We start from the raw sequence: 144,179 nt of genomic DNA, 5'->3' as shown, positions 1-144,179 counted from the left end.
GGCGTGGTGGTATTGCAATGCATGAACAATGAATGACCCGACTACACAACACTATTCCAATTCATTCTTACCCAATCTTCATATATGTTGTATATTTACACCATACATGTGTTCCAAAAATGTTAAGTAAAGACGACGTTACACTCGGCAGGTTCACCAAATAAAGGGTTGTATTTTTATTTAACATTAACCCCCATTAACACCGGCCATAGTCTCTGAACCCCAGAGCCACACCCACAAGCTCTCTTTTTTATGCAACGAGCATAACCAATAACCGCCCGTCCGCGACGAGGTCACCAATCATGAACAGCTCTCACGATCCCCCTTTTTGATTTATTTTAATCAACAACAAATCGTCTAGATAAACCATCAAAGAAAACAACAATGGATATATATCTTGGGGAGCATTTTACCTCATACAGAATTACTGTGAGGCCTGTCTGTCAGTTGTAAACCAACTGAAATGCTTCAGATTTACATCAACACACACCAAGTATAATTGCTTGGCTGGGGATAGGCCATATCCAACGTAGGTATCACTCACCAACGTATGAAACGGTTCGTGTGACGTCGTACGACAGGTTATGCGCAAATTTTCGTGGATAATCCTACGACTCCCACAACATGAGCGATCCAGAGCGCCTGCGCAATCCTCTGCAGTGCAGAACAGCTTCCTCCACTACAGGTAAGGCTACGTGTTGAAATTGCGAATTCAAATAGCTAGTTTGCCATGAAACCAGTCGATTTTGTCAACAACAAAAACGGTGTTTGACAAATTTGACTGATCAACGTTTTGCAGAGTAGCTTGTTATCAACTTCTCTTGTTAAGATTCTCTAAGATTTGATGATTTGTAACATAGCTAGGATAGCTAGGCTAATGATAACGCCTTTGTGTTTTACAGATAACGTTAGCCAGTTTTTCGGTTAGGGTTAGGTCACGTGATCACAGCCTGGCCCACGATTACGTGAGTTACATACGAATTTTAGTGCCTTACTTTCGTACGTTTCACTACGACCAGGGAATGAGAACAGCGCGCAGCACTCACACGCCCCGGGAGTGAGACCGATCAACCTGGGCGAACTGGGAGATTACTCACTGAATACACCCCTCCCCCCAAATATTTTGTGTGAATTAAAGTAAAACCACCAGAATAACCCGTTCTAAGTAAACGACACGGTACTTGAGCGTCATATCGTCGATGACAGTCGATGCTTAGCAGTCAAAATTCTAGCTCTGCCATAGGCGAGGTGTGGTCCACTGTACTGGGCTATGTGTAAACAAGTAATTGTCAACTACCCCCACTTTTTTTTCTTTAATACACTTTTAGGAGGGAAAAAAACCCAAAAAATAAAAACACGTTATTCGCTAAGTTACACTCAGGAAGCACAAAATCATGTCAGTATTTGATATATTTTGTTTTCTCACATTATTTATATGATTTGTTTTCGTGAATTTTGATTTTGTTTGTATTGGAGCTGCACGAGAAGTGGGTGTTCAGTTTGTGTTGCACAGGGGACATATTGTCTTGTGCTCCTCTAACAACCAGGTGTAAGAGATTTTGTACTCCATTTAAAGTCGGGAGTTTTTATTTCAGCGTTCATTTCTTCCAAGATTTTATTTCTTTATACTTAAGTGGACTCATTCCCTTGAGGTTGGTGCAGCCAGCGAGGTATGTTTATTTGTATTTTTGTTCGTCATTGTGCATATTTATATTTATGTTTTACAGCTTGTACTATGTGATGGTAATATGTTGTTGTTCTGTGCATTTTGTGTTTAAAATTTGACGGTGGATTTAAGGAAGAAAAGCGGTGTAGACAAATCCATTTGTGGCAGAGAACTCGTGGTCTGGTCTAATTTCTGGAGGGAGTGACAAGCTGGGTCAGCTTACTCGTCCCCCACCACGCTTTTTGCTTTAGGTTGTCCGTCGTGTCCGATGATGACAGTCCTGCCTCTGTCACTTGTGAGTCTTCTTATGGCTGTAAAGCCCAATCCGCGATCCACAATGTCTGCCACAGACAGAACAGGTGAAATCACTGACTGGGGGTGTAGGTGTGGTACTGGCTTCATGTCTCTTCAGACATCTCCTGGTCCTTCTCGAGGTTTTGCACCCCTTGTTGACAGAGCTGCCGCCAGATGGAGCGTTGGGCGGCAGTGTCTTCCAGCTGGCTCGGGTTCAGGCCGCACTTTTTTATGATGGTCTTCAGCTGGTCTTTGTACCGTTTTTCTGGCCCCTTGCCAAGCGGCGGCCACGATGTAGCTGGCCATACAGCTCTTTACGCGGTAAGCGCTCCTTTGGCATCCTGATGACGTGACCGAGCCATCGAAGTTGGTGCTAGGTGACGGTAGCCTCCGTGCTGATGCAGTTGGTCTTGCGCAGTATTTCAGTATGGGGCACTCGGTCACGCCAGGTTATCCTCAGGATGCATTCTAGGCATCTGATGTGGAAGGCCTCAAGCATCCTGAGGTGGTGGCTGTACAGGGTCCATGCCTCACAGCTGTAAAGGAGAGTCGTGATGACAACTGCCAAGTAGACAGATATTTTGGTGTGGAGGTTGAGGTCTTTGTTTTGAAAGACCCCTCTCCTAAGTCTGCCAAAAGAGGATGGCGCTTGTTTAATCCGGTTTTGTATCTCCCTGTCGATGCTGCAGTCATCAGAGAGGAAGTTGCCCAGGTATTTGAAGGATTCCACTGTTGCAAGTGGTTTGTCGGAGATGGTGAAGGTTGGTGAATGAGATGGAGGAGTAGATGCCCACTGGCATACTACTTCAGTCTTTGCCACATTTATAGAGAGCCCCAGCCTACCATACGCCCTTGCAGCAGCTGCAAGGGTAGCTTGTAGTGCCTCGGATGTGTGGGCCACAACTGCACAGTCATCTGCGTACTGTAACTCGATGATGTGCTCAGATGTCATTTTTGTGACCGCTTGGAGCCTACGGATGTTAAATAGGTTTCCATCTAGTCTGAAGTCCACAGTAACCCCACTGCCCTTCCTGATTTCCTTGTGGAGCAGCAATGTCACACACAGCAGGAATATGTTGAAGAGAACTGGAGCAAGGATGCACCCCTGACGTACCCCGGTACAAACCCCTGAAAGGCTCGGATTCCTGGCCTCCAATGGTCACACGTGCCATCATCCCCACATGAAATCCTTGAAGGATGTTGATAAACTTTCGTGGACAGCCAAACTTCAGGAGGATGTTCCATAGGATGTCCCTGTTGACTGTGTCGAAAGCCTTTGACAGGTCGATGAAGGCTATGAAGAGGTTCTGATGTTGCTCCCTACACTTCTCCTGGAGTTGCCGTGCTGTGAACACCATGTCCACGGTACTCCTATTCGTCCTAGTGCATGCTGCATGCTGCTTCTGCTTGCTACTGTCTGCTCTCAGCTACTGCGGCCGGCTAGCCCTCTTTGCAGTGGTGAAAAGAGGAGCCGAGTGCGTACCCACCACGACACACTTTATGGCCTGCATTGCGCCACGGAGAAACGCCTTAGCTGCTAAGTTAGCTCGGCGGCCGGCGAACGTTAGCTCACAAACTCTTTTCTTTGTCCGAACTTGCATCGCTGGTGAAACGTGAAAACAAAGAGTCTTGCCCCCCTCCAAAAAAACGCCGTTTGTGTCACCGGGTGCGGTGTATTGGATCGAGCACTCGGTGCTCGATTGTGTTGGACTGTCACCACTACTGAGTTCTGTAATACACTGGTCGAGCCTAGTAGTGTGTGATGTCTCCGTCAGTAAAGATCAGACTTGTGCCGCATCCTCGTCTCTGTGTACTTATATATATTAGTGATTAAGTTAGTAACCCACGAATAGTAACACTACAATAGTGTACATAAGAGAAGTCACAACATGGTGTCAGAAGACGGAGTTACGGTATAATTCGAGGGCGGTACTTCAACAAGTTCGCTGGTAGCTGAGGCAGCTAGCTAACAAGTGCTAGCCTGAGCACAAATATGGAACAGTTCAAGCCGCCACCACCGCTGATACTTACCGGGAATGTCGCAGAAAACTGGAGAAGATGGGAACAGCGTTTCTAGCTGTACATGACCGCTTCAGGTGCATTGGATAAGGAAGAGACGGTTAAAATAGCCATTCTGCTTCACACCATCGGCGAGGAGGCGCTAGAAGTGTATAACACACTCACCGTCATCCCAGAAGGAGACGACGAATGGATGGAGGACGTTCTGAAAGCCTTCAAGGACTACTGCAGCCCTCGGAAGAACGTCGTGTTCGAACGCCATCAATTCTGGTCGCACACGATGTCAGCAGGAATATCGGTGGACAGATTCATGACAGAGCTGCGCCAAGAGCAAAGACTGTGAGTTTGGCAGACATGAAGATGACATTATAAGGGATAAATTAGTGTTCAGCATAAATGATGCCCGTTTGAAAGAAAGACTGTTACGTGATAATGAGCTTACTTTGCGCAGGGCCGTAGAGATATGTAGATCAGCCGAGCTCGCTAAGTCACAAATACAAGCGATGCAGACGTCACATGTTGTCCAAGACGCCTCAGTGGAGGCATTGAAGAAAGCAACAGGGCAAACGCGCACGGGCAGCTGGAACAAGAACAAAACGAGCAGCAAGAGGCATGTAGCAACAACTCTCTGCCACAAGTGTGGAAATAAACATGAGCCCCGTCAATGCCCAGTTTATGGTGCAGTGTGCCACAAATGTGGTAAGAACAATCATTTTTCCAAGGTGTGTAAATCAAGCACTGAAAAAAGCGGCAATTACAAGACAAAGACAGTGCATAATCTAGAAAGTGAAATTGATTCCTTATATATAGGTATGATTGGAAAATACAAAAACAAAGCAGCCCACCAAGCTAAAGGCACTGTATGGTGTGAAACAGCCACGGTCAGAGGCGTAGCAATTAACTTCAAGTTGGACACAGGCGCCGATGCAAATGTGCTTCCTATGCGCGTATTCCGGCAGCTACCAGGTCCCGTTCAGTTACGGCCCACAAAGACTGTGCTGATTGCTTTTGGTGGTGCTCGACTACCCTCAGATGGTGTTGCATCTCTAGATTGCCGCACGTCTAAGCATACGGCTATATTGGACTTCCATGTGTCTAGCCGAGCTGGCAAGCCAATCCTGGGTGGAGATGCGTGTGAAGAGCTGCAGCTGGTGAGAAGAGTCGAGGCGCTTGCAGTGGAGTCCCCACAACCAGCAAAACCTCCGGCCACCAAAGAGGAGCAGCTACAGAGGTATGCGGAGGTCTTCACAGGATTAGGCGAATTTCCTGGAGTTCATCACATACACATTGACCCCAGCGTCATGCCTGTGATTCACGCGTGCAGGAACGTACCACTCTCCATCATGGACTCACTAAGAGAGACACTCACAGGCTTGCAGAACAGGAAAGTCATAACTCCTGTCAATGAACCTACAGAATGGGTGAACAGTCTTGTTGCCACAAAGAAAAAAAATGGTGCGCTAAGGGTATGTTTGGATCCTTGCAACCTGAATGAGGCAGTCAAGCGTTAACACTACTCCATTCCTACACCGGAAGACGTGCGCAGCAGGCTAACAGGAAAATCCGTCTTCTCCATCCTAGATGAAAAGGATGGATACTGGCAGATCAAGCTAGATGAGCCATCGTCTAAGCTATGCACCTTCAACACGCCGCGGGGCCGGTTCCGCTTCCTCAGACTCCCATTCGGGATCAAATCGGCCAGCGAAGTGTTTCAACAAAAGAACTGTGAGACCTTCGGCGATATCCCAGGTGTGTACATTATAGCAGATGACATGATCATCGCAGCGTCATCAGAGCGGGAACACGATGAAATCCTGCAGAAAGTAATGGAGAGCCAAGACCGCACATGTGAAATTTAACAGGGACAAGATCCAGTTTAAAGTTGATACTGTAAAGTACATGGGACACGTCATCACGGCAGCAGGACAGAGAGCTGACGACACAAAGATCAAAGCGATTGTCGACATGCCAACCCCGGAAGACAAACAAAGTCTCCAACGTCTGCTGGGAATGACAAAATTCCTAGCGCAATACATACCAAATTATATTGCATTTTAAAATATGAAATGCCCTATGTCAGCGGTCGGGAACCTATGGCTCGCGAGCCATATATGGCTCTTCCGGTGACGGCATATGGCTCCCAGACAATTTTGAGTTGAAAATTATTTTTTTTTCAAAAAAATCAGTTTGGAACTGATTTTAAAATACTTGTGATATTTCTTAATAATACTGTGTCATTTTAAAGTAAACAGAAATTAGTTTTGAAGATAAATTTCACGGGTCACCCGTGGGTCGGGTCGGGAACCAATGGCTCGCGAGCATGTCCGGGTCATTGTAAAGGTGAAGAAATCAATTTTATCAGCTAGCCAACTAGTTTATCCGCTTCAACCCTTGTAACGGAAAAGATGGCGAAAAGAAAAAAAGACGATGATTACCGTGCATTCCAGGCTGCGTGGACAGAGGAATTTGCATTTGTGGAGAGAGCAGGATCTGCGGTATGTCTAATATGCAATGATAAAATTGCATCGATGAAACGGTCAAATATAAAGCGGCACTTCGATACGCACCATGCTTCATTTGCATCGAAATCTCCAGCGGGGGACAGCAGGAAAAGGGCATGCGAGGAGCTACAGCGGAGAGTGCAGACGAGTCAGCAGCAACTACGTGTGTGGACCAAGCAAGGTGACGGGAATTCCGCTAGCTTTGCGGGGGCTTTGGCAATAGTAAGGAATGGAAAGTCATTCACAGATGGCGAGTATGCCAAAACATTCATGCTTGATGTGGCCAATGAACTGTTTGATGACTTCCCAAATAAAGACAAGATAATCAAACGAATAAAAGACATGCCCCTGTCAGCAAGAACTGTGCACGATCGTAGCATCATGATGGCAAATCAAGTCGAGGAAACACAAATTAAGGACATAAACGCCGGGACATACTTTTCTCTCGCGTTAGATGAGTAAACAGACGTTAGCCATCTATCTCAGTGCAGTATCATTGCCAGGTATGCTGCAGGTGACACACTGCGTGAGGAAAGCTTGGCTGTTTTGCCAATGAAAGGGACAACAAGAGGAGATGATTTATTCATGTCTTTCATGGAGTTTGCTAAAGAAAAAAAACTACCGATGGATAAACTTATTTCTGTCTGTACTGATGGTGCACCCTGTATGTTGGGGAAGAACAAAGGATTTGTAGCGCTTCTCCGTGAACATGAAAAGAGAGCCATCCTAAGTTTTCATTGCATCCTGCACCAGGAGGCGCTTTGCGCTCAGACGTGTGGCCAGGAGCTTGGCGAGGTGATGTCTCTGGTCATTCGAGTGGTCAACTTTATTGTTGCCCGAGCTTTAAATGATCGCCAGTTTAAAGCTCTGTTAGAAGAAGTTGGGAATCATTATCCCGGTCTGCTTTTACACAGCAACGTGCGTTGGTTGTCAAGGGGGGAGGTGCTCAGCCGTTTTGCAGCTTGCCTGAGTGAAATCCGGACTTTTCTTGAAATGAAAGGCGTCAAGCATCCTGAGCTAGACAACACTGACTGGCTCCTGCAGTTTCACTATCTCGTGGACATAACTGGCCATCTGAACCAGCTCAATGTGAAAATGCAAGGTATTGGAAATACAATCTCATCCCTTCAACAAGCAGTGTTTGCATTTGAAAGCAAGCTGAAAGTCTTTCTCAGGGACATTGAAACAGGTCGTCTTCTGCACTTTGAAAGACTGCAACAATTTAGAGATGCATGCTTAGCAAGTGACTCCACTCAACATCTGGATCTCCAGCAGCTAGCTGGCTTTACGTTCAATCTCCTGCAGTCATTCAAAGCACGTTTTGGAGAATTTCGTGCGCGCACTGGTCTTTTCAAGTTCATCACTCATCCACATGAGTGTGCAGTGGACAAAATCGACCTGACATGCATCCCCGGGGTCTCTATCGGAGACTTTGAGCTGGAAGTTGCTGACCTGAAGGCATCAGACATGTGGATGAGTAAGTTCAAGTCACTTAATGGAGAGTTGGAAAGTCTTGCGCGACAGCGAGCAGAGCTGGCGAGGGAACACAAGTGGACAGAAATTGAAAATCTTCAACCCGAAGACCAGCTGATTCTTAAAACTTGGAACGAGCTTCCTGTGACATACCACACAATGCAGCGTGTGAGTATTGCCGTATTGACCATGTTTGGCTCTACATATGCATGTGAACAGTCTTTCTCGCATATGAGGAACATTAAGACCAACCTACGCTCACGTTTAACTGATGGAAGCCTCAACGCCTGCATGAAGCTCAACCTCACCACGTATGAACCAGACTACAAGGCCATCAGCAAAACCATGCAGCACCAGAAGTCGCATTAAAAGTAAGACATATTTAATTTATTATACGTTAAAAATACTATATGGCTCTCAATGAAATATATTTAGAAATATTTGGCTTTTATGGCTCTCCCAGTCAAAAAGGTTCCCGACCCCTGCCCTATGTAAATAAAGTTTGCGTGATTGATCGATTGATTGGTTGATTGACATTCGTCACGCAGCTTTGTCCCCACGCACAGTTTTCTATCTAGCCGAGGTGTGCGCAAAATAAATCGGGGAGTACGGAGTCTTATATAAGACCCTTTTACAGTTTGTAAACAGTGACGACGTAGGTGTGGATGCGTGCGCATTTAGGCAACGGAAGTATGGCAGAGTTCGCTAGTTTGTCAAACTGTGCAAGGGGATTAACGACAAAAGATCGTGAAAGTTACCTGAATAAATTAACTTTGGCGAACGGCAACCGACTTCCAGATCCGTGTGGTATTACCGAGTGGGTGGAAGACGTTACGAAGTGGCCTAATATCCAGTGGCCAGATATACGTATATACATGTTTGCATGCAACTCAACTGGACGCTTCAGAACTCTACCGTACCCTCGCTGTGAAGCGTTCGAAGGCTTCACAAAAGAGCTTCCACGCTGCTTCAATGCTGTATTTGGCTTTGCAGAGACGTTTCGTTTGGCTACTAAAGACAAGCTTTTGCTTCCACGTGGACAAGACGCAATGAACCATTCATTTAAGTATATCTGGCCATGGAAGTTGCCGAATTATTTGTTCATTGCCTTGCTGTTTTTTGTGGGGTTCTTTTTTAATAACTGTAACGTTATGTAGCCTATAGGCTACCCTTTTGACCACATTCTTCATGAGTGATTTTATGTTTATGTTTATGTTTAGGCATTTAGCAGACGCCTTTGTCCAAAGCGACATGCAAAAATACAACAATCTAAATTAACATCAAATTTAATCAAATTGTAATCTAAATTATAAGATAAGAAAAAAAGCTCAAAAATCCCAGGGAATAGGAACAGGTGCTAACACTGGTAACCCTCATTGATGTTGCAGGTGTGAAAATCTATTTTTCAACAAACATCACTTATACAAACCAGATCTTTGGTTGGTCCTCTTCATTGCTGTGGCCTGCCATGATCCATCAGCAACAAAACAAACGAAAACCGAACGGAATGATAAGCTACCAACAATACTTATAGATACCAACAATAACAACAAATCTCACCACATATGACCAGGACATTTAACTAGGTAAATATAAGGTGAACAGATGTGTCTTCAATCTCCTATTGAAAGACTCTAAACTATCAAGATGTAATGAGTAATGTTTACCAAAGCGGTGTTTGAGTTATCATGTGTAATAGTGGCACTAAAAGGAGTTCATTTACAAAATATGTAGCCCACTAAGCCTAGTAGCAATACCAAAGGAGTAAGCTACCGAAAAGAAAATGGTTAGGCTACATGATAAAACTCTCTCACTGAATCAATAGCCTGCTTTATCAGTGGAAATCGGAAAGACATTTTCCACTTACCATATTGAGCCATACACTTTGGCTATACCTCCTTCAAAAGGAACGGTTTTTTTCTCTATAAGTGTATCCTTCTTGAATAGTACGTCTGATTATTTGTGGAAATTGTATAAGGAATAAATTATTATGGTGCTAAGGGAAAAAAATCTGGTGTTGAAAATGATTGAAAATGATTTCTCTTTGTCTCAAGAAATGAGTCATGTCTAATTGAGATCTCATGTTTTTAACTCCTTTATTATCACAACATTACGAACTTACATCAGTGTAATTTGTACAAGTCTCTTGAGAGATGTCCTCTTTCGCGTAGCTCCTCCAAGCGAAAAGATAGTCCATCACACACATTTCAAAAGCGCGGTAGTAGAATCAAAAATAGGGATGACGTGTTGTGACGGACCAATCAGAAATAGAGGCGGGCGTGTCTTTTCTGGGTCTTGGCGCGGCCATAGTAAGATTCGTTAATTCGCAGCCGGGGCGCGAACCCGTATATCCTGCACCGCGGGCGACAAGTTTAACCAGTCGATTAAAGGGTCCGACCCGTTAGCCAAGGGCTAACGTGTCTACTTATCCGTGCACGCTACAGTATATTTCCATGTATTTAAAAAAAAAAAGCTCTAGCGTTCTAGAATTCTTGGGTCAAGGCAGCGTCCGCACCGGGCTTATATAAATCGGAACTTTCCTGGCTGATTCATTTTGAAGCGGAACGTTGAAGGTGCAACACCACAGCGGAGTCTCGCAGCATACACGGCACACATACCAAGCGGAAAATGTCCACCTGCGGGCGAGTTACCAATTTATACAGGTACGTAGACGAGCTGCTTCTACTGCTCATTTTCCTCCTGCCCTGTGGCGTTGGTCTTACTGCAAAACGTAATCGCAGATAAACAAATCACTTTGAAATTATGCACGACCTAAAACGTTAAGGCCACCGTGTGTCCTGATCGCTGCACTAGCGCCTCCTGTGGTCGGTCAGGGCGCCCCCCCCCCCAGTATCGGCAGAGAGGGGGTGGAACAGCGACCGGAACGGCCCAAAGAAGAAAAAGATTGGGGTAATTGGCCAGATACAATTGGGGAGAAAAAAGAAGAAAAAAGACAACCAACACCAACCAACCAGTAATAGCGAGCATCATTGTGTTGGGCATCATTGTAGCCCAACACAAAGAAATAAGGATTAAACCGTATTCACTTGGGAATATAAATGGAATATTTTGACAAACTTAATGCAATTAAATGCAGGTATTTTCATTGCTGCTACAATATGGCAGAACTGTACAGGACCACTCCGTTGTCTGCACACTTATCAATAGAGCCCACTGTACTTTATGTAACACATTTATTAATAGCTCCAGGGTGGACGGCCTGAAATCCACTTTATTCATCAAAAAGACACATCATCTACGGCCAATATCCAGCATCACAGTGTAATCCCGCATTACTCTTGTCAAGTCATTCAAACGCTGGACGGTTAGAGCCGTGCCCAGTCATCGCAATTTGCAAAATGGTTCGCACCCCCCCCCCAGCATAAGCCAAAGATCAGCGCGTGTTGCTTGTGACAGTCTGTCATCGTTATCAGAACGTAGAAACTCTGAAATAAGTGTCACTAATTGCTCGGTGTCTCCAGTGCACGAGAGGAGGATGTAGTAAACCCCCCCCCCCAATTTCCAAAAGCAATTTGGCTATTCTGTGTATTACCTCTGTAATGTTTACTACTGCCGGATGAAGGGATACAAATAACTACAATGCAGTTTGTCTCTGATCCACAGGAAGCATCCCTGCCCAATGGGAGCCCACGTTGAGAAGGGACGTGTGCAGGGAAAGTCCTCCAACAGGCTCACCGAGAACCAGGGAATCTCCCTCGACCACCAAACCACTCAACAGCACAGCCAGCTAAGGGAGGGAAACACAACTTACGTGACCTATCACAGGTGGGTGATGTCAACAATGAAATACGAGTCACCCATTACACTGTAAATGATTCATTCCTCATACAGGCTTGCCAGTGTTTCTGAAAATACACAAAATATTACAACTCTACTACTACTTTCGGCTGCTCCCGTTAGGGGTCGCCACGGTTTATTTGAAGGCTTCTCTCCAAATCCACCGTGAAAACTAAGAAAAACATAGCTTTTGTTTAACAAAAACAGCTTAGCTTGGCTTAAAACAAAACAATAGCATGCACAGCATATGTGCCCACTGGGGACCGGGGTTCGCGCCTTGGTCTCGTCAGATCCGACTATGGCCGAACTAATTGGCAGCACTGTCTTCGGTAGGGGGGCGGAGTCGGCTGTGGTTTGTCACATGAATGCGTCTCTGTGTGTGTCGGAAAAAGCAGTGGTTCGGCCTGGATTCGCCTTGTCACGGAAGTGGCGAGGCGTCTCCTTCGAGACTGCCGGCCGGAGAGATGCCGTTAGGGAATGCATGCAGTACGAGGGTGGGTGTTTGAACTAGAATAGGGATCGATTGGCCACCAAATTGGGAGAAAAAGGGAAAAATCAGAAATAAATTATTTTTTTTTTAAAAAGCATGCACAGCATGTGGAATAACATTTTACCAGAGTAAGATACTGATAAACAAAACAAATACGTCATTGGCTGCATGCTACAAAAAGGGAATAGTCTTCATTTCTTCCTTATAACCGTTCACATAAAATTAAATTTTGTTGAGACCAGCATAAACCTATCACCGGTGCATATATGATATCATTGCTTGCTGCTTGCTTGCCGGTATTGCTTAAGAGTCTTCCTCGTGTAAACATACATACATATATACGTATGTGTACATGTATGTAACCTTAAGTTAAGACTTCAAAATAATAGTACTATTACTTGTAATAAATGAAATAATGTATACATAACAAATGCAGCATAAATGAACTCTCAATTATGACATTGGTCTTGGAAAAGGTAGACAAATTATACAAATTATGTAAACAATAATGGCATCAGTTACAAAGGTGGAGGTGGGATTACATCAAAGATCGGCTCTGAGCCTTTCCTGTTTGCAATGATGATGGACAGGTTGACGGACAAGATTAGGCAGGAGTCTCCGTGGACTATAATGTTTGCGGATGACATTGTGATCTGTAGCAAAAGTAGGGTGCAGGTTGAGGAGAGCCTGGAGAGGTGGAGGTATGCACTGGAGAGAAGAGAAATGAAAGTCAGTAGGAGCAAGACGGAATGCCTATGCGTGAATGAGAGGGAGGACATTGGAATGGTGAGGATGCAATGACTAGAGGTGACGAAGGTGAATGAGTTTAAATACTCATGATCAACTGTCCAAAGTAATGAGGAGTGCAGGAGAAAGGTGAAGAAGAGAGTGCAGGCAGGGTGGAGTAGGTCGAGGAAGAGTGTCAGAAGTGATTTGCAACAGAAGGGTACCAGCAAGCGTTAAAGGGAAGGTTTACAAGATGGTTGTGAGACCAGCTATGTTATATGGTTTGGAGACAGTGGCACTGACGAAAATGCATGAGGCGGAGCTGGAGGTGACAGAGTTGAAGATGCTAAGATTTTCATTGGGAGTGGCGAAGAAGGACAGGATTAGGAATGAGTATATTAGAGGGACCGCCCAGGTTGGGCGGTTTGGAGACAAAGCAAGAGACAAACCTGAGATGGCTTGGACATGTGGAGGAGAGATGCTGGGTATATTGGGAGAAGGATGCTGAATATGGAGCTGCTAGGGAAGAGGAAAAGAGGAAGACCAAAGAGGAGGTTTATGGGTGTGGTGAGGGAGGACATGCAGGTGGCTGGTGTGACAGAGGAAGATGCAGAGGACAGGAAGAGATGGAAATGGATGATCTGCTGTGGCGAACCCTAATGGGAGCAGCTGAAAGTAGTAGTAGTAGTAGTAGTAGTAGTAGTAGAAGACCTTCAGCAAAAACGAACACATGATAACAACGCCATTCCAGGATTTTCTTTATTGGCTACCTGAAAAGGATTACTTCTTTATGACCTGCTACAGCACTTAAAATGTTAGAAAAAGAGGCTTCCCAATAAGAGGCTGTTATTCAGATTCGTTTATTTGTTTGTTACAACACTTGCCATTGGTATGAACTGCTTCCTTTCCTGTGACTGCACTCAAAATGAAATTTAAAAAATATATAAAGTTACACTAAAGATAAAATTGTAAGCAATAGATAAATCTGCAAACCAGTTGAAATGTTTTTCCCCCTCACAGATTAAGCAATGTGACACCAAAGGTATCAAAGCAAGCTGTGCCACCAGGAGGTCACATGAAATGCACCAGCACTTCCTGTCAACACCATCCCAATGGAGACAAACACAGTGTAACAAAAAATGACTACCACTGTCCAACAATAAAACCAAGAATGGGATCCAAGTCAGTGTACAAAGGTGAGTATTATTTTACAAATTGTATAATGTGTACATCTTTTGCTAAAAAAAAAAAAACTGTAACTGACATTTAAAACAAAGTGAGACACAGCCATAAAGCTATTTTCTGGAACTGTGCTTGCTTTGGTAGAGGTAATTGATTCTTGGGTGTAAACTTGAGGAGGGGAACCCTTAAGGACTTCTAGGACTTCAGCGTAGGCCCAACACATCAGCATTTTAAATGCTATATTTAAAATATGTTATCTAATGATAATTCTCTCTTCATTCCAATTTTAGCCCTAGTTTCTATCAAGTTTGCTTCAGTAATGAAAGGGTTACTGTCCTGAAACCCTGAAAATCGAGTTATCCAATCAGATTTTGTTATTGCCTTGTGGCAGAGAAAGGGTTAGCTGGCTGGCTCCCTCATTGGTTAGGACTGCTATACTTCGGTATTTATTTAGAAAGTGACAGGTGAATCAGCCAATCATATTTGGCTGTTGCAATGGGTGGGACAAAAAAATATCGCCCTAGGACTTCTAGAAGTCCAGACCTATCCAGACGTGGGCTCACTCATATAAAAGAATGATGTGCAGTTGCTGAGGAGTCATTACTTGTGATTGACCGACTCTTTCACATTGGCGATCCAAATTTATTGGTTCACTTAAACCAATCGAACCGCACATCACGAAGGTTCGTCTGTGTATCAGACGAGTGCAATGAAATTTAGTGTATGTACAGAAAGAAGTAAAAGACGAAGCATGACTATAGGAGGAGAAAAGAGCGACATTGTAGCTAGCTTGTTAGCGTTCCCCTTCTCAACACGTGCTTTCGGGAAAACGCAACAAGTGATTGGAAATGGAAGGCCAACTCCCGCTCTTGTCTTTCCTATGCTTCATCACCTCACCTGTCTGGTGTTGAACATCCCCGTATCCACCTCTTCAGTTAAGCGGTCTTTGGAACCAGTCAGTTAAATAATGATCCAGTCTGTTAAGTATTGAACCGGTCAGTTAAGTAATGAACCAGTTAGTTAATAATTAAACCAGTCAATTAAGTAATGAACTGGTCTGTTAAGTATTGAACAGTCAGTAAAGTAATTAACCAGTCAGTTAAGAATTGAATCAGTCAGTTAAGAAATGAACCAGTCCATTAAGTATTGAACCAGTCAGTAAAGTAATTAACCAGTCAGTTAAGTATTGAACCGATTAATTAATTAATGAACCAGTCAGTTAAGTATCCAACGGATTTGATGTTGATGGAGCTTGAGGCACTGAGTTACTGATGGTGTGTGTGTGTGTGTGTGTGTGTTGTAGGTTTTCCCCTGTGGTGCTGCGATGGGTGCACTTTGTGCGTGTGTATGCGTGTGTGTGTGTGTGTGTGTGTGTGTGTGTGTGTGTGTGTGTGTGTGTGTGTGTGTGTGTTACAGCTGATCACATATTAATACCCCAAAAATATGGCTGATTACAATATCATTGCGCTGTTGAAGGAATTCAAACAAGCAACATTTTATTTTTATAGCACTGTTAAAGACATAGCTACAAAGTGCTTTGCACTCCATACACAAAATACGAATACATACATAAAATAAATTGAATGAATATAAAAACATGGCATTGGGAGTAACAGACCAAGCTAAAATTGAAACAAAACAGAAGTCAGGGGTTGTAATTTATAAAAAGGCTCACCTGAAAAGATGGGTTTTTAGAAGCCACTTAAAACAGTCCAAAGATTCAGCAAATCTAATGGATTGGGGGAGATTATTCCACGGGAAGCCAATGGAGGGATGCAAGAATAGCAGTAATATGGGACCTAAGGCTAGTTCTGGTTAGTAGTCTAGCAGCTGCATTCTGAACGAACTGGAGATGATTTAAAGTAGCTTTGTTAAGGCCACAGTAGAGGGAGTTACAATAATCTAGACGGGGAAAAAATTAAAGTGTCAATTAATTTATTAATTTACACTTCATTAATTAAGGCCCACTGCCAGACCCCACGATTCGCTACTGCAATAATCTAATGTGCTTTTATTTCTTTTGCAGGTGATTTCCCAAAATGGATTGCAGACAAGAGGCAATTATGTAGGCCGCCTGACAAACTGCACTTTAAAGAGGGGGAATTTGCAACGACATCAACCTCTGAGGAGACCTATTGTTACAAAAATCCCGCTCAGAGGCAACTATGTAGGCCACCTGACACATTGGAGCTTAATGATGGAGGATTTACAACATCTACTACCTATAAGGAGAACTACAGCTATAAGAATCCCACTCGGAGGCAATTATGCAGGGTGCCTGACAAATTGGAGCTTAATGAGGGAGCATTTACAACGTCTTCCACCTATAAGGAGAGCTACTGTTGCAAAAATCCTGTTGAAATAAGAAAGAGCTTCAAGCCGGTCCCACAGACACGAAAACAGATTCCTTGTGATAGGACAACTACCTGCAGGTTGCCATATAAGGGTCTAGCAATCCCACCTGCAAATCTGGTCCGGAGAAAAAATCCAGCAGCCTTTGATGCAACCATTGAGACCCAAGACAAATTCAAAATCTGGCCCCTAGGACCAAAATACCGTCACAAGACTAAAGACTACATCCCACCAAAGGACCACATGGAATTCTGCTCTGGGATGCATGCTGACTGTGTGGCACATGATGATTACCAGTGCCCCAAGTTGGACTTGCCACAGATCCTAAAAAGCAAGGAGCCCCTACAGGCGAGATCCACTACAACAGTGGACTACAAGGCTAGGGACACAGTGCGTTTGCCCCCTTTGGCCCAAAAGCAAATGCTTGAGAAACCCAAGTGGACCTTTGAGGAAACAACCACTTTAAGACTGGCATACATGCCCAACATTGCCAGGCAAGTTGTCAACTGCAAACCCATGCACAAGCCTTTGAGCTCTAGGCCTATGCTGGGTTGAGACCTCAGTCTAACATTGCAGCGTCACAGCCAAGGAGGTACCTCAACATCCATCTGAGGAATGCACCAAAAAAAAAAAAGAAGACAACACCACAAGGGCTAAAGAAAAAAGGCTGTCACGCCAGGGCAGAAATGGAGGACCCAAATGCACGACTCAGAGACTGACTGGGCTAGAACAAGTGCCCCTTTCACACTGGCCAAAAAACCCCACTAACATCCGCCTTTCACTCCCGGGTCAAATGACGGCAGTAGTCAAGGGTATTTATTGGCTTCCAGCTCCAATAGGCCCCGAGCCTCAGCTGCCCAAGGTCTCTGAGCGTCAGCTGCCCTACGTCCCCAAGTCTTAGCTGCCCAGCACCCCAAAGCCTCAGCTGCACAGCATCCCAAAATGTTTGTTATTAAAGCTTTTTTTTCTAGCCCAGCCATGCTGTCTGCATTTGTGTCATCTACTGCTCTCATCATAGCACTTAAACTTGGATATTTACTATCTTTTTTTTAAATATTTTTATTGATTTTTGAACGAGTGTTGCATACAAAACATTGTCATATATACAAAACGTCCAATTGAACTGATTTCATACACATCTACACAGAACCTATTATAGTGGGGAATACAAACAGTTGGAAAAAACAGCAACAAGAACAGTAATCAATCCCTATTTGTCCTATACTAGACTTTATCACATTAGTATAGCTGTAAAATGATAACGAGGCAAGAGACGAGCACCGTACGTTTTCAACTCCTTTCTTTTTATCTCACTTCTTCATCACCCTCAGCACCGTACTACACTCAGCAACAATCATTAGGCTACTGCGCCCTCTGGTGGCGTGGTGGTATTGCAATGCATGAACAATGAATGAACCGACTACACAACATATTCCCCCTCTTAAGAAGCTTACCCGTACATGAAAATATTATGTCCCATGTCACAGACATCAGTAGTACAATAACTCAAGTGCTATCAGCATCAACACAACTTCCCACAATAGAAATGTTATAATAACCATCAACCACAATAACATGAACCACAGTTCCACTGTAATATTACTGTAAATAAAATATAGCAGGAAATCTTGAACCTGTAATCCCAAAAATGTTAATCAGTGTAACATAGGCACTTTCAATCACAAGGCACTAAAATTACAGTAACCTGGTATCAATCAAAATCAGTGCAAAACAAACATTTCTTTTTTTTTTCTTAGTCACAGCATTGTTTTTTTTCCACATTTTAGTATCAACAGTATTTTTTTTTTCACATTTTCACATCCACTTATTCTCTCCTCATTTCTAACCGTCCATTGGACTAACTAGTGTTCATAGTCCTTCAGTCAAGCAGGCTCCTTTCTTACTCTCACAGGTCTGTCCATGACCCCAGTGCCAACTGGTTTTTGGGGCGGCTCAGCTTGTCGGGCCGACTCCGGCACTGGAGCAGGGTTGTCAACTGGCTCTGGATCGGATTCCCTGTTTGTTCCGCTCTCAGGGACCAGAGAGAGGTGGGCAGCGTTCCATGTACGCCCATCCTCTAGCACATAAGCACTCGAACCAGCTTTGCGTATCACTCGGGTAGGTCTCTGAAACTTAAGACAGTCCCTTTTTCACATGGAAAGGTTTCCTCACTCTGACTAAGCTTCCCTCTTTGATCTTAGGCACACGTGCTCCCCTTTTCTTGTCAGTGTAGGTTTTTGATGCCTCCTGTTTGGCAGCAACCCGACTGCGTAGTTGTTCCTCCGACAGTGGGTCAGGTTTTCGTGCAGGGCCAATGTTCACTTTGGTGCACATCAGTCGGTTGTACATGAGTTCATACGGTGACACCCCGGTGGTGCCATGTGGGGTAGCACGGTAGGTGGACAAGAAATCCTGTACATATGGCTTCCAAGGCCTTCTCTCCTGCTCGGCAGAGAGTAGTGTTTCTTTGAGAACGCGGTTCCAGCGCTCCACGGCTCCATTCGCTTGTGGATAGTAAAGAGACACTCTACTGTGTTAAATGTCTCTCGCTGCAAGGTAGTCTGCAAACTCGGTAGAGGTGAATTGTGTTCCATTGTCACTCACCAGTTTGATAGGATTTCCAAACCAGGAGAACACAGCAGACAGGAAGGTAGTGATTGCAGCGGTAGTGATAGTTGAAGTGAAAGCGACCTCTGGCCACTTTGTGTAGTAGTCAGTCAGCGTCACAGCAAAGCGACAGTCCCAAGTAGCTGACTCGAACGGTCCCACTATGTCTATCCCCACTTTCTGCCATGGGGCATCCGGGAGTGGGATGAGCTGGAGAGGAGCAGAATGCGTCTTGGCACTTTTATCATTCATCTGGCACGATCCACATGAGCAGATAGTCTCCTGCACACATGTGTCCATACCGGGCCACCAGTATAAGTCCCGTAGCCTCTGTTTGGTGCGGACCACCCCTTGGTGTGTCTCGTGTGCCAAGTCCACCAGCTGCTTCCATAGGGCAACTGGCACAAGTCGTCGGTGAGGCCCCCTGTAAATAATCACATCCTGTATTGACAGTTCATTTCTCGTGGCGAAGTATGGTTTGAGCTCGTCTGGTAGGGACTTAGTTGTCTTAGGCCAGCCCCTGTTTATCTGTGCTCTAAGAGCTGTGAGCTCAGGGCACGCCTCACATGCCTCCGTAAAGCTTTTTACTGAAAGAGCTTTCAGTTCTGTGTCCAACAGAGCAACAAGCTCCGGCTCGGTCACTGGCTCTGTATCCTCATCTGCAGGGAGGGGCAACCGGGAAAAGCAGTCAGCCGCCTGGTTTTGTGAGCCAGGACGGTACTCCACGTCGTATGTAAAGCACAGTAGTCTCGCAGACCAACGCGCAATACGCATCCCTGCGCGGCCCAGGCCTTTTGCTGCAAGTAGTGTGGTCAAAGCCTGGTGGTCCGTGCGTAGTGTAAACCTAGTACCCCATAAGAAGGTCCTCCATTTTTCAGCGGCCCACACGCAGGCCAACGCCTCCTTTTCAACAATGGAGTACTTGCGTTCAGCGGGGTTAAGTGTGCGTGAGGCACATGCAACTGTACGTTCTGTCCCATCCGGGTGTAGTTGTGTCAGTACGGCCCCCAAGCCATAATCGGATGCGTCCGTAGACACGTAGGTGGGGAGGCTGGGGTCGAAGAAGGACAGCGCTGGGCTGTTTACAATACAGTCCTTCACCCCCTCGAAGCTCTCCTGAGCTGCTGAAGTCCACTGAAATGTGTCCTCACGCAGACATGCTCGCATAGGCTCCACGAGCGACGCGTAGTTGTTTACGAACTTCTGGTACCACGCCGTGAGCCCTAGAAATGAGCGAAGGGTTGTAGCATCACTTGGCACTGGAGCCTCTGTAATGGCTCTGACGTGCTCGGTGAGTGGCTGCAGGCCCTGGGCAGAGATCGTGTGCCCAAGGAACCGCAGGCTGGACCGGTTAAACTGGCATTTTTCCTCGTTTAGTTGGAGGCCGGCGCCCCTGATAGCGGCGAGCACCATACACTATGACATCGTCCAAGTAGTACTGGACCCCCTTGAGGCCTTTAAGTACGAGCGACATCATCTTGGAGAACGCACTTGGGGCGGAGCACGGCCCGTATGGGACCCGTTTGAACCTGAAAAGTCCGTCATGCGTTATGAATGCGGTTAAGTCCCGGCTTTCTGGCGCTAAAAGGACTTGATGATATGCGTTTGCGAGATCTATGGAAGAATATACAGTAGCACCGCTCATCTCGGAGAACAAGTCATCCATGTGTGGAAATGGGCAACTGTCCATCACTATAGCCTTGTTAGGCTCACATAAGTCCACGCACAGTCTCACCGCACCGTTCTTCCGTCGCGTGACCACGATGGGTGAAACCCATGGGGATGCATCAATCCTCTCTATCACGTCCACTTCTAACAGTCTCTCAAGTTCTGTGGAGACAGCTTGTCTCACGGAGAGGGGAAGTCTCCTCAGCTTCTGTTGGACGGGCTGTACTGCTTCATTGCCCTCCTTCACTTTAACACAGTGGACAAAACCCTTGGCTAAGCCCAGTTTCACTGGTCCAGTTTTAACCTCTGTCACTGGAGCCGCAGTTGAGAGCACAGTATTATTTACTATAGAAAGTCTCAGTGCCCTGAATAAGTCCATCCCCAAGACAGCGGCACCTGTCTTTTTCACAATGTATAGTGTAGCCGGAACTGTAGTATCTTCGTGCTGCACTGTATCTGATAGACAGCCTATTACTGGGATGTCTGACTTTGTATATGACACTAACTTAATCTCTGGTTCTGTCAGGGGCACATCGCTGAAATGCTCTCTGTAGACGGGTTCAGGAATGATGGACACAGCGGCGCCCGTATCCACCACGAGCTCCACTGGGCAAGAAGTTGACTTGGCATTAATAGTCACTTCACATGATATTTTCTGAGCTGGTTGGGTTGCATTAATTCCCAGCACTTGCACAACAACTTCACCTACTTTTTTGGTAGACTTTTCACCTGACCTTTCAGGAGATTCACAAACTTTGGCAAAATGACCTACTTTATTGCATTTCCGACAAGTCATTTTCAGGGCAGGGCAGTCTGGAGCATTTGCAAGATGAGTAGACGACCCACACCTAAAACAGCATCTGTCCTGTCTTGGAGTGGCGTTTGCAGGCTCTGCAGAGCGGTTGTATTTCCCTTTATTTTTGAATGGACGTTTAGGCTTCGCCGTTACAGCTTGCACGGGAACCTGGGACTCTTGAGCCTAGCGTGCGCGCATACCCGATGGCAGCTTCCGCCTGGCTTGCAATCTGGAGTGTTTTTTCAAGTGTCAAATTTGCATCTGCTTGTCCTAGCAGTCTCTCGCGTATCTTTGCACAATGGATATGCTCGATGATCTGGTCACGTATCATTTCGTCTCTATTGTTGTCAAACCCACATGTTGTGGCAAGCTCGCGCAGCGCAGCAACGTACTCTGTAATGGACTCCTGCGGTCTCTGTATTCTCTGTCTGAACTTATGACGTTCCACCACAACATTTATGGCTGGGTTGAAGTGTGCACGCAGTGCCATCATTGCTTCTTTGTAAGTCCTACCTGCATTTGCAAGTGTATAAAACACACGCTGGCCCTCTGTACCCAGACAATGTAAAAGAAGTGCACGTAACCTCGTGTCTGGCCAGTCATCACCATCCGCATCAATGGCTAGCAGATAGTTCTCGAACATCCTAGCCCACATGTCGAACGGAATTGTAGGTTGTCCGGCACACGGCAGAAATAAAGCAGGTAAGGGCACAGCTGCAGTCGCCATTTCTCGTCGCCAATTTGTCCTATACTAGACTTTATCACATTAGTATAGCTGTAAAATAATAACGAGGCAAGAGACGAGCACCGTACGTTTTCAACTCCTTTCTTTTTATCTCACTTCTTCATCACCCTCAGCACCGTACTACACTCAGCAACAATCATTAGGCTACTGCGCCCTCTGGTGGCGTGGTGGTATTGCAATGCATGAACAATGAATGACCCGACTACACAACACTATTCCAATTCATTCTTACCCAATCTTCATATATGTTGTATATTTACACCATACATGTGTTCCAAAAATGTTAAGTAAAGACGACGTTACACTCGGCAGGTTCACCAAATAAAGGGTTGTATTTTTATTTAACATTAACCCCCATTAACACCGGCCATAGTCTCTGAACCCCAGAGCCACACCCACAAGCTCTCTTTTTTATGCAACGAGCATAACCAATAACCGCCCGTCCGCGACGAGGTCACCAATCATGAACAGCTCTCACGATCCCCCTTTTTGATTTATTTTAATCAACAACAAATCGTCTAGATAAACCATCAAAGAAAACAACAATGGATATATATCTTGGGGAGCATTTTACCTCATACAGAATTACTGTGAGGCCTGTCTGTCAGTTGTAAACCAACTGAAATGCTTCAGATTTACATCAACACACACCAAGTATAATTGCTTGGCTGGGGATAGGCCATATCCAACGTAGGTATCACTCACCAACGTATGAAACGGTTCGTGTGACATCGTACGACAGGTTATGCGCAAATTTTCGTGGATAATCCTACGACTCCCACAACATGAGCGATCCAGAGCGCCTGCGCAATCCTCTGCAGTGCAGAACAGCTTCCTCCACTATAGGTAAGGCTACGTGTTGAAATGGCGAATTCAAACAGCTAGTTTGCCATGAAACCAGTCGATTTTGTCAACAACAAAAACGGTGTTTGACAAATTTGACTGATCAACGTTTTGCAGAGTAGCTTGTTATCAACTTCTCTTGTTAAGATTCTCTAAAATTTGATGATTTGTAACATAGCTAGGATAGCTAGGCTAATGATAACGCCTTTGTGTTTTACAGATAACGTTAGCCAGTTTTTCGGTTAGGGTTAGGTCACGTGATCACAGCCTGGCCCACGATTACGTGAGTTACATACGAATTTTAGTGCCTTACTTTCGTACGTTTCACTACGACCAGGGAATGAGAACAGCGCGCAGCACTCACACGCCCCGGGAGTGAGACAGATCAACCTGGGCGAATTGGGAGATTACTCACTGAATACACCCCTCCCCCCAAATATTTTGTGTGAATTAAAGTAAAACCACCAGAATAACCCGTTCTAAGTAAACGACACGGTACTTGAGCGTCATATCGTCGATGACAGTCACTGCTTAGCAGTCAAAATTCTAGCTCTGCCATAGGCGAGGTGTGGTCCGCTGTACTGGGCTATGTGTAAACAAGTAATTGTCAACTACCCCCCACTTTTTTTTAATACACTTTTAGGAGAAAAAAAAAACCCAAAAAATAAAAACACGTAATTCGCTAAGTTACACTCAGGAAGCACAAAATCATGTCAGTATTTGATATATTTTGTTTTCTCACATTATTTATATGATTTGTTTTCGTGAATTTTGATTTTGTTTGTATTGGAGCTGCACGAGAACTGGGTGTTCAGTTTGTGTTGCACAGGGGACATATTGTCTTGTCGCACGTGATGTTTTCCATGCGTCACAGTGCTCCTCTAACAACCAGGTGTAAGAGATTTTGTACTCCATTTAAAGTCGGGAGTTTTTATTTCAGCGTTCATTTCTTCCAAGATTTTATTTCTTTATACTTAAGTGGACTCATTCCCTTGAGGTTGGTGCAGCCAGCGAGGTATGTTTATTTGTATTTTTGTTCGTCATTGTGCATATTTATATTTATGTTTTACAGCTTGTACTATGTGATAGTAATATGTTGTTGTTCTGTGCATTTTGTGTTTAAAATTTGACGGTGGACTTAAGGAAGAAAAGCGGTGTAGACAAATCCATTTGTGGCAAAGAACTCGTGGTCTGGTCTAATTTCTGGAGGGAGTGACAAGCTGGGTCAGCTTACTCGTCCCCCACCACGCTTTTTGCTTTAGGTTGTCCGTCGTGTCCGATGATGACAGTCCTGCCTCTGTCACTTGTGAGTCTTCTTATGGCTGTAAAGCCCAATCCGCAATCCACAATGTCTGCCACAGACAGAACAGGTGAAATCACTGACTGGGGGTGTAGGTGTGGTACTGGCTTCATTTCTCTTCAGACATCTCCTGGTCCTTCTCGAGGTTTTGCACCCCTTGTTGACAGAGCTGCCGCCAGATGGAGCGTTGGGCGGCAGTGTCTTCCAGCTGGCTCGGGTTCAGGCCGCACTTTTTTATGATGGTCTTCAGCTGGTCTTTGTACCGTTTTTCTGGCCCCCTGCCAAGCGGCGGCCATGATGTAGCTGGCCATACAGCACTTTACGCGGTAAGCGCTCCTTTGGCATCCTGATGACGTGACCGAGCCATCGAAGTTGGTGCTGGGTGACGGTAGCCTCCATGCTGATGCAGTTGGTCTTGCGGAGTATCTCAGTATGGGGCACTCGGTCACGCCAGGTTATCCTCAGGATGCATTCTAGGCATCTGATGTGGAAGGCCTCAAGCATCCTGAGGTGGTGGCTGTACAGGGTCCATGCCTCACAACTGTAGAGGAGAGTCGTGATGACAACTGCCAAGTAAACAGATATTTTGGTGTGGAGGTTGAGGTCTTTGTTTTGAAAGACCCTTCTCCTAAGTCTGCCAAAAGAGGATGACGCTTGTTTAATCCGGTTTTGTATCTCCCTGTCGATGCTGCAGTCGTCAGAGAGGAAGTTGCCCAGGTATTTGAAGGATTCCACTGTTGCAAGTGGTTTGTCGGAGATGGCTAACCTCAGGGTTCTTTTGTGTGATCATTCAAGTGTTTATTAAGAAAAAAAAGAAGGTGAAACAAAGAGTACAAGGTGTGTTTAACCTGAAATGTTGCAAGATTGCTGAATGTTCAAAATGTTTACATGCTAACCACCAGAATGTGAAAAGGAAATGGTTTATGTTGTTTAATGAGAGTGATCTGTCATTTAAAAAAAAACATGCTGTATTAATCATTGAAGTATGCAAGTAGAAAAGACTTGTTCAGTGTTAATGCCATATTGTTAATGGTTCGGTAAAGGGTCTACTGTTGAAGCAACTGATGAGTAGGCCACATCTCAGTTGGAAAAGAGGGATGTGGTGTATTGGATCGAGCACTCGGTGCTCGATTGTGTTGGACTGTCACCACTACTGAGTTCTGTAATACACTGGTCGAGCCTAGTAGTGTGTGATGTCTCCGTCAGTAAAGATCAGACTTGTGCCGCATCCTCGTCTCTGTGTACTTACATATATTAGTGATTAAGTTAGTAACCCACGAATAGTAACACTACAATAGTGTACATAAGAGAAGTCACAACACCGGGGCTGTTCCTTCAATGCGAAAAGGGCTCGTCGGTAACTCACAAACAACTTTATTGCGCACTTTGACGTGAGTTGTTCGGGGAAGTCTTCTCACAACATTCCCATGCTTTATTGGCATGGCTGCATTAATTGCAAAAAACAAAACAAAAAAACAAGACAAAAAACGGAAAAAGGAAAAGATAGAAATGGCAAAAACATAGAACAGTAACTGAAAAGCAACTGACAGTAATTGAGAGTATTTTGGTCACTCACTGACCCTTAGGCTATGGAGTGAATCAGGTATGCCTACACACTGACGACTGTATATGTATATGCCGCCCAACAAACGGAAAGTGAGCTATTTTAATTTGTTTTAAGACAAGATTTAATTTGATATTATTTTGGTTCATGTCACTCTTTTATTCCATCCATCCATTATCCAAACCGCTTATCCTGCTGTCAGGGTCACGGGCACTCTTTTATTATTACGATTTAAAATTTTATTCACTTTATTAATTATCATTTATTCTGTGTTTTTTTTCCTCATCACCTCCCCTTTTTATCTGCACTTTCGCCAAAGCGCATTATATTGCATTTTAATATATGAAATGCCCTATGTAAATAAAGTTTGCGTGATTGATCGATTGATTGGTTGATTGACATTCGTCACGCAGCTTTGTCCCCACGCACAGTTTTCTATCTAGCCGAGGTGTGCGCAAAATAAATCGGGGAGTACAGAGTCTTATATAAGACCCTTTTACATTTTGTAAACAGTGACGACGTAGGTGTGGATGCGTGCGCATTTAGGCAACGGAAGTATGGCGGAGTTAGCTAGTTTGTCAAACTGTGCAAGGGGATTAACGACAAAAGATCGCGAAAGTTACCTGAATAAATTAACTTTGGCGAACGGCAACCGACTTCCAGATCCGTGTGGTATTACCGAGTGGGTGGAAGACGTTACGAAGTGGCCTAATATCCAGTGGCCAGATATACGTATATACATATTTGGTGGAGAAACCGAGCGTATACACAAGAGAGAAGTTGCGGGCATACAAGTCACTGGATGCTTACAACTCTGTGGTCACGTACAAAATGTAAAATACCATGATTCTGAGTTTTGTGTCCTGAAATCCGAAGTCTTGCCAAGTCAAAGACAAGGACACAAGACAGCTATGTACGAGGCATGGGTCATCATAAACAAACCCGAGAACTACGTCCTCACAGTCAATTGTACCTGCATGGCAGGGTGAGTATTTTTTGTCCTGTTGCTTTTCTAGTTTGCTCAGGGTTCATGATATCGGCCTAGTTGTTGTGCAAACATGGAATCTGCTTCTATTTTACTGTCATTTTCTCCCCTCATCACATCAAAATGTGCCTTTCCCTGTAACTCAGTCATGATAAATGGGGCATGAAATTCACATTATCATGAACTACACAGTGTCTTGTAGATTCAGAGTTCCAGTTGTGGATGTTATTAAATTGCGGAAAATTGCGAAATTATATAGTAGAATTTACAGTCTTCTCAGCCACAGCCTAATTTTGACTGAGATTAAATGTTAATTGCAAGCCCTGGTCATCAAATTAAAACATATATTGGATAAGTCAAAATGGTTTATTCTGTCTTTTTCACATTTCAGACTTGGGTCATGCTGCAGCCATGACCCAGCAATTTATTTAAAGTTGAGCTCTGTGTTAGGATGGGGAGGACAGAGAAAGCAGCAGTTACAGCTGAAGCATGTGTGTGGAAAGACCTAAGCAGGAAAGATGTCAAGCCAGCTCCACTTGGGGAAATCAGCTTCCATAAACCAAAGAGGCTAGGCAGGCAGCTCCCAGCAGCTTCCAAAACTTCTAGGAGGAACAGTGTCAAACCAGGAGGCATGTAATAGTTGACAGAGGCTAGATAAGTTTCCTTTTGTCATTGTGCATTTAATTCATTTTCAAAAGTTCTCCTGCATCTTGTAACACCATAAACTACCCTGAAAACCGAGCTTTTTTATAATACAGAGATGAAAATCATAAAGACGTATAGACAGTGAGTCATTTCAATGTATTTGTTTGACCTTTACCTTCAGATTATTAATTCTGGAAATCAGATTGTCTAGTTTCTACTGTGTACTGTTTCTGTTGTAATGCTCTGCTTCATGACTTTAGTAAAAATTCAATCAAGATTCATAAAATCTTGGAAAAAAAATATTATTCAGCATAATAATTGTCTTCTTGTTGCCCTGTCAGCATTTTCATTGCTAGACCCAGTAATCTGACTGATTACTGGGTCTAGCAATGAAAACCTCTGTGCAATCTATTATGCACCGGCATCTTTTAAAGTTTCGCTTGAAGATTTTAGGCATGTTCTTTAGTATAGCTCCCTTTCTAGGCCATTTAATGAGTGGCTTGAGGACTATGGCCATAGCAGGTATCCAGCTCCGACAAATATTTGATAAGGTGGTTTTTGATACCTTAAATCTATAGGCTAAATCATTATTAGTTAAGCCCACCCTTAATTTCATTAGCACAACCAATAGATGATCCTGTAGAGAGAGGTTTTGGCTAATTCTTTCTACACTGTCTGTTATTTTTGCACACAGCCAGTCAAAGATAATGGAGGTAAGTCCTGTGAAAAAAATCAGTTGTCCCATGTTGAACTTAATAGTGGCATAGGAAAACGTAGAGTTTTGCAGCTCCTCTTTAAGCTTCTCATTTTCAGCACATAGTTTTTCACACTCCTGCTGTAGGTTGACATAGTCATTCTGAAGCTGAGTGTACCTCAGGTTCACATCATCATATTCTGTCCTTGGGACTGGGATGTCCTCTTGAGCTTTAACAGTAAAGCGAACAGTTAGGATATGCCGGCACAAGCTCACAACAAATTAGTTGATTGCACAACAAAAATATATCCTTACCAGGACAGTGATCCATGCTGCTGACTTGTCCTGGAGTTTCAGAAGGAGCAGGCTGATTTGGTGGAGTGTAAACCCTTTCATCTCGTCTCCTTTTCTTATGGTACCTTAACATAAAAAAGCTAAATGAATGAACAGAAATACTGATCAGAGGCCATATTACAGGAAATTCCTAACTTGCACATCCTATCTTAACTGTTTGGTTATGATTAGATATTAGGTTATGATTTGCTTAATACCAACTGGAGAAAAATATCATCTTAGACATCCCTATTTTCACTTAAAACTTAAATATTTGTAATACAGCCCCATTTTCTCAAAGCCAGCAGCTGCAAGCTCCAAAGTGCACTGAATAGCATGAAATGAAAGAGGGAAAAAGTAAATCTAAAACGATTAGGAAGTGTTAGGCCTAATTATTCTTACCTTTCCACCTTTGCCTCAGGGTTCTGACTTTGTTTTGTGTACTTAAACACATAGGGCACAAAATCAGGATTCTGTGAGTCCAGTGACGCCTCATCTGTAACTAGCCAGACACACCACATTAGCCAAATAATACCAGCTAACACTGCTTATCAGTTACTTGAGGTATTAATCTACATCTAAACCAGGCATTCCAGTGAAACCAAAGAGTAGATAGATAACTTACCTGATATAAAATGGGCACTGCAAACGCCAGCATTTTTGATCGTGTCCTCAGTCCAGTTTTCATCAGTACGTTTGATGGCTTGCAACCACAGGTGCCTCCGGTTGCTCTGAAATGCCCGTGATCCCATCCGTTAGACATATGAGAAATGGCAGAGTCTAACTCAGCAATAGAAATTTCAGCTTCTGTTTGAACTTTAAAGTTCTCATCTATTTTTGGGGTCCAGTCCTTCAGCAAATTCAAGAAAGTCAGCCTCTTGCCTAAAAAGACCTATACAAAGTACATATGTGGTTTTCAATAGTATCCTGATCTTCGTTTTAACAATTATATAATTTACTTATCACGTTTTGGCTTGTCTATTTTTTTTTTCTATATCAAGAAAGGATGATGAATTCTTTTCACCGTCCTCAATCCATCTTGCTCTTGAAAGGATGAATGCACCTTTCGCCTTTTCTCTGTATAGGTCATCTAGCTGTGACTGCAGTTGATGGAGTTTAAGATTATTTTCTTCATTCAGATTGATTTGGCTACACAGGTAATTTATTTTGGATATTAAATCGAGCTTTCTTCTTAAATTGGCCTTTTTTCTTTTCTTTTTTTTTTTGCCTTCCTGAATGCTAATTTTCCTAACATTATATTTGAGCCACTCCAATTTATAAATGGGTGATAAATCAACTGTAGCTTGACTTCACTGATCTAAGACAAAATCCTAATACAAAATGAAGTTTCTTTCTTCCTACAAGGGACGCATTCTATTAATAATGATGTCAATTTTTAGAAACCCCAATGGGGCAATGGCGACATATTTCTATCCCACGGTATACTTCGCATTCAGTGGGTGGGGCAGTTTTATTAAACCGCCTGGATGACGAGGTTATTGATAAGTTTAATACCGAGGGCCACTGGACAATGGTGATCATTGAATTAAATGATTGTAACAACATTCTGGTGAATTTATATGGTTTTAATAATAAGGCCAAAAATAAGAGATTATTTTCCAGTTTAGGTACCATAATTGGTAATTGGCAAACTGTGTATTCAGCAGACAAAGCTATTTTTGCAGGGGACTTTAATGAAGTCCAAAATGAATGGCAAGACAGAGTTCCCACCCGGTTCAGCACTCGTTCTTTTAACCATTTGATATGTGATCTTTCCAAATCACTTGAGCTTGTTGATATGTGGCGTAAACTTAATCCAGAGATAAAAAAAATACTCCTGGAGTAACAATACAGGGCGGATGCAATGCTCAAGATTAAATTTCTGGGTAATAACAAGCAATTTAGTGGAACTGTCCTCTAATTGTGATATTTGTCCTTCTCCCCTCACTGATCATTGTTCCAGTATTCTGTCTCTTTCGTCCAAGGACAGTTTACCAAAACCTAGGACGTTCCACTGGAAATTTAACAGTAATTTACTGAAAAACACTTCATTTTGTAATAGGATCTTGTCTTTGATTATTGCTTGGACATACTCTTTTTTTTTTTATTGACAAACATTCAAATATACAGACATTACAGACGTGCTCAACAAGATAATAAAAACGGGTAAGAACTTCACAAAAGGATAAAATAAAAGATAAGAGGACAAAAAATTAACATTGGGGTAATGAACTACATTATTATAAAACTATGAGAAAAAACTCATATCATAAACTATCAAATTATTCCTCCTTAAATAATTCATCATACATTTTCACAGTGTTATTGCTTTTTTATTATTTATAAGTTCCAGAGTCTTAACATACTCTTTAAATTCAACTAAAAATCCAGAAAAATTGGGGGTGACTTTTGTTATTCTGCATTTATGTATGTGAAATTTACCATATAGAATGAACAAATTTACAATGAATTCAATGTTATTTGTATCATGTTCAAAATATGACTTCTTTACATTCAAATTTAATGTTATGTTTAGTTTTGCACAGTATATAACTTTTAATTCGATTCCAAAAGGTTATTGAATTTATACAATGGTAAAATAAATGTGTTAAGGATTCTGGTTCACTATCGCAAAAATTGCATTTGTTTTCTACATCTCAGAATTTGGAGAAATAAACGTTTGTTGGGTATATACTATGCAAAACCTTGATGTGGACTTCTTTGACCTTATTGTTGATACAGAATTTATATAGTAACAGCAATGCCTTCTGCCAATTAATACCTGTACAAATATTGTCCCAAGCAGCCTTCCTCTAGGAATAATTTTCCTCTTCTCATAGAATGTATTGTATGTATTATGTATTATTAGAATGTATTGTGTTAATTTGTGCATTTAACATTCATAATGTCAATATTATTAATCTTCAAGGTAGGTTTTATGCTCAATGCTTCTTGAAATTTGAGAAGACTTTGTATTAGCTGGGGAAGACCCTGGGGAACAGCTTTCATTACATAGTTAAACTCTCTATTTGTTACAGGAAAGGATTTGACAAGGAGGAATTATCATAACCAAGCAACAAACTGTTGTCATCAAACAAATTACTTACATAAATTATATCATTGTCTGCCCAATCTTGTTTGAAAATAGATTTGTTCCCAACGTTCCCAACAGTGATGTTTTCATTATTCCATATTATGGTTGTATGTGGGGGGGAAATTATGTATGTAACATAATTTCCATGCCAGGAGGGCTTGTTGGTCAAATTTAGATCATTTTAAAGGCAGTTTAGTGGTGTTCAAATTACATATTAGAAGAAAAAAAAAGACCTCTCATTCAGTTTGGGGCTTTGATGCATTCCTTGGTCCATTTTATTTTAAATGTATTATTTAAGTCAATGAAGTTCAATAACTCAAATCTACTTTCCTTCCTTGACCTTGAAAGTATATCTTTTTTTTAGGTGGTGCTGGTGCCTATTTTTCCAAGCAAAATTAGTAAGTATTGTTGATTTTTTTTTTTTTGTGTTGAGTCTGGACAAATACCGATAAAGCAGAGTCAACAAGTCTTGAAATACCTTCAGCCTTGGTTAAGAGGATTCTACCAAAAATAGATAAATCATGTTGCTCCACATATTCATGATAGATTTTGTCTTTTTAAGTCTACTAAGAACGTTGAGTTGTTGTCTGGTTAACATATCTTTTGTCACATCAACACCTAAATATTTGACAGCTTTTTTCACTGGAATGTTACATATGCCTTCATCATCTGTATCAGTAAGGCTCAATATTTCACATTTTCCTAAAATAAGATGCAATCCTGAAGCTCTAGAGAATTCATTAATCAGTTGTATAGTTGGTTCAATTTGGTGTTTAGCTTTTAGAAAAAGCTCCGTGTCATCTGCTTGCTGGGTTATTCCAATTTCTCTGAAATACTGCCGACCGGAAGAAGACGCATTTCTGCGCATGCTTTAAACAAACCGGGTTTCCGGAACGGATCGGGCATTACCACATAACGATCGTCACATCACATCATCATCGCAAGTCGAGCTCAAACCGGACGGCAACACTCAAGAAGTTAACTTCGTTTTCTTGAAGAAAGCATATAAAGTAAGGCGAAGTTCGGGTCATCTGTGTTTAACACTTCATTATCAATGAAAGCGAAAGCAATTGGCTTATCAGGTGACTGCACGCAGTGGTTGAACTTGTAAAACGTTGTAAAACGTTTGCGATAGGAGATGCTGTTGAATGCCCAGCGTCGTATAGTATATTCCAATAAAGTTTCTTTAGGTGGGGTTATGGTACATAGGCTTGTCAAGGAAAAAGATTTAAATATCAAGATTTGTCACAGCTAGCAACGTAGCACTCATGCTAGCTGTTACCTAACCTAGCTAGGTAACAGCTAGCATGAGTGCCACGTGGCAGCTTCGTGTTTAGCTAACGTTAACTTTTGCTAGCATTCCTCGTTTTACCAACGCTGCTGGTTGTGTTTTTAGCAAATACATAAGCACTGCATTTATAGTACGCATAGAAAACCGTTTTACTTTACTTTCAGTGTTAATTTAACGTGACGAAAAGGCTTATTGTGTGTGTGTGTGTGTGTGTGTGTGTGTGTGTGTGTGTGTGTGTGTGTGTTGCGTGCATGGATTCAAGCAGGGTTGACTCTTACGACCATAAATGACCATATACTTATAAACAAGTGAAAGTTTCACTTGTTTTTTTTATTTTTCAATTCGTGAATTGTTGGCAAACAACAAAGTGTTGCAAGTTAAAACAATAACAACACAAACAGCAATAACAATTAACAATACCAGGGGATCATGATAAAAATGAAATGAAAATAAAGCAAATCAACTCTGAAAAATGTCGAATTGAGTACAAAGATTTATAGTTTTAATGACTTTCCTATTCTTAGAATATAGAATTGTCGAAATATATTGTTTGACTTCATTCACAAATATTAAACAAGGTTTGCAATTGGAGAATTTAGACATATGGTGATGTGATTTAGCAAGTAATAGAATCAGATTGATGATATAGTAGTTATTTGTTTTAGAAGGCCAGTAAGTAAAAAAGCCAAACAACATATTTTCATAAGGGAAAAGTTGAGGTCAATATTATGGGTAACAAAAGTAGAAACTTCTTGCAAAAAAAGTGCATGTACAAGAGCGAGACCAAAATAAATGGGTTAACTTTTCTGCAACCAAATGACAAAAGAGTCAGTCCACATCAATGTCCTTTTTATATCTTTGCAGAAATATTTTGCATGGATAAAAACGAATTATTTTGAAAGACAGTTTCACTTTGTTCAAAATTAAATATTTAGAGGGCAAACACCAGATTTTCTTCCAATTAAAGTCAGGAATACAGTTATTCCAGTAAGAAATCACATTTGGAACAGAGACCAATTCTCTTTGAAATAAAGAATGTATATCACAGTTATTATTTATTTTTTTAGAAGAGAAGCAGATTTGACCAACGCTAGTAACAGCAGGATTCAGTGGCAGTGGAGACATTTCAGCTGCAATTGAATAACTAAAGAATGCTACAACACCTGAAGGAATTGCATCAAAAACTATAACATATTCCTTTGGAGGTACAGGAATACCGTACTTGTGTAAAAATTCAGAATGTGACATTAATGCGCCTTTAAACATGAAGAGCTGACTAACTAACTGAATTCCATGGACAAACCAGTTTTCCAAAAACAATGATTTATGTTTACACAAAATGTCTCTATTGTTCCAGATGTAGTATCGGTGGGGTGAAAAATTATGTTTGTAAATTAAAGACCAAGACAGAAGCATCTGTTGGTGAAAGTTGGATAATTTTAAGGGGATTTTTTTCGACATTATAGCTGCAAAGCAGAATAAATTTAAGGCCACCAAGCTTAGAAACAAGAAGTTGAGGATAAAGTTCCAAATTGAATTTGGGTTTCTAAAAAATTGCTTAAGCCAATTTATTTTAAATGTGTTGTTTAGTGTGGGGAAATCAAGGAAGTTCAGGCCACCGGATTCATATGAGTTCATTAAGACTGATTTTCTAAAGTAGTGTATTTTATTTCTCCATACAAGCTTATAAAGTAACATCAATGGCAGTAGATGTCTGTCTATTCACATCTAAAGATAAGGCTGTATATGCAAGTCGAGATATGCCCTCTGCTTTTGTTAGCAAAATTCAATCTCTAATCGACAGATCCCTTTGAAGCCATGAATTAAGTTTTTGTTGTGCCTTACCTAAAATTGGGTCGAAATTCAATGGGCATCTAGTGTTTTGGTTTTTAATAACTGTTCCAAGGTAAGTGACTGAGTCTTTCACAGGAATGTTAAAAATAGAGGGAACATTACAGTTTTTGAGGGTGAGCAGCTCACATTTACTGATGTTCAAACCGAGCCCAGAAGCATAAGAAAAAGTCTTAATTGTATCAATGGCAACAGAAACCTGTGAAGCACCCTTTAGAAATAGAGTAGTATCATCAGCCAGCTGACTAAGAATGATCTCCTTTTCAGCTACTGTGATACCTTTCAGGGGGCTGAGCTTAATGAAGTGTGAAAGTAATTGAGCACAGATCAGCAGTAATTAAAGCGAGATGGGGCAGTCTTGTCGGACGCCGCGATTTAAATCAAATCCAGGAGAGGTGCCTGCAGGTAATTTAATTGAACAATTTGCATTATTATATAAGGTCTTTATAGCCGCACAAAAGTAAGGACCAAAGCCAAATTTCTCCAAAGCCTGAAACACAAAGCTGTGCTTGACAGTGTCAAAAGCCTTACTGAAATTTAAAAACAAAATAAAACTCATCATCACATAAATCAGATTAGTCAGTAAGATCCAACACAAGTCTGATTTTGTTCAATATGTCGCATAAAACCTCTTTGGGTTTCATCAATGATTTGGCCCAATGATGTGGTCAGTCTTTTGGCAAAAATCTGAGCTAGAACTTTATAATTAGGGCCCTACCAAATTCACGGCCGTGAAAATCGCGTCACAGACCGTGAAATCAGCCTCTTCCCGTGTAATTGACCATTTGCCGTGAAATGCAGTGAAATGCAGAATTTAAGTGCGCAACTAGTTTGAGAAACTACTGTGCTGACATGATTGACATTTTGGATGCGCGAATAAAAGCATTCACGTGTCTAAGACATTGATTGGTTAAATGAGCATCCGGGGTGGTCGCAATGATCATTTTTGTTACTAGCATAGTTTGAGTTAGCTGTCGTCAGCATGTTAGCTTAGGCCCTAACGTACTGAAGATGTCGAAATCTAAAACCTCAAAAAACACGACTGCAGACGACAGAGTAATTGAGTTTGGAAAACATATTTTACACGCTGATGGCGGAAAATTATTTTGTACGAGTTGTAATATCTCCTTAGATCACAGTCGACGAGCAACGATTCAGCGTCACTTGGAAAGTGAAACTCATCTCAACAAAAAGAGGGCTGCCGAAAAAGAACCACAAGGTGGAACCAACAAGAAGCAAAAAACAATTTCATCGATGTTTAAGAAAACAACCGAGAGCACCGAGTCTCGACATTTGGCGACCATGGAGCTTGTTGAGGCGTTTGCTAGTGCTAACATACCGCTGGAGAAGCTTGATCACCCGAAACTGAGGGACTACCTTCAACGTAATGTGAGAAATGCGGGCGGTTTACCCAGTGCAAATAAGCTCCGACAAGACTACCTTCCTAAGCTGTTTGACGCACAATTTGAAGAGGTAAAATCTATCATAAATTCACGTGAATCGTTTTCAATTATTTTGGATGAGTCCACCGACGAGCAGGACAATTATGTTTTGCATGTTATTTTCGATTTCATGTCGGACAAGACGGAAGATGTTGAGACTGGAACTCTAACAGCAGTGCTGGCCGACTGTGCTTACTTGGATGCTGTAAACTATACCACTGTTTCACAAGCCATAATTAAAACCCTCACAAAATATGGTGCAGACTTTAACAAAGTATCTGCTTTCATTAGTGACAATGCAACCTACATGACGAAGTCATACAAATCTGTACTCCAGGGTCTCATGCCAAACTCGGTGCATATCACTTGCAATGCCCACATTATTTCTCTGGTGAGTGAGTTGTGGAGAGCTGAGTTTCCTAGAGTAGATAAGTTAGTGAGCTACGTCAAAAAAGTGTTTAAGCATTGTCCCAGTCGCAAACTACACTATCGGGAAAGCGTTGCAGAGAAGACAGGGGAAACGGTGGGGAAAATTGCCCTTCCACCTGAACCAGTGATTACGAGATGGAACTCGTGGTTTCGGGCTGTACAGTATCACGCAGCTCATCTGGACTTTTACGCAGATTTTGTGGAACAGGAGCTCGCACTGACACCCCGAACACAGGCATTGACCGAACTGTTAAATCTTTTACACGATCCTCACCTGAATGAGGAGGTCAAATTCATTTCCAAAAATGCCACTAAGCTAATGGACTTGATCACTTGGTTTGAATCTCGACATGTATTAATTCACAAGGCGCACAACAGGGTCATGGATTTGCTCTTTTGGGCAGAAGCACAGGCGAATGAAATTCACTCCGAGCGTGCAGATTTAAATGCCAGTGCTCATCACTTGTTTTCTGGCACGATACAAAAGATCAGGCAGTATTACTGCTACAGAGATGAGTCAAACGAGAACATTACGCAAAGTAGATTTAAACAACCAGCGGCCGAATTCCTGAAAGCAGTGCGCATTTTTGACCCTGCACAAATACTTATTTTGACGGTGGATTTAAAATCACTCAGCACGGACATTCCTGGATTTGACAAAAACTGTAGGCTGGAATTGCCGAACTACAAACACATCGCACAAGAGGTGGACACAACTTTACCAGTGCTAGCTTTTTGGAAATCCTCCGAATCTAGGCTACCACATCTTGCTAAAGTAGCGTGGCGCTGTCTGTCAATCCCGACGAACTCTGTGGACGCGGAGAGGGCCGTGTCAAAACATGGACAAGTATTTTCATCGCAGAGACAGAGCATGAAGCCAAGCACCGTCGCAGGATGCTCAATGCTTACATTCAACCACTAGTACGGTTATGCTGTGTACAGTAGGCTGGGCTATTAAGGCCCTGTGTGAATAAAAAGTGTAATTTAATCATTGCCGTGAAATGTCGCATTTTTCTTATGGAATCCGTGAAATCTGTGATTTTCGAGAAACTAGGTCCGTGAAATTGAGCGAAATGTACCGTGAATTTGGTAGGGCCCTATTTATAATCATTAGTAAGGAGACAAATTGGATGCCAATTTTCAATGTTAAGTGGGTCTTTCTTAGGCTTTGGAATTAGAGTAAGGAGGCCTTGAGTCAAAGTTGGAGGAAGAGACTGATTTTCAATACTTTCTAAAAACACCGTGGAAGAAGGGGCTAGTTGCTCTGCAAAAGCAATATACGTAGAATTCAATGTTAAACCATCAACCCCTGGTGATTTATTGAGTTTTAAGTGACGAATGGCAAACAGAACTTCGTCTGATGATAATGGGCTATCACAGGAATCTTTTTGATCTATCTGAATTGATTTCGTGTCAGTGAGACATCCCAAAAAATGGTTGGTTGCCATCTCATCATACTGTGATTCATACAAATGTCTATAAAATGAGGAACAATGGTTAGCAATCTCACGGGGATCATCAATAATGACTCCATTGATATTATGTTTCTCCACTGATATGAAGTTTGTGAATAGAAATTGTTTTACCACGAGATCTTTCTAATTGGAAAAGGTACCATGATTGGAGGTGGAGAATTTTGTTCCCCTTCCTCCAACCATTTTCTCCTCGACATCACAAAGGCACCCTCCGCCCTCACTCTGTATAATTCCTTTAATTTGTATTGATGTAAAATTAAATCCTGTATATCGTTTTCAGACAAGTTTTCAGGCTTGATCTTAGTGAGAGCAGTAATTCTAGTAATTACCTCTGTTTGCGCCATTTTCCTAGATTTAGGCAAAAAATACCCATATTGCCTTGAATATTTTGACACCTCAAATTTAAAAAGTTCCCAATTTCTGTAAAAACGTTTATCAATTAAGGCCTTGTTCCAAAACTGTTTTAGAATAGAATAGAACTTTATTTGTCATTGTACAAGTACCACGAAATTTGAAAGTGCAGTTCTTATCAGTGCAAAGATCAGTATAAAAAGAATTAAAAACATAAAACACACACATTCATTTCTACATTCTACTGGGCACCAACATATTGCACAAAAAGTCAGGAATCAAGACTTAGCAGCATTTAGTGCGCTTATTGCTTGAGGATTGAAGCTGTTCTTTAGTCTGTTTGTCCGAGCTCTTATTGTCCTGTAACGTCTGCCCGAGGGCAGCAGTTCAAACAAATGGTGTCCTGGGTGGAATGGGTTCTTGAGGATGCCATGGGCTTTTTTGAGGCAGTGGGAACTGTATAGATCTTCCAGGGAGGGGAGTGGGCATCCGATAATCTTCTGGATGGTGGTGATGATTAGGGTTGGGTATCGTTTGAAAATGTTCAATACCAAAACCGATATCTCCAATTTGATACGATACCTAAACAATACTTTTTCGATACTGTATATTATGAAAACCTTATAGGATTATCAGCAAACTATTTTTCTATACAGTGAGCACCATAATTCATTGACACATTGTGTTATTTTGGTTCTGTACTCTAGCACTTTGAGATTGAAAGTGAGGTCAACAATGAGGTCAACGTGCAGACTGACATCTGTAATGTATGTGAGCCTATTTATATACATCATCATAACCGTCCTTACCTGTTTCATCATTGCTAGCAGTGGCACCAGAAGAAGACCCAGCAGCAGACATCCCCGAGCTAACGTTAACGTTGGCAGCAGCACGGACATTAACATTATCAAACACCGAGCAGTTGTCCACTCGTAAATTTATCTCATGCGTAATCAGATGTTTCATCATATTCGACGCATTCCCAGACTTGCATTTGATGATCACTTTGCAGTGGTTGCATTTTACTGTGTCAGGTTTGCTGTCTATTTTTACAAAGTGTAGCCACGCTTTGGAACGCATAGTAGCTCACTGAATCTTGCCCGCCAGTTTTCAACTCCAATGCAGTCACGAGATGCATACGCATACCAAATAGCTTCATGCTGATTTGTCAGTCAGTCGCCTGTGTACAACGACGCTGGTAGTGATTGGCTGGCTGCGATACTGTTCACGTTGTCTACCGTAAAGTATCGAAATTTGGCACCGTTTTTTTTCCAAAGAGTTTGATACTCGGTAGGACCGAGATATTCGGTCGGTGTCATATGGGCACCGTTTTCGATACCCAACCCTAGTGATGTCCCTCTGGAGCGCTTTCCTCTCTTGCTATTGTGCAGCTGGCAAATCAGACACAGATGCAGTAGGTCAGTATGCTCTCTATGGAGCAGCGGTAGAAGAACACAAGCAGTGAGGTGGTCAGGTGGTTCTTCCTGAGGATCCTCAGGAAGTAGAGTCTCTGCTGTGCCTTCTTAACCAGCGCTGTGGTGTTAATGCTCCAGGTCAGACCTGGAGCGTCCTGTATGTGTATGCCTAGAAACCGGAAGTCCGAGACACTCTCCACATAGTCCCCACCAATGAAAAGGGGATGATTGTCTGTTTTGTTCCTCCTGTATTCTATAATCAGCTCCTTTGTCTTGGAGGTGTTGAGGATCAGGTTATTTTCCCTGCACCACACAGACAGCCACTCCACCTCGTCCCAGTATGCAGACTCACCCCCCCCCCAAAAAAAAAGATCAGCCCCACCACTGTAGTGTCGTCTGCAAACTTGACGATGGTGTTGCTGGCAGGAGTGTCCTCAGGACTTTCAAACAAGATGGCTGAGTTGCGAGTAGGGGGTGGTCCGGAGGGGTCCGGGAGGCAAAACAAATTGCAATAAAGAAAGCCATTTGCTGTAATTTCCTGCAACTTAAAAACATACACTACCGTTCAAAAGTTTGGGATCACCCAAACAATTTTGTGTTTTCCATGAAAAGTCACACTTATTCACCACCATATGTTGTGAAATGAATAGAAAATAGAGTCAAGACATTGACAAGGTTAGAAATAATGATTTGTATTTGAAATAAGATTTTTTTTACATCAAACTTTGCTTTCGTCAAAGAATCCTCCATTTGCAGCAATTACAGCATTGCAGACCTTTGGCATTCTAGCTGTTAATTTGTTGAGGTAATCTGGAGAAATTGCACCCCACGCTTCCAGAAGCAGCTCCCACAAGTTGGATTGGTTGGATGGGCACTTCTTGCGTACCATACGGTCAAGCTGCTCCCACAACAGCTCAATGGGGTTCAGATCTGGTGACTGCGCTGGCCACTCCATTACCGATAGAATACCAGCTGCCTGCTTCTGCTCTAAATAGTTCTTGCACAATTTGGAGGTGTGTTTAGGGTCATTGTCCTGTTGTAGGATGAAATTGGCTCCAATCAAGCGCTGTCCACTGGGTATGGCATGGCGTTGCAAAATGGAGTGATAGCCTTCCTTATTCAGAATCCCTTTTACCCTGTACAAATCTCCCACCTTACCAGCACCAAAGCAACCCCAGACCATCACATTACCTCCACCATGCTTAACAGATGGCGTCAGGCATTCTTCCAGCATCTTTTCATTTGTTCTGCGTCTCACAAACGTTCTTCTTTGTGATCCAAACACCTCAAACTTGGATTCATCCGTCCACAACACTTTTTTCCAGTCTTCCTCTGTCCAATGTCTGTGTTCTTTTGCCCATCTTAATCTTTTTCTTTTATTGGTCAGTCTCAGATATGGCTTTTTCTTTGCCACTCTGCCCTGAAGCCCAGAATCCCGCAGCCGCCTCTTCACTGTAGATGTTGACACTGGTGTTTTGCGGGTACTATTTAATGAAGATGCCAGTTGGGGACCTGTGAGGCGTCTGTTTCTCAAACTAGAGACTCTAATGTATTTATCTTCTTGCTCAGTTGTGCAACGCGGCCTCCCACTTCTTTTTCTACTCTGGTTAGAGCCTGTTTGTGCTGTCCTCTGAAGGGAGTAGTACACACCGGTGTAGGAAATCTTCAATTTCTTAGCAATTTCTCGCATGGAATAGCCTTCATTTCTAAGAACAAGAATAGACTGTCGAGTTTCAGATGAAAGTTCTCTTTTTCTGGCCATTTTGAGCGTTTAATTGACCCCACAAATGTGATGCTCCAGAAACTCAATCTGCTCAAAGGAAGGTCAGTTTTGTAGCTTCTGTAACGAGCTAAACTGTTTTCAGATGTGTGAACATGATTGCACAAGGGTTTTCTAATCATCAATTAGCCTTCTGAGCCAATGAGCAAACACATTGTACCATTAGAACACTGGAGTGATAGTTGCTTGAAATGGGCCTCTATACACCTATGTAGATATTGCACCAAAAACCAGACATTTGCAGCTAGAATAGTCATTTACCACATTAGCAATGTATAGAGTGTATTTCTTTAAAGTTAAGACTAGTTTAAAGTTATCTTCATTTAAAAGTACAGTGCTTTTCCTTCAAAAATATGGACATTTCAATGTGATCCCAAACTTTTGAACGGTAGTGTAATTTCAATAAAAAAGCAAACGCAAGGGTAAGTTCCAAATAAAGTATTTACATAAGTCGTGTTGAAATAGTTGTTAGAACACGAAAACACACACAAACAGAGGAACAGAAGACAGAGCAATCACATATTAGTCAATGATGTGTTTGTTTCTAAGCTGGCCCCAAGCTTTCACTGCTGCACTAAAGTTAAATTTATCTAGGGGGAGGGGGGGCCTCGATGGTTATGGTCAGCAGAGAATTAAGTGTGGCTGTGGTCATGCTGCGGCGCACCCTGGTTTTAACCCTCTTCAGTGCACTGCAGGCACGCTCACAATCAGCTGTGCTAACTACTAAGTAACGTTAGCCTACAGTCAGTCGCTAATTAGCTAGCTGAGGATAATCTTTGATAACGCCTTTGTGGGATTCTCAGATAGATATGCAAATTAGGTAGCTAGCGGCATCTTATCCAATCACCAGTGTCAATACCATCAACGGGGAAAACATTCCATTTTTCTGTGTTCAGTTGCTGTCTGATGAGCCTCACTTGATACATCACTTTTATTGTGTGATGTTAATAAATTTACACTGTTGGACCAGTAATCAATGTTGCAAATTTTATTCCTTTACATGATATTTACTCAGTTCAGCATCTGAGATTATTTGAATGTTCGTGTCTTTCCACTTTCTACGTATTCACATTTGCAGCAAGAATGGTGGGGGGGAACCACAAGGTTGCGCTGGCGCATTGTCATAGTGGCGCTGCGCCCCTATATCATTCTTTAGGGGCAGCCCTAGCTGGAGTGAGCTTGGGTGCAGTCATGTGTGTGTACAGGGTGTAGAGTAGGGTGCTCAGCACACAACTCTGTGGTGAGCCAGTGCTGAGGAGATGTGGGGGCCTACTCTGACCCTCTGTGGGCGCTCAGACAGGAAGTCCTTAATCCAGAGGCAGATGGAATAAGCAAGGCCCAGTTCTGTCAGTTTGGTCACCAGTCTGTGGGGGAGGATGGTGTTGAATGCAGAGCTGAAGTCCACAAAGCAGCCTGGCGTAGCTCCCCTGCTGCTCTAGGTGGGTCAGGGCAGTGTGGAGAGATGTGGCTGTAGCGTCCGCTGTGGACCTATTTGCTCTATAGGTGAGGATGAGGCTGCTGTAGACTGGTGGATAGAATGTGGCTGCCTCTGGTGGCTTCTCGAAGCGGGCAAAGAAGATGTCAAGCTCCTCTGCCAGTGAGGCGTCTCGGTTCACAGCTGTGAGGTTGCTGGAATTGTAGCTGGTGATGTGCTGAACCCCCTGCCACACCTGCTTTGTGTTGTTGCTGTTGAAGTGGTCCTCGATTTTATTTTTGTAAGCTGCCTTGGCCTCTGATTCCTCTTTTCAGGTTGGCTCTGGCAGCACTGTATTGTGCCCCATCACCAGACTTGAGAGCAATGTTCCTGTCCCTCAGCAGGCTCTGGACCTCTTTTGTCATCCAGGGCTTCTGGCTGGGATAAACCTGGATTTGCTTGTCCACAGTAACTGTGTCCATGCAGTTCTTGATATAGCACAGGGCAGTTGTGGTATACTCCTCCAGGTCCTGATGTTCAAAAATATCCCAGTTAATTCTTTCGAAGCAGTCCTGCAGCTGATGAGAGGCACCTTCAGGCCATGTTTTAACAGTCTTAGTTGTGGTAAGAGCACTTTTCCTGAGGGGGGTGTATGCTGGGATTAGGAGCAGGGACACATGGTCAGACTGGCCCAGGTGTGGTTGTGGTTTAGCCCTGTAGCCCTGTTTGATGTTGGAATAGACCTTGTCCAGTGTATTTGCTCCCCTAGTAACACACTTAATGTGCTGATGGAATTTAGGGAGCACTGCTTTTAAATCAGCATGGTTAAAGTCCCCCGCTATGATGTGAACAACCTCAGAATACATGCTCTGGTTGTTGCTAATGGTGTTATCTAAATGTCCAAGAGCCGAGCTAGCATTAGCATCTGGTGGAATATACACAGCATTTATCCTGACCACAGTAAACTCCTGGGGAAGATATATGGGCCTGCATTTTACAGTCAATGACTCCAGGTCTGGGGAGCAGTAGCTGTCTACAGTGTTTGTGTTGGTACACCAGTTGTTGTTCACATAGACGCATAGCCCCCCTCCTTTGGTCTTACCGGAGTTTCTGGTCCTGTCCTGACAGCGTATTGTGTGGCCTGCTAGCTCAATAGCTGTATCCGGTATGAATGAATGAAGCCAGGTCTCTAATAAGCAGGATGCAACTGTCCTTGATGGTCTTGTCTGTTGCAACCTGTAACTTCAGTTCATCCATCTTATTTGCGAGGGATCTAGCGTTGTGTGGCTGCTTCCTTAGCCTCACCAACATGCCGGCTCTACAGCCTCGCTTTTGCCTCCTGTCTCTGCGCCGCCTCCGCCCCCCACCAGCGGGGATGGTAAACCACAGAAAACCCGGACTCCTGGCTATGTCCGCCGGTATGTCGTGGGAGCGGAGAAACTGCAGTAACAGACTGCTCATTCTGTAGTCCTATCTTTAGGAGACTGAATCAGCTGTAGATGTTGTTTGCCCAGCAGCATGTCGTCAAAACGAGCAGCAAAACATACAAAGACAGCCACAAAATGCACCGAAAAGAAGAGCACTGAGCCGCTGCGCCTATGTGCACCGCCATCTTGGACCCCTTATCAATAGTTGGACCTTCTTAATCACTGAATCATGCTTTAAGACAAAATTATTGAGTTTCCAATATGAGCTTTTAAGTGTATGATTTGTGTTGGAGCTAAAGGATACCTGGAGAGACATAACCTTATGGTCAGTCAGTGGAGATGATATTATATCAGCAGTAATCTTATCTTCATCTTAAGATTCAGAAACTAACACGTGACAGGGAAGTGCACGCTTTATTACTCCATGTATAATGATTTAAATTAGGATTTTTCTTCCTCCATATATCTACTAAATGGAACTTTTGCATGAATAGCAATAGATTAGAGACCGAGGAATTGTTTGCACTTGGAGGCCATCTATCTAATGAACCATCTAAAGCAATGTTGAAGTCACCACCTACTAAAAAAAAGTAAATTTGGAAATTTAGACAACCAGTATAAAAAACGAGCTTCTAGGACATCAAACAAAAAGTCATTTTCAGATTTAGATTTATATCCATATACATTGGCAAGAAGAAGAACTCTGTTGTCAACATTGAGAATTAAAAGCACATAACGGCCATCAGGGTCACTCTCTGAGTGCAAGACAGCACCATTAACGTTGTTTTTTAAGATAGAGACCCCTGCAGCTCTTTACTCCCACTGAGTTTTCAAAAAAAAAAGATGCATTATTTACTACTGAATTTGACTTGGAAAAAAAAATCAGATTTCTGCTGTTTTGCAAATAAAAACAAAGCTTTACGTTGTATGCTCTCTCTTAATCCCCTGGCATTGAGAGAAACAACTGATAGAGACACTGTAAGAAGTGTAGTAACTTAATCAAAGCAAATAAACTTAGCACAAAAAGTAAGGACATGTGTGCTTGGTAGATTATTTCTTTGTTGTAACAATGCTTCTTGGCAATAAATCTTATATCAGGCACCTGATTGTCAGCACCTGGGATACCAGAAGCTCAAAACAAGAGTCACTAGCAACAGCAAAATAAGCTGTTTGGCAGTGGCAGAGAAGATTTGGCAAATTTTTGATGGCGCAACCCACATACTCGGCTCTGCTGCTCATCCCACAAATGCATGTTCCTTACAAATGTGGCACCATTTCAAAGGGAAATAAACAGACTTTCCAACGGTATAAGATTTATTGCCAAGAAGCATTGTTACAACAAAGAAATAATCTACCAAACACAAATTTCCTTACTTTTTGTGCCTAGTATAGTTTTCATCCCATAGAACTCAGGTCAAACTAACCAGAACAATGTCCATAATAACAATAGTCTATACTATAGCTTATTCTTATACTCCCAGGTACTAGTGTTTAAAATGAGCCTGTACCTATAATCTGTGTGCCAGTCTCTCAAAGAGGTCTTGATGTATCCATCAGAGAAGGTGGAGACGGGGAGGGACGTACCTCCTTTCCATCGATCACCCGGACCTCAGCGAAGTGTGCCTTCTTCCCTTCCTTCTTTGCAGCCTTGATCAATGGCCAAAGTTTTTCCCGCAGTGCCTTGTTAGCTGTAGTAAGATCCTCTGTGAATCTCACGTGTTTCTTTGTGAAAAAGATGTTGCCCTTCGCTTTTTTCCATACCAGGTCCCACGTTGATCTGTCGGTGAAGTGGATGATAGTCGTCCTCGGTCTCGCCTGATTTTCGTTGTAACGACCCAGACGATGAACGATGTCCATATCTTCTCTGATTTTTGCCTGGGTCTCCCCGACGACAGCACAGCAGATGTCAGCAACTCTGACTTTGATTTTTTCTTGTTTGTCTGCGGGGATTCAAGGTAGTCTCAGATTCCATCTCCGCTGGTACCTTTCTGCCTCGTTTATTTCCTGTTCCACTTCTGTCAGCCTCAGGATGTTGTTCTCACACGTGGGTTTCACCGCTCTCATCTTGGCTTTCAGGGTCTTGACTTCCCAGAACACAAAGTCAGTGGATCTTTTCAGACCATCAATGGCAACAGTGTTACGGTCAATCATGCTGTCCAGATTATCGGCGCACTCGTTGATTAGAGTGGCAATGTTGACCTGTAGATCAGAAAGTGACAAGTCACTTTTCTGCCTCTTTGGCTCTGGTTTGACAGGAGTGTCAGGCTGGGACTCTGGCAATGACGTCAACTCTGGGCTCTGGTTGCGTGGGTCAGGGCAGGCATAAGGGTGCTCAGGATTGGAAAGGGCATTTAAATTAGTTGAAATCTTGGTGGAGGGCATTTTCTCTTTTTCCTTACACTTTCTGTGCTCCGACCGGGACATGGTGATAGCAGTTCAAAGTAGACCTACTACCGTAGAAGCTAACTTTAATACGTTGCTGACCAGGACAGACTCGGGTCTCCCAATTTGTAGCCTAGCAACAAATGGTCATTTACTGCTAGCAAACTTAAGTTACTCGTTAGCTTGCTGCAGAGTCTGGCAGACTACTGAGTAAATAGCGACATTAGTGACATGCTTTCTTGATGAAAAATAATCAGGGAAATATAAAGACGTAATGCCATTAGTCTGGGCTTGAAAGCTGTTCAAAAGTAAAGCTAACGGGGATGAAAACCAAAAACTCCAACTCAGCTACGAGACTCTGGGACTAACCTAGCCGCCATCTTGCGCAGCCTCCCAGGTTTCACTTGTTTAACTGCATTTGAGATAAGTGAAATTGCGTGACACAGCTGTCATCATTTTACCCCTGTTCTGATATGTTAACGTTGAATGAGACTAAATGGCTTGTTAATGCATGGTTTTGTGTTGCTGGTCACAGGAAGATAATTCTGGTTTCTAAATTGAAGTGATTATTTTCCTAGGAGGAAGACTCGCCACTTGACAGCAATTGCATCCTGAGTGAGAGTCATCCCAAGCATGTCTGAGGACCTGTCGGCTCCAGGAAGGCAGGAGAAGATAGATCCTCCTGACACCAGTTCTCCAGGTGGTTCATCTCCATCAGGTGATGTATCTTTTCAGCGGTCAGATATTGTTCTTTGAGAATAGAAAAAAAAACTCAGGAGTTTAAACTAGACATGCACTGATTGCAATTTTCTTGGCCGATTCTGATTTTTTAAAAGTCTGACCTGTCGATTCCCGATTTTTGCCGATACCGATTTTATTTCTTTCTAAGAACTATAATTGACAGCATACACAAACATTTTTGTAACGCTTCTTTAATGGAAAATATGTTATGTTCATAATAATAGACTATAAAATTCCTTAAATTTTCTCCAAAACTGCTCCAGGATAAAGGACTTTTCTTACTCTCACTCAAACAAATCTCAAAATAAAAGTGCTCCTGGTTACTGAACAAATAAAATCCAACTGAAAAGGAATTGCAGTATATCTCACTTTACCTAACATGTTTTACATTCTCAAAAGAAAACGGGTGCAAAAGATCTATATAACAACACACCTAATGTTATTTATTTACATAAAAAGGTTATCCATGGAGCCCAGCCTAATGTAAATGGCAACTTTAAGGAGTCATATACCCTTTTCCCACTGGCCAAAAAAACCTGCTAACATCCTCCTTTTTACATTGACCAAAGCCAGACATTAGCGGGTTTTTTTGGCCAGTGGGAAAAGGGTTAGTAGTGTCATCTTTTGGTTAAAAAAAAAAGAAAAAAGACTTTTTGTTTGACTCTGGCTGAAATAGTATATATGTATTTAAGGAACTTGCAATTCCATTACCTTTTAATATGCAAGGATTACAGGATCTTGACCTTTTTCTCTTTTTTACACATTTCAAAATAAAAAAGTGAACCAGGTTACAGTTTTTACAAACCTCCAACTGAAAATGAAGTGCAGTATTTGTACTTTTCCAAATGAAAACAGTGCAGGAAATAATAGAAACAAACAAATATAACAAGGCACCTTTAGGTTGTTGTCAACATACGTATAGGCCTACTGCAATCACTTGAATATTAATGGCAAGTTTTTCTTCACAAACAGAAGCATCTCTGCCTTGTCACCAGATAGTCGGTTTCTTGTCTCATCCAGAGACACATATCCAGCCAAGCTAAACAAACGCTCACTGTCAACGCTTGTACACGGGGCAGAGAAGTAGGCTCAGGCAAGTGGAGCAAGTGCAGGGAAACGATCTTGATTAATCCTCCAGAAGATAAATGCATTTTCAATTCTGCTGATGGGCAACTCAAGACAGGTGACTTGTTGAAAATATATTGTGATGGACCAGAGTTGAGGGAATTTAACCCAGACGTTTACATTGAGCACTGGCTCATGTCAGCAAAGGGGTCAAGGCACCTAAAGGGATATGCAGTGCCAATGGACAAGCAGGTGGCACAGACATCGGATGTAAGGGTGGAATTTCTTCTTTCTGATAGTGATGAAGACTTCATTGGATTTGAGTAAACATAAACTGAAATGTAAATGAAACTGAAGAAATGAAATGAAAGTGTAAATGATGACATGTAAATGAAAATTAAAATGTTTCAATGTGGGAAAGCCTTCTTTTATGAAGATTTATACACTAATTCTGAATATAATATTTATACAGGAAATAAAAAACTTAAATATATATACCCATGGGATAAAAGTAAATAAGAATGCAGTGTTATAGATGGTTGGTACGATATATGAGCCGCATACTGGCGGTCTGTCCAGGGTGTCTCCCCGCCTGAAATACTGATGGACCTGTAGTTAGTAGTCAGACAAGGGTCACTGCCTTTGAGTATAGGGCAGGGGTGCCCACTACGTCGATCGCGATCGACCAGTAGATCGCGAACGCAGTGCTGGTAGATCTCCATGACATTCTAAAAAACTTTTTTTTCCCAAGACATTAGCCTATCATCTGTCCTCCATTTGGCATTTGCCTTTTGATTGACTTAAAGGACGGCCAGTCTGCTGTTACCTAAAACCAAAGATTCTAGAGTGGAACCTAAAACTTTGTTACATAGGTTACCATAACAACCAGAGCCCTTCTCTAACGTACCTTGAAGTTCACATGCCCACAACGTGAGCTAACGCAGAACTGCATCGAGCTAGCTAGTTAAACTCTCTAAAAAAACTCTACAAAAAAGTGAAACAAAACAAAAATGAGTGGGGGAGCCGGACCTAGTAAGAAACAAAAAACATACTGTAGCGAACTGCCGCGGCCGGGAAGCGAACCTGTATCGCCCGCACCGCAGGAGACATCGCTAACCGCTCGACTAAAGGGTAAGACCCGCCAGCCAGTGGCCAGCGTGTCATTTTACAGTACCATTTCCATGTGGAATGGGAGGAGGACTTTTTTTCACCATGTCTTATTCCAAATGCGTTTGTCTCATCTGTCAGTCTAGCATTGCTATCCCAAAAAAAGGAAATGTGGAGAGGCACTTTCGAACTGTTCATAAAATCTATGACAATGACTTCCCTCCGAAAAGCGAGCTGAGAAAGAGAAAGGTGAGGGAACTAAAATCGCAGTTAATCGTGCAGCAGTCACTTTTCCCGCAGCTGCATTCAAAGGCAAAGGCAGCCACCGAAGCATCTTTACGGGTGAGTCACTCCATCATTAAGCATAAGAAAGCCTTCCAAGATGGAGAGATGATGAAAGAGGCCTTCCTTGAGGCAGCAGATTCGTTGTTTCGGGACTTTAAAAACAAATCAGAAATAATATCTTCAATCAAAGCTCTCCAGTTATCAAGAGATTCCGTCACAAGGCGCTGTGAAGTGATGGGCGATGATTTGACACAGCAGCTTTGGAGGGACATCGTGGACTGCGAGTGTTTCTCGCTACAATTGGACGAGTCTACGGACATAAGTGATACGGCCCAATTGTGCATTTTCATTCGCATGGTGTTTCAAGATATGACCGCAAAAGAGGAGCTGTTAACAATGCTACCCATGAAGGAACACACGCGGGGAGAGGACATTTTTCAGATCTTCAAAAACTTTGTGGATAAAATCCAGCTCCCAGTGTGTAAACTGGTGTCAAACACCACGGACGGTGCGCCTGCTATGGTGGGCCGCTCTAATGGATTTATTGCTAAGTGCAGGGAGGACGATGCTTTCCCTGACTTCCTTAATTACCATTGCATATTACATCAACAAGCATTATGCGCAAAAATGCTAAACATGAAAGAGATCATGGATGTGGCAACCAAACCCGCCTGTTCTCTTCGAGCGAGGTCTCTTCAAAGACGGTTGTTTCATACACATTTGGAAGAGGCCAACTGTAACTACTCTGACCTCTTGCTACACACTGACGTGAGATGGCTTAGTAGAGGGAGATTCTTGCAGAGATTTCGAGAGCTCTGTCCGGAGATTAAGGAGTTTCTCCTTATCACTAAACATGCGGAACACAAACAACTTAATGACAATCAGTGACTGCTAGACTTGGCGTTTTTAACTGATTTAACCAACATGTTGAACGAGCTTAACTTAGAGCTGCAAGGAAAAGACAAAAGCGTGGTAAACATGATCAGCTCAGTTAACGCTTTCAAACGGAAAATGCAACTTCTGTCCTCAAAGTTGCAGCGCCGTGATTTGGGAAACTTGCGAAACCTCGCAGCAGAGCTGGAGAAGCAAGGGAGGGCGTGTGCGCAACTTGACAGTGCACGCTACACAGAGCAGATTGAAAATGTCCGGTCAGACTTTGACAAATGGTTTCAAGACTTTGCTTTGCTTGAGCCAATCGCTACATTTATGTGCTACCCATTTGGGGAAGATACAGAGGTGGATTCCCTCGCCTCAAAAATGGCATCACTGTTTCACCTGAACTCGTCTGCAGTGGAGGATGAGATGCTGACAGTACAGGCTGACATTCAGCTTAAGTCCAGGGCGCATGGAGAGTTTTGGAACTTACTTACAGAGGACAAGTACCCAAACATGAGGAAATGTGCAACCTCCTTGACGGCATTATTCGGCTCTATTTATTTGGGTGAGTCAGCCTTTTCTCACATGAAGATTATCAAGTCCAAATACCGTTCCACCATGACAGATGATCATTTGGAGGCCTGCTTGAGGCTGGCTACCAACAGCTACTGTCCGAACTATGTAACCCTGTCTGACTCCCTCCAGTGCAGGTCATCATCAGAGTAGAGAGGTAGAGATCATAAATCTATTTAACACAGCTGTAAAGGTTCATGCAGTGATGCAATTTCAACATAGTGTAGTAGCAAGTGCTTGGTATGATTATTAAGGTTCAATATAAATGCAAATCCATTGCAATACTGTATATGTAACACAACATGTATATAAATACACACACTGTATATAAATGTTCATATACTATATGTAAAACATGTAATGGGTATTTTTATTATTTTTAATATGAGTAGATCATTTTGACCTGGTCATTTTAAAAGTAGCTCACGAGTCAAAAAATTGTGGGCACCCCTGGTATAGGGGTTACAACTGCAGACTTCCATGAGTTGGGAAACCTCGCTTGACCCAATGAGGTATTAATGATATGCATTAATGGGTTATTTATTGAGGAGTTGATCTCTTTCAGCATGAGTGTGTCAATACCATAGATGTCCTTAGCCCTTGAAGACTTGAGAGATGAGATTACTTTTGCAAGCCTCCATCTTACACACTGGTCTTAATGCTAGTGCTGGGTCACTAGTACCGATAGTCCATGCAACGCTTTGTTGAACTGTGAAACTTTGGGCTATGGTAGTCACTGACTCAACAAAGTATTGATTGAGGGCCTGTGCCACATTAACTGGGCTCTAGGATTGTGTCATTAACCTTGAATTTAAGTGGCTTTATTTTGATGTTGTTTTGACTGGTTAACTTTTTAATCTGGCTCGATAAAGCTTTTGAGTTACCATGAGAGTTTTCAATAATTGTGACGAAGATGTCTGCCTTTCCTTTTCTCAATTCAAGATTCAAGATTTAGTTTGTCATTTTCTTTATATACTTGCACACATACATAAGAACGAAATGCTGTTTCTCCCAGCCCACAACAGTGCAACAGAGAAGATAAAAATACACATCCAAAAATTCCCCAAAAACGGTACCACTAAAACATAAAAACAGAGAGAACAAAACAAAAAAGCACAAACGATTAACAACAGTCTATTCAAGTGGAACACAGTCCATTCAAGTGCCATTTAAATGTCGACAGCTGGTGTCTGTCAACGAGTAACCAGCACTGATTGTGTGTGTGTGTGGGGGGGGGGTGGAGGGTAGGTGGATGGGCATGACCATGGGGGGACACAGTTTGTTAATAATCCTCACTGCTTGTGGGTAGATGCTATTTAGCATTTAGCATTCTGCTGGATTTAGCACAGATGGTCCTGTACCTCTTCCCAGATGGCAGGAGGGAGAACAGGTTGTGAAAAGGATGGTGGAGATCCTTAATGATGCTGGAGGCTCTGTGAACACTGCGTTGATGGTAAATCTCCAACAGGAAGGGGAGGGGGGCACAAATGATCTTGCTAGCTGTCTTCACTCTCCTGTTCAGCTGGTGTTGTTCGGTCGCCTTGCAATTCCTTTGTTACCTTGTTTCTTAGCATTGCGAATGTATGTCTGTCATGGGACATCTTTGATTTTGTGGCTATTTTTAAGGCCTTTTCTCATTCCTTCATTAATTTTTGGGCATTGTTCACCCAGGAGAGAGTCTGTTTCTTATTTTTGCATTTCATCTTAATCAAAAATTCATTGATTATAGATTGTAATTTTTCTGTAAAGTTTCACTCGTTACTTCTGAATTATATTCAAGGAGTAGATCATCCCAGTTTGTGTTTTATGGTTGTTTTGATTCACGAGGGAGATTAAAGGAGACTTTATTACAGCAAGTAATAAAGCTGAGCTGGTCTGCAGATCAACTGAAGGACCAGTCCTGGATCACTGTTTTTTATACAATATTAAGTTGCACCCACTTTTTGGAGGTATGCCCATAATGCAAATAGCTAGCACCTTTTGGATTTTGTGCCACTATTCTTTCATCCCTTTCCGTACTTTTCCACTTGTATTTTTTCAGTGGTCTTTTCCTTACTTGCATATGCCTTTCCTCAGTGGTGCCCCCTGTTAGTGACCGTTTCCCTATTTGTCTATGTTTTTCTCTGTGTCCTGTCATGGTGCCTGTAGATGGTGGTGGTGATCCCCTCCACCTGTCTTTGATCTGCATTTTGTCCATCTTAGAGACCCACTTTACTCCATTATGTTTTGACGTTATACCTATATTGAGTGAATTATAGTAATCATAGATTTTGTAGTTCATACAGAGTGAGTTACATTATGCTATTAGTTTGATAATGGTCTTTCCATACATGTAGCCCTTCTTATCCTTATTGGAGATCAGGCCACCCACAGCTGTCTCGTCATTAAACTTGACAATGGAGTTGCAGGGGTGAGCAATCTTATCCAGAAAGGGCCAGTGTGGGTGAACGGTTTTGTTCCAACCAAGCAGTTACACACCTGATCTCACTAATCAGAGTCTTTGGCGAGGAACTTAGGAGATACACTTGTGTAACTGCTTGGTTGGAACAAAAACCTGCACCCACACCGGCCCTTTCTGGATAAGATTGCCCACCCCTGTGTTAGAGTCTGAAGTGGCCACGCATTGGTATGTGCACAGTGAATACACAGGGGGGCTCAGGATGCAGCCTTGGGGGGGCAGAGAGTGAGGAGGGATGACATGGTGGCCCACTCATACCACCTGGGGTCTTCTTGTCAGGAAGTTGGGGATCCACCTGCACAGGGAGGGGTGTAGTTCTAGGTCTCTCAGTTTATTGACTTGTCAGGAGGGGATTATTGTGTTAAATGCTGAACTGTAATCGACTAACAGTATTCTAACATAAATTCCCCTCCTGTTGTCCCAAGTTGACTAGGACTGTGTGGAGCATGTAGGCCCCTGAACCCCAATAAGCAGCCCACGGGCTAGGTCCAGCCCACAACAGCCAAATGGCTGGCTCGTGCCGACCCATTGGCACTAACGCACCTGTCATACCATATGAAATAAAGTGTGCAACGTGAAATAAGATATGTGCTGCTCTACTTTATTTTTATCTCACCACACAACCGTACACTTGACCTATGCCATAGCGCACGTGTAGACATAAGACGTACTCTGCGCGCTCTACAGTCCTTGACTAGTGTGGTGGCAAACTTTGTGGTAAAAAGAAAATACAGTCTTGTCTCTCTGAATAAATTTAATTAAAAGAAAATGTGGTCTCGGTCCCACCAAGGCCAGAATGAGCACAGTATGTGGTCTCAGTATCGCCAAGGCCAGAATGAGCACAGAGCATTAGATACATGATTTTTTTTTTTTTATAAGATGAGACAAACGACTTGCATATCAACCAATAAATGTCAGGGACAGAGAGTCCTTGCAATAACAGTATCGAAGCCATGGCATCATTACATGTGCTGTAGCTTTTACCATCTTTAGTACAATTGATCCCTGTATTTGAATGGATGACATACGTGATAGAGCAGTTACCTGTGAAATTACCTGCGTCCCGTGGGGTGCTACCATCTTCTAATCTAGTGTTGTTAGCTATGCCATCAGTGATACTACCGACAGTGTGATTAAAAACATTCAAAAGTCGCTGTTGGCCAAATGGGAGGTGCCCAATGTGGGACAGGTCCCCCAGTAGGTTCGACTGGTGGGCAATTTTATTTGATGAAATTGCCCAAGTTGCTGGCACTAGGTCTTCCACTAAATCCTCTGGCCACCATACAGTACCAGGGACACGTGACATTAAATGATAGGCTGGACTGAGCACATGACTCGGCTGTATATGACAGTGGAACCACGCACAGTTGTGGTTGAGCTGACATACATGCCCAGCATGAATCACTTGACACTTGTTTCTCGTGCTTGGCACGTTGCCACCACAAATTCTGTTGTATCAGATACTGCTGCTGACACTCTTTCAAGATGAGCGATGGATTGTGTACTGGGTTTGCTACCTCTGTTGACATGACTCAGTGTCATCAACAATATTATGCACAGATGTCAATCTTGTGGTGTCCTCTCTATCGCCATTCTCACTCTATTAGAGTGTCTGGTGTCACTGTGGTGTCGTCTAGGAGATTGGGTACTCTTTTACAGTGGCTGGCGTGTATCCACGCTGCCCTCTCGGCAACCTTGACTGCCATTTCTGTTGTCAGCAACACCTGGTATGGTCCCAACCGCCTCGGTTTGTTCCAAGCCTTTCATCTGTGGTCCTTCACCACTACCCAGTCTCTGGGCTGCAGGTCGTGTAATGGTCCCTCTGCCAGTTCTGGTAGGGCTGCTTTGACCTGCTTATGAACATCAGAAAACAGAGGACAGGTTTGCACAATAACGCAACATTTCATCCTCACAATGACTGGTGTGGGGAAGGTGTCTTTGGGCTGGCCCAATTCCTGTGTTAAATGCACTTCCAAATAATATTTCAAATGGACTTAACCCATTATTTTATCTTACCCTTGCCCTCATGTACATTAGGACAAGAGGAAGAGCCTTTGTCCACGATAGTCCTGTCTCTGCAACATTTAGCAAAGTTATTTTTTAGAGTGCCATTCTCTCTCTCTCTGTTGCTCCTCCACTAGCTGGGTGATAGGCACAGTGTTGTTTCATATCTGTGCCTAAATAATCTCCCACACTCCTGAGGGCAGCGTTCACAAATGGTGTGCCGTTATCGCTGCTTATTTTGCTTGGAATTCCCCAGCGAGGAATAAATTCCCCGATTAACACTTTAGACACTGCACTTGCATCTTGCTTTGAGGTTGAAAAAGCTTCCACCCATTTGGAAAACATACCTACTATTACCAAAGAACTTTTTTCCCTTCGCTTGGCGTTAGTTCAGTGAAATCCATTTGAAGATGATCAAATGGTTTGTGCGGTTGTGGGTGGCGTCCTTGATTTACCTGGAGGCCATGGCCCACGTTGTTTGTTGCACAAGTAACAGTTTTGACAAAAGGTTTGAGAATAATTTGAGAAGCCTTTTGTATACCACACTTTGTTCAATGTAGCACACAACCCCCGCCTTTGATACGTGGTCTTTTCCATGTGTCAACTTAGCATAGTAAGGGAAAAAACATTTAGGTAAACAGTGCTTGTCTTCTGGCCCGTGCCAGACACCTTCTACCTTTCGCCACCCTACTTTTTACCATTGCAGTATTTCTGACTTTCCTGCTCTACTTTGCATGTTTTTTAGGTCTGTTGTTGGAGTTTGTACAGCAGTGTTCACCATCTGAGTCTCGGATGAAAAATTCTGCGCAGCTGCATTAGCAGCCGCATCCGCCTTAGCAGCCGCATCCGCCTGCACATTTCCTGCAGAGACAGAGTCTTTTCCATTAGTGTGAGCATCACATTTAATAACTGCAATTGCTTTCGTTAACCACCGCGTGTAGCAGATCTGACCCTTGTTCATGGTGGGCTTCAGGTTTGCCTGATGCTGTTAGAAATTTTCTGTATTTCCACAGAGTGCCAAAATAAAAAAAGCTGATGCTGAGCTAACAGATTTGCTAACCGTCCATAGGTGCTAACATTAACTTTTCTTTCACATTACCAAGTGACTGACTGACCTATCTGGGTGCGTTTTGAGGTGCCTGATAAAATGTGATATGGTCGATCCAGCAGCCTTTATTTTGATACCACACATCTTGCATTTAGTCATTCTTTTGTTTGGGCTTTGTGTGAAGACGTTACAGCCAAAGGTTATCACAAATGGCGCAGCAACTGCAGGTGTGCTTGCCATGGTCACTGCAGCTTACAGTCATCTGTGGCCACGTGCATGTATGAAGTTACGCATGATAATTAGGGAGGGGAAGACATTCACCCCGTCAAGACATTTCCGTAATGTTAAAGCGGCAAAAAATAAAGATTGTTCACAAGTCCCAAATCTCGAGTCCGAGTTGAGTCTCAATTCTTTTGAGGAAGAGTCTCAAGTCAAGTCTCAAGTCATTGTGTGTGTGACTTAAGTGCAACTTGAGTCTAAGTCGCAAACTCGAGTCCCCATCTCTGATACACAGTAACTAGAGAAATGACCTTGGTGGGTTGTGAGCTGGAAGACGTGAGATGAGGAGGAGAAGAATACACAGCTGCCCCATAAGAGAGACTGTACTGTACTGATCGGCATGCACTTAAGTATCTATGTTTGGTGCATCTGTTCATGAACATACTAAAGTGTGACAATACTGTAAGAGATTTTTGTCTTGCTCCTCATGAAATGTCAGAGTGGAATTCAGTAATTACCATGACACATGTTACTTTTTGTGTGATATCATGTCTCACTGATATGTTAAAAAGAAAAGCTGGTGCTGCTTTAACTTTCAGCTTATTGCTTGGGTTTACTGGTGTATGTGTGTCGGCCCTGTGATGGCCTGGCGGCCTGTCCAGGGTGTTTCCCCGCCTGCTGCCCAATGATTGCTGGGATAGGCTCCAGCATCCCCGCAACCCTGAGAGCAGGATAAGTGGTTTGGATAATGAATGAATAATGGATCATGTCTCATCTAAATCATCTTAATCTGCAATTACAAGGCAAGGACCACGCTGTTGCGGACATGTACGAGGCGGTTGAAGCGTTCTGTTCAAAGCTGAACCTTTTGGAGAGAGACATTCGCAGGAGAAAGCTGGCCTTTCCACATCTGTAGGAGCATTGCGAGAAGAACAAAATATGGGAGGATCCAGCGATGAATTATTCTGTGACGAGCCTGGCAGAAAACTTCAAGGAACAGTTTGATACCTCCCCTAAAATCTCAGGTGACATCCTCCTTTTCCTGAGACAGCCGTTCTCAATTTTGGCTGATGGCCAGTGGACTGCAGAGGCCAGAAGAGTGGTACCTTCCATAGATGAGGCAACTCTTCAGATGGAGGTCTTGGAGATGGGAATATCTGAATTGCTCAAAGCACAACACAAGGACATTGGGGTGAGTGACTTTTGGATCAACATGGTTCCCCAAGCTCGATTCAAAAATATGAGAGCTGTTGCAATGGTCCTACTCATAATTTCCCCCTCAGTGTACATATGTGAGTCATCGTTTTCTTTAATGAACTCAATCAAGAACCAGGAAAGAAACAGACTCTCTAGTGCACATCTTGGCCAGTGCCTCAGGATTGCCACAACTGAATACAGGCCCAACATCAGAAGGATTGCCTTATCCCATTGCTCTCACTTCTCTCACTGATTGGTGAATGAACATCCCATTTCTTTTTTTTGTCCATAATTAAATGGTTGGTTTTGGACTTATTTTGTTTCAAGAATGCTTTTTTTTTTTCATGTGTGACCCTCAACACAGACTTTAAGAATCCCAGGCCTAAATTATTACCACTACAACTACTGCTGCTACTACTAATAATAATAATAATGATAGTGATCATAATAGCAGCAACAACAACATCTGCACATAAAACAACTTCTGCTGGCACAACGGGGGGGGGGGGGGGCACTGACGTTTTGGTCCTTGGCTTGGCATGCATGACATGATTTGGCCCTTGGGGAATACTAAATGGGTAACCCTGATGTAGGCTATGGCGTTGTCTGTGGATCTGTTGGGGCAATATGTGAATTGCAGAGGGTCCAGGGTGACAGGTAAGCAGAGGGTGATGAAGCCTTTGATCAGCATCTCAAAGCACTCCATCACCACAGAGGTCAGGGCTATTGGGCGATAGTCATTTAAATAGATGGGTTGGGGTTTCTTCGGGACAGGGACTACAGTTGACTATTTAAAATGTGGGAATAATGGACTGGCAGAGGGACAGTTTGGATATAACAGTGAACACAGGTGTCCGATGCTGCTGTCTCTCTTCATCTTTGTGCTGTTTTTTCTTTATGAAATAGTTTTCCGTACTCATATCTGCTGACAGTAAATACATGAAAAATTAATATTCTAATCTTAGTTGAAGTTTGTCTTTCTAATTGTGCTAAGAAAAATTCTAATCTTTCTTACAAATAGCTTCATAGGGGGGCTAGGAGCAGCAACTATGCTGCAGCAGTTCACAAGGGCATGCTTTTACACATACAAGTCGAAACAACTACAAAAGTTGAAAATGATTACAAAATTATCACAAAAGGAGAACATCTTCTTCGAATACAGGGATCACCTGCAAAAATTCAACAAATTGTGCTGATGTCTCTCTTTTTCTCTGCAGATCACATACAGTTGTATATATCCCCTCTCTTGCATATGCTGAGCATGTAGAAGCAGAAAGAACAGGGATGGGAAGGATAGAGCTAGGGAGATTGCCCTTTACTTAATTGTCTGGGCTAATTGATTAGAAAAATTGAAAATTGTTCAAATGTAATTTCCAAATTACCTGGGCAGCTATTAACACAAGAACAACCAGGATCTCATGCCTACCTAAAACAACCATGGGTGGTCAAAATGACTGCCGGTTTTTAAACTGTATATTCTGTCAAGATAAATACCCAATTGAGATATTAATGCATTGCATATGTTAGTATGTCTGTTAGGAAACGACTGACACCAAAATCAACATTTTAACAACTATAATACTCTTTAAAAATTTCAAACTTCAGAGAGACATGGTCGAACTTGAATAGCAAAATTGAAAAAGTGAAAATATTACCTGAAAAACAAAACAGAAAACACATATTGCTAATCTAACAAACGTAACAAGGCCTATAAAACGTGAAATGTAAAAAAAAAAGTTTTTAAAATGAATAAGTATTGCAACAGTCCCAAACAATGACAGAAACTTAAAAACTTGTAGAACGACCATGACCGCCCATGGTTTTTAAACTCTATTATGTCAAGATAAATACCCAATTGAGATATTAATGCATCACATATGTTAGTATGTCTCTTAAGCTACTGACACTAAAATTAACATTTTAACAACTTTTAATACTATTTTTCAAACAATTTAAAATGGCCACTGTCCAACACCTGTAAGTACTGCAATGCCTCAGTGGTAGTCATGGTGCATCTGAAACGGCGTCTGTAACCAGACATGTTAGCAATAATCAAAAATCAAATTTAGATTATTTCTCTGCACTGGAGAATGCTATTTTTTAATTTTTTTTTTCGAGGACAGAGCAATGAACTTCGCGAAGGAAATGATGCGACCAAAACACGTCATAAATAGTGACCTGACACACACAATCACGTGCAAATTACGAGCGGTGACCACTCATGGTTGGTTTAGGTAGATCTTATCGTAACTTTTTTTTATTGTGCAGTTGATCTAAAACTCGTTTTAAATGCAAATATATGTAATTTTAGGAGAATTCAGGGAGCGGCAGGTCTGTATCTTTTTTTTTTTCCTCACAAAATTATTAAACTTTGATAATCCAAAATGGTCATAATGACCGACTTGGTCGTTCTATAGTTGAGCAACCACCCCCCCACCCCCCCAGAAAAAAAATGTGTACATTGCTTTAGGGATACATGAAATTATCTACAGGGATTAGAAGAGTGATGGGGCCTTCTACTCTGGCAATTGTCTTTTTCTCTCCAGCCAAGTGCAGCTCATCATTTCTAGTTAGAAATTAAACAGTCAATTGTGGCTGTCGAACAGCACTAGCAGGGTGTTATCCAAAGCATATTTCATTCCTGATTACATGGACTTATTGATTTTTGTGTTTGTTTGATTGTTCACACTTTCTAGGTTTGTCACCCGATTGGTACAATCGTAAAATGGCAGCACTGAGCACTGAAATGTGTAACAGTTTGGTGAAGATGTATCCCCAGTTCCACGGCTGTAAGAACAACATGGCAGCTTTTGTTCTGGAGCAAGGTACATTTCTGCAAACATTGAATATTTCAGTGTGATCATTTAATTTTGTTGAAAAAAGCCTCTCGTTTTGTTTTTCTCTTTTGTATGGACTTGTTGATATTTTCAAATCGTTACAAATTGGTTATGTTATCATCAATATGTGGTGATTAAGGTTGTCAGTAGTGGTAACTTTTTTGGGACGGTGTTGCTTACACTTTAATTTTGATAATCTGTGCTGCTGCCTTTTGCCATTGGGAGGGTTTTTTGGCTTTCCTGATTGTGCATTACATTGAACGCTCTCCCTACCTACCATTGGTGAAAATTGCTTGTTGCCAACCTTCTCTCTCAAAGTTAACATATCCACATTTTTGTCCCTCTTCAGCATTGGGCCAAAATGCTGTCAGGCCAGAGAAATAGCGTTTATTTCTGCAACTAAATCCTCTGTCATCATGCTTCATAACTCCCAAGAATTTAGAAACACTGTTGTTTGGGTGAGACTACAGCGGAGTCAAGGTTATGTTATAATTTGATACCAGCAAGCACCATTGTGTGGTTGGAAAGTGACACCTGCTTTTAACTACATTCCAATGTATTAATGACTGACAGCATGTTAGATGTGTTGTTGCACATTTACTTATTTAGCTAAAGTAGTGCTATCCACATACACGTTGTAAATCTGTTTTTTTTGGGGGGGGGGTGGATTTTTTTTTTTTTCTCTCCAGTTGTACTTGGCCAATTACCCTATTTTCTGATCCGTCCCGGTCACTGCTCCAACCCCTCTGCCGTTCTGGGGAGGGCTGCATACTACCACATGTCTCCTCTGATACATGTGGAGTTGCCTTCCGCTTCTTTTCACCTGACAGTGAGGAGTTTCGCCAGGGGGATGTAGCACGTGGGAGGATCACACTATTCCCCCCAGTTACCCCTCCCTTCTGAGCAGGTGCCCTGACCAACCAAAAGAGGTGCTAGTGCAGCAACCAGGACACATACCCACATCTGGCTTCCCACCCGCAGACATGGCCAATTGTGTCTGTAGGGATGCCCTACCAAGCTGTTGCCTACCAATACAGGCATTCGAACCAGCAATCCCTGTGTTGATGGGCAACAGAATAGACTGCCACACCATCCAGACAGCTACACTTTGTAGTTCTAAAATCATAAAATCAATTGTGTAGGGTTTTTACATCTGGTGTTGCTTTCATACAGAAGGCATTGGTCACTATTACTCGTATCACATTTACAAAAATATCAGAATGGAGGAAAAAGTTAATATTTTTTACAGAATTGCTGGACACAGCTGGTAAGCCCTATAAGGATTTCACAGTGGTAGCTTTGGGAACTGGCCAGTTGAGCTGCAGCAATTGGCTACGCTACCATGGGAACATGGTCCATGACTGCCACTCCATTGTCATCGCTAGACGGGCCCTCAAAAGGTACTAACAAAGGGGGTAGATATCCACTGTAAACCAAGGAAACATTCATTTGCATGTGCAGTTTGGATGTGTGTAGTGCATTGCTGTTCCCTGTCATGTAAATGCATTAATTTATACTGCATGAAAAAACAAACACCGCTAATAATAATGGCTGAACTTTAGCCTTTGACCACTTTGTTGAGCCCGTAACAACCATCTGAATTTTTGGATTGTTTTGTTCATTCACTCTTGCCATTATAATTGGACAGAGTGTCATAAAGTCATTATAATTGGACAGAGTGTCAAAGTTGCCTGTATTATAATTAATTTATTCCAACATCTTTTCAGGTACTTGTTCAAGCAACTTCTGCTCTACTTCGACCCTGATCCCAAGTCCAAGGAACACTGTATCTTAGAGTGTAGCGGAGACACCCACCAACTCCACCTCAGACCAAAAGTCAAGCTGCATGTCTACACAAATCAGATCCCAGAAGGAGCTGCAAGGGGCTTCTGTTTCACGTATCACATATTTTTCCCTCTTTGAATTACATGAATTTCCATACTTGTTAACTGTACTTTTTTTAGGTAGTATAGCAGAGTGAAATGTTTGACTCCAAAAAAAGAGGTCTAATTCTTTGAAAGAACTGCTATGAAATGTGTGGTGTCTTAAAAGCAAACCACAGTATGCCGTAATGTTATTGTTATTGGTTCTCTCAAATATTTGCTTGTATTGTGAAATAATTAAGACTACATGATTTAGACTGTGAATAATGATTATGGATAATGTAAGTTACTGAAGGTCTCAGAAAACTTGCATTCCAGATCAGTTATTTCAAATGATGGAGAGAAAAAAAATCAACCTCCTGAATCTTTCAAATATTGACCAAATAATATATGGCTACTTTTTTGAAATTGTGTATAATGTGGATTGTAACAGAACTTTTGGGGCTCTATTTTTGTGCTGGGAGAAGGCGGTAGGATAGAAATAATTTACTGCCATCAGATGACATATATCCAGTTAACCGAGGAGGAATGCAGACAAAAGCTGCACCTCTCCCAGGCAATTTTGAATCATGGTGACTCCTCACCTCCCGGACAAACAAATCAGTTTCCTCTTGTATAAAATTTGTCAGGTGGACTCCTCCCTTCATCCCATCCCATAATGACAATGTGCTGTAGCACTTCACATTTAAAGGGTGTGAGAGAATCTGATTTGATTTGCCAAGTCGGATCCCACCTGATCTCTGCTTGCTTAGAATGCATTCATCCAAATCCAAACGCCTATAAACTGTACCGTGCTGCACCAGGGTTACACTTGAGTCTCTGGTCACCAAATTACCAAAAATATATTGGGCATGCCCACATATGCCAGCACCTTATGTTTGCCAAAGAAAGTTGAATCAGTTTATCTGGATACAATGTTTATTGAGAGAAACGTTTCATCACTCATCTAAGTGACCTCTTCAGTCTCAACTGACTGCAGGTATCCCCACCCTTATAAACGATACAGTGGCATAACGACTGAAACCAACGACCAGTTTCATATGCAAATATGGGCGTGACCATTAACTAGATTTACAATGGCCATATGTACTATTCACACAGGATTGGGGAATGTTTGCAATCACAGCATTGTAAGATGGTGAAAGATGTACTCTTAGCCCCCCCCCCCCCGCTCGGTTCCTGGATGGTGGTTCCCCCCATAGATGGCCTCTTTGACTCCCCCATTCAAACCAGCGTTCCTATCAAGGATGTGCGCCTCGAAAGAGTGGCCACTGGGCTGTAGATGGGTGTAGACTGCGGAGTCCTGGCCTGACGTATTAACTCTCCTGTGTTGTGCCATTCAACTCAACTCAAAACTTTATTGCAGACTCGGGGTGCATAACAGACAAAGACAAAGTAAAAAAATAAAATAAAGCCATAAAAGATAAGAACCATCGGTAAAAGATTAACCCAAGACAATACATAATAATACATACAATACAATACATAAAGTATTGTCTTGGCAATTATTGTAGCATATTGACAATACATAAAGTAAAAAACCTAAGACAATACATAAAGTAAACACAATAAAATAACATAAAAGGAACAAATCAGTGTTACAAGGAGGCAGCTATACCAAGGATCCCACTGCCGGGATTGGTAGTGTGTGGCACTGAATCTCATATTTGTTAAACTCGTTGAGCCGGCAAAAAATTCTATGACATTCAGATAAATCTATGACATTTCTTAGAAGAGCCTGAAAAGTATTGACTCCTACAGCCACAAACATTTCACTTGCACTACACCATCTAGGTCTCTTTAGTAGTATTCTCATAGCATCATTATAAGCTACTCGAAGCCTCTTTATGCTTGCTTTTTTTTGTAGTTTGACCACAGGTGTGCAGTATAAAGTGGTGTACAATATGCTCTGAACAAAGACCTCTTCACACCATCTCAGCACATACCAAACTTGCATGAGAGTGTTTGCTTGTGCATACATCATACGGCATTGTCTATATGTATCATCGTCTGTCACTTGGTCAGTAATATAATGTCCAAGATATGTTACCTTATTACATACCTCAAGATTATTATCAGACAATTTAAAATCAGGAAATTTTAGACAATTGTCCTGTTTGGTTCTGCAGGTCATGACAATACTCTTACTAGCATTGTACTACCATTCTCTTGGCCAGCATCTGTTTAGTTTCCCCAATGTATAAGTCACGACAATTCTCCTGGTGCTTAACAGCGTACACTATATTGCTCTGTTTTTGCCGGGGGACCTGATCCTTGGTGTGGACCAATTTCTGGTGCAGTGTATTTTGGATTTTTTCTCCCAGATTGTATCTGGCCAATTACCCGACTCTTCCGAGCCGTCCCGGTCACTGCTCCACCCCCTCTGCCAATCAGGGGAAGGCTGCAGACTACCACATGCCTCCTCCAATACATGTGGAGTCGCCAGCTGCTTCTTTTCACCTGACAGTGAGCAGTTTCACCAGGGGGACATAGCGTGTGGAAGGATCACGCTATTCCCCCCAATTCCCCCTCCCCCCTGAACAGGCGCCCTGACCGACCAGAGGCGCTAGTGCAGCAACCAGGACACATACCCACATCCGGCTTCCCACCCGCAGACATGGCCAATTGTGTGTAGGGACGCCCAACCAAGCTGGAGGTACATGGGAATTCGAACTGGCGATCCCTGTGTTGGTAGGCAACAGAATAGACCGCTACGCTGCCCGGACGCCCTGCACAGCGTATTTTGGGGTTTGAAAGCAACTGAGACGCGGTGTTTGGAAAATACACATCTCAACTTTTCCGACACTTCCGCCACATACGGAATCAACACTGGTTTACGCTTAGGCAGCTGTTGTCCTTTCTCTCTTCGATTGGCTGGTGCACTGTTTGGGCATGCATAAAGACACCTTGTGCTTGCGTTTGCATTTGCTCCCAGTTATACAAAAATGGAGCCCTTGATGCCACAGTTGTTTGAATGCTCCTGACTTATCACACCCCTTATTATGATCAATTTCAGAAATGATGGGAATAATGCTACTTCTGATGATGACATTAATATCAGTAGTATTTACTGCACAAAGATATTTTACTTGAGAAGAGTGTCAGCTCCATAGTTAAAATATAATCCTATATTCTGTGTAGGCGTGATGTGAAACAGATGTTTACCAGTCTGGAGCTGAAGTACCATTATGATGAAGAGCTCATCACTGCAACCTCACTTAAACCAAGTGTCTGGGGTGCCAAGGTCTGCTGTATGTCTGCCAGTGACAAGTTGTGCCGCTGGGCTGTCACCGGGGTCCAGGGTGCACCATTGAGCCACTTCATCCAGCCGCTCTACATCACCAGCATGGTGTTCGGTAAAGAAAAAGAAAAAACCTGAGCTAATTTAGAGATTTTGCATTTGAATTTTGCAGAAAATAAGGAGAGTTTGAAGTTTATAAAAAGGAGTTTTATTTATATAATGTTAAAAATATATATCAAAGGGAAATCTGATCACCTAGCGGAATCGGCTTTTACAGTTGTGTACTAAATCTCAGTATGATAAGTACACTGTAAATTCTAACAAGTTAAGTTTACTTTTTAAAAAAAAGTAGGAAACCGATTACTTTGGTAAAAGTAAGTAAATAAACTTGTCAAGTTATGTGAAATTATTTTATGTGAAATGATTTCACATAACTTGACAATGAGGTTGATTTACTTTCTTTTCCCAAGGTAATCGGTTTCCTAGTTTTTTTAAGTAAACTTGTTAGAATTTACAGTGTAATAAATAACATTTGAAAAAAGAGCATGTGTACTATTTACTCATAAACAAACTTGAAAAAATTGTCCAAATACGACTTGAATTTGAAGTGACGTTACTTGAATGCTGTTTCTCCTCTTTTCCACCTTAAAGCTATATTCCTTAAGACTGGTAGTTTGTTTAATTTGCTCACGTCTATGGTGATGTTTTTGGTGTTTGACCTGTGAAAATTCAAGAGAATGATTTGACACGAAACAGGCACTCATACGGTTTGTGTCAGTCACAGCATGTCTAACCAATAGTCAAGCCCCACATAGAAAAAAGAGAAAATATGCTTTCATCCCAGGTTGCTATTCAGGCTGTGAACACAATTCACCAGCTGAACTCTGTTCGTCCATTTTTTATGGATCATTTGTCTAGATCAAGTCCACTCAAAACACAAACACTATTTAGTAATTCAGTTTCTAATTGGCCTGCAATGCAGGCTACAGCATTCTTTCATTGTACCCAGGGCTCGAAATTAACTTTTTTCCTCAGTGTCCCACAACTGTCCCGAATTCTACTTTGTATTGTCCCGGATATAACCAACAGTGTCCCAAATTTTAATTCTTGTCGTCGCCCCCCCAATTATGCAGAATACATATAATTTGATCCTTTTTTGTCACTAATCGTCACACCATGGACTCTGGTCCACTATATAAGTTTAAAATACTTATTCTTTTATTAAACATATGAATATTAGTTTCAGGAGTTTCGGGAGTCGGCAGTCGTTTCGGGAGTCGGCAGTATTGGGGCTTGCATCAGGGGGCTGTTTATTCAACCACCTCAGCATTTCTTTCTTCTTCTTCTTTTAACTGTTGATGATGGTCTATTGCTCTGGCTCTATGAATGTTGCATTGGCGCGAGTCAAGCAGCAGCCACTGGCAGAGTGGATGACGTAGAATGCATTCTATGATTTGCACGAACAGGCGATTGACTGCCCTATCGTGAGGTGCCGCAAGAACGTAAGCCTTCTGTAGTTTCGTCGTTCACACGTTTTTATTAAATTATTCAAACGACAAAGTAACGTCTAGATACTCATAATTAATGACTTTGCAAATAACACCTATTTCGAAGTTTACTTTGACATTTTTTTCTCTGTCCCGGAATTGTCCCAGACAAAATATATTTGTGTCCCAGTAGGATTTTTTATGGTCCCCGGGACATCGTTAATTTCGAGCCCTGATTGTACCCATTGCATTCTTTCATTGTACCCATTCTGCAATCGAGTTTTTAATTTTGATATGATACTATGCTATAAGTCAGTGTTTCCCAAACTTTTTTTTCTGGGGACCCACTTTTTAAAAATGACAAACCATCGTGAGAGGAGCAAATTTGTGCATAAATGAATGTTCCTGACCATATTTACTGCCATTTCCTTATCACCTTATATTATCTTGAATAGGTAAACCAGCCATTTCGAAGCGATACATTTGATAAATCACAATTTATATATGAGAGTCATGTATAAATTGGATGATGAGATGAGAGATGATGATGAGATCATCAGGGATGAGAGTCAGCTTTGAGTCTAATCGATGTGTTGTGGTGGTTCAGAAACATGTTGAAGTCCTCCTTTGAGTAGGACCATACTCCCCAGATGTCATCCAGATATCTGTAGTAGTGAAGCAGTTTCTTTGTGCAGCAGGCCAGGGCCGAGGTTTTCCATTCAGCCATAAAATTGTTTGCATAGGCGGGGGTAAATTTCTTTCCCATGGCCATGCCTTTTATTTGTAAAAAGTACTCCCCGTTGAATTTGAAATCGTTTCTTGTCAGGTTGATTTCCAGTAGTTGTAGTAGTTCTTTGTTTGGTCTCTTTTTGGCCGGATGCCTTTGGAATATGTTTTTTATTGTTTGGATGCCTTCCTGGATGTCAATGCTTGTGTATAGACTCTCAACAGCCATGGTGAATAAAATGGCATCCGAAGGAATGTGACGTGTCCTCATTTTGTTCAAGAAGTCTTAAGTCTTCTTAATGTAGCTGGGATGAATGGTGGAAAGAGGGTTTAGATAGTGGTCGAGGAACTGGGCCGTATGATAGTTCTCACTGCTGCAGTCTGACACAATAGGTCTGCCCAGCGGGATCTCGTATGGTTCGCTCCATTTGGCAGGGTCATTTTGGATCTTGGGTAACGTATAAAAATAGTCTGGCTCTGGGTTCAGAGCTGCCTAGTAAGTATGATTTTTGTTTTGCATTGATGAACTTTTTGTTGTATAGTGTCTGTACAATGCTTCTCACTAATGGGATAGTTCCAAGTATATGGGTTTCCTCAGTTTTAGGTAGTAATTGTTGTCCTCCGGTTGACTGTATCCTTCCCACAGATACTGTTCTTTGTCCATAACGACAATTGCACTCCTTTTGTCGGCCGGTCTGTCGGTTGTCAATGAGTTCTGACAAGGCTCTGTCTTCATCTGTGCTGAGGTTAGGTTTTACATGCTGTATGCGGAAGCTTTTGTCAAAATAATTCAAATTGGCCGCTATGAGGGTCACGATTTCCGCCGGCAGCGTGCTGTTAAGAGGAGTCCATTCTGACTTGGGAGTGAATGGCTGGGGCTCCGCATCTGTGCTGTCTTTGTAATATGCCGCTAGTTTCAGTCTTCTGTGGTATTGTTGAATGTCCCATCTGTTCTGTTCCATTATGGGTTTGTTTTACTTCCTGTAGTTGGAATGGATTTTATTCTTCTGTTCAGTAGGGTTAACTGTGGGGAGTTAGGTGAAAGTTTTTCGCTAGTACTACAACATTTTTATTCCCCTACTGTATTGGCAGGCTTGTGGGAACTTTTCATTTAATGGGAGCAGCCGAAAGTAGCATTAGGAGAGCAGCCGAAAGTAGTAGTAGTAGTATTAGAAAAATGCAAAGTAGATCTAGCACACTGTTCCACCCTTCCCTTGTCATTGGCAGGTCACATTAACTTAGTCAAAATGGTTGTCCTAGCCAAATTTCTCCACCTCTTCCAAAATATTCCAGTTTTCATTAAGAAAACCTTTTTCTACCACACTTGACCAGAACATAACAGCCTTTCTTTGGGGCAACAAATTAGATGAATTAAGAAATCGTTCCCTCAACATCCAGAAATATCAGGCGGCATGGCCCTTACAAACTTTACCCAGTATTACTGGGCTTGTAATATTCAAAAATTACTGTATTGTTCCAGCAATATAACCCAAGAGGACTTGTCGATATGGGCTCATTTGGAGATATCCTCTTCGACCTTATCTTTGAATTCCTTGATCTGCTCTCAACTTCCACTAAGTCACAATGTTAGTCCAATTCCTACTGTCACTCATACACTAAAAATTTGGTCCCAATTTAGAAAACATTGTGGCTTGCATAAATCTTCTACCCTATCGCCTGTTGCTCATAATCACTGATTCACTCCATCGTGTACCAATCCCACTTTTGAGACATGGTCCAATAAAAGAATCCAATCTCCAAGATACCTCTATTCAGATGGATTTTTTTTCCTTTTTCAGTTTTGCCAAGGAAATTTGACCTACCTAAATCCCACCTCTTTCATTATTTTCAAATTCGCCACTGTGTACAGAATCAGTTTCCAGAATTTCCAAACTGTCCCCCTAATTCACATATTGATCTAATTCTTGGACTTGATCCTAAGGTCAAAAGCTTGATTTCAATATTATATGAGAAGATCGGATGCATTAATCCTGAATCCCTTCTTAATCTGAAGACTGAATTGGAACAAGAACTGGGAATAGACATTTCTGAGGAGCAATGGGAAATCGCCCTCAAACGGGTTCTTTCATCTTTCATCTGCGCACATCATAGTCTGCAGCAATTCAAGACAATATACTGCACTTACTACACAAACGCTAGACTTGCGAAAATATTCCCAGATGTAAGCGATGCTTGCAACAGGTGCAGACAGTCCCCTGCTAACATGACCCATATGTTTTGGTCCTGTCCCAAACTGCATGACTATTGAACTAATATATTTAAATCCTTTGGGGAACTAACTGGCATACAAATTGCTCCCAGCCCACTTACAGCTACTTAATTCCAAAGAACGATAAGTTTAACTACACTCCTAGCTAAACATCCTATATTCCTCAAATGGAAACACATATACCCCCCCAACCTGTGACAATTGGATCAAAGAAGTTTACGTAATATCAAATTAGAAAAAAATCATGTCAGTATTTGTAATTCTGTTTAACTGAAAATTTATATTACAAAAATTTTTTTTTTTAAATCAGTGGACCAAGGCTAAAGATTTTTGTTACCGACATCATCCAAAGTAAAATGAATAAAAATCTGAAAAAGTTATGTTAATATTTGGAGTTGTTCAATAAATTCCTTTTTCAATACTGCCCAAAACAAAAAATATATATATACAGTGCACCCGGAAAGTATTCACACACCTTCAATTTCCGCACATTTTGTTATGTTACAGCCTTATTCCAAAATGGATTAAATTCCTTTTTTTTCTCATCAATCTCAACACAATACCCCATAATGACAAAGTGAAAAGGGTTTTGTAGAAATTTTTGCAAATTTATTAAAAATAAAAAAACTGAAATATTGCATGTACATAAGTATTCACACCCTTTACTCAGTACTTGGTTGAGGCACCCTTGGCAGCGATTACAGCCTCAAGTCTTCTTGGGTATGAAGCTACAAGCTTGGCACACCTATATTTGGGGTATTTCTCCCATTCTTCTCTGCAGATCCTCTCGAGCTCTGTAAGGTTAGATGGGAGCGTCGCTGCACAGCTATTTTCAGGTCTTTCCAGAGATGTTCAACGGGGTTCAAAATTATTATTCTTATTATCTTATGTAATTACTTTTTAATTATTTAATTATCTTATCCAAAATGACAAAAATGGCATAAAAACACTGATTCTATCGTTTTTGACCCACTTATGGAAGGGTGTAGGGTCAAATCACTCATGCAACTAAGGGTTAAGAAAAGAAAACCATGGTTGCTTGGACTGAACATTTTGTAGGACGTGTTAAAGGGAAAAAGGCACTTCACCTTGGAAGCAGTCGCAGCTAGCTTAACTTAATGAATGTTACTATATATACATTTACATATATATATATATATATATATATATATATATATATATATATATATATATATATGTGTGTGTGTGTGTGCAGTGCATCCGGAAAGTATTCACACCCCTTCACTTTCCCCACATTTTGTTATGTTACAGCCTTATTCCAAAATGGATTAAATTCCATTTTTTCCTCATCAATCTACACACAATACCCCATAATGACAAAGTGAAAAAGGTTTTGTAGAAATTTTTGCTAATTTATTAAAAATAAAAAACTGAAATATTGCATGTACATACGTATTCGCACCCTTTACTCAGTACTTGGTTGAGGCACCACTGGCAGCGATTACAGCCTCAAGTCTTCTTGGGTATGAAGCTACAAGCTTGACACACCTATATTTGGGGTATTTCTCCCATTCTTCTCTGCAGATCCTCTCGAGCTCTAAGGTTAGATGGGGAGCGTCGCTGCACAGCTATTTTCAGGTCTTTCCAGAGATGTTCAACGGGGTTCAAGTCTGGGCTCTGGCTGGGCCACTCAAGGACATTCACAGACTTGTCCCGAAGCCACTCCTTCGTTGTCTTGGCTGTGTGCTTAGGGTCGTTGTCGTGTTGAAAGGTAAACCTTCGCCCCAGTCTGAGGTCCTGAGTGCTTTGGAGCAGGTTTTCATCAAGGATCTCTCTGTACTTTGCTCCATTCATCTTTCCCTCGATCCCAACTAGTCTCCCAGTTCCTGCCACTGAAAAACATCCCCACAGCATGACGCTGCCACCACCATGCTTCACTGTAGGGATGGTATTAGCAAGGTGATGAGAGGTGCCTGGTTTCCTCCAGACGTGACGTTTGGCATTCAGGCCAAAGAGTTCAATCTTGTTTTCATCAGACCACAGAATCTTGTTTCTCATGGTCTGAGAGTCCTTTAGGTGCTTTCTGGCAAACTCCAAGCGGGCTGTCATGTGCCTTTTACTGAGCAGAGGCTTCCGTCTGGCCACTCTACCATAAAGGCCTGATTGGTGGAGTGCTGCAGAGATGGTTGTCCTTCTGGAAGGTTCTCCCATCTCCACAGAGGAACGCTGGAGCTCTGTCAGAGTGACCATCGGGTTCTTGGTCACCTCCCTGACCAAGGCCCTTCTCCCCCGATTGCTCAGTTTGGCTGGGCGGCCAGCTCTAAGAAGAGTCCTGGTAGATCCAAACTTCTTCCATTTACGAATGATGGAGACAACTGTGCTCTTCGGTACCTTCAAAGCTGTAGAAATTTTTTTTGTACCCTTCCCCAGATCTGTGCCTCGATACAATCCTGTCTCGGAGGTCCACAGACAATTCCTTTGACTTCATGGCTTGGTTTCTGCTCTGACATGCACTGTCAACAGTGGGACCTTGTATAGACAGGTGTGTGCCTTTCCAAATCATGTCCAATCAATTGAATTTACTACAGGTGGACTCCAATCAAGATGTAAAAACATCTCAAGGATGATCAGTGGAAACAGGATGAACCTGAGCTCAATTTTGAGTGTCATAGCAAAGGGTGTGAATACTTATGTACATGCAATATTCCAGTTTTTTATTTTTAATAAATTTGCGAAAAATTCTACAAAACCTTTTTCACTTTGTCATAGTGGGGTATTGTGTGTAGATTAATGAGAAAAAAAAGGAATTTAATCCATTTTGGAATACGGCTGTAACATAACAAAATGTGCGGAAAGTGAAGGGGTGTGAATACTTTCCGGATGCACTGTATATCATTGGGCCCATTGTGTGCTATTTACTTAAACTGAATATTATCTTTTAGGCCTACTCTAAATATCAAATTGTGCATATTAATTTTACTTACAACTTGCTAACGTGATAGGTTGGTCTGCTTGCTTTTTGGTATTGCATTCCAGTCCGCTGCACAAGAGGAGAGCGCAACGCGCATATCGGGTGCAGCGTGCAGTCTATTTCAGTGTTTTGTGTTATGGCGCAAACCGTGTGGTAAAAATACCAACGAGCTCCCTCATGTGGCTCAAACGTGTACTACAGATATGAATCAAATAAAAGACCGTGGAAGAAATTCAGCAAATTTTATTTGGCGACCCAAATAAAAGCTGTCGTGACCCACCTGGGGGTCGTGGCCCAGTCTCGGAATGACTGCTGTAAATGGGTTTCCCATCTGTGAAGAGAGGTTACCTCTGAAAATTCAGTTTGTTATAGTTGAATAATCGGGAGAACCTACTTTGATGTTTTTGAAACAGGAAGCAAAACGTACTCTGCTGAGAACATCTCTGACATTACCAACAAGCGACTGGGTGACGGATGGGAGGACCACTTGCCACCACCTCACAGAAAACAGGATATCCTCTTTTACTGTGTAAACCAAGTAGAAGCTGCCTCCTGTTCCCGCCCTGTGGACTTCAGTATCAACTGGTGCCTTGGGGACAAAAACATTGAAGTTCTGGACAGCAGGGATGGCTACATTAATCATGCGTAAGGTTCAAACGGCATCACATGAAATGCTCAGCACAGAGGAGCAGGACACACTGATCAATGAGTTTGTTTTTCTTCATTAAAATAGTTACAATTTTCAAACAGTTATATTCAAACAAGCCATGTTGCTTTACAAATACAGTGGATAAATCAGTGACTTTTACAGTTATAAGGATCCTGATTCCAAAAAAAAAAATCTGAACAAAAACTTACCTTGCAAGTAATGATTATGAACAGATGTACTTATTTGAAATAAGTTCAGCACCATTATTCTGAGAACATTGTATGTTCTGGAGGTAGTAGGCAACATAAATGAACAAATGTCAAAGTGAGACATTGGACCAGTCAAAACATAGCTGAGAGTCTCAACTATGCCACAGCAAATAAAAAACAAGGTATATGGTCATAGATTCAGTTAAGCTTTACTTGACCTGAGTAGCCAATAGAGTTGGTTTGCATAAATGTTCACAGTAATCTAGGGAGACTTAAAGTGACTACAACAGTATTACTACACTAAGGCATGGTGTATTACAAAAAAAAACGCTATTTGTGAAAATGTCATCTGTCAGTTGATTGCTAAAGAACTTTGTCTTCCAGCTCTCCATTTGTGAGTGGGACTGGTTTCTCCAGCAGACTTTGCAAGAGAGCCTTCTACAGCTATTTCCAACGTGTCGCACAGCTGAGTGACAATAGCTCTCTGCTTGTTCTACCAATTTACCGCAAGGTCAAGGTGTGGATTCAGTACTAAGGATTAAGTAAACCACAATACTCAGACAGGGTTCTGTGGCAATAAAATAAAATGTGTCATTGTGCGTTTAATATGAAAAGTGTGTAGCGGATGCTACATAGTATGTTGTTTTGTAAGTCACATTATATCACCGTTTTTTATGCTAAGTGATTGTGTTGAAAAAGGGAACTTAAAGTCAAACCTACTAATGCACTGTCGACATCTGGTAAACACCTTTGTTTTCTTTCAGATGGAAGCAAGCCTCTACCAGAAAGCCAAAGATCTTGTCAACAGGCAGTTTGACCACAACTTGGCAGGTACCTGGATTTCAAAATACCTGGTGGACTGCCATCAGCCCATGTACCCCACCACCCTCCCTGCATCTCCTACCAGCAAGGAGGCACGTTCGTGTTTTGCTGCTGTTGCACTGACTTCCTAAAGATTTTCATCACTGCTGATTTCGTTTTATTATGGTTAGCAATGTGCCATGTGTATGCAGTTTTTTTTTGTTTGTTTTTTTACCCAACGGTACACCAGCTGATTAACATAACAACCAGACAGGAGGGCTAATCAGTGAAATTAGCTGATGTAATGTTGTGTTTATTTGATTGCAGCAACAATAAAAATCAGATAGTGGGCTCTACTGGCCAAAAAAACAAGGGAATTGTGTGCTGTCGTAAAAGAGTTCTGTAATGCCATGAGCAGTACCTTATTAGTTCCACCTTAAATTTATATGTTTTGAAGGGCTTGTCAGTTAGGGGCCACTGGAGTGGCTAGTAATTTTAGCATGGTGGCTGTGGACCCCCTGGCGCCCTTGCTAAAACATAGAAATCTGAAAATAAAACACTTTTTCTGGACGGCAGTAGCTCGGAGGTAGAGCAGGACAAAGGGTGTGTTCTCACCCACTTTGTCACACTTAACAACATTAGGCAAAGGGACTGCTGATGGAAGCTAGCCTCTTAGCTAACTCGGGTACATTTACATTTGTTTCGAATGTTGATTTATGTACATTGTCCCTTCCTTAATAAACGTTAAAAAAATTTCTTCTTGTGTGAAACAGATTTGGCCTCGCTTCACACTCAGCTCTCCTGATGGCCGATTTTTGTCCAATACATACTTCAACTAAAAGTAAAGAAAATTAAACATGATTAAATAATCTAAAAAAATACAAAATATTCAAAGGTGTCACTGGATGGAAATACGCTTACTAGGTCATCCTGAAGAGGGCCCAAGTCTTTCTCCCACTTTGCACCTGACCAAGCATATAGCTGCTCCATCTGCCATTTAAATGTTGAGTAACAGTGATCCCGGAAAAACTTCCTCTCAGTTAGTGCATCTTTTGGAAACCAGCTGTTCTCAGTCATCGGCCTGCTGTTGGCTACACTATGTTGTTTGTGCGGTGGACCAGATACACACAGGTAGCTGATGAACATGAAAATCCAAACACTACGGCAGTTCTTAAAATGCTCAAATCATCACACATGTTGGGCACACACATGGGGCAGCATGGCTCAGGAAGTAGAGCAGGTCATCTAGTAATCGGAGGTCACTTGTTTGATTCCCAGCTCCTCCAGAGAGCATGTCAAAGTGTCCTTGAGCAAGACACTGAACCCCTAACTGCTCCTGATGAGCAGGTTGGTGCTTTGCATGGCAGCCTCCACCATCAGTGTGCGCGTGAATGCGTGGATGTGAGGCATACACTGTAAAGTACTTTGAGTGGTCAGTAGACTAGAAAAGCGCTTTATAAATGCAGTCCATTTACAATTTACATGACACCTACCATCACAGTCTGTTTTAAGTCACTAAAAACCTCTCGTCTTCATTTTCCCTCACATGCACAATTTATTATTCAAAGCTTTCACTTAGATTTTCTGGATCATGATCACTCTGAAAGAAATAAGCAGATATGTTTACTGCTATTATAACATTGATCAAATCAGTGAATCATACAAGAAAATTTCACAATTTTTAATATGTGGCTCACAACTTAATTGTCAAAGGAAAATAAAAATCGGTTGAGAATGGCAAAGTGAAGATGTTTTATTTAACATGATTGCCATCTTATGTCCAAGTGTTATAGGCACCATGAAATGGGAACATCCAGAAAACAATGTGGTGTCTTAAACTGCTCTCCAGAAAGACATGAAATTCCTGTTGAATTGGAGATGAATTGTCAACTTTACATATAAATGACTTTATGACTGGAAAACTGAAAAAGAATTAAAAACATAAAAAAGTCATTGCGGAAGTACTTTTGGGACTCACCATCCATCAGGGTCCCATCAGAACTGTCTGCTCCTAAATCCTCCTTATGACCTCATGACTGATTCCAAGGTACCAGGAGACCAAACCACAGTTTTGATTTGCATTGCAGGACACACTTCTTAACCCTAAGACTGTGATTAACTTTGCTTAAGACAAGCTATACGCTTGAAACCTATCAAACATCTGGACAAAATCTAAAAGTACTATGGAAAATATAAATATTTTACATGTTTGGTAAGTAAATGCAGTATCTCCAAGTAGACCCATCCATCCATTATCCAAACCGTTTATCCTGCTCTCAGGGTCGGGGGGGATGCTGGAGCCTATCCCAGCAGTCATTGGGTGGCAGGCGGAGAGACACCCTGGACAGGCCACCTGGACAGGCCACCAGGCCATCACACAGGGCCAACACACACACACACACACACACACAGGGACAATTTAGTATGGCCGATTCACCTGACCTACTTGTCTTTGGACTTTGGGAGGAAACCAGAGCACCTGGGGGAAACCCACGCAGAGAACATGCAAACTCCACACAGAGGATGATCCAGGACAACCCCCAAGGTTGGACTACCCCGGGGCTCGAACCCAGGACCTTCTTGCTGTGAGGCGACCGCATGCGCCACCGTGCCGCCCTCTCCAAGTAGATATCACGCAGTAATTGTTTTACTTAAAGGTTGAAAAATGGTAATGTCAAACCAGATACAATATTCATGATAATTTGTGTACAAAGTGACACTGAGCTACAAATTGCTGTGATTTTATGGATTTATTTCAGATTTATTTTCAAAAATAAGCCCTATATTGCTAGTAAAAATAGCTGCTACTAAAAAGTATTTGGGCTTCCAGTATGAAAACCTACAGTATTTTGTTAAAATACTACAATATATGTCTATATTGTTGAAAGGATTCCTTTTCTGAATTTTGAAGGAATTATTCAAAATATTTCCTAACAGACCGATAAAGAGGGTGCCTCCTTTGTCTGGAGGTGCTTTCCAATAAAGGACCCCAGTAGCTCCTACTCCTCAAGGTTTCTTCTTAACAAGAGGACTACTGAACAGACAGGAGACGGAGGCATGCCATCAGCAAAATGCCCCCATATCTGAAGACTTGGCATTGTATCGCCTCCACATACTGCCACACCATTACACACCCACCCATATACTGGCTCCACCTCGTTGCTTACAAAACACACTGCAAGGATCATTTGTCGTTGTTTTTTAATCCAACAAAAATGGAATAAAAATAACAGTTCTCTGAGTAAGTTCTGAGTTCTCGGTGTCTGTTAATGATTTGTTGGGTAGGAACTTTTTTGCCTGAGCTAAGGTGATTTGTCAAAATCGTAAGACACGGGGGGCGTGGCCGGGACGTCGAGGATGTAGGACACGTTTCTCTATTGCTCCTGAGTTAGTGACCAAATTTATATATTTAATCTCGCTAAATCGTGCATGTCTTTGGTGGTCAAGCGTCTAAAGAGTCCTTTAAACGATTCACACTATATTTGAGGACTTTGAAGGTGAAATGACATCTAATCGACCGAAAACGGAGTCTGCAAGAGCAGGCCGCAATAAGCCTGCGCCCTCTCCTGAATCTGATCCGCTCCCAACATCGGGTGCTACAGCTAGTGCTGACAGCATGACAGTACTGACCGCGGAAATGCTACAATCCATGATGGGCTCCCTCAAAACCGATATTTTCGGTAAGATTGACACTTCAGCTACCACTCTCAGATCAGAGATGATACTGGTCAAAGACGAGCTTAAAAGATCTATCGAGAGGATCCAGAATAAACTCGACGCACATGGAGTCGTTTTATCAGAGCTGGAGCGCAGTGCTACAGATCACAGCACTCGGATTACCGAGCTAGAGGCGAACGTCGGCTCACTAACAACTAGGGTGACATACCTGGACAACAGATGCGAGGACCTGGAAGGTAGAATGCGGAGGAACAACATCCGTCTTCTGGGAATACCGGAGGGAGTGGAGGGCCCGCGACCGACAGAATTCGTAGCCGGGCTGCTTCAGGAGCTGCTCGGCCTGGATGAGAAGCCGCTGCTAGACCGGGCCCATCGCACCCTGCGGAGCCGACCCCGGGAGGGTGAACCTCCGCGACCATTTGTCATCAGGGTGCATTTCTTTCACGTCCGGAACGACATGCTGAAGAGATTTGGAGATGCGTCTCCTCTCCTCTACAAGGGCAGAAGAGTCTCGATATTTCCGGACTACACCACGGCTGTGGCCAAGAAGCGGGCTAGCTTCGGAGATGTTAAGCGCCAGCTGCGCGCCTGTCCCGGCGTGAAATATGGTCTCATCTACCCTGCGGTTCTGAGACTGACCCTGCCGGACAGCTCCACACACAGGTTTGAGGACCCGGCTGTTGCGGCCGATTTCATCAAAAACAGGGTGAAAAAAGCTGTCATGCCACCGCCGGGTCTGTAGCTCAAAATATCAGTTGGCTGGTCTGGTTAGCAGGCTAGTTAGCGGGCTGGCTGGTAGGCAGATTAGCTAGTGAAGTTGGTCTTGCAGTGCTCATTGTTGACATTTGAACGCAGCTGTTTTTTTATTTTCAGTACATGTTGGAGAGTGAAGCTAGCCTTGCAGTGCTCATTGTTGACACTTGAATGTAGTGGGCCTTTATTTTTATTTTCAATACATGTTGATGAGTATACAGCGGACTACTCACATTAAGGTGATATAATGTGGAGATATATTTTATTCCACTTACATTACTGCCTACTATTTGTGTCATTCTCATTTCATTTTGTTTTGATCTGAGCTGCCTGCACTGCCAGTATTTGGTTGTTTACATGGTTGAAGTTCAATTTTGCCACTTTATAGATTTTGTACCTCTCTTAACTGAGTTAGTTTTCCTCGGGTCCTAATGTTATTGGAGACCGACTTATGCACATTTGCTTTATTCTAGTTCAATGGTCACAAATCTCAGGTAGCTAAGAGTAAGCTAGCTAAGTTGGTATGCGTTGCTCTAAAGGTTTTTTGTATTTAGGGGTTTGCTTGCATCTCAGTTGGGGAGATGCTTCGGCAAGAGGGATTTTGTGGGAGGGTTTTTTTCCTTCTGTATTTGTGTTTTGTTTTCTTGTGTTTTGTCACTTGTTTTTGTTTTTTGAATTTGCACTATTGAGGTCAGCCAAAATATTTAATTTGCATTATGCCTTGTCCTTAACATGTACTCTCTCTCTTAAGACATGACTCAGCCTGATGTAGCTCATCCTGCTGGAGGGAATGGTTTTAATTTTCTCACTTGGAATTGTAGGGGCATTAACAACCCAGTTAAACGCAGTAAGGTTCTCCACCACCTCCATCAGTTGAAAGCTCACATTATCTTCCTCCAAGAAACTCATCTCAAGGTACCACAACACTCAATACTTAGGTGCAGATGGGTGGGTCAGGTGTTCCATTCCTCATTTCAGAGTAGGTCAAGAGGGGTGGCTATCTTACTTCACAAATCAGTACCTTTTACATGTTCTAATGTGATAGCTGATCCCAATGGTAGATATGTAATTGTCAGTGGTAGGTTATTCGATACGAAGGTGGTTCTTGTTAATGTTTATGGTCCTAATTGGGACAATGGGGATTTTTTCAAATCGGTTTTCTCCACACTCCCTGATATGTCCTCCCATATGCTGATCATAGGCGGTGACTTTAACTGCTGGTTGGACCCACATTTGGATCGATCCTCCACTAAATCTACTACTTTATCAACCTCAGCTGGGGTTGTCCGTACCTTTATGTCTGATTTCGCTGTTTCAGACCCTTGGAGAACATTTAATCCATCTGGGAGGGCATACTCTTTTTTCTCTTCGGTACACCACACTTTTACGCGCATAGACTACTTCCTTGTAGATGATAGACTTCTCCATTCCATATCTTCGTGCTTATATAATCCAATTGTGGTTTCGGACCATGCCCCTGTCACTATGGGAGTAGTCTTTCAAACAGCTAATAATCAGAGACCGCCTTGGCGGCTTAACACTCAATTACTCAGTAGCGAAAATTTTATTAACTTTGCTTCGGCCCAAATTGACTTTTTTATGGATACAAATAGAACCCCAGGTATCTCTGCGTCTACCCTATGGGAAACTTTGAAAGCTTATCTTAGAGGTGAAATTATTTCCTACACCACATATGAGAACAAACTTAAAAAAGATAAATTGTCCATGCTAACACGCCGCATTGCCCAATTAGATAACGCATATTCCGTTTCACCATCTCCAGATATTTATAAGGAGCGCTTAACTTTGCAAGCAGAATTTGACACTTTGCTAACAGATCAAGTTACTGAGCTGCTTGTCAAGTCTAGGAGCACCTACTATGAACAGGGAGACAAAGCCAGTAAGTTATTAGCACACAAGTTGCGTCAAGTTTCATCATCACATCAAATTCCCAAAATTCATACATCATCCGGAATATCATTAGACCCTAGGGAGATAAATGATGAGTTCAGAAGTTTCTACCAGTCTCTATATACTTCTGAAGGTGATGCTGATTTATCAGAATTTGATGACTTCTTCCACTCCCTTGATGTACCTTTAGTCAACCAGGATTTGGTTAAAGAATTAGAACAACCAATCACTGTTGAAGAACTGTCTAGAGCTGTCAAATCCCTTCAATCCGGGAGAAGCCCAGGGCCTGACGGTTACTCGACAGAGTTTTATAAAAAGCTTCTCCCCAAAATAGCCCCTATTCTAATTGAAATGTATAATGAAGCATTTGTTAATGGTATTCTTCCACAGACTCTCACTCAAGCGACTATCTGTTTAATTCTTAAAAATAATAAAGACCCTCTTGAATGTGCATCATATCGTCCAATTAGCCTGTTAAATGTTGACTATAAGATTTTAGCCAAACTTCTGGCAACACGCCTGGAAACAGTTCTCCCATCGATTATCTCTCCTGATCAAACAGGATTTATTAGAAATAGACATTCATTCTTCAATCTTAGGCGACTATTTAATATCATGTACAATTCCTCTGACACCAACACCTCGGAGGCCATTATATCCCTGGACGCGGAGAAGGCGTTTGACAGGGTGGAGTGGAAGTACCTTTTCTATACACTAAATAAATTCGGCTTTGGTTCAAAATTCACTACTTGGGTAAGACTTCTGTATGCGTCCCCCCCAAGCCTCTGTCAGGACTAATAACACTCAGTCAGGCTGTTTCCCTCTGCAACGGTCAACACGCCAGGGTTGCCCTCTAAGCCCTTTATTGTTTGCTCTCACCATAGAACCCCTTGCAATAGCACTTCGTTCCAACCCTCTTATCAAAGGTATAGTTAGATACGGACATGAGCACAAGGTGTCTTTATATGCAGATGACTTATTGCTATACACATCTAATCTTTCTGTTTCTGTTCCTGCTGCCCTTGCTACTATTACATCCTTTGGTCATTTATCAGGGTATAAACTGAATCTCAGTAAAAGCGAATTGATGCCGCTTAATGTGACTGCGGAAAAATTCCCATTACATACCTTGCCATTCAAAGTTGCTCATAGTTGTTTCACTTATCTTGGTGTACAGGTCACGAGTCGATTTGAAAACCTTTTTCGGGCCAACTTTTCCTCGCTTTTAACCCGCACTAAGGATGATTTTGAACGCTGGTCAGTGATGCACCTCTCTTTAGTAGCGAGAATTAATTCTGTTAAAATGAACACACTCCCTAAATTTTTATATCTCTTTCAGTGCCTACCGATTTTTCTTCCCAACACATTTTTCAAAAAAATAGACGGCCTAATTCTACCTTTCATATGGGATAAGAAGACTCCTAGGATACGAAAACAGCTCTTGCAGAGACCCAAGTCAGACGGAGGTATGGCGCTACCAGATTTTAGATTTTATTATTGGGCGGCTAATCTTAGGGTCATTCAGTTCTGGTTGCGAGGTGGAGAGATGTCCCCGTCCCCAATTTGGTTAAAGATGGAAGCTGCTTCGTCTGTACCGGCATCATTGTCTTCCCTCGCTCACTCCTCCATTACAGGCCCTTATTCCTCTTTCACCAAGAATGTGTGTGTCAAAACAACATTGAGGATCTGGAATCAATTTAGACGCCATTTTGGGTTTCAGACAACCTCTCTTTCTGCTCCGATGGCCTCGAACCCTGCTTTTGCCCCATCTATGGTTGATAGTGCTTTCTCAATATGGTCTAGTCTTGGTATAAAAAGGTTTAAAGATCTCTACATTGACAATACATTTAGTACGTTTGAGCAACTAGCAGTTAAATTTGGTCTTCCCAGGCATCATTTTTTTAGATTTTTACAGATCCGGAGTTACGTCCGCAATTTGGATCCTCATTTCCCCACCCTTCCTGGTGAAACACAGTTTGACACCTTTCTTACCCCGCTTCCCACTCTGAAAGGTACCTTGTCAATAATTTATAGACAAATTTGTTCTTTAAGAATTGCCTCACTTAATGACATTAAATCCTCATGGGAGGAGGAACTGGGGGAGGGAATATCTGATGGGCTGTGGGAGAGGGCACTCGGAAGGGTACATACCTCTTCGGTCTGCGCCCGACATGGTCTCATTCAATGCAAAATCATTCATAGGGCTCATTGGACCAAAGCGAGACTAGCGAAAATTTACAAAGACATAAATCCTAACTGTGTGAGGTGTAACCAGTCTCCTGCTAACCATGTGCACATGTTTTGGTGTTGCTCATCTCTTGATGGTTTTTGGAAAGATATTTTTAGCACACTTTCAGAAGTATGTGACACACAGATCAAGCCAGACCCTTTTATTGCGCTATTTGGGGTGCCCTCGCCCACATTGCAACTGACCAATATTAATAAGGATTTTATTGCCTTTGTTACCCTGTTGGCGAGACGATTGGTTTTGCTTAGTTGGAAATCCTCTGCACCCCCTTCTCATGCTCTTTGGATTAAGTCTGTTTTAAATTGTATAAAGCTGGAAAAAATTAGGCACACCCTCAAAGGGTCCCTAAACAAATTCTGGGCAATGTGGACCCCCTTCTTTTCTTATGTTAAGCGACTTCATTTCCCTGTTATTCCAGAGTGATGTGTGTGTATATATATATGCATATTTTTTCCTATTATTGATGTCCTTGTTGGATGGAGGTGGGGGCGTGGCAAGCTCCGGTGATGAAGGAGGTAGGGTGTATGTGTACATGATGTCTGTGAGGGACTGTGCTGGGTTGGCTGGCCTGCGGACAAGTGCATTGGAATATGTGTACTTGTATTTATTTAGTTATTTTTATTTATTTTTTATTTTTTTTAATTATTTTAGTTAATTTGTTTTGATTTGATTTGATTTTTTTTTCTCCTTTGAGGGTGTGTTTTTATTCCTCATTGTATTCTGGTGTGTTAGTGTATTGTTGGATGTGTTTTGTGTTCATGCTGTACAACTTACGAGGACAATTATTTTGTAAATGTTGATTATGCGGAAAATTCAATAAACAAAGTTATAAAAAAAAAAAAATCGTAAGACACTCCAACTCCACAAGTGAGGTCCATGGGGACACATCCCCGGTAAAGTTTCAGGTCCATTTTTATGTCCTCAGTCGTGTTTTTCTGAATTGCAAATAATGCATTTTGTTGCTAATTAGTATTGCAGCCTTATGCTGCCATGCATTTTCATTTATAATTACTTATTTTCAATTTGAGACCCCCCCTACCCTGAATATCCCAATATGTATTGGACTCCATTTTTTATATTCTAACTTTGTGGTCTTAAGTCTGCATTTTGAAGCCATCAGTCTCGTCTCTGACATCACAGTATGATGACTAAGATTTGACGGTCGATTTTAAAGAATTTTTCAAGACCGCTCGAGTACAAGACTAATTTGCTTTTTTAAAATTATTATTATTATTTTGATCCGAACATCAAACTTGACCTGAGGAGATCAATGAAGTGCAATCGAATCCCTTTCATCATTATTATTATTAATTCATGTCTCTGATACATTCGAAAATTGGAAACTGGAAAGTTAAAAAACCAAAATAAATACAACAGTGTCTTGAAATTTTGAGTTTCATAAAATGTTAGAATAATACAGTTACAGTAAGAGTTTAGTTAGACTTGTACTATTTTGTGAATTACACTTGCAGCCTTACAGTCTTGAACTTGACTCAGACCTGCCCCTCAAACACTTGGTCTGGACTTGGTCTCATCTTAGATGGAGGGGACATATACTCAGATCAGCCAAAACATTAAAACCACCTGCCTAATATTGTGTAGGTCTCCCTTGTGCCACAAAAAACAGCTATGATCCATCGAGGCATGGACTCCACAAAACCTCTGAAGGTGTCCTCTGGTGTCTGGCACCAAAACATTGGCAACAGATCATTTAAGTCCTGTTAGTTGTGAGGTGGGGCTTCCATGGATTGGAATTGTTTTTCCAGCACATCCCACAGATCCTCGATCGGATTGAGATCTGGGGAATTTTGAGGCCAAGGCAACACTTTGAATTTTTTGTCATGTTCCTCGAACCATTTCTGATAATTTTTTGCAGTATGGCAGGGCACATTATCCTGCTGAAAGAAGCCACTGCCATCAGGGAATACCGTTGCCATGAAGGGGTGTACCTGGTCTGCGACAATGTTTAGGTAGGTGGTACATGTCAACGTATAATCCAAATGATTGCCAGGACCCAAGGTTTCCCAGCAGAACATTGCTCAGAGCGTCACACTGCCTTGGCCAGCTTGCCTTCTTCCCATAGTGCATCCTGGTACCATCCCTTCACCAGGTAAATGACACACATGCACCCCGCCATCCACATGATGAAAAAAGTAAACATGACTTATCAGACCAGGTTACCTTCTTCCACTATTACATGATCCAGTTCTGATGATCACGTGCCCATTGTAGGAGCTTTTGGTGGTGGACAGGGGTCACCATGGGCACTCTGACTGATATACAGCTACGCAGCCCCATACGCAGCAAGCTGTGATGCACTGTGTGTTTTGATACCTGTCTATCATAGCCAGCATAAAGTGTTTCAGCAATTTGATCTCCAGTAACTCTTCTGCTGGATCAGTCCAGACAGGCTAGCTTCAGTCATTTCACATGGTTTGGCTAATCGGTGTAAAAGTAGTATTGAAATCTGGGGCAAAACAGAAAAAAAAATCACACAGCAGAAAAAAGAACCCAAAAAAACTTCTTCAGAAATTGTGAAAATACACTTTCACGAAATGACATGTTAGCAGTGAGGCAAATTATGTACCGACCACCTTCTCAACTAGTCGAGTGACCGTATTCTATTCTACCTGAATAACTGAGAATATTACACACTACTACACATGATAGGTTAATTTCAAATAATGGTATCAATTTTCCCTGAAGAACAAGTGACAATATTTTCATATGGTGAGACTTTTCATGTTAAAGGTAACCAGATACACTGACCGGACATTTTCTCTAGGGTGCATCTTCGGTGGATACAACCGTCAGCTCGCCACTGACCATGAGAGTGATGACGCACGTCCTTTTAAACCCTTAAAATTGTAAATCGGTATTTGTTTGAATAGCCAGCAATAAAGGAAAATTAAAAGTGTATGAATAAATTAAGTGTTGATGGAAGATGTTTTTTTTTTCCTTTCCCCGTGCTATGTGGTGGTGCTGAGCCAAACCCTGCTTACACACACACACACACACAAAACCTTAAAGGACCCGGGGCAGTGTGACCAAACCCCTATACCATGAAACCAAATAACACATGATGGTCTTTATTCCCTTCAGAGAACAAACCCCCATGTTTGGTTTAATTTTCATCATGTCCCTAACCTAAACCCTCACTGCTCGTGTGTAATGCATTAATTAATATTAATTGTACAAGCAGTGAGGCCCTGTGATGGCCTGGCGGCCTGTCCAGGGTGTCTCCCCGCCTGCCGCCCAATGACTGCTGGGACAGGCTCCAGCATCCCCATGACCTTGAGTAAGGATAATCTAAATATAACCAAATTCGCACAATTCTTTTTCTTGCAATGCAGATGTTTCTATCTATAGATAATGTACCATCTAATATCTAAAAAAAACTTTAATGGGCTATACAGCCTATAAATTCACATCCTATTGATTTCTGCATGCAAGACAAAAAGATGTTTTGGAAAGAGAACAAACGTGCTTTTGGCAAAAAAAACCCAATTTGGGATGATGCCTAGTAGTTCTCCTGATTTCCTACGTTAAATTGTGCACTTATTGTAAGTCGCTAAGGATAAAAGCGTCGGCTAAATGACTGTAATGTAATGTCATGTAATGTAATGGGATGTAGCATAAATGTCAACGTTTCAAATTGGGTCTTTATAGACGGATATCCACCCATAGAGGGCAGTGTAAGCATACGGAGCGGGTTGGCGACAGGACCCGGATGTACTTCTGTTTAACTTTATATCCCACAATTCTTTTTCCCGTCTCTCTCTTTCCCCTTTGCAGCAATGTCCAAGAGAGGTATGCGAGTTGCCTTCCAAAATCCGAATTCATCCATTCATCTGTCCCCTGTACTGCAGTTAAAAAACATGACTGTGTGTCACTTGATTCAGTAGATAACATTTCTGCGTATATATTGTTTAAAGTTTGTTTGCTGTTTATCGTTTCTTATTAATATTGGACTCTGTCGCGGAAGCCATGTTTGCTGTTAACGCTATTTAGCTAGGTTGACATTACTTCCAGTTGGTAGCCGATATAACGAGTAGTAATTAATTTTGTGCTGTTTTGCCGCGTTTTTATTGCATTATAAGCGTGCCACTCTATAATAACTGATGAGAATGTCAAGAATTACCACAGTATCGCTATCGCTAGTTGAAGCTATGCTAGTTGAAGCTATCGCTAGTTGAAACGGGTGAACTTCGGTAGACTCGATTGAGTTTAATGGTGAAGACCAACGACGCGGGCTGTTCTCCGTGATGTTCACGGTAATCTTGCGGAGAATTTCATTTACTTTAAACCAGCAGTTACATCTCAATGCTATGTTGTGTAGCGTGATAGCCAGAATGGTTGAAATACGTGTTACTGATTATCTTATAATGGCATAGGCCAAAACGCGGAAGGCCTGTCCAATTGCACGACTAATAATAACGTTAATAAAAGTTGTTCCTATATTTGACGACACGGCAGTGAGTTTTGCCATAGTCTTTCATTGGGCTTAAGGTAACAAGTGTTTTTGTCCGGCTAGTGTACATGTCGTAGGCTAGCTATCTGTCGATGCCGGTACTGGTTTGAAGCATTGGCCATCTGCCTCATACTGTATCTTGATATGGTACTTGTTTAGTAGGGTAGTTTGTAGAACACTTAATGGTGCCCATTTCAAGGTTCTCCCACATCATGTCACTGGTCTTGTCGCAATTAGCTAACCAAAAACATAGAATGCAGTTGGAATGTTGTTGTAGGACGTTTTTTCGTCCCCAACTTAATTTGTTCGTTTTCGTTTGATTCTTTTAAATCCGTTGGCTTGATTTAGATTCCCCCTTCAAAAAGCACTTGCTTTGTCTGGTCAGTGGCTGGGTGAGTTGTCGTAGAAGGGAATAGCAAGTCCATCCCTGTGGGTGAGATGGCAGTTAACCTCTGTGGCTGACTAATCTCAATCAGTGATGAAACAACCCTAATCTTATAAAAGATGTGGGATAATTGACACGTTTATGCTAGGTCATATTCTTTGTCTGTTAGGGTTACTATCTTCGATTGTTTTAACTAAATTGCAATATTCAACGCCATGTGAAGTTATTACGTGTTTTACATATTGTTGTAGTTAAGACTGAAGGCAGTAATTTTCCGTTTGTCAGCGAATCAGCAAAAGAAATTGCGGGGGGAACTAACTTTATCTTGTTAAAGATGCAGTGAAAAGGTAGTTGAGCTAAGCGTCTTGTCACGTTCATGAGAACTTGATCTGCCATAATCTGGCATATAAACTTGATTTAGTAGAGTTAGCTGGGTATAGGTAAGAATTTGCCTATCCCCCCAGTTAAACATTTAAACATCCCATCTTACTGTGCCCATTTTCCACTAAGCCTTTCTCTCCCTACTCACTTATGGGAGAGAAAGGCTGAGTGGAATTGATGTAGGCCTACCTGAAACATTTGTCATCAGTACTCGTTTTCTGTCATCATTATCAAAGTAACTGATAAAGATGATTAAATGAGATGAACTAAAATCTTTGCTCTGTTCTGTTACTAGAATTAGGCTTTTGAACTAGTTTTGCACATTTAAGGGTAGATTTACTTTTAAGTTAACTACTATATACCATTAGAATATTGGCAACTACTTGAGTCCTATTGTGTTTGCATTCCTGATGGATGTGTATCTCCCTCCTAACCAGGACGTGGTGGGTCATCTGGAGCGAAGTTTCGCATCTCACTGGGTCTCCCAGTGGGTGCGGTCATTAACTGCGCCGACAACACAGGTAACTTGTAATTGTTAACATTACGCACAAACATAACTCAAAATTCCTGTTCACCTTTTCAAGACTATGGCCACCAGTGGGGTCGTCGTTGAAATGGGAAGTGTGTTGTGTTGAGAAGTGGTAATTTTAGTGTGATGTTACCTCTAGATTTCAGCAGAGCTTTTACAAACTGATTTGTTGGAGAACATTTAATAGGTCCATACTGCTGGCATTTTTACCAGTGTTAGGCTAATTTCATCAGGTAGTCATTTCATACACCATGCCAGAGAGTGACATTGGACATAGGGAGAGCAAAAGTAATAAGATTACAATTAACAGTAATTGGGTGGAAATGTTCTTAATAATCAGCCAAAAATTATGGCATTCTGTTGGCCAGTAGACATGAGTTCATAGTGGTCAGTGCTGAAAGATGGCCAATATTTCGATGTATCTCTTAATTTTTGGTGCTTGACCCCCCTTCAAAAAGCACTTGCTTTGTCTGGTCAGTGGCTGGGTGAGTTGTCGTAGAAGGGAATAGCAAGTCCATCCCTGTGGGTGAGATGGCAGTGAACCTTTGTGACTGACTTATCTCAATCAGTGATGAAACAACCCTAATCTTCTAAAAGCAGCTAAATGGCATTAAAAAAAGGCACAGAAAAGGCTATCAGCTCTGGAAGCCTTTCAAATGAGAAATTTGGTTTTTAACAAGGAAAAAATCACCGATGCTTGCTCACAGCTCAGTGTTTTACTTGAGATAGAAAGTGATGTAGTTTTTAATGTTATCAGTATTGGAAAAACAAGGTTCCACTGATAATGTCTCTAATACATTTCATCAGTGAGACATTGACTTGGAATACTTAATCTCCCCTGGCTTTATACTTGGTAGCCTTGCGGTAAAAAAAAAGTCTGCTTCAAATTGATTCAACTTATAATGTCTTCTCCCATGCCCACTTTATCAATTTCCTTTTCAGTCTTTGTTTTGTCTTCCGTCTTTTTAATCCATTGATTCAGTTTCCCTTCCTACATATCTCTATTATTTATCCCCACTTTCACACTATCTCCTGCTTCCTCTGCTCCCCAGGTGCCAAGAACCTGTACATCATCTCTGTTAAGGGCATCAAGGGTCGTCTGAACCGTCTGCCTGCTGCAGGAGTAGGTGACATGGTCATGGCCACAGTGAAGAAAGGCAAACCCGAGCTCAGGAAAAAGGGTGAGTGCACTGGACCATAAATCACAGAACACATTCGGTTGTGACTTGAATCAGCCCCCCCCCCCCCCCCCAGTTATACCCAGTTATAAGACAGTGCTAGGTTAAAAAACAAAAAAAAAATTTTTTTTTCCAGATGCTACCGCATGTTAACATCTTTACAAAATAATTGTGCTAGAAATAGGCCCATAAATACCATTTTGGATATAAGCATCCAGCAAATGTACATGATTTTCTGTTCATAACTTTAAAGATTAAACCACAGGACAGACTTTCAATGTAGTCATTGGGTTTAGTGATATAATCGCTGTACTTTATATTCCAATATAAAAGCCTAAAAGTTTGGCTCCTTGCCGAACTGTTTTTACACTGGAAAGGCTGCATTGTGAACCCCCTTTGTGGCCAAGCAAATTTGAGACGTCAGATCCATCCAGCATCACAGCATTGTTGTTTACATCCACTTCAGCCAACTAGATTAAATGTGATCCACTCAATTAGCGATTCACATGCTGTTGTTAGGGCAATAGGCTGCATGACGGAGGTGGAACCTAAATGTTAGTTGACAGTTATCTGCCTACTCACTAAATTCTCCTCAAAATTCTTTTAATGACCTTTCTTCCACATTTGTCCCACCCATCTCTTATTCCTGAATGAGAGTGACAATTTCACATTTAGAATTATTTTTATGTTCATCTGACATTTGCTTCCCCTTTGATGCATGTATTATGTTTTAACATTCCAAGATGCATAGACTTTTTTTTCCCTACTGGTTATAATGTGTGCATAATTGGATCTACTGTCTGAGCTGTGAAGGTAGTACTGGATTGTGTTTTGCTCGTCAATTCAAGCAAATCTTTAAACTGGTTTTTATATGGAATATAGTGTATGAAAAATGTGTTTGGTATTTGACAGTTCTCATTTTCACAATGGATAATTGCAACAACAATTTTAATTGTGGAGAATGTTTAAATGCTGTTGGAGAAACATTTACACGTCACATATATCACATTCAGTCTATTCTGGTGTGAATATATTGTGGAAAGAATTCTGTCCTTTGTTTCCTGAGGTGTTTGTTTTTTAATACTTGAGAAAATGCAGCTATTACAAGCAAACTATACAACTGTTGAGGGATATGTATGTTTCTTTGACAATGAAATATATACACTTTCCACCAATTCCCAATGGCATGAGTTTGGCCTTTATTCACTTCATACCCCTTCAATCTGCAGTGCATCCTGCAGTGGTGATACGGCAGCGGAAGTCGTATCGGCGAAAAGATGGTGTGTTTCTCTATTTTGAAGACAACGCAGGGGTCATAGTAAACAATAAAGGAGAAATGAAAGGTGGGTTACTTTAGTTTGTAGAACACTTAATGGTGCCCATTTCCAGGTTCTCCCACATAATGTCACTGGTCTTGTCGCAATTAGCTAACCAAAAACATAGAATGCAGTTGGAATGTCGTAGGACGTTTTTTCATCCCCGACTTAATTTGTTCGTTTTCGTTTGATACTTATAAATCTGTTGGCTTGATTTAGATTCCCCCTTCAAAAAGCACTTGCTTTGTCTGGTCAGTGGCTGGGTGAGTTGTCGTAGAAGGGAATAGCAAGTCCATCCCTGTGGGTGAGATGGCAGTTAACCTCTGTGGCTGACTAATCTCAATCAGTGATGAAACAACCCTAATCTTATAAAAGCAGCCATATAGCGTGAAGGAACAGCTCTGTGGCTGTCAGCTGAAATTGACCTCATTACTGCCTGCTGTTGGCTGGGTGCATAAAAGCGGCAGGCAGCCTCTGCATGTTTGATGCCAGTCTTTGCAGTACATCCTACAGTGCATGCAATGCTCAAATTTTTATTTTCAAGCTTTTGTGACTAAAGCAAGTGACGTTTGAAAAGTGAAGGTGCTTTCTCCTCTCTGTATCTCCAGGTTCAGCCATCACAGGCCCGGTGGCCAAAGAGTGTGCCGATCTGTGGCCCAGGATTGCCTCAAATGCTGGAAGCATAGCCTGAGCTGAACCCTGCGCCTCTGTTTTCAATAAAAATAAGTTGTAAAGCCAAGACATTTTTGTTCTTCTTGAGAGAGAAAAGGACACATTTTTGGTTTTCACAGTCGGTCTGTGATGTTTAAACTGTTGTCAGTGCCAGTGTATATTATGATTTTTTTTACTTCATTACCAGGCATGTTGTTTATCCTATTTTGATAGTCTTTGGAAAATATTTCAGATTTAATGCCAAAGTGATACACTAAATTGCAATCCCAAAATGGCGTTGTCCTCAATTTTTTTTTCCAGCAATGGTCATAAGAACATTAAATTAACCTTTAGTATAAGACACTATCAGGACAAAGGTGTTTACTCAGCTATAAACCCTGCCATTTAGGGTAAACTGATGACTTGGGAATTGATTGGGGGGAAATAATTTTGGTTTTATGCCTAGACAATTTCTCTGAGGGAATTCAAATTAGAACAGGTATTAAAACCAGTTGACATTTGTTTTTGAGCAAATGGCTTTATCTGAACATTTTCACGTTGATCAGTGGCAAGGTGTACACTAAAGTACCACTAGAGGGCGCGTCAAAACTGCAAAGAAGCGTGAAGGATGCTCATGCAGTGTTGGGTTTATTGGATTATCAGTAGGTTGATGAAACATTTCACACAATCATAACTTCCACAATGTAATGGTACCTATGTACATCTAAGAACGGTCAACCACACACATCTGAAGCTTGAAAGACTTCACGAAAACGATTTGATGGTTTACAGTCAGACATGCCACAGGAAATGCTTAGTTTCGTGTAGTGACAAACCTGTTATGAAGATGAGCTATGTGGCCCATCTTAAATCACCTCTGTTACTATGACACATGACATAACCTCAACTCAACACGTCCACATGAAGACCGGAGAGCAGGAACCCCTGAGCACTTGAACCCTGTAGAGGCGATGTGACAAAGTGGTATGGTATGAGCGCTGCTGCTGTTCAATTATCTACAACATATACAGGTAAAGCGTCAAAATAATGCCACAAAATGAGAAATTGATATTCCTGCTACGATTTATCGTTTAAAACCCCCTTTATCTGCTACGCAGTGGTTCGCTTTGCAGTATGTGTGTGGTCATTTAAGTCATCTCTGGCCTGTGTCCCTGCACAGACGGAAACCAGCAGGGCCACGGAAAGCTACCAGGCCACCAGCTGCCCTGACACGCATTCCCCCTTGGCATACACCATCTCTACCTCTCATCCCCCTTATCCATTTGTGTGCATTACCCCTTTATCCAAACCAACCCTAATAAACTCCTCCATGATATGCAAATCTCTAATCTCTTTTCCATGATCCTCACTATTGTCTTTCCCATAAGATGTACCACCTATTGGCTGCCATAAGTGCCCTACAGGTGTATGCTCTTGTAGTGTGGATGGCCAGTGGCCACAACGGTAATGGCTCCTGCAACAAATGCTGTGTTATCACCATACTCGACACATGTTAAACCTCATAGCGTCACTCTCCTGTCCTTCCAGGTACTCAAAATATTCCCATTATCAACCAAATTGTCCCTACCCCCCCTTTTTTTTTAACATCCACACCACATTCACTCTCTGCATCCCAGTATTACATCCAGACTGGGATCAGATGTCGGGCCTTGATTCTCATAACTTCCCCCAATCTCCCCACCCCCCAATACCCCGCTGTGCAGACTACCTCCCCCTCTCCTCGCCTTCCTCCTCTATGGTATCAAATCCAGCCTGGGACGAAATGACCTCCCTCCCCATCCCACCGTATCCTCCGCCCCGGGGAGCTCGGGTGTCGTGCTGGGTCTGGGGCGCGGCTCGCAGGTGGCGTGTGGGTGTGTGTGCCACGTCCCGTCCCGGTAGGTACAATAGCACACCGTCTGCTCATCGATTTCCACACGCTCCCCTGCTGGGATGATCCGGTTACCGGCAAAACAGTTGGGGCCTTGAGTTAAAGGGTCAGAGAGAGAGAGTGAGAGAGAGAGAGAGAGAATATGAGGCTGTGATGGAGATGTATGACAAAACAGCTGAAGTTTCCATCGAGCTAAAGGGAGAGGAAAGTCAAATCTGCAAAAGAAACCTCCCCAAGCATAAAGTTTTTGGACCCCACTTAAGTGGAAAATCGATGAGTTGTTGAAGTTGTGACGTGATAAAGAGCAATATAAGAGGAATTTTCTCATTTCTCCAATGTCAAAAATTCTAACACACCATTCAATTTTCTCATATGTATATATGAGAAACAGAACTGTTCTTTATGAGACAGTACAAGTCTGTCCGCTGACAGCTGATGATTGATTATGGTATGAAACAGGCTTGTACTGTCTCATAAAGAATTTACTTGACTCACTGGATTTTATATATATATACGTATATATATAAAATTACAGTAATTTAGCTGACGCTTTTATCCAAAGCAACTTACAATAAGTGCATTTAACGTAGGAAATCAGGAGAACTACTAGTCATCAGAGGTCATAAGTGCATCCTCTCTAAACAAGCATCTAAGAGCAAAACCAGTGCTAAAATAAAAGCGGAAGAAAGAGATTTTTTTTTAAATGAGTGAATACAATAAGTGCTAAGAGCAAGTAACAGGGTAGTAGTTATTGAAGAGGTGAGTTTTCAACCTGCGCCAAAAGATGGACAGCGACACACAAAATGGATGTTGACATTTTTCTATTGTTGTTCTGTGTAATTTATTTTCTCTGTCATTTACCTGTATTTCTGTTTTTCAATTACCAAAATGTTCAAAATGTTTTCAAAATGTTCAAGATGTTAAAAAAGTGAAAAATAAAAAATTTCAAACATGACATTCATGACAAACATTCTTGTGTGGACCAAAATATAATACAAAATATAATAAAAATTATTATTCTTATTATCTTATGTAATTACTTTTTAATTATTTAATTATCTTATCCAAAATGACAAAAATGGCATAAAAACACTGATTCTATCGTTTTTGACCCACTTATGGAAGGGTGTAGGGTCAAATCACTCATGCAACTAAGGGTTAAGAAAAGAAAACCATGGTTGCTTGGACTGAACATTTTGTAGGACGTGTTAAAGGGAAAAAGGCACTTCACCTTGGAAGCAGCCGCAGCTAGCTTAACTTAATGAATGTTACTATCTATCTATATATATATATATATATATATATATATATATATATATATATATATATATATGTGCAGTGCATCCGGAAAGTATTCACACCCCTTCACTTTCCCCACATTTTGTTATGTTACAGCCTTATTCCAAAATGGATTAAATTCCTTTTTTTTCTCATTAATCTACACACAATACCCCACTATGACAAAGTGAAAAAGGTTTTGTAGAAATTTTTGCAAATTTATTAAAAATAAAAAACTGAAATATTGCATGTACATACGTATTCGCACCCTTTACTCAGTACTTGGTTGAGGCACCACTGGCAGCGATTACAGCCTCAAGTCTTCTTGGGTATGAAGCTACAAGCTTGACACACCTATATTTGGGGTATTTCTCCCATTCTTCTCTGCAGATCCTCTCGAGCTCTAAGGTTAGATGGGGAGCGTCGCTGCACAGCTATTTTCAGGTCTTTCCAGAGATGTTCAACGGGGTTCAAGTCTGGGCTCTGGCTGGGCCACTCAAGGACATTCACAGACTTGTCCCGAAGCCACTCCTTCGTTGTCTTGGCTGTGTGCTTAGGGTCGTTGTCGTGTTGAAAGGTAAACCTTCGCCCCAGTCTGAGGTCCTGAGTGCTTTGGAGCAGGTTTTCATCAAGGATCTCTCTGTACTTTGCTCGATTCATCTTTCCCTCGATCCCGACTAGTCTCCCAGTTCCTGCCGCTGAAAAACATCTCCACAGCATGACGCTGCCACCATCATGCTTCACTGTAGGGATGGTTTTAGCAAAGTGATGAGAGGTGCCTGGTTTCCTCCAGACGTGACATTTGGCATTCAGGCCAAAGAGTTCAATCTTGGTTTCACCAGACCAGATAATCTTGTTTCTCATGGTCTGAGAGTCCTTTAGGTGTTTTCTGGCAAACTCCAAATGGGCTGTCATGTGCCTTTTACTGAGCAGAGGATTCCGTCTGGCCACTCTACCATAAAGGCCTGATTGGTGGAGTGCTGCAGAGATGGTTGTCCTTCTGGAAGGTTCTCCCATCTCCACAGAGGAACGCTGGAGCTCTGTCAGAGTGACCATCGGGTTCTTGGTCACCTCCCTGACCAAGGCACTTCTCCCCCGATTACTCAGTTTGGCTGGGCGGCCAGCTCTAAGAAGAGTCCTGGTGGATCCAAACTTCTTCCATTTACGAACGATGGAGACCACTGTGCTCTTCGGAACCTTCAAAGCTGTAGAAAAATTTTTGTACCCTTCCCCAGATCTGTGCCTCGATACAATCCTGTCTCGGAGGTCCACAGACAATTCCTTTGACTTCATGGCTTGGTTTCTGCTCTGACATGCACTGTCAACAGTGGGACCTTATATAGACAGGTGTGTGCCTTTCCAAATCATACAGGTGGACTCCAATCAAGATGTAGAAACATCTCAAGGATGATCAGTGGAAACAGGATGAACCTGAGCTCAATTTTGAGTGTCATAGCAAAGGGTGTGAATACTTATGTACATGCAATATTTCAGTTTTTTATTTTTAAGGAAGGGAAGGAGACCAGAGGCTCTGTGATGGTAGAAGCAGAGTCAGTCAAAATGATGCACTATCTGCCAGTGTCAAGCAAGAGGCTCTGGTCCCTACAGCGCACTGCAGAGTTGGAGTTACCTGAAGAAATTAACTTTGACGAACGGCAACCGATTTCCAAATCCATGTGGTATTACCGAGTGGGTGGAAGACGTTACTAGGTGGCCTAATATCCAGTGGCCAGATATATATACATATTTGGTGGAGAAACCGAGCATATACACAAGAGAGAAGTTGTGGGCATACAAGTCACTGGATGCTTACAACTCTGTTGTCTGTGGTCACGTACAAAATGTAAAATACCATGACATAGACTCTGAGTTTTGTGTCCTGAAATCCGAAGTCTTGCCAAGTCAAAGACAAGGCCACAAGACAGCTATGTACGAGGCATGGGTCATCATAAACAAACCCGAGAACTATGTCCTCACAGCCAATTGTACCTGCATGGCAGGGTAAGTATTTTTTGTCCTGTTGCTTTTCTAGTTTGCTCAGGGTTAATGATATCGGCCTAGTTGTTGTGCAAACATGGAATCTGCTTCTATTTTACTGTCATTTTCTCCCCTCATCACATCAAAATGTGCCTTTCCCTGTAACTCGGTCATGATAAACGGGGAATGAAATTCACATTATCATGAACAACACACAGTGTCTTGTAGATTCAGAGTTCCAGTTGTGGATGTTATTAATTTGCAGTGGAAAAATGCGAAATTATATAGTAGAATTTACAGTCTTCTCAGCCACAGCCTAATTTTGACTGAGATTAAATGTTAATTGCAAGCCCTGTTCATCAAATTAAAACATATATTGGATAAGTCAATACGTTTTATTCTGTCTTTTTCACATTTCAGACTTGGGTCATGCTACAGCCATGACCCAGCAATTTTATTTAAAGTTGAGCTCTGTGTTAGGATGGAGAGGACAGAGAAAGCAGCAGTTACAGCTGAAGCATGTGTGTGGAAAGACCTAAGCAGGAAAGATGTCAAGCCAGCTCCACTTGGGGAAATCAGCTTCCATAAACCAAAGAGGCTAGGCAGGCAGCTTCCAGCTTCCAAAACTTCTAGGAGGAACAGCGGTTCCTCCTATCAGGTAAGTTATCTATCTACTCTAACCAAAGAGTAGATAGATAACTTACCTGATATAAAATGGGCACTGCAAACGCCAGCATTTTGGATCATGTCCTCAGTCCAGTTTTCATCAATACGTTTGGTGGCTTGCAACCACCTCCGGTTGCTCTGAAATGGCTGTGATTCCGTCGGAATTGGGTAAAACTTCAGTCTGCTGTTGGTAGAGTAGCGATTCGTACAGCCAAACACACAACAAGCGGACATTTTGATGCTGGTTATACTTCTGAATAAACTTTGTAATCTCCTCTTCCTCGTCTGAATCCGTGAATGAATGGGAAACTTGGGGGTAGCATTTCACTTCCGTTGCCTAAATGCGCGCTCATACTTTTGATGACGTAGGCTGTAAACGGGACTATTGATCAAATTGCTCCATTCGAACAAGCTAATCAGAACGGTCCCTCGGAGTGATGTCACGCCGGGAACAATCAACAGTGAGTTATGTTAATGATCTGTTTCATTAGAGGAATTTGGTGTAAAAAAATGTCACAGACGTATTTCATAGAAATATAATAGAAAATAGCCCCTCTTTGAGTGAAAATGCAGCTGGTTTGTGTTTCAAAAATTTTCGCGTTTGTTTACTTCAATTTCACATTGCTGAGAGAACATGGCTAATAAGAGCCAGAAATGAGAAACTAAATAGGGAAGGAACAGTGGATTGCATGGAGAGATAACATGAACAAATAGTTGGGTCTGAGATGGAGAAAAAGAATGAAATGACCGATGAGACATGAACACGGGGGATAAAATCAGCAAATGCCGTTCAAAGCAGTTGTGCCCTGCGGATGGGGAAAATGTCAAGTCCAAAATGGCAGTAGTCTCATGAGGACAGCTTAGTTCAAAATGTTCACAATTGGGATAATGACGTGGTAAGATACAGTAAAATGTAACGGTTATGAGTCATATATTTTGTAGAGCTGCCAAAATTAACGCGATATGCTACTCTGCTGGGCCATTGGGGCGCATATGGGCTTCTGTGATGAACACGTAATGAACGTCGTGAATTCACGACACTTTAAATTCAACTGGCACTTGCACATGAAACACATTTTTGTTGTCAATTATCATTTATATTAGCGCATACGAGAAAGTATTGCTTTATAAGCTGATATCTAATTTTAATGGCCTTGATGATTTTGAAACCGGACTGGCACTTGTAACATACATGCCTGGGTTTTGTCATTATTTCTGTTGGTGCATGAGCAGCCGAAAGTAGTAGTAGTAGTAGTAGTCTAGTATATAATAAATATGTCTTTCAAGCTGACAGTCAAGTTTGGTGGCCTTGATGGTTTTATTGGAAATCTGTAGTTCACAGGAGAGAATCTGTGTTCAAAGTTAAACAGATTGTTATGGCTCGCTCACCCCGCGCCGTGGCCCGCCCACCCCGCGCCGGCAGCCAATCGGTTCGTCAGGGCCGGGCTTAGTCATCAGGGCTGGGCTTTAGTTTGGTTGCCTCCCACGTGCCCGTTGTCAGTCCGTGTTGTAACCTCCCCGCAGTAGCGCGACTCTCCTCTCACGGTCCTTTTCTCTACGAACTTATCCCAGCCCTTGGTTCATGTTTTTCCCTTGCAAGGTTTCCCCGTGGAAGTATCCTGCCTTGTTCCCGTTTGGATTACCCGCGAGTTTTTTTCCCCCTTGGACTTTCCGTTTTTTCCTTGTCGCTCATTGCCTTCCTATGTTTGAATAAAGTACGCCAGTTTTTCGGCTAACCCCATCTCTGTCTGTTGTCGTGCGCTTGGGGTCTTCCACAAACCCTAACAGTACGAACTGACCATGACGACCCCAGCCGACACGGAGAGCGTACCGGCCAGACCGCTTCGAGCGGCCCTCGTCGAACAGATCCGCCTGACTAACTCCCACACCCAGCAGCTAGATGCGGCCTCCGCCGCGGTGAGAGATCTTCAGACTTGGGTCCCGCCCCTCCAGGCCTGTGTTGGTAACCTAACGAGGCAGCAGGCGGCGTTGGCGAGCCAACAAGCAGAGATCCTGCGGCAGTTGCAAACCATCACGGCGGCTCTCACCATCCAGCCGCCGGGCCAGCCTGCCCCTGGAGTCGTGGGTAACCCGCCCCCTGGGCCCGCGGCCCTGGTTAACCCTGTGGGGCTCAACCCAGTTCCCCAGGAGCCCTGCCTCTCCAGCCCACGACCGTTTGATGGCGACTTTGAGACCTGTGCCACGTTCATCATGCAGTGTGAGCTGGTCTTCCTGCACCAACCCAGCATGTTCACGTCTGATGCTGCCCGGGTCGCTTACGTGACCAACCTGCTCACAGGCCGAGCAGCTCAGTGGGCCACTGCTTCCTGGTCCATGAAGGCCAGTTTCTGCCTCACCTACGAGGCCTTTGAGGGGGAACTACGGAAGGTTTTCCACCATCCAGTCGGTGGCCAGGACCCTGGTGCTCGGCTGAGCAGTATCCAGCGGGGCAGTGGCAGTGTCACAGACTACTCGGTGGAGTTCAGGCTGGCCGCAGCTGAGAGCGGCTGGAACGACCGGTCACTTCGGGTCACCTTCCGGAGAGGTCTCAGCGAGGCTGTCAAGGACCAGCTAGCCACCCGGGAGGAGCCCACCTCCCTCGAGGACCTGATCAAGCTCGCCATCCGCATCGACGGACGCCTCCGGGAGAGGAGGCGCGAGCGAGCCCTGCGTGGATCCCCGTCTATTCCCCAGTTGTCCAGCACTCCTAACAGGATCCGTACTCCTGTTCGCCCCACTTTCCCTGTGGCCGTTTCTCCCCCCACGCCCCAGACCACGACGGGGGAGGAACCTATGCAGCTGGGGCGCACGCGCCTTAGTCCGGCCGAGCGGGAGGCCCGGTTCAAGGTGGGTCAGTGCCTCTACTGTGGCCAGAAGGGACATCTGATCAGCAGCTGCCCCACTCGGCCAAAAAACTAGGCTCACTGGGGCCCCGGGAGATCCTAGTGAGCCGACTTTCCTGTTCCCGCCGTCCTGCCCCACAGAACCATCTAGTTAGCGTTACCCTGGCCTGGGCTGACCAGCGGCTCACGGTGGGTGCACTCCTTGACTCGGGGGCTGATGAGTGTTTCCTGGACTCGGAGTTTGCGGCCCAGGCTAACATCCCGCTAGAGACGCTGGAGAAGCCCATGGAGGCCTTTGCGCTGGACGAGCGCTGCCTGGCCAGCGTCACCCAACGCACCCACCCTGTCTCTCTCACCATAGCAGGTAACCACGTGGAGAGACTTCGGTTCTACATCATCCAGTCCCCATTAGTCCCTGTAATCCTAGGGCGCCCCTGGTTCGTGCAGCATGAGCCACACATCGCCTGGGCCTCCGGTACCATCATGGAGTGGAGCTCCTCCTGTCATGCCCAATGTCTCCAGGCTGCTCCCGCCCCATCCCCCCGACGTGCCCCTAGTACCCCGCCTCCCGACCTCTCCTCTGTTCCCCCTGAGTACCCTGAGTTAGGTGAGGTTTTCAGCAAGACCCGGGCCCAATCTCTTCCTCCTCATCGACCTTATGACTGTGCTATCGACCTCCACTCTGGGGCACCCCTTCCCAGCAGTCGTCTGTACAGTCTGACCATCCTTCGATGGACGAGTACATCTCCGAGTCCTTGGCAGCACGGCTCATTCGGCCCTCGTTCTCCCAGGTGGCAGCTGGATTCTTTTTCCTGAAGAAGGACGGGGGCCTCCGACCCTGCATTGACTATCGCCAACTCAATGAGATAACCGTCAAGAACAAGTACTCCCTTCCTCTCATGAGTTCCACCCTTGAGCCCCTCACCCAGGCTACAGTCTTCACTAAGCTGGACCTCCGGTGTGCCTATCATCTGGTCCGGATCCGGAAGGGGGACGAGTGGAAGACAGCCTTTAAGATGCCCCGGGGTCATTATGAGTACCTGGTCATGCCGTTCGGCCTCACCAACGCCCCGGCGGTATTCCAGGCTCTCATGAATGACATTCTCCGCGACATGCTCGACGAGTTTGTGGTGGTGTACCTCGATGACATCCTCATCTTCTCCAGGACCCTCGAGGAACATGTCCAGCATGTCCGCCGGGTACTCGAACGTCTCCTCCGGAACCGGCTCTTCGTCAAGGCAGAGAAGTGCCGGTTCCATTCCCCTTCCGTTGACTACCTGGGCTTCGTCGTTGAGAGGGGACAGACCCGGGCCGACCCCCGCAAGATCCAGGCTGTGGTGGACTGGCCCGATCCCACATCACGGAAGGAATTACAGAGCTTCCTCGGGTTTGCGAACTTCTATCGGAGGTTCATCCGGAACTACAGCTGCGTGGCAGAACCTCTCACCAGGCTGACCTCCCCCTCCCAGCCGTTCATCTGGTCCCCGGCTGCCCGCTCTGCGTTCCAGTCCCTCAAGGAGAGGTTCACCAGCGCCCCGGTCCTGCTCACCCCGACCCCAAGAGGCAGTTCATCGTAGAGGTGGACGCTTCGGACACCGGGTTGGGGGCTGTCCTCTCTCAGCGGTCAGCGTCTGACCAGAAGGTCCACCCATGCGCCTTCTTCTCTCGCCGGTTCCTCCCCGCTGAGGAGAACTACGATGTCAGGAACCGGGAGCTGCTGGCAGTGGTGGCTGCTCTGGAGGAGTGGCGCCATTGCCTGGAGGGGGCGGAACAGCCGTTCACCATCTGGATGGATCATAAGAACTTGACGTTCATCCGGGCAACCAAGCGCCTCAATGGTCGGCAGGCACGGTGGGCCAGCTTCTTCAGTCGGTTTGACTTCACGCTGACTTATCGCCCCGGGTCCCGCAACACGAAGGCAGACTCCCTATCCCGACAACACCCGAGGAGGGACCAAGCTACAGAGGAGCCGACTCCCATCCTTCCTGAGGCCAGGGTGGTTGGCGTGGTTACCTGGGGCATCGAGACCGTGGTCAGGCAGGCGTTGCGCTCCCATCCCACCCCGAGCCACATCCCTCCACGCCGCCTATTCGTCCCGGACGCAGTCCGGCCCCGGGTCCTACAGTGGGGCCATGCCAGTCAGTTTGCTTGCCATCCAGGTGTCCACCGCACCTTCACCTTTCTGGCTCGGCGTTTCTGGTGGCCCACCATGAGGAACGACGTCAGGGACTTCGTAGGGGCCTGCTCCGTCTGTGCTCGCAGCAAGGCCTCTCACCAGGCACCCGCGGGTCTGCTGCAGCCCCTCCCAACTCCAAGCCGGCCCTGGTCCCATGTGGCGTTGGATTTTGTCTCCGGACTGCCGCCCTCCCAGGGTAACACTGTGATCCTGACAGTGGTGGACCGCTTCAGTAAGGGAGTGCACCTGGTGGCCCTCCCCAGACTCCCATCGGCTTCTGAGACGGCGGACCTCCTGACGAGCCACGTGTTCCGTCTCCACGGACTTCTCCTGGACGTCGTCTCGGACCGAGGGCCCCAGTTCGTCTCCCAGGTATGGCGGGCCTTTTGTAAGGGGTTGGGTGCCTCTGTTAGTCTCTCCTCTGGCTATCACCCACAGACTAACGGACAGACAGAGAGGATGAACCAGAGCGTGGAGTCTGCCCTCCGGTGTGTGGCCGCCAAGAAGCCCAGCTCCTGGAGCCGGTTCCTCCCCTGGGTCGAGTATGCCATCAACTCCCTAGTCAGCTCTGCCACCGGCCTCTCACCTTTTGAGGTGTCCCTGGGCTACCAGCCGCCTCTCTTTGCTGCGCAGGAGTCGGAAGTGGCGGTTCCCTCCGTGCAGGCCCATCTGAACCGGTGTCGTCGCGTCTGGGAGGTGACCAGAGCCGCCCTGCTCTGGGCAGCTGAGCGTGCCAGTCGGGGAGCCAACCGACGCCGGTCCCCAGCACCTACGTACCAACCAGGCCAAAGGGTGTGGCTGTCCTCGAAGGATCTCCCGCTTCAGTCCACCGCGAAGAAGCTGAACCCCTGGTTTGTCGGCCCCTTTGAGATCAGGAAGGTTCTCAGCCCCGCGGCGGTGAGTCTTAAGCTTCCGGCTTCCTTGAAGACCCATCCCGTGTTTCATGTGTCTCGGATTAAGCCTGTCTCCCACAGTCCTCTGATGCCTCCGGCCCCGGCCCCGGCTCCGCCTCCCCCTGAGATCGTGGATGGGCGCCCCCAGTGGAAGGTCCGCCGGCTGCTGGACGTCCGGCGCCGAGGACGGGGGTTCCAGTATTTGGTGGACTGGGAGGGCTACGGTCCGGAGGAACGTAGCTGGGTCTCCCGCCAGCTCATCCTGGACCCTGGGCTGCTCACTGAGTTCCATCGTTCCCATCCCGACAAGCCGGGCAAGTCGCCTGGTGGCTCCCGTGGAGGGGGGCAGGCACGTAGCCAGGTAGGTGGTTTTCGTGTCTGAACCCCCCCCGAAACCCCACGGCCCGTCTGAAATGGCACCAATAATTATTTAGTTATCGTTTTGATTATTTGTCACCGCCCCTCTAGCTTACTCATACGCTGCATCTATCGTGACTGACAGGCGTTAAACCTGTCAGTTAATTTGTTTCCAAACATGATGTATCTTATTGGTCTGTTTCGTAAAACAAATAAAATCACACACTTTTGATTGGCTCAGGGGTCTGACGAGTCAGCTAAGCAACCTGCCACTGGTTATGCTAGCTAAATGGTCGATCTATAGTTTGCTTTTCAAAAGCAATGGAGCCGCCGAAAGCTACCTGTAAATCAGGCAAGAGCAGTGAAGTTAATATTCGTAAAATCAGTGATTTTTTTTGTTTCAACGTGTCCCGACTCAAAAAAGAAAAAAAAAGAACATTACAGATGATCTGGTCACTAACGTTACCGATTTTCCGGAGCAAGTGTTAGCAGACCCACTGCCCTCCTCCTCGGAAACGGAGCCAGAGTTAGCAGACCCGCCGTCCTCCACCTCGGAAACGTTTTCACACGACTTTGTGGATTATATTGGTGGGAAAATATCAGACGAACAGAGAAGAGAAATATACTCACTGGACTGGGCGGCCAATATCGGACAAACATTCCCTACAAAACTAGGAGGTAAACTGCGTTTCCAACGTCATTGGATTGACCAGTTTAGCTGGCTAGTATACTCAACAAGGTCCGACGGTTGTTTTTGTAAGCACTGTGTTGCGTTTGCAGTCGAGCATGTGGGCAAGGGAGGGCACAGAAAAGCTAGCAAGCTAATTAATGTCCACTTCTCAGACTGGAAACATGCTTTAGAGACGTTCAAAGACCATGCACAAAAGGCATATCACAAGGATGCATGTTTGAAAGCGGACAATTTCCAAATGGTTCTCAACAATAAAATGGATGTAATTTCACTGAGGCTCGATTCTGAGCGAAAAAAGCGAGTCCAAGAAAACAGAGAAAAACTCAAAAGCATCATTGCAACGTTGATTTTTTGCGGTCGCCAAGAACTCGCCCTGAGAGGTGATATTGATTCAGGACCAGTGACATTGAATGAGCCAACTCACAATGACGGAAATTTCAGGGCTTTACTCAGGTTTAGGGCTACATCTGGCGACACAGTACTGTTAGAACACTTGAGTAAATGTGCAGCAAACGCTAGCTACTGCAGTCCTGATGTGCAAAATGAAATAATCAGCATAATTGGAGATGTGATAACAAACAAACTGGTGCAGAAAGTAAACTCCGCGCAGTGTTTCGCTGTGTCGGCAGATGAAATGAAAGATGTTTCAGGGCGGGAGCAGCTTTCTGTCTGTGTCAGATACGTGAACCAGCATGACAGCCAATATAGCATCAGAGAGGATTTTTTGTCCTTTGTTGATATCGAGAAGTTAACCGGGGAGGCAATCGCCAATTCAATCGAAAGTCAGTTGACAAATGCAGGCATTGATTTACAGTTTTTACGTGGCCAGGCAGGGATACGACGGCGCATCTGCCATGAGTGGCCGTTTAAATGGTGCCCAAGCTAAAATCAAAGAGAAGCACAAGCAACAGTTTATGTGCACTGTGCCAGCCACAGTTTGAATTTGGTCCTAAACAAGTGCTGCACTGTACAAATGGTGCGAAATTGCTTTGGCATTGTCTCGGAAATCTGCACTTTTTTCCATGATTCGGCTTTGCGGTCTGCCAGTCTGCGACACGAGACGGAGCGTCTTTTACCCGACTGCAAGAAAACGCGACTGACGAAGTTGTGTGAAACGAGATGGGTCGCAGCCACGACGCAATCTTTACATTCAACGAGCTTTTAGACCCTGTGCGATCCAGCCTGCAGAAAATCAGTGAAACCTTAACAGGAGACACATCTGTCAAAGCCACTCAGCTCTTTAATTCAATTGACAATGCAGAATTAATGCTGTCCATGAATGTGAGTGAGAAGATGCTTGCAAAAACCTACCACCTGTCCACCTTCCTTCAGAAGGAAAATTGTGACTTGGTGAGTTGCGTTTCAGCTGCTGATGCTGTTATTAAGCAGGTAGATGAGATGAGGGCTAACTCTGAGATCGAGTTCAGGCAGATTTTTCAAAAGACCTCTTCCCAAGCAGCCAAGTATGGGGTTGAATTTCGACCACGAAGAGGCATGGACTGCAATGAGGATCCATTGAAGGCCAGTGAAAATCACTACCGGCAAAAGCTTTTCATAGTCATGCTTGACTTTTATTCATCACAGATGAAGGAACGCTTCAGCAAACACAGAAATGTGATCTCCAACCTCTGCTCCTTACTGCCATCTAAGGTCAGCATGCTGAACGACAGCTCAGCTCAAGCGCTCTCCAACCTGTATCCTGATGAAGTGTCACCGCATCTGGAAGTTGTAAAGTCAGAAATTGACACCTGGCGGGATAAATGGAAAGATGCAACTTATGTTCCGCAAAATGCCATTGAGGCATTAAATGCCTGTAGTTGTTTCCAAGCATCTTCAAGCTTCTCCGCGTTTTGACCACGCTTCCTGTCACCAGTGCCCATGTCGAGAGAAGTTTTTCCCGTCTGGGAAGTATCAAGGACAAAATGCGCAGTACAATGACGGAAAGACGGCTTAATGGACTGACATTGCTCTCGGAGCACAGAGACATTGTGGTGACGCCGGAAGAGGTACTGGACATCTTTTGCAGACAAAAAAGACGATTGGACCTGCTTTTATAAGGTAAGACCCACTTTTATTTATTAATGCATTGATGATTATCTCTACTACTACTTTCGCCTGCTCCCGTTAGGGGTCGCCACAGCGGATCATCCGTTTCCATTTCTTCCTGTCTTCTGCGTCTTCCTCTGTCACACCAGCCACCTGCATGTCCTCCCTCACCACATCCATAAACCTCCTCTTTGGCCTTCCTCTTTTCCTCTTCCCTGGCAGCTCCATATTCAGCATCCTTCTCCCAATATACTCAGCATCTCTCCTCCACACATGTCCAAGCCATCTCAATCTTGCCTCTCTTGCTTTGTCTCCAAACCGTCCAACCTGAGCGGTCCCTCTAATATAATCGTTCCTAATCCTTTCCTTCTTCGTTACTCCCAGTGAAAATCTTAGCATCTTCAACTCTGCCACCTCCAGCTCCGCCTCCTGTCTTTTCGTCAGTGCCACTGTCTCCAAACCATATAACATAGCTGGTCTCACAACCATCTTGTAAACTTTCCCTTTAACTCTTGCTGGTACCCTTCTGTCGCAAATCACTCCTGACACACTTCTCCACCCACTCCAACCTGCCTGCACTCTCTTTTTCACCTCTCTACTGCACTCCCCGTTACTTTGGACAGTTGACCCCAAGTATTTAAACTCAGATGTCTTTGTCACCTCCACTCCTTGCATCCTGACCATTCCACTGTCCTCTCTCTCATTCACGCATAGGTATTCCGTCTTGCTCCTACTGACTTTCATTCCTCTTCTCTCCAGTGCATACCTCCACCTCTCCAGGCTCTCCTCAACCTGCACCCTACTCTCACTACAGATCACAATGTCATCCGCGAACATCATCGTCCATGGAGACTCCTGCCTGATCTTGTCCGTCAAGATCAGGCATTGATGATTATCTATGGGCCATTAATACATTGACATTTACCATACGGTTGGGTATTAGGCTATAGTATACAGTGTGGGAATTTTATTTACCGGTAGATTTCGGCAGTGTTGCCCGACCCCCCCCCCAAAAAAATATGTTTCTGGCTACGGGCCTGGAGGGGGGGGGCACTGTTATGGCTCGCTCACCCCGCGCCGTGGCCCACCCACCCCGCGCCGGCAGCCAATCGGTTCGTCAGGGCCGGACTAAGTCATCAGGGCTGAGCTTAGTTTGGTGGCCTCCCACGTGCTTGTTGTCAGTTCGTGTTGTAACCTCCCCGCAGTAGCGCGACTCTCCTCGCACGGTCCTTTTCTCTACGAACTCATCCCAGCCCTTGGTTCATGTTTTTCCCTTGCAAGGTTTCCCCGTGGAAGTATCCTGACTTGTTCCCGTTTGGATTACCCGCGAGTTTTTTCCTCCTTGGACTTTCCGTTTTTTCCTTGTCGCTCATTGCCTTCCTATGTTTGAATAAAGTACGCCAGTTTTCGGCTAACCCCATCTCTGTCTGGTGTCGTGCGCTTGCGGTCTTCCACAAACCCTAACACAGATGCTATTAAACAACAGTATCTCAATTTAAATATACTTCCTTTGTATTAATTCTACATCAATTATGTGATTTTACCTTCAAATATCCGTTATTATAAGCTCCAGTCTTACGCAAAAAAGCAATTAATCGCGGCAAATTGTGCGATTAATTAGTTAATCATTTTTAATCGATCGACAGCCCTAATATTTTTCGCTTTACGACAGTGAAGAAAAGTTAATCAATGACTGCATTTCACATAATCTTGACAAATCCTATGTTAGTAGACGGGAAAACGGGGGGCTGCACCAACATCTGGTTAGGATGTGATCTGAGTCTGTGTGCAGGTGGAAGGTCTGCACACAGACTCTATGATGAATTATAAAATGTCTTCTATCGATCAATCTGATCGGTCATCTTCTCTTGTTGATTCTCTTGACCTTTAGTCACTGGACATAGAGACATGTGATTTTTAGACAAGAGATTTTTTTTTAGCCTCGACTTAAATATAGTAGGCATGCACAGTGATTGGTCTATCTTGAGGGAAACGGAACCATGCCCAGCAATTGCAAATAACCCTCTTTCATGTGTTATATTTTGTATCTGAAAAGCTTTATTTTGGCTGTTACCTAAAGGGGTTTCAAACCACACTGATCAGGGCAGCAGACAGGTGCAGCCCCCCGCTGGCAGATAAAACCATATGCAATAAGGACGGGCATCTAGATCTTCATTACACAGAGATTAATATGGGCGATGTTGGCAGCAGTGGAGGAGATAAATCACGTGATGTAAGAACTCGATAATACTGCATCCAACCATCCTCCTGTCGTCCCATCCGCCCGCCCGTCCGGCAGCTCGCCGGCTACATGATCAGCGGCGAGAGGCGCGGAGCCACGACGGACAAGGAAAACACCTCCATGGGCACGGGTGTGTTTTGACACGCCACTGACTTATCCTTTTATTTTTGATTGCTGAATTCCTTCTTATTTTAGGTTGTTTCAGCATGTTTGAGTAAAGAACCATTGAACAAACGAGTGCTTATCGCCCCAAAGTCATGTTGCAACGACAAATGACTGTACTAACGCTCGAGGAGGCACACTAATGCCAACTCCTCTGAGAGTATCATGACATGACAGGGATGGCTCTGTAAGCTGCAGGACGGATGAGATGACGTAACAGCACTGGGCCCAGAGCTACAGTCATACTGACAATCTACTAAATATAGAAATAACAGAGGACTACAGACATGCTGTGCCAATGCTGTATTATGAACGTGTGTGTGTGTGTGAGAGAGAGAGAGGGCGAAAGACAAAGACAGGCAGAGAGAGACAGGCAGAGAGAAAGAGAGAGACAGAGAGAGAGAGAGAGAGAGAGAGAGAGAGAGAGAGAGAGAGAGAGAGAGAGAGAGCGACAGACCGACAGAAACAGACAGACAAACAGAAAGACAGACAGACAGAGCGAGAGAGGGACAGACAGAGAAAGAGAGAGAGAGAGAGAGAGACAGCGCGAGAGAGACAGAGAACTAAAGATAGAGAGAGCGAGAGAGAGAAACAGAAAGACACAGAGACACAGAGAGAAAGACAGAAAAAGAGAGAGGCCGAGAGAGCGAGAGACAGATAGAAAGAGAATATAGAAATAAGACTACAGAGATGCTGTGCCCATGCTGCATTATGAACGCGTCCGTGTGAGAGAGAGAGAAAGACAAAAACAGACAGAGAGAGGCAGACAGACAGACAAAGAGACGGACAGACAGAGAGAGAGACAGAGAGAGAGACAGAGAGAGCGGGGGGGGGGATAGGACAGCAGGTGGCTGATGATGATATGGGTGTGTGTGAGGATGTGACATACTAGCTGCCTTGTCGCTACTGTGGTGACCTATTGACTAAGGAGCCTCTAATTGATTGTGTCTCTGAGAAATCCAGAGAGAGAGAGAGAAAAAACAGAAAACAAGTGGGGGAAAACAGAGTGAATAGAGAGTAGAGAGGGTGAAAAACGGTAACCAACGGTGATACCCAAAACAAGACAGGGGAAACATGTTAAGAGCATAAGCGAGATGGTGAGAGAGACATATTGCATGAGATGAAATGTGAGACAGGCACAGGTGAGCGACACACAGACACACTAAACCACACACTGAGTCTTACCGTTCTTGCAGACAGGGCAGCAGTGGTTTGGTTCATAGGTGGGGTTGACACAGTGCGGGGCGGGGCAGTCGGAGATGGTGCAGTACACCTCCCTGTTGGCCCCGCAGCGACACCGCTCGCATCGGGACAACTGGCGCGCGCGTGCACGCGCGTGCACACACACACACACACACACACACACACACACAAACAAACAAATATACCTGCTGTATTTAGATGCACTCAGTAAAGTAGAATACACACACACACACACACACACACACACACACACACACACACACAAACAAACAAATATACCTGCTGTATTTAGATGCACTCAGTAAAGTAGAATATATATACACACACACACACACACACACACAAACAAACAAATATACCTGCTGTATTTAGATGCACTCAGTAAAGTAGAATACACACACACACACACACACACACACACACACACACAAACAAACAAATATACCTGCTGTATTTAGATGCACTCAGTAAAGTAGAATATATATACACACACACACACACACACACACACACACACATCCTATATGTACATATGTACAAAAGTATTGGGACAACTGGCCCTTAAAACCTACAGGAGCTTTTATGACATTCCATTCTAAATCCATAGGCATTAATATGGAGTTGGTTCCCCCTTTACAGCTACAACAGGTTCCACTCTTCTGGGAAGGCTTTCTACAAGATTTTGGAGTGTGTCTGCGGGAATTTTTGCCCATTCATCCAGAAGAGCCTTTGTGAGGTCAGGCACTGATGTTGGACATGAACACCTGGCTCGCAATCTCCATTCTAGTTCATCCCAAAGGTGTTCCATGGGGTTGAGGTCAGGGCTCTGTGTGGGCCAGTCAAGCTCTTCCACACCAAACTCACCCAACCATGTCTTAAAGGACCTTGCTTTGTGCACTGGGGCACGGTCATGCTGGAACAGAAAAGGGCCCTCTCCAAACTGTTCCCTCAAAGTTGGAAGCATAGAATTGTCCAAAACATCTTTGTATGCTGAAGCAGTAAGAGTTCCCTTCATTGGAACTAAGGGGCCTCGCCCAACCTCTGAAAAACAACCCCATACCATTATCCCTCTTCCACCGAACTGTACAGTTGGTACACTGCAGTCAGGCAAGTAACGTTCTCCTTGCATCCACCAAACCCAGACTCGTCCATCAGACTGCCAGACAGAGAAACGTGATTCGTCACTCCACAGAGCACGCACTGCTCCAGAGTCCAGTGGCAGTGTGCTTTACACCTCTCCATCTGACGCTTGGCATCATGCTTCGTGATATAAGGCTTGCATGCAGCTGCTCGGCCAGGGAAACCAATTCCATGAAGCTCCCGGTGCACAGTTTTTGTGCTGATGTTAATACCAGAGGAAGTTTGGAACTCTGCAGTTAATGAGTCAACAGAGCGTTGGCGACTTTTACACACTATGTGCCTCGGCCCTCGCTGTGTGACTTTACGTGGTCTGCCACTTCGTGGCTGAGTTGCTATTGTTCCTAAACGCTTCCACTTTTCAACAATACCACTTACATATGACCGTGGAATATCTAGCAGGGAAGAAATTTCACGAACTGACTTATTGCAAATGTGGCATCCTATGACAGTACCACGCTTGAATTCACTGACCTCTTCAGAACGACCCATTCTTTCACGAATGTTTGTAAATGCAGACTGCATGGCTAGCTGCTTGATTCATACACCTGTGTCAATGGGTCTGAATGAAACTCCTGAATTCAATGATTAAGAGGTGTGTCCCAATACTTTTACACATATAGTGTGTGTGTGTGTGTGTGTGTGTGTGTGTGTGTGTGTGTGTGTGTGTGTGTGTGTGTGTGTGTGTGTGTGTGTGTGTGTGTATGAAATTATAGCAGTTTGTCACCACACATCTTTAAGGTATTGACGGATTGTGAAGGCATCTTTTAACACGTGGACTAAAACTTTGCAGTGACACTCTTCATGCATAGCACTTCAAACAATGATTATAATAACAGCAACAACAGCAATGATTATGCTATCAAACAACAACAATAGCAATAGGTGCCGTCACCCACTGTCTCTCAGGTTGTGGCAGGAAAATATAAATCTTGCTGCAATGCTCGCCGCTGGCCCCCCTCCCAGGACCACCCGCAACTTACCTGCGTCGTCCATTTCCTGGTACTCTGGAATCCCATGTTCCAGCTCCTGGACAAAAGCCCGTCGCTATTTTTCAAATGTTTCACATTTAAAGAGGAAGTGCACCTCTGTCTCCACCTCATCTGTCATGCACTGACCACATGTTCGATGCTCTTTTGGCAACCACGTCTTTTCATGTCTCCCCTTTCAATGGCTAGACACTGTATGTGGTGAGGATCTGTCGTTGCTTCCTGTCTCTGACAGTTAAGAGGTATTCTTCCAAATCATAGTTTGTTTTTAGGGCCCGATAGACTTCTAGTTTGTTGTGAGTTTTGATTTCAGCATTCCAATGTTTCAGATAATTGTTCTTGCTTTGTTTTATAACCTGATTTATCCTCATGTTTGTTTGTTTTATAGCCTGATTTATCCTCATGTTTGTTTGTTTTATAGCTGATTTATCCTCATGTTTGTTTGGAATGCAGTGCTGGTCTGAGGTTGGTTGGTCTTAGTATTTGTTAAAGGGTTAGTGAGTCTCAGAGTCAGCTGCTTCAGGGGACTCTTTTCGGGGTTCAGTTCTTGGGTTTTCAGAACTTTAAAGTGCAATGTATTTGTTGGGCTTGTATTTAAGTGCATCCAGAAATTTAGAGATCTTTTTTTTGTACATTTATCAATAATGGGAACCGGCCCAATTCTGCCCTACATGCGTTGTTTGGTGTTTTCCTTTGTATTTTCAGAATCAGAATCCAGCATGTAGGGTTTCTGCAGGATGCTTGTCCCAAAGACTGAGTGGACCCCATACCTCACTTCCATATAGCGCAATGGGCAGAATTACACTATCAAACAGTTTGCACCAGATGGAGATTGGTATATCAATGTTAAATAATTTATTTTTAATTGCATATAGAGCTCTGCGAGCTCTTTGTTTTAGGTTATTCACTGCCCTACTGAAACTCCCCGATGCTCTCTCTCTCTCTCTCTCTCTCTCTCTCTCTCTCTCTCTCTCTCTCTCTCTCTCTCTCTCTCTCTCTCTCTCTCTCTTCTTCCAAACCCAAACCCATGCACAAAGGCGACATCTGACTTGTTGCAAAAGCTACTCGACATTACTGAAACTATATGGACACACTCTGTGTGTGTGTGTGCGTGTGCGTGTGTCGGCCCTGTGATGGCCTGTCGGCATGTCCAGGGTGTCTCACCGCCTGCAGCCCAATGACTGCTGGGATAGGCTCCAGCATTCCCGCGACCCTGAGAGCAGGATAAGCGGTTTGGATAATGGATGGATGGACACACTCTGTCCAATAAAGTAATAGTTACATAATATTATGAAATCAACGACTATAATGTCCCCAGTGACGACACACTAACAGAGTCACCGACTGCTCTTGCCCTGCTTTGCTCGAGACCGCAACTTTGTTGTTGATGTGTGAAATAGAAACTATCGTCCGTCTCTTTTTGTACTGCTGCTCGTTAGAAACATGATTTTATTTTCTTCTCAGCGGCAAATTAATTTCCCTAATGATAATAATGAAGCGGGCTTCACTACATCACTGAGTTGTTGAAAAAAGTTCTGCATGAGTAAAATGATGAAATACCACAAAGGACCAGTCTCACCCTAAATTCCTCCAGGAGCCGGTAGGTTTTGCCCCCGTACACGCACACCTTGGCGACCGCCTCGCACACCGGGCAGCACTGCTTGTACCGGATACGGGTGCACCTCGGGTGGACCCGGGGACACTTGGGCCGGACGCACAATGGCCCGTCCACGGTGCACGTGCAGGGACAAGCCGTAGGACCCGGGTGGTATACATCCCCGATGGCGTAGACGAAGCCGTGGTCATCCAGGCACCACTTCCCCCGGTAGTCCCCGAACTCGTACTCGGGCTCCGTCTTCTTGGACGCGTGCTCAGCAGCTACGGCGACCGCGAGGCCGCGCCGCAGTAGCACGAGCGCGACGGAAAGGCGGAGCGCGCGGCTCATCGACGACAACCGCGAGCCCTCCATCCGTCCGTCTGACGAGCCGCGCGGCCGGAGCGCGCTTTTTTGTCCGCCCGTGGCAGCGCCGGTGACGACGACGCGCCAACGCGACTTTTACGCACCAACGCGATATATATATATATATATATATATATATATATATATATATATATATATATATATATATATATATATATATATATATATATATATTTATACACACACACATATATATATATATTTATACACACACACACACATATATATGTGTGTGTGTGTATGTATAGTTTAAAAAAAAATAAAACTAGTATATATATATCTAGTTATACTCAAAAAACGTTTATTTATTTATATATGTATTGCTCTATTAATTTATTTATTTCTACCCCCCCCCCAGTACAATACTCAAAGTAAACGGCGAAACCCGTTTTCGCCTAAATGAATGTAGTGTCGGGACGCGGTGTTGTCACGTCAGAGTCGGTAAGGTCATTTATAATAGCCAAGGTGCCCCCAGCACTTACATGGTATACCCTCAGAAATAATTACGGTTGAATTTTAAAGTTTCACCCGTTCAAATTCATCTTGACTGACCGCTGCACCCGAACAGATAAGGGGGTTCATATACTGATGAGCCAAAACATTATGACCACCTGCCCAATATGCTCTCGGTCCTCCGTGTGCCGACCCGCCGAGGCATGGACTTTAAAAGACCCCTGAAGGTGCCCTGTGATATCTGGCACCAAAACATTAGCAGCAGATCCTTCAAGTCCTGTATGTTGCGATGTGGAGCCGCCGTGGATTGGACTGTCGGTCCGGCACATCCTACAGATGCTCAATCGGATTGAGATGTGGAGAATTTGGAGGCCAGGGCAACACCCTGAAAACTTCATGTTCCTCACACCATTCATGAACAATGTGTGCAGTGTGGCAGGGCGCATTATCCTGCTAAGAGAGGCCGCTGTCATCAGGGAATACAATTGCCATGAAGGGCTGTACCTGGTCTGCAACGATGATTACGCCGGTGGTTCATGTCAAATTGATGTCTACATGAGTGGCCGGACCCAGGGTTTCCCAGCAGGACATTACCCAAAGCATCACACTCCCTCCTGCGGCTTGTCGTCTTCCCACAGTGCGTCCTGGTCCATCACTTCCTCAGGTAAACGGCGCACACGTACAGAGCCATCCACGTGGTCTAAAAGAAAACGGGACTCATCGGACCAGGCGACATTCTTTCACTGCTCCAAGTCCAGTTTCGACGCGTTTGACGGTGGACAGGGGACATCATGGACATTCTGACTGGTATGCGGCTATTCAGCCCCATACGCAGCAGGGTGCGATGCACTGTGCTGTGACACACTCCTCCCATAACCATCGTAAACATTTTCTGTGACTTGTTTCCGCAGTAGACCTGTCGGTTTGGACCAGACGATAAAGTCTTCGTTGCCCTCGCACATCGATTAGCCTTGGGCGTCCAACACCCTGTGGTTTGTCCCTCCTCGGACCAGTCGGTAGGTACTCACCACTGCTGACCGGGAGCGCCCCACAAGCCATGTTTTATGTTGCATACGAGTGTTGTCATGTTAATTACATTTCATTTGGCGGTAGAGTCGAACCCTAACCCTAACCATCGCCCCCTGCTGACACTGCACCTTCATACACGCGTGTACTTTTCACGCCTGAGCGAGGCAAACCGTGACACTGAGACGTTGGACCGGCGGGTGTATTTACACGCTTTGGCGTGTTACTGGGTTGTTAAGAGATGCTCTGACCCAGTCACCTGGCCAGAACAATTTGGCCCTTGTCAAAGTCGTTCAGGTCTTTACTCCCGGCCATTTCTCCTGCACCCAACACGTTGACTACAAGAACTGATTGTTCACTTACCATCTAATCTACCCAGACCTTGACATGCGCCCTTGTTTAGAGATGATCGATGTGTGAGTATGGTTTGGCTCACCAGTGTATTTATATTAGCTGGAACAACAACTGATGAGAAAGCTTGAATCCCTATAACACCAAAGGTGGAATGTTAACGTGTGCCATATCAACTGAGTCAGGAAGACTTACACTAACTACTATTTGGCACATGTCACTTTCTGTTTTGACCATGTGTGAAACCCAACAGCAGCATATTGAGAAACAACTGAGGACACCAACGATGCTTATTTCTAAAAAGAAAACCTACACATATGCTTGAGGCCAACCGACTGAAGAAAACCTAAAATGTTTATAAGCAAATGTGTGGAATTAAAGTCACATTCTTAGACAGCACGTTTCTCCACTTTGCAGGGTCTCCAGACTATTCACCTGGAATAGCCCATATACAACCATGTCAAATGAGTCCATCATACTAATTCTAAAACCAAAAAGATTCTATGAAATAGTACAAATTAAAAGTGAGTTTCATTTACTACTGAGTCAGATCCACTAACGACGGGCCATCAACCAATTACTACGGCATTATCTACCATCTTTGACAATGAAAACTAACATAAATGAAAACACAACTGCTGAAAGACAGAGAATCAGCTTTATTTAGGCAGAGAACTCTTAGTACAAAAGAAAATGCAAAAAATTAGAGGCATATATTAAAAAGACTGATTCAAGTACAGTCATTTAGATGCACGTGACTGAGGTTACACTGGAGTTAAGTGTTGTGTCCATTTCTCTGTTTAAGTTACATACAGGAGCAGCTCTTTCAATTTAAAATGCTAACTGAATATTTCATACAGGAACTTGTAGTTCACATAAATATGGAGCTTGGTTAATTGGTTCAAAGGCATGTTGACAAGGATGTTATTTTTTTGAAACAAATACTTTTATATGCAACAGTAACTCGACTAGTCGTGTGAATGATTCCAAAGACGCCCACTGTCATGGCTGAGGTCATAGGTGACACACTGTCAGGACAACTGTCATGTTGACAACGTCACGTCCAAACTTTGTGCAGGCGGAGGTAACAGGATCTTGGTTTAAAAAAGTCACTCAAGTGCATTTAAAGTTGATTTGTGTTGACACTTCACAGTGACGCATGCTGTTGTGGTTGAGGGATAATACATCTTGCACCACTTTCAGCACAGTATGCATCAATAACAAATGACACACATACGATGTACTGAAAATGAGCACTCGAGGACACATTTGTCATCGTACTGTTTCCGGAACTTGGAGGATTTAAAGACTTCAGATGGTGTTGATGCTATGTCTGATAGTATTTGTGTAATTCAACGTTATGTGGCTTGACAGTTGTAAATAGATAATAGCTTACAAATAACACAACATACACAACTGAAGCGGGTCTACAATAAGAATTAGAATAATAGACCTGAAGTGCTGGAAATGATCCAAGTTCCCCAGTGTTAACTGGTACAGGATTTCTGAACACAAGATGTACCACCCCCTTAAAATGTCACAAATGACATCCACCAAGAGTGCATGTTTTACAAGAAAGCTGAATTTATATATCAATCTAACAGCTCTAATGAATTTAACTAAAAGGGCTTACAAAAGTAGAAACAAAATGGAAATTTAAAAACACACACACTAAATACTTCAAGGTCACAGGGTTCTGACTGGTTCAAGGATTGACATTTGTCCACGCCAGGCTGACCACATACCACCAGGATGCAGACTGGGAAGGAAGGCTCCCGATAGGGACACTTTCACAAACATGCATTAAACCTTGTGAAAAATGCATACTGACAAGGTGGTAAGATAAACATTGAGTTTTAAAATTGGGTGCCAAATATTGGAACTTTCGACAGTCTCGTTGCGACTGCTGAATGTTTACTTTTGTGCTGAAATGTGTTCAATCAAAGTCCACTGGGATTGGATTAGGGGAATAGGCTTAATGAACATCTCCACCACCAGCCAGTACCATGCATTCCAACCACTGGGAGATTGATGAAATTGGTTGCCAGAGACCTTAGTGTCAACAACCAAAGAAACAAGCCCTGATGGTTACTATCATGCAATTTCATTGGTTGTCATCTAAACTTTTGAGTGACAGAGCAATTTAGCATGCGGTCAGATACTAGTATTGCTAGACGTCACATTTAGCATACCCTGCACAACCGTTGGCACTACAGCTAGCAAACAGCTAATATCCGATGCTCTGACAGTTGCAAGGCAACCATATCATAGCACTGAGGTTATCAAAATCTAACTTGAGTTTAACGCGCATGATAGCACATACTGGGCCAGCAATCATATTCCAAAAAGATTTAGGAATATGAATCCAGCTTTGGAAATGTATATAAAAAGTGGATTGACTAAAGTAGTAACTATAGTAACAAAACCAGAAAATGTTAAAGCGGCAGCAGACAACTTTTTTGCTTTCAACTTACTACGAAGTAAATGTTGATCGCAATGTAATGGCTAGAGTAACGACACCATCAGTGTTTAGATTGGGTCCCTATAAGCCTCGCTTTCACTATGCAATTTTGTCAACCACTGGGTAAAATCTTGTGGGAAAATGAAGGCTCGATTTACAGCACAAAGGAAGTGTGTCAACCATTGCGCAACCAAAATAGGAAGAGGATAGTGCTTTTGTTTTCCCTGGTAGCTATCCCCAGTAGCGGAAATGGCAGATGGTGAAACAACCAAAATAACAGTGGAAACTCTACCCAGCAAGAGATAAAGAAACCCAGTTGACAGAGGAGGCAAAGGAGGCGAAGAGGGAGAGTGATACAGAGGTAAAATAAGAGTGAACCTCAACGGGCATTCACTTGAGAGCGAGCTCCGGTGTTATATTGAACTGTTTCACGGTCAAGATCTCTTTCCCCGTAGCCAGATGAAAGCATTTGTGTGGAAACAGGTTAACCATTGGTTACGATTAGATTAAGGTAAGTGTTAGGTTAAGGTTGGGTTGCGGTTAGGTTAAGGTTAATCAAGCATCCCAGTGTTGTATCGAACTATGGTTAGGAGGAAACAGATCTCAACGGGGAAACAAGAGTTCGATACCACACCAGGGACTCGAGAGGGTTGCAAACCGACATTCAGTTGGCATTCTTTCCATTGGATCAGTAAGTAACACAACCTGCCTTTTTTATCAATACTACCAGATGTTTAACTCTGCCTTTATCATAGTACTGAGATCGGGTTTTCTAGTTCAAATTGGGATTCTTACGGTTGTTGCTTGCTTTGGACAGTAGCCAGGCTGCGGAAAGTGATCCAGTTTTCTTTGTGACAGTGGCACAAACAACAACAACACTTCGAGGGGAGCCCTGGTGGCTCACCTGGTAGAGCACGTACCACATGGGGCTGAGTCCTTACTGCAGCGGCCTGGGTTCAAATCTGGGCCCTGTGATGCTTGTCATTCCCTCTCTCTCCCCCCTGCCTTTCCTGTCTCTCTTGACTCGCTAGCTATTAAAGGCAGAAAATGTGAAAAGAAAAATCTTTAAAAAAAACCTGGAAATGCTGGGGGGGTGAAAAATTGTCTACAGCCGCTTTAAGTTATTTGATGACCAAGCAATAGTTAGCCCTGGACCATACTGACTGCATAAGTGTGGTACCCAGATGGAAGTTTGCAAGTCAACATCTAGTCCTTCTTTCCGTAGCAACCAGGGATGCGTTTAAAAGATGACGAATGACTTGAGCACTGCCTGGAACACACACTCAGAGGTGTTAATTGTATACTCTTTGGTGACATTTTATTCGCCAAACTTATCAACAAAGATATGCTCCATTAATCGAAAAGCAAAATGAACAGAATTAACTGTATCTGCAAAAACCCAGTGAAATTCCGACTTTCAAATATCAAATTTTTTTGCTTGTGAAAGGTTTGTTATTCACTTATTACATGATGCCGGATTTGAATAAAATGTATTACAAATACCTAGGACCTCTCTCACATCAAATACCTTTAGCTGATTAATGAACTTGATTACATACCCCACAACACATTCCCCAGACACAAATGCCACCAGAGGGGTCCTGCTTTTTACACACTCGGGACTGCTGTAGCACTGTTGCTTCGAAAAAAAATAGTTTGGGAAAGAATTCCTGCTATACTACTGGATGATACCAGCAGGGTGAAAGGGGCTGGTACAATATCTACCACTCTATATCTACCTGACCAAAGCTCTGGACAAATCATTATATCTTATGCTATTGGTTGGGGGGTGGGGGTGGTGGTGGAGGAGGTGCTGGTTCTTCTGAAGTTGGAGCAGGGGCAGGGAGGGGTGCTGGGGCTACAGCTGGGTTTGGCATGCTTGGGTTGGGTTCCCGGGCTGGTGGCGGGTCTGGGGTTGCTGGAGGTCCAGGGGGGGCATCACTGGGCGGAAGGGGTGCAGTACTGCTGCCATTATCACTTGGGCTATTGATGGTGGTAGTGATACTCTCCTTTGGGGGCTCGGGGGGAGGAGCAGGCTTGTCAGACATGGAGGAAGAAGGCTCTGATGGAGGAAGTGGAGGTGGTTGGGGGTCTAAGGAGGGCTCTGCAGGTGCTGTGTCATCTGGGGAGAGAGAATGAGAAAAGGTGGTTAAGGTACGGTATATATCAGTGTGGAGAGTATTTTTTAGAGTTTTATCAATTTCTAACAGTTACATATGCATATGCATATGAAGGATGTAAGATCATTTCTATGCACTAGCCTCCAAAAATTCTACTGGTTTTATAATAAGATTTATAGTTAACAGGCCTATATTTAAAACCTTGGATAGTTGAAGCAATGCACTGACAGGAATTTCCTGTCAGTACATTAGTGTTTTGACCATGAGTTACTGTTGTCTGACCCCCCCCCCCAAAAAAATCCTTAAATTATTTTTTATGAAATGTTTACTTTCCCCTTGCTCCTGTTATTTTCTAAAGCAAGCATTTCAAAGGGGTTAATAAAGCCCGAGATCCATGATTCTGACTCAGTGTAAACATGCATTCAAAATTAAAAACTGTATAGAAAACAGACCAACATGGAGTGAGTGATGTGTATTTGGACCAACCTGTCTCCAGGGGTGTTTCCTCCTCCTTACTTGCCGAGGCAGCGTTAGCAGCGCCACTTGAATTGGTATTGCTCTGCTCAGCGCTGTTGTTGACAAGTTTGTTTGATGCCGCCTCCTGCTCTGGCTGCTGCTGTTGTTGTTGCTGCTGCTCCTGTGCCTGTTTGGCAGCTTTCTCTGCCTGTTCAGCTGCTTCACGCTCCCTCTCCTCTGCTCGGCGTCTGGCTGCCTCCTCAGCGGCTGCCATCTCCGCTGCTAACTTCTCCATGTCCACCTCAACTTTCTGGCTGCATAGCTTGAAAAAGAAGGATCACACACTGTTAAAGCAATAATAACAGCAACAGAGAGAATTCAATCTATTTCAGCATCTCTGATTTATTCTCTGCACCACTGCACCTTATCACCTCTTATTACACCTGTATATGGTCAATCCTTTTGTATATATTTGACGAGTGTTGTGTTGTAGTGTTGTTATTCTATGTTAAGTACACTGAGAAAGCCACAAAACCAGAGTCAACTTCCATGTTTGTGCAAACCTACATGGCCAATGAACATGATTCTGATTCTGATGGCAACATCCATCTTTGCTGCAGCAGTGATGCCCTACCCGCTTTAGTTCAGTGTTGAAAGAGTCGGTGGTCTCCAGGAACCTTCTTTTCTTGTCTTGGTGGCGGTCCTCAATTTGCAGCAGCTCTGCCTCCAACTTTCTCTGAAATAAAGATACTAACCAGGTTACACACACATATAAATACATGCATGCACACAAAGATACAGAAAAAAACTGATTATGACCAATCAAAACGTTATTCTCTATATGACTCTGTTGGGACTAATTGGAGTACTTACATGAGAGATCTATATTTAAATTCTTACAGAGTCATTTTACTCAGTTATGGATTATTCATAAATCCATTAAGACAAATAGTTATTTTTTCCTTAAAAAATAGAAGATGCATGTTAAAATTGGCAGCTATAGAGATTGCTGATTACTAATGTATATCAGGCAAGTCATCAAATACAGCTGACTTACTGCCAGTTTTGTTTCTCAGTTAATGTATTTCAGAGCTTTGGTGTCAGTTGGTTAAAGTGTATGAAGCCCTATGATGGTTCTACACTCTATCACGGTTCTACACATATCTCACTAGCAGAAGCTATTTTGTTAGTCTTTCTGACCATGTCTCAGACAAACATGTAATTTTCTCAGGTATTCCGCAGGGTTCCATTCTTGGTCCTTTATTGTTCTGCCTGTACATGGTGCCGCTTGGGAAAATTATCTGTGATCATGGAGTGAATTTCCATTTTTATGCTGATGATATTCAGTTATATTTATCTGTAGCGCCAGATGACCCCAATGCTCTCAATCCCTTGATGAATTGTCTGTCTAGTATTAAACAATGGATGAGTGAAAATTTTCTCAAATTGAATGAAGACAAGACAGAAATTCTCATTATAGGCACTAATGCACAGAGAGAAATGATATCAAATAGAATGGGAAGTCTGGCTGTACAGAATAAGACTGTAGTAAAAAACCTGGGTGTCATCATTGACTCTGAGTTGGATTTTAAATCACATATCAACAATGTTACAAAGGGTGCCTTTTTTCACCAAAAAAATATTACTAGAATTAGACCCTACCTCTCCCTGGAAGACGCCAAAAAGGTGACGCATGCTTTTATCGCTTCACGTCTAGACTATGGCAATGCACTTCTTACTGGTTTACCCAAAAAGAAAGTATCGATAGGCTGCAACTAGTACAGAACGCGGCAGCAAGGGTCGTAACAAAAAACAGGATCAGAGATCACATTACCCCAGTTTTAGCATCTTTATACTGGCTTCCTGTAGCACTGAGGACTGATTTTAAAATTCTTTTACTTGTGTTTAAAGCTCTACATGGTTTAGCACCCTCATACCTATCTGACTGCTTATCTGATTATGTTACAAGCCGCTCTCTTAGATCCTCTGGTGCTGGCCTGCTCAATGTCCCTACAATGAACTACAAAAAGTATGGCGAAGCAGCATTTTGTTTTTATGCACCAACGGCTTGGAATAGACTCCCCCAACTAATAAGAGCAGCAATGTCCATAGATAGTTTTAAGAATCAGCTCAAGACCCATTTTTATGCCCTTGCTTTTATCAATGCCATTTTATTTCTTTTACTCTTATTTTTTATCTTGTACTGTGGTTTTATTTCTTGCCTTGTTTTATGTTTTTTGCCTAGGTCTGTGTTTTATTACTTTTAACTTATTTTATTCTGTATTGTTGTTGAGTTTTATTGTTTCCCTTGTTTTTAATGTAAAGCACTTTGAGCTGCATTTTATGTATGAAAGGTGCAATACAAATAAAGTTTTTTATTATTATTACTATGTAAAATATCACAGAAAGTTGAATCAGTTCATCTGGACACAACATTTATAGATGAACTGATTCAACTTTCTGTGATTTCCTTACCTGGATTATTGAGCATGCATAAAGACTGTGTGTAAAATAGTATGTAATTTTTGTTTAGAAATGGCATGCTTACTTTCATTAACTGATCAATCTCTGTAATAATTGTCCTGTTCATGAAATATCAAATATATTCGTTTTACCCCTGACAATAAGGCTTTTCAAAGGTATACATGATAAAATGTAAAAAGATAAGAAAATCACACCAGGAAATAGGAGGACCAGCGAGGACAAAAAGCACAATGACCCTTATATCTATTCGTATATTTATCCTACTGACTCACCTGGTGCACCATAAGGGATTGGACTTGCCTCTTCAGCACCTGCATGCGGGCAGTGGTGACCACAGAGCGGACATCAGGCACCACAATCTCACTGAGGATGTCGCTGATAAGCCTGTGGTTCCTTTGGAAGCGTGCCGCTGCTGTGTGTTTCACTGAGAAACCATCGTCATAGTCTGGCAGGAGGAGGGGGTACAGATTCATAGTACAAGATGTGACAGGAAGGTTTCCTTGTTATTCATGAGTTTATCTGCACAAGAAAACGGTTCCTTCTCCAAAATGCTCAAGAGGAAGAAAAACTGAAAACTTCTTCTAACACCATCTTTGTACATGCACAGTACATTCATATTTGTAAGGACACTATAGCCCTGAACCTAGCATAAATGTAATGTGTCTGTTGCTAGATAATCTCATTTACCATCAGGGTCTTCAGCGGGCTGGATGCTCATGTAGGGCTCTCCTTTGTCCAAACGACTCTGTCTCTGCCTGCTCTCCTCCTCCATGGCTGCCTCAGCACGGTTCTTTGCATTGACATATGCCAGGTAGGCAGGGGAGTTGTGGTAGGCCTTCAGTGAGTCATTGTACTCAATCTGGGAGAGGGATACAATGGGAGGTGGGGTGATGAAAAGTTTAACAATAAAGGGGATACATGTAAAAAGTTCATCTAACTAAATGTTTCAGAGGAGATTATCTGACTCCACATGTGGAGTAAAGTGATGTTTATCTGTATGATGAATATTTTGACAGGGTTATGAATGAATACATAAGAGAAGCCTGCTAAGTTAACATTTAATTAATTTACAAGTTGTCCTTAAAGTAAAAACAGGATTTGAATTGAAACGGCAACTTTGACTCTTACTCCAAAGCAGGCAAACAGTCACCCAAAGATGATTTTCCCCATTTCAATACAACACCCACAACTTTATTCTTGCATGTCAACCAGTCACAGCCTTGGTTCTTTTGGAGTGCAGAGGTCATAAAAAAAAATTGGTCAACTTACATAAGACAATATCCATAAAAACCAAAGTTCTGAGCACTGCCCTGAGCCCAAATTGGCTTCTATGGCCAGATGAGCACATTGGATTGTTCTACCCAAAAAGCTTCAGCTAGAATTAGACCATGTTTTTTTTAACTAGTTTGCATCATGTCTTTATGGGGAGCCCTTTAGGACACAAATATTAAAAAATACATATAATATATAAGTATAGAAGTCACAACTATGCAGATAATAATGACTAAGTAATTTTAAAAAAATCACAAGAGGTTAAAATATAGATATACTTCTAGCCTTTGCAGGGGAAAAGCTGTGCCTTGAGAAAGCCAATTTGGATCAAAGTAAACCCAAGAATCGAGCACAATCCCAGTTGCTCACCTTCTCAGCCTCATATTCATTCAGGTAGTCCTGTTTCTCTTCATCAGTCAAGTCCCTCCACATTCCTCCAATGATCTTTCCAATCTCCCACAGCTTCAGGTCCGGGTTAGATGCCTTCACTTGGTCCCAAACCTGGCATGTGCAAGGCGTACATGGACACATAAAGACAAGGTCACAACAGCAAATTGTACACGTGTATCATTTTAGTAAAGCAGAGGGAGTAAAAGGTAAGTGAGTAGAGCGAATAGTGTTGGAAATTTGGGGAGGAAAAAAAAATACTGGCATCGAAGTGATGCATACTCAACCATGACTAATTGTTGACTTAAAAACTCCACTCGTCCACATATTTTTAACACTAACCAGTCAGTTGTAGGTGGTCCCCCTCCCCCAAAAAAGGTTGAGACTATCAGGGTGTACTATCTAAAGAGGAGTAGAGGCACTCAAGAAGAAACATGAGGTCTGACAAGGAAAGCACAGCAGATCAAAAGAAGACAGAGACACGCTGAGAATTTGCTTTAAGCCAACACAAAAGACGGTCACACAAAAAACAGGACAATAGATAGTAAAGGATCAATGTTTTCGGTAGGAGGTCATGGTGCTGCTGCTTTTTTTGTCTCCCAACCTCTGACCCCCCACCGTGACATTCAGCGGTCATGGCTCACATGGGGACTGTACCACCCTGAGGATCAGCAACAGGGAGGGGCAGGGTGGGTGTAGGCAGGTTTTGGAGGGGGTTCCCCCAGATCCTTTCTGGGGACAAGCAGTAAAAGCAGACACCGTTATATGGGTGTCTTACCTTCCTGCTTACCTTCCGGCTGTACCGCATGTAAGGCATCAGGGGCTTGTCTGGAGGTTTTGGGGGCTTTGGGACGGTGATGCCCGAGGAGTTCTGTAGAGAGAAAGAGAGAGGGGGGGGGCAATGGGAGTGGCAGAAAGGGGCATAGCGAAGAAGAAGGGAATGGGGGTTGGGATAGAGGAAATAAAGGGGGACAAGGGAAGAGAGGGGAAAAGGAGTCAGATGGAGAACAGGAGGGAGAGAGACAGAGAGGGAATGCAGTGAGGGCATCGCATAAAGAGATGGGACAGCAGTTGAGAAAGAGGCCAGAACAAACAAAAGAAAAAATGGTCAAAGTAAATAACAGTGCATATGGTACAACAGAGAATATCCATGTTGAAAAATAAGAATCACATCTGCAATACTTAAAATCTACATTTTCCTTTCACTGTCTGACACATACAATGATACTGGCAGTTTTGCACTGGTGTCTGAGCACTCCAAATCACAGAAATCCATTTGAAATGAAAAACAGCCAGTGCAGGTGTGTTGGCACCTTCCTCGCCAACAAAAACATGGTTAACACAGAACGACCGGAATTTCACTCCTACCTAAAATGACCATGGGCGGTTAAAAAGACCGCCGGTTTTTAAACTCTATATTCTGTGAAAATAAATACCCAATTGAGATATTAATGCATTACATATGTTAGTATGTCTGTTAGGAAACTAACTGACATTAAAAGTAAAATTTTAACAAATACTATTTCAAAAAATTTAAACTTCAGAGAGACATGGTCGAACTTGAATAGCAAAATGGAAAAAGTGAAAATATTACCTGAAAAACAAAACGGAAAACACACATTGCTAATCTAACAAACCTAACAAGGCCTATAAAAAGTGTAAAAAAAGAACTGAAAATAAATATTAAAACGGTCCCAAACAATGACCGGAAACTTAAAAATTACTAGAATGACCGTGGGCGGTCATTTTGACCGCCGTGGTTTTTAAACTCTATATTCTGTCAAGATAAATACCCAATTGAGATATTAATGTAATATATATGTTAGTATGTGTTAGTATGTCTGTTATGAAACTAACTGACACCAAAATTAAAATTTTAACAACTTTTAATACTATTTTTCAAACAATTCAAAATGGCGGCTGTCCAACGCCTGTAAATACTGCAACATGTCGGTGGTAATCACGGTGCGTCTGTAATGGTGTCTGTAACCAGACACGTGGCGTTAATCAAAAATCAAATTTAGACTATTTCTCTGCAGAATGCTAGTTTTTCTTTTTTTTAGGACAGAGCAATGAACTTCAAGAAGGAAATTATGCCACCAAAACACTTCATCAATAGTGACAAGATGCACAACATTCATGTGCAAATTACAAAATGGTCATGTTGACCGTCCATGGTCATTTTAGGTAGATTTCATCTAGGGTTGCCAACTCCTTGAAATGGAAATAAGGAACGGAACAGGGATGGGGGTTGGATGGACAGGGCGGCACGGGCATAACAAATATAATGTGCTTTACACTATACACACATATATTATTTACAGTGCTGCTTGAAAGTATGTGAACCCCTTGAGCAGTTTAGATTTTTCTGTTGTTTTACCATGATTTTCTTATTCTAACATCACCAGTTTTTATGTATGAAATGTCAGCTATATGTTTATCAGTTGCATGTACTTGTTTAGTGGGACTTGTTTAAGTAGCCCAAAAACTACATGAAACATGGAATTAGTGTATGTGCAAAAGTAAGTGAACCCCCAGCTGCATTGGTTAAGTCAAGCAGGTAACAGACTTGGGTGAAACACATTTGGGTGCTTAATTAATCATTTAAGCAGACCAATGAAATGAGACATCCTTGGGAAAGGGTTTGGCCTGCACTAATTAAAAGAGAGAGGAAACCAACCAAACCACTGTGGTCCCATACAAATCAACAATGCCGAGAGCAAAGGAGATATCCGAGGACATGAAGAAGAGGGTAGTGATAGCCCATCAGTCTGGGGAGGGATATAAGACCATCTCCAAAAGATTCCAGCTCCATCCATCCACTGTAAGACAAATAATTTACAAATGGAGGGCCTCCAACATGACAGCAACTCTGCCTAGAAGTGGACGCCCATCAAAACTATCACCCAGAAGCACCAGAAAAATAATAAATCAGGTAAAGGCCAACCCACACATCACCTCTCGAGAGTTGCACACCTCTCTGGTAGCATCTGGGACAAATGTGCATGCGTCTACAATCAGACGAAAATTGAATAGCCATGACATTCATGGGAGGGTTGCTAGAAGGAAGCCTCTGCTCTCAAAAAACAACAAAGCTGCCCATTTCAACTTTTCCAGAGAGCACTTGGACAAACCAGAGACCTTCTGGAAGTTCATTCTCTGAACAGACGAGTCCAAAATAGAATTATTTGGTCACAATCAAAACCAACAAGTTTGGAGAAAAGCCAACACTGCATATGAAGAAAAGAACCTCCTCCCAACAGTGAAGCATGGTGGTGGAAATGTGAAGGTCTGGGGCTGCTTTTCTGCTTCTGGACCTGGACGACTCCATATTATCCAAGGAACCATGAATTCTCCGGCATATCAACAAATTCTTGACCAGAATCTCCTGCCATCAGTCAGGGAGTTGAAGCTGGGACGAAAATGGATTATGCAACAAGACAATTACCCAAAGCATTCCAGCAAAACTACAAAGGAATGGCTTCAGAGAAAGAGGATTCGTACTCTGGATAGGCCCAGTCAAAGTCCGGATCTTAATCCAATTGAAATGTTGTGGCGAGACCTGAAGAAGTTGGTACATACCAGATGTCCCTCCAACCTCTCTCAACTGGCTGAGTTCTGCAAGGAGGAGTAGGCAAAAAGCCCCATAAGCAGATGCGAGAGACTGGTTAGTGGTTACAGAAGACGTTTGGTTGAAGTAATGGCTGCAAAAGGAGGACCCACAAGCTACTAATACAAGGGTTCACATACTTTTGCACATGTTAAATTTTCAGTTTTTGTGAAATAAACTACCTTTGTTGAATTAAATAATGAAAATATATCACTTTTTGTGTGTGTGTCCATTATTTGGAAGGTGTGCTTTACAAATTGGGATTTGGATGTATGTGTAATAAGCTTATTTTAATATTTTTTACAAAAACAGTGACCATGTCTGGAGGGTTCACAAACCTTCAAGCAGCACTGTATATGTTGTAGCGAATTAAGGGGGCAGCCCGGGACGGCCACAGCCGGGACGCGAACCCGTGTCTCCCACTCTGCAAGCGACAACGTTAACCAGTCGACTAAAGCATCCGACCCGTTAACCAAGGGCCAATGTGTCTACTTATCGATGCACGTTACACTACCCCCCTCCTTCGGGAAGCGCGTCCCCGCGCTTCAGCATATCAGCTCCCTCACGCCTCTGGGTGCACGCGCTTCCGATGACCTAACGGTCTCACCATCCCACTTCTGACACCAATGTAGCGAATTCGGGGGGCAGTCTGGGAACTGCCGCGGCTGGGACGCGAACTCGTATCTCCTGCACCGCAGGAGACATCGCTAACCGTTCGACTAAACGGTCAGACCCGTTAACCAAAGGCCAACGTGTCTACTTATCCATGCACGTTACAATATATATATATTTCATATATAAGGAACGAGTCCTTATTTTAAGGAACGGTTGGCAACTCTAATCTCATCGTAACTTTTTGTGTGTGTGCGTTTGATCTAAAACTCATTTTAATGTGAAGATATGCAATTTTAGGAGAATTCAGGGAGCGGCAGGTCTGTATCTTTTTATTTCCACAAAGTTATTGAACTTTGAAAATCCAAATACGGTCATAATGATCGTCTTGGTCATTCTAGTGTTAAACCACAATAAACATGACTTAATCTGGTTTCAATTATTGAAGCAACGTGGTAGCATTTGTTGAGGGTCTTTCACCGGCTTAGTCTGCCATATCCGCTTGTTAGCCACAAAAACTTTGCTTCATCTTCAAACTCGCCACTACCTGCCTTATCTTTCCACATTTGACCGATATGGTGAGAACATAAAGTGTTCCATGTTTTATCCTTTTCTCTGGGCAAGTTCTTGCCAACAGTATCCACTAAACTGAGCTACAAAAGCAATTATGATTTGGTTACAGGAATTTTCAGATATGACAAGGATAGTAGACCCTGACACACTTTAGAGGACTTTAAAAAAAGAAACAAAAAACAGCAAAAACAGGTATGGGTCATTACTATGAGGTTCAGCTGACTGCCAATCAGGAGGTCACCAGCAGCTCCTGTAGCCCACAAGCCATGCCAAGTCACGAGCCTTGGATGGTGCAGGGCAGGCTAAACTCCAGCAATGCTATCCTCCTTGGCAGTGGCCCACCAGTTTAGACCACAACACTACACAAAAATATGACGCTTCTTCAAAAAGAGTTTGAAATAGCACAAGATTGCATACAGTATTTTCAATGCATAGTGGGATTATTTTCTGAGGGTGGAGATTAGAAACACGATCAAGCAGCAAAGTGGTCAGGAGAGGTAAAGAGCTGCATATGAACCCAAGTGGCCAAAGATCAATTCCCACCTGAGCTTTCTCCTGTTTGTTACTCAGACCATCTGCAGGCGAAATAAATGGTGCAATGGACAGACCATTGCTTTTAGATTGAATCAAAAAAATTGAAATGAATTTGAGTCATTTGTTCTACCACATTGTAAATCTGTAAAATAGAGATGAACTAGCAATGCAAGTTGGCATAAAATTGGAAAAAAATTATGCACTAAGTTTTATTCCCTTAAATATTACAGGTTAACAGCTATACATCTCAGCAGTGAAAGGCAGTTGTCTTGTGAATATGAAACAAGTAGTATGAGGACACCTCCTCATGCAGCTGGTGGGTGTAATTAACAGAGCATGATGAGGGAAATATGAGGGGCTGTCAAACAATGGTGATCCAATGAAGCACTCTGTCAAACAATCACGAAAGTTTGGATCTCAAGATATGCTTTGCACAGTGCAAACAGCTTGGTTTTGGTCTGCTGTTTCACCTCATGTCAACTGACAAACCGTAACAAATACCAAAATTTATTTCAAAATGAAATTTGAAGTTAAATACAAATTCAACAAATAGGTGGTAAAACTGCCTGTCAAAAACCCTGCAATTATGCAATGCGCAAACTAAGCTACAGCATATTTGATGACTGACTTGAGAGGGGAGGAGGTGATGGCAACTCTTCCAGCAAAGATCCCAATGAACTGTGAATCTGCTGCTTGAGGTCCAATTAGAATCTTAATATGGATAAATTTAACTAAGAATCATGCAGAATAGGCTGCATAATCAAATCTATTTCTACTGTCAGGTTGGATTCAAGGTCAGAACAGTCACAATCTCCACACCCTATTTTCAGAACCTAAATTTGACAATAGCTTTGTAGAGTGGATTTTGATCTCCACTGCTTCTAATGCTATTGCCGTTTCTGTTAAAACTACAACAACCTTTCTTACCATCCAGCAGCATCACTGTTCCCCATATCTTAAAGACAAGTTTCATTTCCCTTCTGTACTTTCTGTTCTTAGATCTTACTCCACACCTAAATCCTCATCCATTTCAAACAAGTACCAACTACCTTTTTTTTAAAAAATCTTCTCCCTTGTATTGTTTACCCCACCTCATCTCTCTATAACTCATCTTCCTGTTTTCACCTTTCCTTCCTTATATTTTTTAAGTTTGAACCCCCAACTGACATCGATATACTACCCTTATGAACAACCGTGATCCAGGTCCATTTCCTTCTTTTCATTATCTTTTTACCCTCTCTCTAAATCTCTGCCATCATACATCCTGCTTTACAGTACGCCCTCAGAGCCTTCCATCAATTCATTACCCTGCTGGAGCCTCCGGAGCTCCCTCCCAGCCGGAGGTTGTTGTAGGCCAGATGGCTGTAAGGGTTGTAGCCCACAAACCCTGGGGTGGAAGGCATTTGCTGATGGAAGACAAATGAGACAAAACACGAATGAGAAATGGCTCACAAACAAGAGGAGGGAAGAGGGATAAACATGTAAATAAAATTAAAATAAATGAAAAAAAAATGAAAAAAGGTTTTTGCTTGTTTGTAATGATTTGCATTCATGTCATCATGCAAGGCAAAAAAGCAGCTTGCTGGCTGGCATTCAGGACAAGCAAACAAGTGAGTGAACATTATAGGTAGAACAAAGCCGTGCAAAAAGAAAATATTGAATGTTTCCCCTTCAGGCACAAATTTTATTTCAAAACGATGTGATTCAGTGCATTTCCTAGAAGTGTTCCCCAGATCTTGGTGGTGGTGGTGTTCAACCCAGTGGGAGATAGGACAGCAGCAGCATAGGCAGGTTGGGTACAAGAAGGAGCGGTACATGAAAGGTTAAGTGAGCAACCAGTCAGAATCATATTCTAAAATTTGTAACTCAGAAGATAGATTGTATGTGTTCACATATCAATGGCTGTGGTTACATGGACAACATTTCTTCAACCTGACTGAAATCATTGTGATTAGATTCCAACTTAACTGTTTACATGGACGCTAAATAAAGTGATCTCATGTGTGTTTACATTCCCCAAAGCATTTAATCAGAATATAACTTTTTTCACATGTGCAAAGTGGTTCCACCTGCTGGAAATAAAACAAAAGAAGTGGTTCCGCCTGTTAATACAGTTTTCTAGATGGACCCATAATCGCATCCTGAAAAAAATATTTGTTTTTCTGACGTTCTTTCCAATTACGTAGCAATCTCAGCAGCACATACTTCACCTGCAATCTTCAAATAGGGAGAGTGCAAGAGGACGTTTTGTTATCTCCATGTTTCTGTCCCTCAAGGAAGCCTGTTCATGTCACCTAATTTTACCCCCATGTGGGGTAAACATGCACATTAAAATATATTTATCCCAAACTAAGAGAAATGATCAGATTAAGCGTTTACATAGTTATCAGGTGCTAAAATTTTCCTACTGAACAGATTACTTTATCAAAGGTTTACACCAGCCCTCTCAACCCGGTTGAAAATTCCTTCCGATTGGGACGGATCGACCCAGTCTCTTCCGATTGAGATGGTTACATGAGGCATTTTTAATTCTGATTAGGCTATTATTCTGATTATTAGTGGAATATTAAGGTTCATGTAAACGTAGCCAATGCTTGTATGCAGATTTTTTCTCTCTCGTAGGAACACCGGCATATGTGCACTATTGTAGAATCTTGCACACCATGTGAGAACCTGGCCACCATGTTCCAACGGACACCACTGAAACAACAACAGGGACTGCATGACAACCATGCTGTCAACAACCTGCAACACCTTGGGACAGATTTATTTTGATTTCAAGTAAAGTCATTTTAAGTTTGTTTTCATAGCCCTAAATTCACATCACATTCTCCAAACAGGTTAATACAATAAAAGAAAGTACCACACCTGCTATCCTTAGACCTTTTTCATGGAGAAAATAACAGAACTGTCATATGGAAAGGTATAGATAATTTTCTTGAATACATGTGGGCCCAACTCTATGCTACCATTAAGATATAGAAATGCATTTTCAAGTTCAATAACATAGCTGACTCAAGGCTCTATGTAGTTCACAGCCAAAGCAACGGGACCTGTTGTGTGTCGATGTTCTCAGACAAGACAGGGTATATTTGAGTGCTTTGACTGCAATGGCTGGATGTGATGTACAATTTCAAGGTATGTCTATATTAAGCAAAACTGTTTGCGGTTGCACCTCCTCCACCTTCCTGGGGGGGTTTTAATAATGCGTCCACTGATGGCTAAGGTAGAAGAATGTTTAAGTTGACACAACTATTGTATTTCCATATGAACCATACACACTGGTGTGCCTTACAATTGAATGCAAGCTTGTTGGTGTGATTTGTAGAGTAATTTACAGACAAGCCTTTTAATAGTACAGAGTGAAACCATTTGGCAGCCTCTTGTTGGTGTGATTTGTAGAGTAATTTACAGACAAGCCTTTTAATAGTACTCCAGAGTGAAATCATTTGGAGGCCTCTTGTTACTCTCAGTGGTGCCACATTCTTTTTAGTCTGATCACACTCATGCCACAAAAAAACAGTTCATTATTCTCGCTAAGGAAAAAAACAAAAAACAAAAACATAATATTGATATCAGTAGAGCTACTCAAGCCTTAGTTGCAGACATCTAATCTCTACCCTGTTCAGAACCACTGGCTGTTCCTCTGCCCGAACCTAAAACCTATTGTTCCTCTGAATAGGTAATGAAGTTGGCTGTGACCTGTGTCTGTGACTTATGAATGCAGTATAGCCAAAAAGCACATTGCACCTATCAAACTTTTAAAACCCAAAGCAGTATTAAAATTAAATGCATTTCACTGTGGCATAAAAGAGTAACTTTTAATAATATGGCCTTCCATAAATGTTCTTACTTGTACTTCACCAACAGGCCGAGTGACCGCAAATGAGATGCCTTAGGTCTAAATATAGCACATTTACAGCAATGTTCATTATTGCACAGTGTCTCACTTAAATAAGTAAATAAAATAAAATAATAATAAAGTAGTAAATGACCAACAGTCTATGAATGGAGCTCAGGAAATATTTAAGCTTGATCTTTCGGAAGTGATGTGGATACAGCCATCACATTTATGTAAACAATTTCTAAAGTTATTGTTGTAAGAACTGTGTATTAACGAATGTCAACGAGCCAGTTACCCAAATTAACAACTGGCCTGTTCCTACCTGACTGCTCTTATCATCACAATATTGCAGAAAATCAGGAAACCTTTATCCAGTTTTAATGTCATAAGGAAGACCAACTCTTCACTGGTTTGATGAGACAAACCATTCGGTTAAAAAACAAATGAGAATTCCACTTTATGACTTAAGGTAGTTTGAAATTCTTAGACACTGATCGATGGAAAAACAAAATCTGTTATGAAGAAGATGTGAAGGGAGCTGCCTATTGGAAAATTGGTCAGTAAAATGGAAAGAATACAAAGTTGTGGGATCAAGGAGATTATGGGAGGGTAAAACATTTGAGAGGTGGTGATCTTGGTGTCTACAGAGAAAACCAGAGGAGAGGATGAAAGCAATATAAGGAATGAGTGAATGAATAGACTCATCATGGCTCCCTTGTCACTGACTGGTGTGTGCTACCTGGAGTAGACCCCATGGAAAAGTTGTAAGAGCGTACTTACTGTTGTGGGGGCTGGAGGAGGTGGAGGGGCATAAGATGGCCGTTCTGTGCAAAAGCAAATACAAGCAATTAGTTTAACATATTGGTTTAATTTCACAACGCTAAAACACTGGAATTCTATTTGATGTATGAGCTATCTGAGCACACGTTCTTCACTATTGTAACATTGGTACTAATAGACCTGTCACAAGTACTAACTGTGACGGATGCAAACAAATGTTCAGTAATAGACATCAATCAACATTTTCCCCTTAGATGGGGAACTTAAGATTGATTACTCTTACTAGTCACTTTATTGGGATTCATATTTACCTCGTCTTGCTCTTTAAATTTAGCTAATTCAAAGAAAAATGTTAAATGTTCAAAGTTGTAACAGGAGAACTATGTACGCCTCGTTAATTGGGCCCAAACTGCAAAAGACATTTAGAGTTGTACAATATCAAAGGAGAGCACGGAGCGACTCACTTGACATTTTGGAGGTTGGTTTGAGGAGTTCAAGCTAGGATCATCAAAGGAAGTCTGGAGTAGAAACAAACAGAATTAAAAAAACAAAAACATCCCGTCTCAGGAAGCTTGAAAACTTACATTTCCATTTCCAACATACCCCTTATAATAGAAATCAGCCTTACCATGTGGATAAGGCCGTCTTAATTGTAATAAACGGCCAGCCAGGAACGCTAACGTTAGCTAAACTGATTACCCGCACGGCCTACTGTCCAAACCTGAATGACCGTGGTAACATACAGAAATGGATGAACTGTTCGCTTTTTAAAGTTACACTCACGTTTAAACTAAATTCCCCCAAAACAAATTAGTTCCCAACACTTGCTAACGCATTAGCTATCTTTATTTATCAGGTGGGTAGTCCTTCCAAATGGTGCATTAGCTATATTTGCTAGTATTAGACTAAAGCTAGCGAGCACAATGCTAGCGAGCAAATGACCACACGAACACACGAACACCAGTAACATTACCACCGTCTTAGCTGGCACAATACCTGATCCACTCATTTCCAGGATTTCATTCAAGTGAAGAGGTTATCAGTGTTGTAAAACCGGGGGTGCAACAAAATTAGCAATTTTACACTATCCTCATGATGAGGACTTATCGATCGATACTCACTGAATACTCCTTTGTTCCCTCCTCGGCACAGACGCGCTTATTCGCAGGCTGTTCTTCCGGGTTGCCAACATTTCCCTTCGTTATCCCCTATTTTACTCCGGCGCTGCAACAAGACAATTTCATCTCAGATTAGAAAAAAAGAAAAAAAAACAAACACACAAGCAAAAAAAAAAATGGGACTCAGTGAAATGAGAAAATTCCGTATAAAATTGTTTGAAAACACCCATCATCAAACCCCCGCTTATCTTCAGTGATTTAACACACACCAAAATTTCACATTCACTCCTTTTTTTTAATTTAATGAATCAATTAATTTATTTTACCAACAAGAGGTTTACATAGGATCTGGCAACCACAATCAGTGGGTCAAACTGTGTGTGATTCTATCGCCATAACCCCACGACCTACGTGCACGCCAGCTCATGCATACAGTAATGACACACACGTCATCCATCCAGCCATCCATTGTCTTAACCGCTTATCCTGAGCAACCGAGTCTCACCCTTTTTCGTTAAATTCGTATTTAACGAAAACGGGTGAGACTCGGTTGGCTCTCAGGGTCGCGGGGAGCCTATCCCAGCAGTCACTGGGCGGCAGGCTGGGAGACACCCTGGACATAAGCGCTGCAATTCTGTTATTCTCCTCTCATCTTATGAAAAGCACTATTCACTGTCCTCAGATGCTCATCTTCTAACCATGCCTGGGCATTCGAACCGGCTTAACCTTAATACTTACGTGGACAAGTCTGCTAGAATTAGCATTGTAGTGAACTGGTAGACTATGTTTTCTTCTATTATGATTCTGTCCTGACCATCCAACCAACCTTAATTGGTTTAGGGTGTTGATATGGGAAAAATCTGTTGACCAGGTAGATGTCCAGACCAATATGAACTTAATTTGCAAGAACTGAGTACAACCTGGGCCCGGTCACGGAGGATGCACAAGACAGTGCATTCTTGGTGCTGGTCCCAAGCCTGGATAAATGGGGAGGGTTATGACAGGAAGGAGATCCAACGCAAAACCTTTGCCATATCAAATATCCATCCATCATCCATTATCCAAACTGCTTATCCTGCTTAGGGTCGCGAGGATGCTGGAGCCTATCCCAGCAGTCATTGGGTGGCAGGTGGGGAGACACCCTGGACAGGCTGCCAGGCCGTCACAGGGCTGATGCTGATACACACACACACACACACACACACACACACACACACACACACACACACACACACACACACACACACACACACACACACACACACACACACACACACACACACACACACACACATTCACACCTAGGGACACTTTTTTTAGTACGGCTGAGTCACCTGACCTAAATGTGTTTGGGCTGTGGGAGGAAACTGGAGCACCTGGAGGAAACCCAGGCAGACATGGAGAGAACATGCAAACTTCACACAGAGAATGACCCCCAAAGTTGAATTACCCTGGGGCTTGAGGGTAGTTCTTCTTCTTTCTTCTCTGTCAGAGAAGAAAGAAGAAGAAAGCCATCAAAGATTCTTTGCAAAAGAGATGAAACTCAGTACAGCAATGACTACTCTGAAGCACATTGCTATAGTACACAAAAGTAGGCCATCATATAGCCTGTACTACAGTATATACAGCTGTAATACATAACTACTACTACTACTACTTTCAGCTGCTCCTGTTAGCGGTCGCCACAGAGGCCCACAGCGGATCATCCGTTTCCATCTCCTCCTGTCCTCTGTCACACCAGCCACCTGCATGTCCTCCCTCACCACATCCATAAACATTCTCTTTGGCCTTCCTCTGTTCTAGATGCTGTAATACGTAACTGTACTCAAATACCTGATACAGTATGAAAAACCACACATTCCAAGCACTGGTCTTTGACTCTATCGGTGTTCCTTTCAGAAGGAACACGATAGGCCAGTTTCATCCTCAATCTGTTCTGTCAAAGAATGCAGTCAATTGTTGAGATGCTGACTGCATCTGTGTCTTGGAGTATCCCCTGATCCTTTGTATCTCATGCAAGTGAATCATATTGTTGGCTATGACCATATTGATGATTGCCATCTGTTGCTCTTCTGAAAATAGCCGTCTTCTGCCTCCATTAGGTGGTCGTCTCTCAGTTCTGCAAAAATAGAAGTACTGATGGGATTACTAAACCATAAGCGTTTACAGTCATACCAAATTAGTTGTTTTTTTGTGTTTTTTTTACCAATGTTTAGACATACATTTTGTCAAAACTCAACACACAAAACCCAAGGGTACACACACGACATAAAAATGTCACACACTTCTTGAGAAAGCAAACGCTTCATCCAAAACTATCTTAATTCTTGTCAAAATGGTATTTTCGCATCAAAACTCTATACACAAATATCAGATGCATAGCTCTTTCTATAGGCCAACTACACAGTGATGTGATGAATGGAACACACTACAAGCTTGTGTCTCTTGCATTTTCAGTGTGCAGGGCACAGCAGTCTGCTGTAAAGGTTTTGTCATAGCGCTCACACGTACATGTATTTTCAGAAATATACAGGCTATATATGCATATACATCAGCCATTGATTGACGTGGTCAACCAAAGTGGCCCAGATCTCATTTGTGATGGTTCCTCTTCCTTTCTCTCCATTATTGCCCCCATTGTTGTCCAAACCAAGATGTCCAACATGTGGCCTATTTATAGTGGTCAAGCTCTGATTTCTAAGTGAACAAATTAGCCCTAAGTGTTTTCACTTATGAGGACCAGGTTTGGGTAATTGGTAAATGGGCATGACATTTGAATGGCTGTGTTTTCCAAAAGAAACAGAGATTTTAGTTTTGAATGATATGTTTCGTCCAGGTGCTCCGGTTTCCTCCCACAGTCCAAAGACATGTCGGTCAGGTGAATTGGCCGTATTAAAATGTCCCTAGGTGTGAATGTGTGTGTTGGCCCTGTGATGGCTTGGCGGCCTGTCCAGGGTGTCTCCTTGCCCGTCGCCCAATGACTGCTGGGATAGGCTCCAGCATCCCCGCGACCCTGAGAGCAGGATAAGCGGTTTGGATAATGGATGGATGGATGATGTGTCTAATGTAGAGACCTGTGTTTAGTGTTTTGCAAAAAGTGTTTTTCAAAAATTGCAAAATGATTGTAAAACAGGGAATGTACATGGTTTAGCATACCAGGCCACTAGATAGCTCATTGATTTCAATAAGTACCAGTTTTTGTGTTTTAGCAATTGCAAAAAAAACAACTTTATGTGATATGGTGGAGAAGCTTGGGTGTACCAATGACCCCCAAGAGCTATGCCGTCCAGAGCTTGGCTCCTGGTAGGGTCACCTACAGCAGATAGGTCAAGGGGGAGGTTCCAGAAAAAGTGCGATCCAACAAAGACATCAACAGTGAAACTGATGTCTCCAGGTCACAACGGCAGTGAATGCTGCAACAGAGGGTGGTCACCAATTGTCCATGACATTGGACTCTAGCCCCCCCCTGCCATGGACCATGTGGTGACTGCAGAAGCATCAGCCACTCCACACAAAAAGCTGTCATGTGCAGGCGTCCTCCCATTATGTGGCTTCAGGATCATCCTCTATGCCCACCAAAGGACCCAGAGGGACCCAGCGGGAGGATGGTCATACTTGACCCCGAGTGACCGCCAATGATGATGATGATGACGACACTACAATAGAGCAAACAGCTACAGTACATGTATGTACAGCACTCCAAACGTACAGTAGAGAACAGTATGTAAATTACCTATTGTAGAATCCAGATTATAGTCCAGAGGCTACAGTGAAGCGGCTCAGATTCAGCTGTACTCTTTGCCCAGCTTCCCTCATTGACATCGCATCGAGAAGGACATGGTCAACAAGAGTTGCACGAATTTCATCAGAAACTGTCTCCTAACCCCTTGCCTTTCCTCTTCCACCCGCTGTCCTGTGTTCTCTTCCTCCACCGTCAGGTCTTTTGAGGATCCCTTGTTCCAAAACAAATGAACTGACCCATGGCCCTTTCATCTAGCCATATCCTGAGGTTCTGATTGGCGTGTGAACAATTTTGACTCTTAGTGTTTCCACCTGGGGAATTGTGCGTTAATTGGGTTCGAGCTGTGATGACTTGAGTTAATGATACTGAATGCCAGTCTAAATGAGCACATGATGCAGCCAATGACGTATGAAGAAGTTCAACAAATCTGAATCAAGTGTGAAAACAGGGCGATAGTGTTTATTTTTTGGGGAAATGGATGTCTTTTGGTAGATGGTGTCATGGTTTGGGATGTTTAGTTAACAGGCTGAGTTATAGTGTGTAACTGATTGAGAAAAACTGTAATCTAAAATTTTTGCTTTACAACTTCACTTTGCAATTTAGCAAAGCAAGAAATATTCACTGGGGGTTAAATACCTTCTGAAGTCACTTGTATATGCAGAAAAAGGCCCAGGCCTCATGTGAAATCACAGAATACATAATGCAGCATAGACTGCCTCATATTCAGACGAGACTGTGTAGTGTGGGACTAGAAGCGAAGTATGACCAGGCTCCTGGCTTCTAACATGGGAAAAGGAAGGAGTGCTAAAAAAGGTCACTGAATGGATGATATTTGGAGAATGTTGTGTTTTTTTCCCCTATCTGTAGGACAAAGAGTGACAGTGTTGACAAAGAAATGATCGTTAGTCAATGTGCTTTTTTAGAATGCATGCATTTGCTGGACTTCAAATAGCTTTTTCCTGGTTTCAGGGGGAAAGAAGAGGTACGGGGAAAGGATTCTCCACACCAAGGGCTCAAGACCACTTCATCTGAATGGAGTAAATTCGTGTTTACCACCAGCTTGGATTTCCTTTTCTCTATTGTGTTGTTGCACTGCACAGTTTGCCGATGTGAATTGCTCTGAAGTGCAATTCACAACGGCAAACAGGAAAACACAACAAATAAAAAAAACACAATGACATAGGAAATCACAATGACAACTCACAAACGGCAAATTGCAAATCAAATTAACAAAAGAGAAAACAAAACAGCAACTTGGAAAACACAACGACATAAACTCCTACCAGGAAAGGTGTTGTACATTGTTCTGAATAATGGTAATTGTGATTGTAAAGCCCCTGGGACTACATTTTGATATAGGGCTACACAAACAAACCTGGCTTGACTAATTTTACAGGGGGGTAAATTGTGAAAGAGTTACTTTCTATTAACACTTCATAAACCTTTCATAAGTAAATATCATATTTCACTAAGGGAGACATAACACCTTCTTAGCAGCACGGTGGCTCAGTGGTTAGCACTGTTGCCTCACAGCAAGAAGGTCCTGGGTTCGAACCCCAGGCCATCCCAGGTCCTTTCTGTGTGGCAGTTGCATATTCTCCCTGTGTCTGCATGGGTTTCCTCCCACCATCAAAAAGACCTGTATGTTAGGGTTAATACGCCTGCCTGTGCCCATGAGCAAAGCAATGGAAAGAAGAACTGGTGTTGGTCTCCGGGCGCTGCAGCTGCCCACTGCTCCTATACAATAGGATGGGTTAAATGCAGAGAACACATTTCATTGTAACCTGTACAATGATAAAATAGAGTAGCTTTTTTCTTCCTTAAGAATTTACAGCATACCAGAAGTAAAGAGGTAGTAGTACTTGAGGTGAGGCAAAGGTAATTTCAAAGTTCATGTGAGGCCTCAGTTTAAACCCATTTCTTTCTTTTAAATTCTTTCCGCTGTGCCTTCCCCTTTTCGCCCACATCTAGATGAGGGTCACATGCAATTGCAAACACACAAACGCAAAAAAAGAAGAGTTTTCAAAACAGTCATTTATTCATCAAGTCTACAGTACAGACAGAAGCTTGGTTAATGTCTGATCCTACCTACCATCCCTATAGCCTACCTACCATCCCTACCGATCACGTCTGCCACGTCTCGTCGTCATCTGACTCAGTGGACAGCAGTGTCGCAAGTCAATAGTATCATGAATATGAACATTAAATTACATTGCTTGGCTTTTAGCTGTGACCCAAGCGCCTCAAGTCTTTGTGTACAATTCATCCACCCATCCATTATCCAAACAGCTTATCCTGCTCTCAGGGTTGCGGGGATACTGGAGCCTATCCCAGCATTACAATTCATCTACAAGGAAATAAAGTGAACATTGTTTTTCAATGATGGACTTAAGAATAGTTGATTAATCAGTAACTTTAGTTTTTTTTTAATTTTTTTTTTAGATTTTCTCCCCAATTGTATCTGGCCAATTACCCCATTCTTCTGAGCCATCCCGGTCGCTGCTCCACCCCCTCTGCCGATCCGGGGAGGGCTGCAGACTACCACATGCCTCCTCTGGTACATGTGGAGTCGCCAGCCACTTCTTTTCACCTGACCGTGAGGAGTTTCGCCAGGGGGACGTAGCGTGTGGGAGGATCACGCTATTCCCCCCAGTTCCCATCCCCCCCGAACAGGTGCCCCGACCGACCAGAAGAGGCGCTGGTGCAGCGACCAGGACACACAC

The 144,179-nt window shown here is 43.0% G+C and overlaps 5 protein-coding genes across 7 annotated transcripts; 3 read left to right on the top strand and 2 right to left on the bottom strand.

Annotated features, from left to right (window-relative positions):
• The first annotated feature begins 11,593 nt into the window (after positions 1–11,593).
• On the top strand, positions 11,594–17,056 carry LOC130119760 (stabilizer of axonemal microtubules 2-like). Its single transcript, XM_056288363.1, has 3 exons — positions 11,594–11,739; positions 13,988–14,163; positions 16,176–17,056. Exons 1-3 carry the CDS (start codon positions 11,594–11,596, stop codon positions 17,054–17,056), a joined length of 1,203 nt encoding a protein of 400 aa, XP_056144338.1.
• Positions 17,057–58,363: 41,307 nt separating this feature from the next.
• On the top strand, positions 58,364–75,752 carry adad2 (adenosine deaminase domain containing 2). The gene is made up of 9 exons (XM_056288362.1): positions 58,364–58,433; positions 61,302–61,430; positions 62,692–62,842; positions 63,170–63,340; positions 66,342–66,357; positions 66,483–66,681; positions 74,355–74,586; positions 75,184–75,316; positions 75,564–75,752. Exons 1-9 carry the CDS (start codon positions 58,364–58,366, stop codon positions 75,750–75,752), a joined length of 1,290 nt encoding a protein of 429 aa, XP_056144337.1.
• Positions 75,753–87,934: 12,182 nt separating this feature from the next.
• Positions 87,935–93,189, top strand: rpl23 (ribosomal protein L23). The gene is made up of 5 exons (XM_056287370.1): positions 87,935–88,000; positions 89,865–89,948; positions 91,009–91,137; positions 92,364–92,477; positions 93,059–93,189. Exons 1-5 carry the CDS (start codon positions 87,988–87,990, stop codon positions 93,139–93,141), a joined length of 423 nt encoding a protein of 140 aa, XP_056143345.1. The 5' UTR covers positions 87,935–87,987; the 3' UTR covers positions 93,142–93,189.
• Positions 93,190–93,338: 149 nt separating this feature from the next.
• Positions 93,339–115,621, bottom strand: si:dkey-283b1.7 (von Willebrand factor C domain-containing protein 2-like). Its single transcript, XM_056288361.1, has 3 exons — positions 115,232–115,621; positions 111,509–111,638; positions 93,339–95,085 (listed from the first exon to the last, which is right to left on the bottom strand). Exons 1-3 carry the CDS (start codon positions 115,619–115,621, stop codon positions 94,856–94,858), a joined length of 750 nt encoding a protein of 249 aa, XP_056144336.1. The 3' UTR covers positions 93,339–94,855.
• Positions 115,622–118,109: 2,488 nt separating this feature from the next.
• LOC130119035 (SWI/SNF-related matrix-associated actin-dependent regulator of chromatin subfamily E member 1-like) lies at positions 118,110–137,860 on the bottom strand. 3 transcript variants are annotated; one of them, XM_056287401.1, is made up of 11 exons: positions 137,718–137,860; positions 137,061–137,114; positions 136,597–136,640; positions 133,280–133,378; positions 127,422–127,514; positions 126,626–126,757; positions 125,672–125,843; positions 125,257–125,429; positions 123,135–123,236; positions 122,531–122,822; positions 118,110–122,046 (listed from the first exon to the last, which is right to left on the bottom strand). In XM_056287401.1, exons 2-11 carry the CDS (start codon positions 137,065–137,067, stop codon positions 121,700–121,702), a joined length of 1,461 nt encoding a protein of 486 aa, XP_056143376.1. In that variant the 5' UTR covers positions 137,068–137,114; positions 137,718–137,860; the 3' UTR covers positions 118,110–121,699. The 3 variants fall into 3 exon arrangements, with proteins under 3 accessions (XP_056143376.1, XP_056143375.1, XP_056143377.1); XM_056287400.1 differs by having other exon boundaries at positions 137,593–137,731; XM_056287402.1 differs by having other exon boundaries at positions 127,434–127,514; positions 137,593–137,731.
• Between the last annotated feature and the right edge of the window lie 6,319 nt (positions 137,861–144,179).

The sequence above is a fragment of the Lampris incognitus genome, chromosome 10 (assembly GCF_029633865.1).
Source record: "Lampris incognitus isolate fLamInc1 chromosome 10, fLamInc1.hap2, whole genome shotgun sequence".
In the NCBI taxonomy this organism is placed as follows: domain Eukaryota; kingdom Metazoa; phylum Chordata; class Actinopteri; order Lampriformes; family Lampridae; genus Lampris; species Lampris incognitus.
Note: the sequence above shows the minus strand (reverse complement) of the source record. Positions and strands in the feature narration are given on the sequence as shown.

What these genes read in the sequence shown, in the direction of transcription:
- adad2 (XM_056288362.1), top strand. Translation starts at nt 58,364, where the DNA reads ATGAATTATTCTGTGACGAGCCTGGCAGAAAACTTCAAGGAACAGTTT. An exon ending in TACCTCCCCTAAAATCTCAG is followed by an intron (nt 58,434 to 61,301) that starts GTGACATCCTCC and finishes CACACTTTCTAG; the next exon opens with GTTTGTCACCCGATTGGTAC. An exon ending in GATGGCTACATTAATCATGC is followed by an intron (nt 74,587 to 75,183) that starts GTAAGGTTCAAA and finishes TTTGTCTTCCAG; the next exon opens with CTCTCCATTTGTGAGTGGGA.
- LOC130119035 (XM_056287401.1), bottom strand. An exon ending in CTCCTCCAGCCCCCACAACA is followed by an intron (nt 133,379 to 136,596) that starts GTAAGTACGCTC and finishes GTCTTCCATCAG; the next exon opens with CAAATGCCTTCCACCCCAGG. An exon ending in AATCCCTTATGGTGCACCAG is followed by an intron (nt 123,237 to 125,256) that starts GTGAGTCAGTAG and finishes TCTTTATTTCAG; the next exon opens with AGAAAGTTGGAGGCAGAGCT.
- LOC130119760 (XM_056288363.1), top strand. Translation starts at nt 11,594, where the DNA reads ATGGGAGCCCACGTTGAGAAGGGACGTGTGCAGGGAAAGTCCTCCAAC. An exon ending in ACTTACGTGACCTATCACAG is followed by an intron (nt 11,740 to 13,987) that starts GTGGGTGATGTC and finishes TCCCCCTCACAG; the next exon opens with ATTAAGCAATGTGACACCAA. An exon ending in ATCCAAGTCAGTGTACAAAG is followed by an intron (nt 14,164 to 16,175) that starts GTGAGTATTATT and finishes TTTCTTTTGCAG; the next exon opens with GTGATTTCCCAAAATGGATT.
- si:dkey-283b1.7 (XM_056288361.1), bottom strand. Translation starts at nt 115,621, where the DNA reads ATGGAGGGCTCGCGGTTGTCGTCGATGAGCCGCGCGCTCCGCCTTTCC. An exon ending in GGCTCCTGGAGGAATTTAGG is followed by an intron (nt 111,639 to 115,231) that starts GTGAGACTGGTC and finishes CGCGCGCGCCAG; the next exon opens with TTGTCCCGATGCGAGCGGTG. An exon ending in CTGCCCTGTCTGCAAGAACG is followed by an intron (nt 95,086 to 111,508) that starts GTAAGACTCAGT and finishes CTTTAACTCAAG; the next exon opens with GCCCCAACTGTTTTGCCGGT.
- rpl23 (XM_056287370.1), top strand. An exon ending in ACCCGAGCTCAGGAAAAAGG is followed by an intron (nt 91,138 to 92,363) that starts GTGAGTGCACTG and finishes TTCAATCTGCAG; the next exon opens with TGCATCCTGCAGTGGTGATA. An exon ending in CAATAAAGGAGAAATGAAAG is followed by an intron (nt 92,478 to 93,058) that starts GTGGGTTACTTT and finishes CTGTATCTCCAG; the next exon opens with GTTCAGCCATCACAGGCCCG.